Source organism: Pseudovirgaria hyperparasitica (assembly GCF_010093815.1).
Source record: "Pseudovirgaria hyperparasitica strain CBS 121739 unplaced genomic scaffold EJ05scaffold_4, whole genome shotgun sequence".
Taxonomy (NCBI): Eukaryota; Fungi; Ascomycota; class Dothideomycetes; order Acrospermales; family Acrospermaceae; genus Pseudovirgaria; species Pseudovirgaria hyperparasitica.
In genome coordinates this window covers 1,145,982-1,278,414 of record NW_022985552.1, presented here as the reverse complement: position 1 = coordinate 1,278,414, position 132,433 = coordinate 1,145,982, and the positions used below count along the sequence as shown (strand labels likewise).

The following is a 132,433-nucleotide window of genomic DNA, read 5'->3' as shown; positions in this document are numbered from 1 at the left end:
TCGAGGAAAAGGGGCTGCAGTTGGGCGAACACGCCAGGCGCGACGAATATGAAGTTGAAGATAGTGAAGAGGCGCAGCTGGAGATCAGAGACGCTGTCACCAATCATCCAGAAGGAGAAGCCATTGAAGAGGGCACTGCCGATGTGCAGAAAGACGCGGTTATTGACGTATTCGACGTCGCGGTAGAGAGCCCTGTTCATGCGATTCATGAGGATACGAGTTTGAGTCCAGTGGGATGCTGCAAATTCGTGGCCATCGTCTTCAGTGCCTGGGGGCTTGGATGCTGCATCAGACACGAGAGAATCTAGGTTTTCGAGAGCGCGTTTATGTTCTGGGGAGTCGAGCCAGACTTGGTGCCAGTCATGTGTTTTCGAAAGAGAGCCGGACACGACGTCTATCATATGTTCGGCAGGATTGGTAGCATCAGGGCAGGGGGCGCCATGGCGTGCGAAGTAGTCCTTGACTGTGGCTCCATTCTCGCCGATGTCACCAAAGTAGCTCATACGACCACCCTTCTGAAGGAGAAGAAGGGTGTCAAATTGAGCGAAGAGACTGGCGGACGGCTGATGGATGACGACCAGGACAGCTTGTCCAATATCAGCAAGCTTTCGAAGAAAGCGTACGATACCAAAGGCCGCTTGGCCGTCGAGACCAGAGGTGGGTTCGTCGAGAAAGATAAGGATCTCCGGCTTGGAGACAAGTTCGACTCCAATGGTCACTCTCTTGCGCTGCTCGACACTCAGTCCATTCCCAGGACGACCGATCAGCGTGTGTTCGATGTCATGAAGCTCAAGTAAATCGATTATAGAATCGACGTAGCGTATTTTGTCTGCGTCTGGTGTGTCGCGCGACTGACGTAGCAGTGCCGCAAACTCGAGAGACTCACGTACGGTAGACATGCGTTCATGGACATCGAGCTGTTCACAGTAGCCAGCGGACCTTTGAAATGACAGGGATAATTCTCGTCCATCGACGAGAATTGAGCCAGTGATCTTTCCGTCTGTCTTGCGTTGAGCAAGCACGTCCATTAAGGTCGTCTTACCAGCTCCAGATGAGCCCATAAGCGCACCAAGCATACCCGGTTTTACCCATCCGTACACATCGTCAAGGAGCTTGCGTTCGCCGTCTGGGGTGTTGACGGTATACGACAGATTCTTCCAAGTGAAAACAGATTTGTTCTGTAAGAGCTGTTTGTTGAGCGAATTCGCTGATGATGGTACAGCGGAAGAGTCTGTTGAGCTACCTGCCAACTCCTTCTCCTGAGCCTGAGACTCGATGTCTTCCCCAGTCCGTCTCTCTCGTACAAGATGGACTGTCTCTCGCGGTACCAAGAGACTGCGGCCACCGTCTGATGCCGACTTCCAACGGGAAGTGAAGACAATAGTCAAGACGGTATAAAAAACCCACCACGCTAAAACAACGCCAATGTTGCCCCAGATACGATCAGGGTTGAAGGACAAGCTTCCCAGATATTCGTCTCCAGTCAGAGATGTCGCCCCGATTGGAGCACCTCGAATACCTGTGCAAGCCTGATTGGCCTTATCGGTGTAGGACTGTCCTAATGGTACAAGGTTGGGGCCAGCACAATCGATGTTTTGACCACGAAATTCATTCGACAGCAGTGCATCGAAGGCATACGACATTGGATTTCTGTCAACGGTTAGCATGGCATCGCTTGGAACTATGACTGGACAGCAATAGTAATCTTACATCCAAAAGATCCAGACAAACCAAGGATGCATTTGCGGCTTTTGTATCATATATCCAGCGTATGTGGCGATTGCTGCGATAGCAAATCCGGAGACTTTTGAGGCAGCTTCGAAATTAGGGAACGCTGCACCGATGAATCGGAAGAAGGAAGCGAAAGCTAATGATGTCGCAATGAGGCAAAAGTAGAAGGTGAAGAAAGCACCAGCGGTCATTTTCAAGCCAACCATGAAGTACAGTATCAACGAGAAATGAGTCAGGAGAACGAGCAATACCGGAATATCAGCAGCTATTTGGGCGATACAAAATGCCGCTGGATGGTAGAAGGCGAACTCGCGATGTTTGGCGAGGACAGGACGCCCAGTGAAGGAATCAGTCGTTTCCGACATAGCTAATAAGGCAGGATACAGGGCTGCAAGGAAGATAGCACCCCCTTTGATGAACAGACCAGTAGAATCCGCACTTGCACTGTAGAAGAGTGAGCCAGTCAGGAGAGCCTGGATCAATATGGAAACTTGCTTGATGAACAATGTAGGTTTGTCACCCCATAAGATCTGGTACTGTCGAGCTGTACAGTGTTTGACTTGGGTTAAGAAGGCCACAGTCAGACCAGAAGTCTTCGGCACTGACTTGTGCTTTTCGGAGAGGACGTTCTCCTTAAAGGCCTGGGTGACCTGAGTTGCGTTTTGAGATCCAGGATACTTGTATGTGGACTCCATTTCTTTCTTGATGTCGGACTTCTCATATGCCGCCCTGATCTCCTCAGCTGTCCGCGGGAAACGATCTTCGTACCCCTTTCTGATCATTCTTTGCGAGGGAATAGTGACGCCTGCGAGTGAGTCGCCAATATTCGCGGAGGGTTCGAAGTAGAATCCAAGATCTTGCATGAAAGGAACCGCTTGCTCACGAGGTCCATAGAATATCTGTTTGCCATGGTCCAGTACGAGGACTTGATCAAATAGATTGAAGATGCCGTTGCCGGCCTGGTAGAATGTGCAAATTGTTGTTAGGCCTAGGATATCTGTAAGGGCGCGAAGGGCACGAGTGAACTCGAGCGCTGTGCTGGCGTCAAGACCACGAATTGAGTTATCCATACAGAATATACTTCCGCGGGTCGCGAGACATTCGGCAATAGACACTCGCTTTCGTTCGCCTCCACTAACGCCTCGTATGAATTCGTTTCCTACTTTAGTTGACAGAGTATGGTCAATGCCTAAAAGTTTGAGGATGTGGTCTCGTTGGGTCAGTCTGTACTCTTCAGGGGTTTGACCATCTGGAATCTGGGTAGGTATCTTCATCCTCGTGGCAAAGTCCATCGTTTGGCTCACCTAGATATGTTAGCATATGTGTGTCGTACTCCAGTCGATAAGCCTACGGTTAATGTGGGAAAGAACACTTCCTCTTCTGAGCTCATCACTATCTGTCCTGGATAATTACTGGCTTCTTTATGATCCATAGAACCAAAAGACACCTCCCCTTCGATGCTCTTATAACCGTTTCGCCTATTCGACAGCATTTTGAGCAATGTTGTGCATCCTGCTCCTGGTCTTCCCACCACAAGCAACATCTGACCGGGCTTGACATGTCCATGGGACGAGTCTATGATTGTCTTCAAAGGAGAAGGTTTGCGGCTCTCTTTGAACTGCTGTACAGAATTGAATTGGGAGAAGACGTTCTCGTTGATAGTTGAATCTGCGGAGACTCCTTTGACGGTCAAGTTCGTCCAAGTCACCCCAAGTTGTTGAGGTTGCAGATGCAACCTTGGAATGTGTATCTCGTTGTCCAAAGATCCCGACTTCTCTTCGTCTTCTGACGAAACATCATGTTCAGGCTCCATGGTGGATCGACGGCCTGATCGATGAAATAGCGGCAGTAGATATGTTATCGTAAATCAGAACATAAGTATGATGTCGCGTGATGTCGCTTGGCGTCTACGATTAACCCGGTCTTGGGAATAGAGCAGAGTTTGAGGACTAGACCAAGTAGTTCGAGACCTGGTTCTTAAACAAGGTCGTAAAACTTGCGGCACACCACCAAAGGAATGGTGCGAATGACAGGTATAAGAAGCCATTCTCAGGTACAGCAACATAACACGACATGCAGTCATCACCTTGCGCAGATCTCTGGCATGCTAGGGACCCGCTCACGTATCTCTCGGTGTTTGCAGTCTGGACTGCGACCCACTCAGCCTTGACCATTGCTGTGGATCGAGATTGTCCCAAACATCGGTAATCCCAGCGACCAACACGCTGGAGGGATGGATTGCCAAGCGCATTTCGCGCTACATCCTGTAGGCGATTGGGCGCAATATGACTTCGAATCGGTGTTTGACGGCTTTTGGGGACCCGTGTCTTCTCAGTTGGGCGAGCTCGATGACGCAGCCCGTGCCTGGAACTTACAAGGCTCGGGGGCGTAGACACATATCAAGGATCCATGCTTTTCTTAGCCCAAATATCACGATCATCATCTTTTAGAATAGATTTGTACCATCGCCAGGAGATCCCACGTTTCCAATCCTTCTTGGTTAGACTTGGCTCCCGGTCAGCATGAGTTATTGTCGATTCGCAGACTCAACTCAGGCCAAGCTCTTCCTGGACCACAATGATCTAATCAATTACTAGTAATATCACGAATCTCGACTACTCTCTTGCGAAGCTGCAGGTGCACAATGACCTGCTGCGGTCATATCATATATCAGAGGGAGTAATACCTACAAAGAACATACATGTCCCGTCTCTTTCTATGCCCGAGAGAACCAGGTTCATGGACTCCCCGTATAACAGTCTCACTAGCGTACACCTTCCACGGATCCATGGCGCACTCCGGGATTTGATTGTCAACATCCGACCCCGATTACTCAGTTTAATTCAGACAAGGATGCTTTGCTTCCAAGAAGGCACAATTGTTCTCATACAGTAATCTCCCATAATACTGATATGGTCAAAACGCCGTGTACGCCACAGCAGACATGAAGATCACATTGTTCCCTGCATGAAGTCGGACCGTGATAAAAATGCTAATAATTTCACTTAGAAAGCAACATGAGAGCTCTATACAACATACATCGTCGACCAATGCGGTGCCACGCCCACACCGCACGCCGACACGCCCACTAAGCAAGTATCCCACCTAAAGCGACAGCGGGTTTTGGATCACAAAGCTCAAACATAATAAGCGCTGACTGTGTAGACCTCAAACATCTCGGCGTTCTGTGCCTGACTAAATACCGACCATGCTCCCAGCCACCATTCCACATTTGATTACAACTCGGCGTCCGATCGTGCGGCGAGGTTGCGAATGCCGCGAGTTACAAAAGCCGGTGGTGCGTGCTGTGCGTACTCTAGGCAGTCCTGATCCATAGTTTCTCGAGCGCAATCGCTGCGCCAATAATCGATGTAAGCAGACGAGGAGCATGAGAAGGACAGCGATTCAACATCACACTGAACGTATCTTCCTGTCAGTTTATAGGTTTCTTGGCAACTCTATATGAGCATATTCTACATCGCTATGCAGGACAAAGGGCACGCTGATACATCTGGAACTGGAGGCAGCGCTATAGTGCTATATGTATGGCTGTTTAATCGACCTTCTGGTGTCTGTCCAGACCGCTGTTGTATCTGTCTGGAGTTGTGTGTTTGTTCCTGAATAAGTAGTTTCTGGGAGAACATGCCAAAATGGGCATGTGTATGCTGAACGTGAGTGAGAGCACTGGATTCTCTGATGTTCTCTAAGAGGTCAGCGTGATAAGGCTGGGCACACCACCAATACAACGGCGCGTTCACATACCACTTCCGTATACACATAACGAAGAGCCTGTTTCTATGACAGGTTGTACCGGTTCACTTTCATTAGCTCTAGTCTAGCACGCAACGCCTCGTTCCGTTGGTAAATTCCACTATAGGCGGCTGTCGCGGCTCATAAACACCACGCATACATCCATACGGAGTCCAAGTCTCCGACGCTAGCATGACAGAAGTGAACAGGCCCAACTACACTACGCACACAAACGGCATTATTAAAACCATCTTATGATCAATTTAGTATGCCTAGTTACTAAGACGAACATCGCTTCCCAACACCGTCCTAAATCCTTCTAGTTCAATTATACACTACAAATCCTGAAAGATATACGAGTGTAGGGGTCACATGAGCGATATGCGTATGACATGTGGAAAAAAGCCCAAGAAACCACAAAGAATGCTTGATACACATGTAAGAAAAGTCGTTAGTGATGATGATATGGTATGAGAATAAAATGAGGGCCTCGCATCCGGCTCCTCCTTGCCTATGTATTATGGGGATAAACCGGAAATCGCCAGGTTCTTATCTCCCGTTCGACATGCGTGTGTAAAAGATGTGTTGAAAACGGCGTTACATGCAATTTTACCTCTTTGCAAAAAAATGCGCCCCCACTCGCCCTATATTATCATTCCCATTGTCCAACGTCTAAATTATTATATTTGTCTAGTACAGCTCACTACGACGCATGCACCCAGATTCACTCTTGCCCCTCTCTCTTGTCGAACACATCCTTAAAAATCGAAGTCAAGTGCGTGAGGCTATCGTCCAGTGGCGGCAACAGATCTGTCAACATTGTGACGTTCAAGAAGTCAGTAATGGACGTCTCGGGAGCCGGCTCGGGCATCGTGTGCAAGACCTGTAGGGTTGGCAGCGTTTCAGACGAAGCGGCAGCTTGTTGGGTGAATGTGATCTGGACGACGCGCGCAATAGACGGTACACCGGCAGCATTGAGGGCGAAGACGTAGTAGTAGCCGGGCAGTGCGACACCAGGATCGTTAGGGATGGTGATGGTTTGCGAGGTACCGGAGACGGTGAAGGGGATGCGGCGCTGGTCCGTGTTGACAGTGTGGGTAACGGAGCCGAGGCGCATGAGGGCGATGCTGGTGACAGCAGAGTCGGTCTTGATCTGGATCTGGCTTCCGACGGCGAAGCTGTCACCGTTGATAGACGTGATGACCGGACGCGTCTTGGTAGTACCGTCTGAATTCACCAAGTATGGGGGTAAGAACACTTCTCCATCAAAGTGGTTAGTGGCGCAGTTGCCACACAGCCCGCCACCTGCACTGAAAATGCTGCCATCCTTGAGAAGCAATGATGTAGAGTGGTAGGTACGTGGTACGGCGTTGGAGTTTAGCACAGTCCAGCTATTATCGCGTGGGTTGAACAGCTCAGGGGTAGTTACGGCGTAAGTGTCGGTGAAGGGCTCAACATGGGTCTGACCGCCAAGAACAATTACAGTTCCGTCTGGAAGCACGACGCTGGTGTGGAAGCCACGCGCATTCTTCATGTCTCCAATGCGCTGAACGCTCGGATTCTTGCCCACGCCATTAATGGTAATGATATGCGCGCGTGCGTGGGCATTGTCGCCTTGGTAGTTTGCTGCACCACCGGCAGTCAAGATCTTCCCGGCAGGCGCGTCGTACATAGCTGCAATACCATTCATGCTGTCGCCATCTTGCGCCCGATTACCTGCACCGTTAATGCTACCTTGCCCAGATGTGCCGATCCAGTTCATGGCAGCAGAGGGACCAGCATGCAAGATGTTGCCATTACTCCACGCGAAGAACCACTGGTGATTGTCCGAGCGGTAGCGGCCCCCATGATCGTGTGTCATGGTCGGTGCGACCCTGGCGCCCGGAAGCTTGGTCCACGTATTGCTCTTGATATTGTAGACCTCACCGTCCTTGTCAACCTCATGTCCTCCACTCCACGAACCACCAAGCGTGAATACATTTCCGTTACTAAGAGTAGCTGACGATTGGTAGCCACGAGGAACATTCATCTCGGCACCTTTCTGCCATTGGTTGGTGCGAGGATCGTAGATGCTCGTCTTGGCGGCATCGTTCCCGCCAGTCACGATGAAACGTCCGGTACTGTCCATGCTCAGACCGGGACAGAACATGTCATGCTGGGTGTTGGCGATCTCTTGGGGCGTCATAGAGGAATCAGTGCTATTGTAAATTGTGACTTGAGTTTTTCCTTGGTTGAACTGGAAGAATTGGTCCTGCATACGTCAGTATGTGTAGGTCGAGCACTGTTGAGTACTTACATTTGCGAACGCAGACCAAACAAGGATCTCATCAGCAGCTCCGTCGTAAAGATTGGCAGCAGCGGCAGGCACCAAGGGGAAATCAACAGTGTGGGACCACACACCAAGACTGGCACTGGGAGCTTTGTGATCGGCGAGCGAGCTGCCAAACATTAATTGAACATCACCAGCCGAAGTCCATGGACCACGATTGCCCGCTTCGCTCAAAGCAACCAAGCGGATATATTGCACATTAATAGCCGGCCAGAAGGCCGCCTTGTTTGTGTCGTCGTCAGCCCATGTGCCTGTCTTGACTGTGTTCCAATTCTGGCCGTCGTTGCTCGATTCAATGCGATATCTGCCAATTCTGCCATTCTCTGGCTGGTTGATAGCGCCAATACCCTGGCGAGGGACATACTGGATACCGCCAACTAGACCGCGCTTATTCTGATTGATGGTGAGGTAGTGGGGATGAGCAGGAGCGTTGCCGCTCCAGTTTGTGTGCCACTTGAGCTGAGGTCAGTGCATTTATCTCCAGACGTACATTTGGGAACGTACAATGGTATATGGTAGATTGTCGTTGAGGTTTGAAGCACGACCGTTCTCCCGAGCAGTTTCCTCGCTGTCTGCTGTGAATGTAAAGCCTTGACTGTTGATGAAGGGATCTGCAACTTGGTGGATATTCAATTCGGCAATGCTAGTCCAGGGATTCTGCGCGTTTTGCGCTTCGGTAACAGCGGTAATCTTGACATAACGTGCGACCTTCCTTACAAACGATGTCTCTTTCACACCTTTGTCATTACGATATTGACCCAAAGCTACCGGGCGACCCCATGTCTTTCCATCACCGCTTAGTTGCACTAAATGCTGACCAATGTTTCCATTATTGAAATTGTCTTGTCGAGGTAAAATACTGATGCCGTCGACGAGATGAAATTCGCCCATATCGACTACAACATTATGCGGAAGGGGGGCGTTCGGGGCGTATTCCGAGTGCCAAAAAGTGTTACGGTCGCTAACCTATATCAGTCTTGGGAGTCACGACTATAGAAGTAGATATCCTATTTACCCATCGATGGCCTTCTGTGCTTCGTTGCCAGCGTGCTGGCTGTCCGCAATGATCTTCCAATTATCGCGACCAATTTGAAGACCTAGGGGAAATGCGGCCGGGATTAAGGAGGAGAAAAGTAGTAGCGAGTGACTTTGAAATAACATGTTGAACGAAAAAAATGAAAAACGAATGTGTGGTATTGTGAGCACCAAAGCAGAGTCGAAGAAGGTTAAAGACTTGGCATAACGACGGGAATGATAGGCTTTATGAATGAACGAGGTAATGCTACCAAGGGTTAACCCCGTGGTATGGATCCACGATAGGCGGCTGTGATTTGGGGCGGTTCAGAGAAGGCTGAATGCGGACAGCCTTGGCGCGAAGAGCGACGGTATCATCTCACCATGACTCTTTTGCCTGAACTGGTCATGGTTCCGACGGGGGGCCCCCCAGGTTGCCATGATGGATCTATCCAAGCCGCATGTTTGAGGTTTGTTGGTCTACCAACTGGGCCAATAGGGATGGCCAATAGCAAACATCAAATGTAAGGCTTATGCTCCACTAGGTAAGGTATAGGGCCGATTCGCCGCGCTTAAGGAATAAGCATCTGTTGGCTCCGCGCGCTATGAGGAAACAATCATACTGTAGTAGGCGTATGCAGGCAGATCGCACCACGTTATTGATTTTGGATACGGAGGGCGAATAAGAAGAAGCAATATGGCGGCAGCGCAAACAGGCGGTGGCCAACAACGCAACTGAGCGGGAGGATATACGCAGGCTGGAAATGTGGCTTTACGAGCAGAAGTCGCCTGCGCGATGAGTCCATTGATGGTATCGATATTGCCTTGGAACGACGTGAATGCGATCATATTGTGATGCCTGTGGTTATGAGTAGGGCCGAACATCTCCCTGAATGTATGTGAGCTAGATCGTCACGTGCCTCATCGTGATCCAAGCTGCATGCAGTTCCCGCCGGGGCTCAGGGTTCTGGACAAAAGTTGATAAAATGTACTTGCTTTACTTACGTTGGCAGCGAGTGTTATAAGTACTCATTTTTCTGATTTATAGACGAGCTTGATCTATCAAACCCGTTCCTCCCATGTTATGATTGCAATCAACCATATTCAAATTAGTGGTTTTCTCATCGGGTCCGTATGGTATTGACTGCCATTCCGTTGTGTAAAATACCAAACCCGAATGTACGTAACAACCTGTGCCTCACCCATTTCCTTTCTTCTCTAACCTCCCTATCAGTTTTTGTCTCTTTTCTTCCATCTCGCCGCACTCCTGTAATCATAAAGTTCGTTCTTCTGCCTCTTCCTGGTCTCTTCCCTAGGATTCTCGTCAACGCCGCCAGCTCTAGCTTCCTCCTTGGCAATACACTACCTACTTACCCAGACTAATAAGTGCCGAACTTACTGTAAGGCCCTTTTCCTTCCCTCGCGCTGACTGTAGACGCTCATGCTTCATCCAACATTGCAGCCGCATTCGGCTTATGCACATAATCTTTGCACCTGCAGCGGACCTATAACATTGAACAGCCACGCGCATGCAAGTTATGATGTTGCCGCCAATGCGAAGTCTCCGACGGATTCACTCCGATGGCTTTCTAGTGGCCCAAGACTGATATTATTAGGGAGATGCGTTGTTAGCAGAATTTCAACAACGCGGCTCGACGGCAGGTAATGACAATCCTGTACCGGGATCTGCGGACTTCTGTCCACCACGTTGCATCACTAAACTATTAATACGCCGTAAGAGCCTAAGACCTAAGACCTCTACCGCTCCCACGGTCAGTCTTCAGCAGGTTTATATTTGCAATGTTGCATGGCCCTGCGAGAACACCAATCCTAATGTTCCATTCCTCGTCCAGTTCGTATAGAATGCAGACACGAGAATGCTGCGAGGCGACTGCCCGGGCGACTGCGCCTGCAATCCTACCGGTACGTCCCTCTCAGCTTTCCTCATCTCATCTCATCTCATCCCATCGTACGGACCCAGAAGTTGCACCCCCGTTCGTGCATGATGGTGCTTGCGTCCTTCTGTGCAGGGAATGTTGATGACGTGACTGGGTCGATATTACCATAAAACTGTGTTGGAATGGTTGTGTTGAGCAAGTCCTAAAGAGGGCCTAGAGTGAAAGGTGAAAGGCAAAAGGCAAAAGGCAAGAAATACTCGCCTCTTAATAGGGTTTCTACTACGCACATGTCATGCACGTTTCGTGCCGGGATCTTAATATAGACTGGTTTCCGAGGCCTGTTGGGCTGCTATTATTATTCCCATGCATGGATAAGTAGCTGTAGTTACTAGTTATGTAGCTGCCCGCTCAGACCACTCTGGCACCACGACGCAACAGTAAAACAAGCTGCCTTCATTGAGCCATCTTCTCTGTAAGCGTAAGTGGTTATTCATAGAACAGCCGCGGGGCGATGGCTTGACATTCTCTCTTAAGTCGTCCGTCGGGCCTTCGAAGTGATCTGAGGCACTGCAGGACTCCTTTCATTATTATGCTGTGGGAGCGCCGTGCAAAGCTGTGACTCTCATGCTGGCCGTGCCCTTCTCATATGATACGAGCGACATATCCGCACACTCTTGGAACCAAATACCAAGCGCTGCTAAGACCGTGACGGTGACAGTCGCCGCGTCAATGTACGACATGCTGCACTCCGTTCAGTCAACACGATCACGCTGTCATTCACTCCAAAGATTCTTCGATTCTTTAATCGAACGTGCCAACAACAATCCTACCAGGTAAGGCCGCAGTTGTAGGTGCACTGAACGCTTTAACTTCATCTCCCGCACTCGCAAAGCAGAGTCCTGCTTGTTTCCTCGTAAAATATTTGTTGATCAGGCCACCTCTATCCTTGACTCAATCTCAGATGGTTTCCTTGCGTCCTTGCCTTCCGCCCTCTCTGATCAAAATTTCTTGTCAAGTTGCATCCATGCAACAACCATCCCGCCAAAGTCAATGATGGCCATTCAGTAAGAACTTGATATGTCCACAGATACATCAGTGACCCCCATGACAGCCATACACGTACCAAGAGCTTCCAAATCAAGGACGAAACAGAGGAAATAACGCCCCCGCAATCCGGGGTACTCTCCGGGATCCTCGCGTCTCTATGGCGAGTACTCTTGAGTCTGGCTCTCACTGCCTGCGGTTTGCAGGCTACTTGGAAGGCGGTATGGTGTGTACGCAATACATGAGTACTTGCAGACGTCGCAAATGTCAAGGACGCAAGAGAGAGCTCCAAATATGTGACATGCCATACGTTGAAGGGTTATAAAACTGTTCAACAGTACCTCCAAGTAGCCCCGATCGCTCGCGTAAACCACACCAAATTTAACACCATCAACCACTCCTATAGCTAAACAAAGTCACTACTGTTTACTGAAAGTTTAGAGATAGAGTCTTTTTATCTATATTCTCCTGAAAAACTTACCTTATAAAAAGAATCAGGTATAGTTAAGAGTTCGTAAGCCCCTCACCTAGAAAGAGTGGTCCGGGACTACTTGGCGGTACTGTTGGATATCAGCCTTGAAACAAGTAAACACACTGGACTAATCGGATTGGCGCTCTTCTCTTAGGTAGACAATCTAACCAATACTTTGCTAGTCAATGTGTTATAGCTAATAATTAGAAATATATATTCTTATCTAATAACATTCGGCCGATGACCTTTCGAAAAGTACCGTGCCTGAGCTTGCGCGAATTACTATAGAACCCCAGATTAGGGGAGGGTTTCAGAGTATGTCATACTAAGCCTAGACCAACCAACTTCTGGCCTATAAAGTAATGTATGTCAGTCGAAAATGGCTGATGTTTAGCATACAGTGCGTCTCTGTATCTAAAAGTCTACCTTTGGTTGAAAGTTAGGGCCGCGAAACGACACACCGCCAACTCATCAATATCACTATGCGTCTTCCAAGCATCCTCGTCATCATCGGTATTACCACCGGTGTAGTCATTGCCGATGGCGTTTGCGAAGAGCCAGGTTGGCTCCAATACATGGGGGTTTTAGGCCACTATGACCCCGAAATTGATTCCCCCGCCACCATGTCCGAATATATCGACGCCCGCCGCGATTATTACAATTGGTTGAAAGAGAAAAAAAACGTAACTTGTCCGACTGAAATCAAATACAAGCCCGAAGAAAATACAGGTGGTAACGCTCGAACAAATAAGCGCTACCCCATTCCAGAGGGCGATCTACCAAACGGCATGAAGGGGGGTTATGTCGAATGCCGGGAAGACGAAGGTGTGCTCCAAGAACCGGATATAGACAATGTCCAAAAATATCAGCTTAAGGATTGCCACGGAAGAAGGGCATGGGGCCCGCGAAAGGACTTCCCAAGCGGCGCGGCCACTGCATTTCAATGTGATAGTGGACATGGGCAGACGTGCCACCCTCTATTCCTCGCAGCAATGTTCACCGAAATCAACAAATACTGTGGGAATAAACCCGGCTTTTTTCGAGTACCAGACTGGAAGGTTATATATGGTCGGCAACAAGGAAAAGGTAAATTGGCCTGTGATAACCTATTTTCAACGTAAAGGCCTGCCTAGGTCAGGCTTGTATGCTTACTCGGCGGAAGACCTGATATATGCTGAGTCTGGGGTATTATCAGTTCCGATAGATAGTAGTCAATGCTCTTTAAAACTCACTTATACAAATACTGATTGTATTATCGTCCAAACTAACGATAGTACAAGGACTCACTTTGCATTCATCTTCTTAGACACCCTATAATCACTATCGGAGCTATCATCAGTATAGCTGACAGTCAAGTCTACGCTAGAGGCCGCGGCGTTCGGAAAACAAAGATCTGATACATACCGTAACATACGGTAACTAGAGAATCTAGCGAGAAGATTTATCTTAGTATATGCTTAGATTAAATATGAATAGTATGTATCTTTCCATACGACCACTCATGCTATGAGGATCTCAAGTCAAAGTGAACAAGAATATTCGATTAGAGATGGGTCAGGGAGATCTATTGTGGCATGAGTGGCTTAATCACGAGTGGCTTATTCATACGTGGCGGTGCTCGCTAATCCGCATCCGTCCAAACGCCTCTTTCAACTTTTTCTCCAGCATCGTCACCTGAAACACGACTTCCATCCAATCCGACACTTCATCCTCTCACTCACACATACAACATCTCGCGGCTCTCTTCTCTTCTCTCATTCCCCAAACCTATTCTTTGGGATCTCAGGACGCGCCATATAATCCTAGCAATCCTCGAGTCCCACCAACACACCTCCCTTTGGACCTCCCTGTCCATCTCCCACACATCACAGTATGGATCACACACGAGACCCGTGCCCCTGGGTGGCATTGAATGACTTTGGCGGTGCTTTCTGTATGGGTGTATGTGCCTTTCGTCCTCAGTCGCCGCCGTGATGGGCAAAAGACAGATGCTAACCAAAGCTCTCACAGGCGATAGGCGGCGCAGGTACAACAAACAACGCATACGACCCCATCTAAAATACTCACAATCAGATAGTATGGCACGGTGTAAAAGGATTCAGAAACAGTCCTCTCGGCGAGCGACGAATAGGCGGTACTTAGAGCCCCGCCCCCTTTCTTTCATCCGCAATCCGACACCCAAACTAACCACCTATACCAGCCCTCACAGCAATAAAGGCCCGCTCACCCGTCCTCGGTGGCAACTTCGGCGTCTGGGGCGGTCTCTTCAGCACATTTGATTGCGCCGTCAAAGGCTACCGCAAAAAGGAAGATCCGTGGAACGCCATCATCGCCGGTGGCTTCACAGGCGGCGCACTCGCTGTGCGTGGCGGTCTCAAAGCAGTACGCAACGGTGCGATCGGTTGCGCGATTCTGCTCGCTGTGATTGAGGGTGTGGGCATCGGGTTTCAGCGCATGATGGCCGAGGGCACGAAACTGGAGGCCCCGCCACCACCGCCAGAGAGTGCGCGGGCGATCGCGTGAATCGAAGATGGAATCAGGAGGAGGATGGGCGCGGTGAGGCTGGAGGAGATGTTTGGGGGGCTGTGAATGAGGGATGAGATGGAGCAGCCTGCCAAGTCCATGGCATAATAGACGGCACAGGACAAGCAGTATGAGGAAGAGGGCATTTACAAAGGCGTTTGGTGTAGGATGCTGCGTGAGCAATTTCGAGCAATTGCAGACAGCTATGCTGCTCGGTTCTGCGCCCTAAGGACGACAGCCGTTCGCGAACAGGGCCTGGCATACTCTACTCTCTCCACTGAACCTGTACAATTTTGCGCATATCAGGGCTCCCATGCGACGATAGATACTCTAACGTGGACCTTCTGTACAATATACCTTTACGGATCATGTTCTGAGCTTACTGGATAAAATGGTCATAATGCATCATTGGTAAAGACGCCTGATCGATGCCAGTGCGAGTGAAATGCGAAAGGAGAGCTAATGTACAGGGTATAGTGCGGACCGATACTCCTATGACCATCATGTTATCATGCGTGCATTCTGGGACCCATCCGTACACCAAGGCTACACAAAAGCACCGAAATCTATAAATTCCCAATCACCACCATGAATCTCAGCTTGCCATCGCTCCTTTGCCTGCTCTTCTGGAACTCGATATCATTCTCACCATCAGCCTCGTCTCCGTCTAGCCCAGGGCTTGTGTTTGGTCCACTTGTACCCATACCCTCGTCCAGCATCAGCGTGCTGCTCTTCCAGCCCCAACTCTGACTGAAATTGAATTTGTCAGGCGCACTCTCGTACACACTCAACAGGCGGCCGCCTTTCGACGGCGAGTAAATCTTGAAGTATGTTTTAATCGTGGGTCTCGCGTCGACGTAAGGCGGCAAAGTAGCGCCAGCACGATTTCTCCGCGCGGATGGATCTGGAAGGTCTGGTTCCAAGGTCGAAGAGTCATCGGACTCTTCGCCTGTGGTACTGAATAGTGCATCTGCTTTCGAAGCTTTGTTCCTGTAGTCAAGCCCCTGATGGGAGTTGTAGCTGGGCTGGTGATCGACCGCGGGTCTGCGGCGGGGACGAGATGAAGAACCAATGATCTGAGGTGAATCGAGATCACCACCACTACCGCTGGTATCGTCTTCGCCAGCTACCATACTGGAGTGATCTTGGTGAGGACTCATCATCGGACGACCACGACGGCGCTCGCTGCGGAGGAGCATTTGGCGTTCGAGCAGCCCGATGCGCTCGTCGACGCTACCTTGAGAGAAGCCTGCAGTACCTGCGAGGATTTCCTCTGTTTCTCGTTCTTTGGCACGGTGAAGGTAGACGCCGAGCTGTGCGTTCTTACTGGAGCGGACTTTCTGTATGTAGATATTCCAAAGACTACCTGCGTAGAAGACAGTCCGTGAGTAGACTCTTTTCTTCTCCTTCAACAGGCGTGGGTTGGGGAATTCGGCAGCGAAACGAAATGGAGGGAAGTGGGTATACGATATTGGCTTGGGCTGGCCAGCGTTACTGCCGCCAGCTGAGGCAGGCCGTCCTGGGATATGAGTCGTTGTTCGAGCAGTGCCATCAGGATTAGTAGCATTCGTTGGGGATGATACGAAGTCGGTGGCCCATTGAGCATCTTCAGGTTGCATGCTTGCAGACAATCTGCTGGCTTGGCGATGTACATTGTTGGAAGTGGTAACAACTGGCTCTGCGTTTCCACCCATTACGATGTTGCAGTCGGCACTCGGAATCCAGAATTTGCGAGGTCTTCCGTTGCTGTCCCAGCTACCAGATTCCATGTCATCCGAGACACCATTGTTTCTGCTATTGATTGTTGATTTACCTTTCATAGAATCCGAATGTTCGATTAACGCTTGAGAACTTGACCCGGTCAAATTTTGTTCATAGGCAGGTTTGCTTATTCCGAGCTCAAGGTCCTGATCTTGGGCATTGAGAACTTTCTGGCGTAGCTCCATCTGCATCCATAAGGCATTTGTAATGACCTTCTCCGGCATTACAGGTAGTCCAAAAGCGTCGCGAGCTTCACGTATGTACTGCAACTGCTCAAAGTCGAGGTGAACGTAATGGATCCCTTCATCAAGTAGGACCAGGAGAGGCTCAACTTCAGGGTTAGTGTAGAGAGACTCCCACTGTGCGTGGCTGTCCGGCGTCTGTCGGCCAGTCGTGATTGCATTTCGACGATACACAGCATCGAATCTTACAGCCATGAGCCCGATGGTTTCAGGGGCTCGGATGTCTGTTCGCTTTCCAGATTCTAAAAGACCGGCTTCAATAGCTTGCTGGCGAAGTCTTCGGTCTAGAATCCTCTTTGCCAGTACCCAACGTGCCCATTCACTGTCAACAAAGAAGCCATCACCCCCGATGATCTCTCGGATTATGTCCCCTGGAATTCCGTCCCAGTAGCGCAGAGGCATTTCCCACCCGTCTCTACACAGCATCGACTTGGCAGACGAAAGAATACGCTCTCCTGACTGACCATAATAATTAGCTGTCACTAGTCTGACAAGCGGCGAAAGGGTTTCTGGGCTCATTTGTCGTAGGATGGCGTCGATACTCGAATCTACCAAACCTTGCATTTCGAGCCAGCATCCTGTGGCGAATAGCCCGACAGCTTCCGCTTCCTCCTCCTCTTCGGTAACCTTGCAACCATATAATCGTTTCAAGGCAAGCTCAAATGAGTTCTGTGTAATGCTTGGATCTATCTCGTCGGGGTGAAGCGTTATCTCTTTCGCTGTGCTCTCAATCCAGGGCTCCGACAATGCTGTAGTGAAGAATGGTGCGCGGTCAAGTATAATTCTATGGAGGGGATATTTACGACCGAAAGCGCACACAGATATATCCGAATGTCGACCTTCGAGAAGGCCTCTGGTATAGAGGTGGTCGGGAAGAGAGGCAGATTCATTTATAAGGGCTAGAAGTCATAAGCAGTGTTTTCACAGCCACATGAGCCACTTTCAACTTACGCCGAGGACAGAGAGCTGTGATAGACCTGGTGTACGAAGGTTGTCGAGACGACTCGGGAGAAAAATTGGCAGCGAACAGTTTGCTCAGAGTTGTCAACGTTGTGTACTCTCTCGAACGGTCGTAGGAGCGAGTATGCGTCAAAGGTGTAGTGGGATCATCTGCATCTTTTTCTGCTCGTGGGATCGGGTTCTCTGCACTGCTCTCATCTTCAGTCAAGGGACCGTCGAAGCGCGTGGTTCTGCGGCCTGGGTTCGTGGAAGGGCGTGATAGGGCTGTAAGGGTACGTGAGGAAGTTGAGCTTGACGATGGAGACTCGACTGTGAGAGTTGGGGGAACAGGAGGTCCAGCGGAAAATATGGATGGCGGATTGCTGGTGAGAGGTCCCGAGCGCGAGGGTATACTTCGTTCTCCGCTCGTCAAAGTCTGACCAGAGGCACTGGCTAGGCCTGACCCTGTTGGTCCTGGAGGACTCTGTCGTGCCATGTTGTCTAGTATCTCATACTCTTGTGCATCTTCCAGCATCGTTGTCGGGTGTTATCGTGCGAAGCGAGGAGAATGACGAGTGTGTCATGTGGCTATGGTAGCGATACAAAACACAGGGTAAGGTCGGACGGATAGGATATGGAGGACTCGTTGGCAGAAACGACGATACAGAACGCGAAACTATAAGCACACTCTAGTGGCAGTCGATATAGGAGCCACAGATGTACATTGGAAGAGGGATTGGAGAGAAGAATCAAGGTCCAAGAGAGGTGCCAGACCAACGGGGTGTTTTGCACGATAAAGCACGAGGCACAATCATGGATAGTGTAGGCATGACGGAGTATCAGCTGCGAGCGGGGCTACTAAGTAAGGTAAGGGTAAGATGGGCTGCATATAGGGAACTAGGCAGGTGAGGTAGGCAAGGGGCGCCATAGTCTAGTGTAACGGTCGCCCGCGTGCCCTCTCCTTTCCCTTTCTGATGGATGATGGATGGGTTGTGGGTTACGTAGACGCAGTCACGCACAGATGCAGACGTAGTCACACACAGACCCTTGATATCGCTCCCACAGTGTCACTATGTATTATTGCTAAGCCAATCGCCAGTCGCCAATCTGGGTCAGTCGAATATCGATTAGCTCATCCTTGACTTTGGTGCTCCAACGTCCCTCTGTTCAAGATTCTATACAACACACGCTGTTGCGGCGGGCAGCATCGTCAATGGCATCGACTTTCACCACCTTTCCGCACCTGCGATCTGCTACTCCGCGAAGCTTCAACGAATGCAGCAGGTGTCTGGCAAGGGTAAATGCAGCCTTCAATCCCGTGCTTGGACGTATCAACCAGCGATCAACCGCGCATCTTGCGAAGAGCCTGTCTGGGCGCCGGCCTCAACTTATAACTGTCAATGCTTTGCAAGGGAAGTCGCGAGTAATCCCGACGCCCAATCGAATAGTACGGAACGTCAGCACACAAGCGCACAAAGCAAAACCGAATTTCCGCGATGATGGACAATCCCGCAGCAAGAAACATTTTCCTACCGTCAGCGATAAGATTGTGGCATACTGGCTGCTTGGAAGCGCAGCAAGTGTCTTCGGCATAGTGGTTTTTGGAGGGCTCACTCGTCTTACCGAGTCCGGGTATGTCCATACAGTGTCCCTTCAAGGTCATAGTCTAAAATCTTCCTAGGCTCAGTATTACAGAATGGCGGCCCGTAGCAGGATCCCTACCGCCCATGTCAGCTGAGGCTTGGGGGTCTGAGTTCTCCAAATATCGAGATTCGCCTGAGTTCCAGCTACTCAATCCCCGAATGACCCTCGACGAGTTCAAACAAATATACTGGATGGAATGGGGCCACAGACTGTGGGGTCGAGTGATCGGAGTCACTTTTATAGTTCCTACGGCATACTTTATAGCAAGAGGCATGGTGTCCGCTCGAATGGCGGTCCGTTTGGTCGGTATATCTGGTCTGATTGGCTTCCAAGGATTCCTTGGATGGTGGATGGTCAAGAGTGGTCTCAAGGACGATCTCTTTGCATCAGGGAGCCATCCTCGTGTCAGTCAATACCGCTTGACCGCACATCTTGGTACTGCGTTCTTGGTATACGCTTCGATGGTCGCCTCTGGTCTCGATATTCTTAGGGAAAGGCGCTGGTTCTATATGCTCCTCATTGAAAGATCGAAGCGCCTGGCGGTGCTCGGGAAGCACAGTGTACGCCCACGACTACGACTGTTTCAGAACTTGAGTGTGGCACTTATTGGTCTTATATTCACGACTGCGATGTCGGGTGGTCTTGTGGCCGGTCTTGATGCTGGGCTAATCTACAACGAATTTCCGCACATGGGCCAAGGCTTTACACCGCCGAAGAAGGAGCTCTTCGATCCTTTCTACAGTCACAGACCCGACAACTCTGATCTCTGGTGGCGAAATATGCTTGAGAACCCCTCTCTGGTACAACTGGAACACCGCATGTTGGCAACGACGACCTTCACCGCCGTCATGGCCCTCTTTGCGTTCTCACGATTCGCCAATAACCGCCATGTCATTCCCAAAGGCTGTCATAGAGCTATACTTGGCATGGCCTATCTTGTAACACTTCAAGCTACGCTTGGCATCAGCACACTCATCTATCTTGTTCCTACGTGGCTCGCGTCGCTGCACCAGGCTGGCAGTCTGGCTCTACTCACCGGAGCTATCGTCTTATCAAGCAGGACGAGATTACCGGCGCATACCATCAAGAATTTGAGAGAGGCACACAATATCCAGACCCTTCTTCGCCCTAACCGTGACCTCCGATCGACTCTTATGAAGAATAGATTTTTTAACAAGGACTATGTTCCATAAGAACAACTCCACCCCATGTAAACTACCTTGCTTCTTTGTACATAACGTGCATCCGAGATACTGCTATTCAGATCTCGTGCGCAGTTTACCTCCCCGAATGAACATGTACATTATCATAGAGGTCATTGTCTCTCTAGCACTCGGCTTAAGGCCAATCCTGCATCAGTACTTACATTCGATAAACATCCGACGTTCAAATTATATCCCAGTCGAGCTTACAGTCTGGGATGAGTATATAGCACAAATAAGCAACATCTTCAGTTCGATGCTGAGACATTACTGCCAGGTGCCTAGGAAATACATACTTGTCGTGGCTCTTGACTACGATACTCAGCGAATTAGTATGGTAGGTAAACACATGAAGCTATTCAAAGAGGCCATATAGAACAGAATCTCAGGACAGGTAGTACAGAATTCTTGAGACTATCTGAATACAAAGTGTTTTTCTGTCCTTTTCAAACCTGGCGTTATAGACTTGACTTACACTGTAAAAAGTGCATAACGTTATTATTTTACCAGTCCGTCCTCGTATTGGAACTCAGCAGGGTAACAATCGCATCCCTCTATCCTTTGCATCTCTCGATCTTGATATATTTCTAATTGGTCATTCCTATAGCAAAGACTAAGTTTGGTTTTGACATATCTATGGGTGTCTCTATTTGTGATAGCTATGCTTAGCCTGCTCATTGGATGCGAAGCATTTATATCCTGACTGGCCCGAGAGCTATAGTATGGATGCATTGGTGTCGTTCGCGTTGTTCATGATAATACAACAAACAGGGGGGTGACCAAGAATATGTTGGACCGAAAGGGAAGGCGCGTAAACTGTATAGGATGTATAGTCGTTGATGAACGATGCACAGGCAGTTGCAATCTGAAAGATAGCAAATCTTATATGACGACGCCATCAACCAATCTGGCCCCCTGTATGACGTCGTTACAGCCTCATGAACCAAGACTGTATGCAGAGACTGAAACCTTGAAAGTAGCTGCTTGATTCTCGATCCTTTTTTCACTTCTCGGAATTACGAATGTCCGACTAGGTTGTGAAATAGTACAAAGAGAATGCACGAGACCAATCTAGGAAAAGTCGGTTGTTCTCATGCATGCGTAGAACTATTAGCGTCGTCCTAAAGTCGGTGTGCGAATCGATTTGTCAGTTGCAGAGAGATCCAATCTTAGGGATCGCCAAGCAATCCGAAGTTGTTTGTGCTTTGCGACCAATCGAGGGTTCAGCCTCAGGTTGTTGTTGCGAGCGATCCCAGAAAAGGGTTATGTATGTTCTTGCTAGTGAACGTCAAAGAGGCTAAAGTACCAATGCATGGGGCGGCTCGCTAATACACATCGGAGAATATTTCATAGGTCGATCGTTGAGGACCTCAAAGACTTCAGCTCTGACTTGGTGAAGCCACAGCGCGAAGTCTTTCAAGGCCAAAGCATGAGCTATGATGACGAGTGATTTGACGACGAGTCTTGTCGCAAGGGGTGTAAAAAGCAGGATCATTGTCTAGTTGCATTACAATGAATACGAACGATTCCTGATGACTCGAATTCAGCCGCTCCGAGTGCGGAGAGACATCCGGAAGCTCGAGGCAGATTGGAGACGTGGCGTAGAGGAACCATCTTTAGAAGGGGCTGCAGATTTGAAGAAACCTCTGGAGGATCTCATACGCGCGTTCAAAGGGATTCAAGAGCTTCCGCCAAACCATCCGAGGTCGTATTTCCGCATCACAAGTTATCATGGGGAGCCATTTCGTGGAGCTGGACGGAGTGACGCGCGATACTGGGGTGGTTACTGCAACCATGGAAACGTTTTGTTTCCTGTCTGGCATCGAGCCTATCTCCTTGAGCTTGAAAATGCGCTCCGATCGATCGAGGGCTGCGAACAAGTCACATTGCCGTACTGGAATGAAGTCGACGAAGTGACCGAGAAGAACGGCCTTCCCGGCGTGTTTCTGATGCGCAAATTCCCACTAGACGGCACCGAGATCCATAATCCATTGTTCTCTTACAAATTCCAGGCTCGTATTCGTAACAATATACAAACGAAGCCTGGTCATAGCTATGACAAGGATGAGGGATACGAGACCGTACGATATCCTTTCTCCGGGCTGGTGGGAGAAAGAGATAGGGCAGCGACTACGGAGCACAACTCTAGGATGAGGGCTAGAGGCGAAGAGTCTACGAATCGCGCGTTGAACGAGAACGTGGTCAACTGGCTGGGTGGGTCAGTAAGAAATTGGGTTGACGAGAATGTATATACGGGAGTTCGCCTCAAGTTCGAGAGATGTCTTGAGGCGCCAAACTATACGGTGTTCTCGAACACAACCTCCTCGAGTAAATGGAACGAGGATCATTTCGACACCTCCAAGTCAAGTACGCAAAGGACCTTCGACGGAAGCGAGACCACAATCGCCGTCTCACTTGAAGACCCTCATAATGGAATTCATCTTGCCATTGGAGGATTCGAGTTTTTGGGAAAGCGAAATGTAAATGCCATTGCGGGCGCCAACGGCGACATGGGCGAAAATAACACTGCATCGTTTGATCCTATTTTCTTCTTCCATCACTCATTTATCGATTTACTCTTCTGGCAATGGCAAAAACGCCACGATCGACTCGATTTTCTCGATATCATCGATGGCTACGCCGGAACTACGTCTAATGATGAGCAAGGGCCCACGGCTGGGACACCAGATAATGCATGGCTGAATATGAAATTTCCCCTGCAACCTTTCAAGGCCTGGAAGTATGCCCCTTGTCAGGGTGACATACCTGAACATATGCAGCATCGTGACGTGATGGCGAGTGTAGAGCGTCCCTTACAGGAGGTTGAAGGAGTGTTAGCTCCATCAACATGGAATATAAGTACAGGGTTGCCTCCGCCGATTCCGTACGAATGGCCCATCCGTACATGGCCACCACACAGCTGGCCTCCTTCTGAATGGCCTCCCTCTAATTGGCCCCACGAAGTATCTGTCACAGGGGAAGTAAGTCATATGCTAAAGACACCGATTGACATCGTGCGCTGCTTACCATTGTATCAGGATATGGTGAACATCATCAAACTCGGTTACACCTATGAGGAACCACCCATAAGCTCGGCATTCAAATCAGCAGCTCAAGAGAATCAAAATCCAGCAGTGAATCAGCCAACACCTGTACTAAAAGTCCCTGATGTTAGCCGCGCAGGTATCGCGGGTTCTTTTATGATCTCCACATGGGCTCATGGCAAGCTTTTAGATCTTACTCCTGTACTCAGCCGATGGAACGTGCGCGGATGTGCAAATTGTTTGACGCATTTGACTGTGCGGACGTTCGTGCCACTCCATGGTTGGACCATAGAAGATGCGAGGAAGACCACCTTCACCTATCGCATCCATTTGAGAGAGGTGCACAACAAGGATAGGAGTCAACGACGAGATACTACGAGGAACTCAAACTTTGAGGGCAAGATAGGCTTTATCGTCAATAAGCATCATGAGAAGCTTGTGCAGTCATCCAACGCGACAGGACGTTTGCCACACACCGGTCAGAGAGCTTTAATTCGTGCAATGTTCTGAATCATCCCTGAGATGGATTTTGGTCTTGTAGCCTGGCAGTCGATGATGGGAAGTCGTAAATGACCTTTCGCAACACAGCTTCGCATTCTATCGACTGGCGCTCCAGCGGACAGGATGATAGCTGAGCTGAAGCGAGCTTCAATGCCCACATTATGCGTAGAAGTGGCCCTGGGCTTGGCTTATTCTGCATGCAAGATTTGCATAGCCGCGTAATAGAGCTACCTAGGCCGTTACGCATCTGGCGATCACGCATTATGACTGTAGCAGACTCATAAAGGACCTCGAAATCGCCTCTTTCCAACAGCATCTGATACGGCGTGTCAGTCATGATGCAGCAAGCTAGTTGAACGCCCATAGCTAAGGAGCATTGGGCACGGCTCCAGGTGTTCATTGGTGGTTCGACGGGTCCCCCGAGTTGCTTTGGACCATGTGGCTGCTCAAAGTTCGAACAAGGGCAATCGTGGTGCATGTTTTGGACATCTTGGAAGAGAGTAGTAAAGTCCCGAATTAGATTGTCGAGATCCACGTCAAGGATCTCGGGGCCAGGTAGAACTTGATCACTTTGGTCAATTAAATAAGCAGCGCGGAAGGCGAAGTCGCATATCTTTTCGTCTCGTGTTTTTGTTCTTCCTTGCCATGGCACTGATAACCATTCTGGACGGGCAAAAACCGAACTGTTGCGATCTAGGAGACAGCGTGTCATCTAGAAAGTGTGTCAGTATTTGTCTCGTTACAGCATTTGATGAAGGTTTACCCACTAGTACGTTCCGGCAAACCTCGAAAATAGCGAGACACACAGGACTCTGACTTTGCTTTGGGCCGCGATGCTCTATGAGTCTCCCCAAGCCTACCATATGCTTGAACCATCCCCCACTTTGGTACTTCGGGTGGACATTTAGGAGCTCGAATAGGCCAAGTACAACAGCACAAGCTAGGGTCTCATCACTTTTACTGGCTGTGGCATCGGTCAAGGCCAAGCGTAGCTTGCCTAGAGAACGGCCATAGAGCTTCTGACCCTGCTGTTCGGCAGCGATGTCATGGATGGCTCTTCCGAACTTCATGATGGAGAGGGCGCGCAGCGAAGACGTGAGTAGAGGACCAGGTGTTGTGATCTGCATGACTGGACTCATGAATTGAGTTAAACGAGGGTCGGTCCGGGATATGACGAAATGTCTATAGAACCAGTGCACGTGGTCGTCGGGACTGGGAGCTGGAGCGACCATAGCCTGACTGAAAGCGCCGGAAACCAGAGCATTCTTGATCTCTTCGAGGCGCTGATCCTTGACTTCTTCCAATCGTCGACGCTTTTGCATGCCGGCAGCGGTGCGATTGACAAAGACATCGTGCCTTTCGTAGCCTTGACATGTTCGGCCGCTGCGAACACAGTTGTTGCACGAAGGCTTCTGTAAGTCACACTGAAAGCGGCATTAGAAGTGCGGAACCCCGAGCGAGTCAACTACAGACGGCTAACCTTTATTCTTCTCCCTCTGCACGTAGCGCATCCACGCGTTTTGGTAGTTATGCCGGCCATTCCAGAGTTGAAGGCGATCTCAAGGTATGAGGTGAAGCTTACGGCCACGGTCAAGCCACATTGACAAGCGAGAGATGAAGGATTGGGCGAGGCTGAAAGCGTACGATGGATATGATATTATGAGAGCTAGATAAACGATGGGTCTAACGAATCATGAGCTACCTTGGCCAAGGCCCCATGTAGTCGCTGAGCTGGAAAGAAGGCCGTAGGGATTCTAGTGCGAGATGATGATGATGAATCATGGATGCTACTGAAGATAGACGGACTGTTGCTGTCCCTCAGCTGGTTACGGCCCCCGTTTCAGCTTGACCCAATTCCAGCGCCATGCCAGGAATAACACAGAACTAGCCTATGCCCATGTAGATCACCATGTGAGCAAGCTTATAATGCATCTCTGCATTCGCACCTCATGCTTGATCATGGGCTCGTTGGAACATGAAGCCTCGGCACAGCCACTGTCGTAGAGGCAAGCAAGTCTACGTTTGGCATGCATAATTATGCATATAAAGGATCAGCCACACTTTAACCTCGTCAACATATCTGCGAGCGGGCAGAGCCAAAGCGTGCATGCTAGCATCACTTATTATAGTAAGCAATTGTAAGGTGTCAAACAAAGTGTATCGATAAATCGCAGCTTAACGCCGAGGCCTAATCAGCTACTGATCGTATACCTACCACCAGTGACCGTGCGCGAGAACTGAGCAAACATGATTGGTAGATCTATACCTCTTCAGGCTTCAGCGCGACTTATATGAAAGACTGATAGATCCACAATGGTCCTGACAGTCTCCCATGAATCCGCAACCGAAGCGGTGACTCTGTAGGCTTGGGGTCACTTCATTCCAGTGTGATATGATATGCAGATCTGCTAATTGCAATATCCCACTAAGATATATTATGCATTGAGTCGCTGCGCGATTCTGCTCTCGTAAGCCCTGATGTTTTCAACTTGACTCAGCGAACGGCGGACGTGTCGCTGGCTCAACGCCCGTTCCGACCTCGCCCGCGGAGACGGAGCTTAACTCCGACTTCTTAAATCTCCAACGACGATTCGCAATGCATCTACCTCCATTTCTCCAACCGCCTGAACAAGCAAGAATAATTATATGGATGGCACCATACTAGGGTCGAACTTAACTCAAGCTTACATATTTGTTAGTTCTTCATTACTCTATATCTAATTATTGCAACCCGGTGCTTACCTTGAACAGTACCTGCCTGTTACTGGGTTGTTGTCGTGGTTTCCAGACTGAGTATTGACTTCAATCATATACCGTGGATATCCTGAAAGTTTATCATTTTGTGTGGCGAAAAGAGGCTTGATGGCTTCTATCAAAAGCCTCACCGACCACTATGACCGCTTATATCGAAGCGTTCTCCTCTATTCATGAAGAGCCTGCAAGTAACTCAGTCTCTCGTGCTTCTGTTCGTGTGACTTCTAGCCGCTCTTCAAGCCGTACTAGATGATCTTCCTACATCAACACACTATATTGATTAGGGCCAATTTTTGAGATGGTTACCTGTGCGGGACGTAGCACAACTGCCAATCCGCTCGTAAGAAAACTGTAATGGCTATCTGGCTGTGAAGGAACGCAAAGACGCATTCAACACTACAACGCTATCTCTTCTAGTGTTGTTGCTACCTAAAAAAAAGCTCATCTGTATCTGACTGCGTTGAATAGCCTGGCAATCACTAATCATCTTTGATCCTACATCCATATACTTTGTGGACCCCCGCCTCCAAATTCCCCCTAAAACTCCCCACTATCCCTTTGGTTAATGTAGTAATACCAACCGTTATAATACGTGCACCGGCGTCTATCATAGTAATGGTATGCGTTATACGGCCAAGTGAAGATATAGTAGACTACCACTCTCAGCCTCTCACTCATCATCCTTTTGAGCAATGAGTATTCATATGCATCTGCCTAGATCTTGTTTTTGTCAATCGCTTTCTTGACAAGACGATTGATTGAGACGTTGGCTATGGTTATGGTTTTCTCAGTAGAAGCGGAAATGATGGGAAGGATATTGTATGTGGGGGATAGGAGAAGGTCTGTGGATACACGTTGAATTGAGTGATTTACTTTGGTGAGATAACACGGGAGATATTATTTTACTGTTGGACATGTATCGAGCAGTGGTATACTAGGTCTTCGTATGTATTCTTGAGACTGCACGGTATCCGATCCGAGAGAGCAGAAATAAGTCCAGTCAGTGGATATCCAAGCATTCCCACGATTGCACAATTCGGAAAAACTCACCCTTAGAGCTCAAAATCACGCGAACCTCATGATTTCAATATGGACTGACGGGCTTTACGCTCAAATAAATCCTAACAGGAGAGTATGGCCTCACCCGTCAAATCAACCGATGTACGCTATTTAGGCCATCGTACATAATTTCTTCATAGCTCAACACATATCAATGATATAGATCGGCTAATTCCTGTATTCTTACTCTGACATACCACACCTAGCGGAACATACCCTAATGCATACCACCAAAGCTCGTATTTACTCTTCTAAGCATCCTATACCAAGCTCGCTCTACACTACACAAGCCCCACCCCGCGAACCGTAAAGAATACCCACGCACCAGTCCATGTTTCGGGCTACATCGCAATAGATGTGAAGACAAACCAAGCGAGGTCGCTTCTTATATCTCAACGCTCTCTCTTTTCGTAGGGAGGCGGCAGGTACAGGTCACGAGGCGTACAAAGTGGCTTGAAGTCTGCTCTTGCTGATATGAATGTGTTTGGTGGGCCATGCGAGATATGAAATTGACCGACTATCACGCCGGTCAGATAGCGCCATGCAGTTGTATCCGTCGTAGCAGCGTGTTACGGCTCGAGAGTAGATGCATAGGCAAGACCGACGTAGCAGCACCTTATCTGATACCACAGAGACAACAATGTAAATTTGTTTATACCTAGGCTATCCACGATCGCGTCGTCAAAGTGCCATCAACCGTTGTCGGCTGACTTCAAGCGGACAGGCTGCGTTTCTCGTACGCTCCCGTCCCTTCATACTTCTCCGCTCATCGTAAATCCTGACGTTGCAACCAGAACTTGACATTACTTCTCCTCCTAACCATGCCGCAACCTTCATCCACTTCACCTTTCACATAATAGTGCAGGGAATGACGCAGCACTGGCAGTCGTCGCCACAGTAGCATGGCAGTTTTACCGGTGTCTTGATCTTGGTAATGGACGCGGTCGAGGTGGAGGCTGGTTTGATGGACTCAGGCATGATTACTGCAAGGAAGCGGAGTCTGACGAAGGGCTTGTGCGGAGGTACTAAAAGGCCGAGGCTCTGGGGGACTTGGAATGGTATTCAGTATTGCGTGGTTTAGGTCGCATTCGGGAAAGCCATACCTGTAGATTTGTCGCTTGACGAGCGCGGGTAGATATGTTGAACGGAAGGATTCTTGTATGGGCGTAGAGCAGGGGATGTGAAATGTTGGCGGAGAATGACTGTAAGAGTTCGTCAACGATGTGAGGTTGATAGTAGATGAGTGTGGCTCAGTAACCTTGTTGCGTTAAAGCTGTCATTCTTGGCACCCGTACATGCGTGTATTCATCCCTGTGTCACAACTAGAGTTTTTTATATATAGTACTTAGTATATAAAAATACTTCTATAAGCTTGAGAATTCTTCAGAAGATGTAAACTTAAGAAGAAAGAGAAGAATATCTTGAAGAAAAATTAGTTTCCAGAGAGGTAGTGTATATCAGAAGTATACTGTTATCTTTTCTTCTCTCGCTCTTAGACAACTTTTTTCAATATTGATCTCTGTTGTAATAAGCTAAACTAGAGTGTTCAAAGATCAACATATATATAGTTATGCTATCTTATTCTAAGTCGATATATATATTATCATATCTAGTCTTATATGAGTAAGGTTAAGAAGTTTAGTAGACCTCCAAGAGAGAGAACACACGCGTGTACGCATGCTTGGAGTGACAGCTTTTAAGCAAGAAAGAGGTAATTACGCTCAGACACGTGTGGAGCTGACCTGGTGGATTAGCCAGGCAATAAACCCTTTAGAAGCGACATTGAAAAAGTCGACAAGCTTATGCAGTGTTTGTAAATGATTATACTATTGATGCCTACAGCGCGATAAAGCGTTACAGCATAATGAGATGCCTGGGCCGTCGTTTACGATTGCTTGTTCAGGATTGTCCATGTCAAACAAGCCTATGAGCTCCCACCGTCATAGCCATTCAATCGTCAGAGTCGTAATCCTCAGCTGCAAGCAACGGACGGTACCGCCTATTCCTGAGATCTTGCTCCAACCCACCGTCGGACTCTGGGTCGGAGAATCCTAGATGATGTTAGCTTTTCCTTAGCTTGTTTATGTGAGATACGACCTACCTTTGCCACCAAAAATGCTCAGCATGACTGGCAAGAATATCAGCGCGTGTGATGCTGCCCAAAGTACAAGTGCCAGCCAAACCCGGAAGTAATAGATCTCAAAGATCTTGCTTCTAGTAAATGCTAGAACGCAGACACCAAGCAGCTTCGTTATTGTTATGCCGCTAAACACACTGCCGCCGACGTTGACCAGAGCTGTCCAGGCTCTCACTTCTTTTGCTTTGAAGCGATTCCGTGGTGCACGTTCCATTACCGCGCTGCTTGGGAAGGTGAAGGCGCGGGCGATATGAGCGCAGAATTCGACGCTAATACCCACGCATATGATGAGATTCACGAGAGAAACCGCATTAAGAGACACACCAGCGAGCGACATCGTACCAATGATGTCAACGACAGTCATACCGACAGTAATAGTAACGACAATCGCAGTTCGCAGAGAGCCAAGAAGGATTGCCGATACGAGCAGAATGATCGCCAGCGCCGACCCGATGAGGGCTGTGGACAGGTGTACTATCGAAGCGTATTGGTCGAAGAAAATGTAATGTTTCGAGTAAGGAAATATCTCACTCGATGTGCTTCGACCAATGTCGTCAGCAATACGCCGAGCGGCTGCGTATGAGTTAATGAAGTCTTCTTGAGTGCGAAGAGGTGTATGAGAAGTGCGGAAATGGCTTGCGGAAATGCTGTGGGTTGCGTTGTCCACAACGACAGCGTCACTATAGGCTGCTTTGCCTCCCAAAGGACAGTTTACATCACTCGTAGCATGTAGCCATTTCGTGAGGTAGTGAACGAATTCTTCTCCTTCTGGCATGCCTACCAAACTTGGGCTCCACGGGGGATTGCGATCTGCGAAGCAGGTCTCGGTATCGCCGTCATGCTCATGACAACAGTCCAGAGCTGGGTTTAGCCATGCGAAGAAATCGTCTATCCAGCTGGCCGTGGCTGTTGCAATATATGAAATTTCAGGACGTTTGCGTTCGCCCTCGAGTATGTTTGCCAGGGAAAATTCATCGCACGCACCAAAGCGTCCACAAACTTCTATTTGGTGACCATGTTCTGCGACATCTAGGTTGCGGGCGATAAAATAGACCGGGGGCCCGACACCCAGATATTCCGCAACATCATCGAAATAGTCGATGAGATAAGACCCGCTCGGAAGAGCATCGCGCTGCTCTAGTCCAAGTTGAACATGGGGCAAAAGTGCCAGACCAGCAGTGAATAAGCCAAGAAAGATGGCGACAATTGCAACTTTAACCTTCTTCCCAAGGAGTGTTGGCGCGTATGATCGGCGGATGAACTTTTGAAGACTCCCTTCTTCGTCTATCCCAAAGACCATTGTGCCATCAGATGACATGTTCGATCGCCGAACCTTCAAACAGGGGAAACAGTCGATCCTGCTATCCTCCACTCTCTTCTGATTGAGAGACAGGACGGCGATGAACATCGTAACTTGAAGAAGAGCATTAATGAACACAGCACCTGCTGCGTAAGCCGCAAAGTTACGTACTGCAGGCATACCAACCGCAGTCCCAAGGGCAAAAGCAGCTGTCTCTGCGGTGGCTGAAAACAGAATGCTCGGACCCATACGGCCAAGAGCCCGGGCAACTCGTTCTGGGATCGGTGCTTCTGGGCTGCTTATGTTGACTCGTTCAAATTCATGGACGATGAGGAAGATGTTATCAACTCCTACAGCCAGCACGAGGAACGGGATGACTTCCGCAATAATCAGTGTGACTTTGATACCAGCTGCAGAGAAGAGTCCAACCGATGCAGATACGGACATCAGTACGATAATGATCCCAAAGATTCCAAGCATAAATTTCGACTGAACTAGGGCTGATGATGGGTTGCGCAGGATTGTCTTGGCAGTCAATGTCGTGGACCCCAAAGATAGTGAGGCATAAAGAAACATGATCACGTAGCTGATCACTACGATTCTGGCATCCGTGTTCGATGATTTATTGAGCTCCTGCTCCAAGCTTATCTCCGTGTTGAAGGACAGCCGAAGCCCACGCTCCTTTGCCTCGCGTTGAGCGTTGATCAACGCATTCTGTAGACCTGCTTCCCAGTCTGCAGCTGTCTCAGCTTCGTCGCTCCCTTCCTCGTTATTATTCACAACCCATGTCACCACGAGTGCGGTGGAATCGAGGACGCTATCCCCATAGTCACCAAATATAAGGTGTGGTTCCAGCGGCTGATTAGAACGAGGGCGACAGCTGTCTTCGAAAGCGTTCTTGGCACAATCCTCTATATGTTGGTACCAAGTGTCTGGATCTACCAGTGAAAAATCTCCTTGGAAGTAACCTGTGACAGATTGGACGGCACACCCCGCGCCTGTGGGATTGAAGCAGACGTCTTTCAATGTGACCCCCTCCTTTTCAGACTTGAAGCGCTGTATACGGTTTTCCACATCAAACCACCACGCCAAGGTTTCGTAGTCCAAGACCGGGCCGCGAGAACCTTGTGTATCGTTAACGAGAAAAGCCTGTTCAGCACGGAAGAATGGCCCAAAGTTTTTGTCGAAGTATTGTTTCTCTACAGCAGCAGCAGAGTTAGGCGCAACCCATAGTTTCACGGGATCTTTTTCAACAGCGAAACGGACCCATCCCAAACTCAACAATCCCACGAATACGACAGTGGAGCCTATAGTGATGCCAGGGAACTGGGCACAAACGAGGCCTAGTCTGTAGAATATCCTATCGAATATGGTATTCAGAAAGTATTGCTCGGTTGGCCTCTCAAGCACTGGTGTATGGTGAAAGATGTCTCCTTCATCGTCTTCGCTGGGCTCAATATCCCGAATTAAGCGAAGGCGTTCATTCTTTTGCTTCGAATGACTCTGATATGCAACGTGTCCGGAGACAGCGATGACCAGAAGCGCGACGAAGATAGAGTAAACCAATACTACAGCAAATGAGAAACAATGCAGTAACCCCACTGTACAAGCGTCTTGTTCGGTCACCTCAGGAAGCTCAGTGCAGGATTTAGGGCAATCCACACAGGCGCACCGATAAGCTGGATCGTGGTCATTACACGCCCTAACGATGGGATCATTAAATTTCATGCCAGAAAACTTCTTCTCATCTGAACGAGGGAAGTCGATCTGGAATGGGCTGTGGAAAGGAGGTTGCTTCTTGCCCAAAAACTTGAAAAATTCTGTGAAGTTGTGCGCGCCACCACCGATGAGAGCCATGGCATTATTGTTTGTCGGACCAAATTTCACATCTTTACAGCTGTCGTAGAAGCCAGTTCCAAATTTGTCAGTGATCAAAACGTCAACTGCCATGGACCGAAAAGTGTTTTTATAGGGTGCAATTTCCGTAACATTGACGAACGTAGACTGATCAGGCGAGCAGGTGAAGGTGCAGAAGAGATTGTAGAAGTTCTTTTTGCAGGCAGGGCATCCTGCGACGAATGCGTTGACTCTTCCGAAATTGGCCGCCATGTCATCGATCTGCAGAGGTTAGATATCATAGACTGCGTGATAAGACTTAACGAACCTGGCCAGACGAACAACAAACGTCTGTGTCTGCCCATTCTTCGCCACAGAGAGCGACAAGTTTGTCCCGGGCATCATCGTCAGGTCGTTCAGCGAAGCCATTGTCTACACAAGGTATTTCGGCGCCGAGCCAGCTTTCCTTTCCACAGTGTCCACGAATGGCACAACGGCCCTCCTCATGCTTCTTCGTCCAGCCAGGCTCTACGGCGTCAATCGTATAGAGAGAGCTGAGTAGCAGGGCTGTTAGGCGCCACCACGACTGTGCATTCCATCTCATGGCTGTTCTTTGGACTCAAGCTTCTAGCCGGCGGAGGTCTGCATTGGCGAGAGATGACGAGGCGACGTTGATGTAATTAGGCTGAGTTTGTGGTGATGAGAAATAACCGCCTGGTTGCTGGAGGGGTTGGCTGGACAAGAGTCTGTAGTGATAATGTAGGTATAGGTCAGCACTGTGATGCCTGCTTCTGGGTATAAGTGACGCGACCTACGCGGTAGCTCCTAGCAGGTAAACGTCATGCGGACGCCACATTTTAGGTTAGGCTATAACCTGGCCACTAACAGGCAGGGTATACGGAGCGGTGGGGGTTCTTCCATACAGTAATTACCTAGGTTTCGAATAGGATTCTAGTCTAGCTCATAAGGCGGCTAGTGAGTACTTCTCCTTAATGTCGCTGTTTCTGTCTGTCTACTGCGAGGCAAACACTTTAGATCATCCTCGGCCACGAAAGTAAGTACTTGAGCTATGTAGGAATGGGTCTTCAACTCTATCTCCTGACCCGTTTTCGATCTTCGCTAAATTACATGATAAAACCTGAGAGCATTATACAGAGATGACGGTAAGCCCTTAGTCTCCGTAACGCTGCACCAGCATGATTAATACAGAAGAACCTTGGCCGCTTAACGCGTATGTAGATGCCCGAATCATTCTTCTGGCTCCTGCAGAAGCTGTCAAAGTCATAAGTTGTATCGACCTAATTTGTCGGCCAGATCATACATGGACGCAGAAAAAGAGTCCTTGCAATCCGGCGATAATTTTGTCGCAATTTAGTGGCACCGTTGTGAGCTGTGATGGAAATCGAGGTTTGAGAAGGACCAGTGGAATGAAGAAACGCGTCGGAAAGAGGGTCGGACAGTGGTATCTTGGGATGAATGGTACGACGTGCCTTAAGCATCACCGGCGGCAGCAGGTGCCGGAGGTGCAGGATGATCTCCTTGACCCCCATATCCTCCTCGTCCACGGCCTCGTCCACCACGACCTTCACCGCGACCACGGCCACGGAAACTTCCACGACCACGGCCGGATTCGCTATCTGATGCACGTTCGCCACCACTACGGTAACCACCTCCTTGGGTGCCACCGCGGGTACTCCCTTGCCAGTTGCCCGCACCTCCGAAGCGTGGATTGTTGTTGTTGAACTCGGAGCGATCCTTGAAAATAGCGACAATTGCCTTACCTTGTTTGAAATTGTTATGATTCTTGTATTCCTGCGATACTCGATTGAATGCAGCATTCATTTCATCATGAGTGTTGAAGTGTGCTGCGAAGTTCACACCTACCTTCTCGATCTTTTCAAGCTTATCTTTATCTTCATCTGCAAGGAGATTGCGGACTTCGTCTTGATTCTCGACGTTTCGGATGAACAAAGCTTTAGATATCTTCTTTGGTGTAGTATCGACCTTTGGTGCAGGAGATGCGCTTCCCTTGTCCGCACCTGCAGTACCATTGGGCTTGACTTCGCTTGGAATAGCCTTCTCAGCTCCAGCATTCGATGGTGTCGTGGTAGTGTGTGCTGGCTGTGGTGTTGCAGGCTTTGCTGTCTCTTTCGGTGCAGGAGAAGCTGTGGTCTGAGGCGGTTTTGCTTGTTGCTGTTGGGCGGCTGCGCGAGGAGCCTGTTGAGGCGTTGCAACAGGAGCTACTGCGACTCTCGCCTGGGGTTGCGCAGGTTGCTGGTTTGGTGTGGGGAGATTTCCGCCAGTTGGAACTCCAGTGTTTGTAGCAGGTGCAGCAGGTGCATTTTGGCCTGAAACGTTCGAGGGATGCTTCCCACCACGGTGCGAAAAATTGAAGCCTTGGGCACGCATCTCGGTTCCAATACGGCCATTATCGATGTCTAGTACGAGCCAACCGTATGCAGCATCCGCAAGGTTGAAGTTCCACATGTTTTTGAATGCACTTTCGTCCACTTGTCCGGCTGCGGGCCCTGGTGCTGGGCCACCGAATGGGTTGCCGCCATTTGCAATACTAGGCATCTTATGGATGATGTCGATGGCGTAGTTTAGAAGCCTCTGCTGAGCTTCGCTTTCGGCAACGGCTGGTTCCACCTCGGCCTTTACCGTGTCCCAAACATCGCTGAACGAAGCCTTCGAGGCTGCGAGTTTCCCCCTATAATGATCGAGGGTGGGATTGACGCTGAATTCGTTGTATGAGCTACCATAGCGGAAATGAAGACCAGCAGACACAGAAAAGTCAGCTTTCAGGGTGACCGAGAGTTGGTTGAGTAGACCTTCCCTTGCCGGAGAAGCATGAGTGACAAAGACACGGGTCTCTGTGGGATCATAGACGCGGTTGGCCGTGTCAACTAGCTCACCCATCTGCAGAAGTGTGGTCCACATGGTGCCCTGTCCTCCAGCGATGGTTGTTCTACCTTCTCCATTGTCGAAGAGCTTGTGCATCACGACAGCTCCTCCAAGACCTAGGAGACGAAGTTTTACGCCGCCAATGTCTAGGAGCCTTGAGTGTGCCTCATCAATGATGTGCAGATTATCGATTTTGTATTCGCCACTCCTGAGCTTTTCTAGTACCTGAACATCCTCACACGCACCCCATACAGTGTATACTGGTACGTTGAGTTTGTAGGTCTTGTTCAGAAATTGGGGTAGCTCCGACAGAGGTAGCTGATCTCTTCCGAAGCGCTCTTTTATCGAGGGCGTCGATGGAGCTTGCGCGATAGCACGTTTGGTGGTCTCGGCCAATAATGGAGAGTATTGGGCGACATGTTTCAATGTCCTGGAGAAATCAGACAAGTTCATCTACATTTGAGAGAATATATGCGAGCAGGCACATATTTACTTACTTTTCGGCAATACGTTCTAACGAACGGTCATCATAGAATCCAAAGTCGCCGGTGTGAATAATATAGTCGGCGCGTGCCTCGTTCGCTAGGTCATTCAATGATCGCAAGTTACCTTGTATCGATGTTAGCAGAATGCAATTCATAACAAGTCGTGTTGAGCCACCTCGAACATCTGCGATGCAGAGTACCCTTTTGCTGCCTTGCTGTATCACACGGCCTTGGTTTGGCAGTAGAGGAGTTGCGCCGGGCACCGCAGAGCTTTGAAGGCCGCCATTTGGTAGCCCGTAAGCTGCTTGATTGTACGGGCGTGGCTGAGTGGGTGCCTGTGAGTATAAATGAGCCACAATAGCTTCGATGATTGCGACGAGGAAATCTGCTTACAGAAGCCATTTAGACTAAAGGTGGCGCACGGAGAAGAGAAACTGTAGAACCCTGTAAAGTTGAGGTGTTTCACGGGTAGTCTGGCTGAAGGTCGTGATGTGAGGTCGTTTGGTACACGGAAGACGAATTATGGGGGGCGACCGTAAGTGAGACGTCGGATGAAGTTCAGACGTGAGTTGAAGTTGAGGTGATGCTTAGCAATGGAAGCCCATTCACTCCTGCCTGCCCTTTTTCTCAAGCGAAGGCCTTAGCTTGATCGAGTTTGCGTCGTCCTATTGGTCGAAACTTAGCCTCACGTCTGGAAGCACTATAAACACAACATGAGTGACAAAGTGCGCGCGAATGTACAGTTCGCAAGTGAGAACAGTATGAGTCGAAATCTCTGGTCATCATGTCTCCACGGCAATTATGGTCAGTGTTAGAGTCAATGGAAAGTAATGAGAATGCCTGAGGCGCACAACGCAGCTCGACACGTGAATCTGTCCTAGAGGCTAATCAAGGTAGCTTTAACGCGAGGGTCCACTTGTATTTTGTTAGCGACTTCATTTTCCCCGCCATAAAAAAAGTTCCCGGAGTGTTGGCCAATATTTTGGCCTCCAACTCACTCCCTCCTCCCTGATTACACACTTCATTTATACTTCTCGAGACCTACCTTATCTGCATTACGGATTCTCGAGTATCCTGGCTGTGTGCCTATAATTACGTGATGGACGACCAACAATTTATCCAGCTGCTCGAGAGCTTGTTACAACGTGAGTTATTAAGCGCCGTTTGTGTGAATGTTACTGACTGAATTTTCAGCCGATACTGAGACAGTAAAGTCGGCTACTTCCAGTCTGAACAGAAATTATTATACCTCGCCACAATCCCTCGTCGCGCTCATCCAAATCCTCACTACTCACCCCAAGATCGAGCTTCGTCAGCTTGCTGCTATTGAGTCCCGTAAACTCGTCTCTAAACACTGGAATGCGGTTCCCGCTGAGCAAAGGTCTCAAATAAGAGATCATGTGCTACAGTCTACACTCAAAGAGGAGAATACACTGGTGCGACACTCCGCTGCAAGAGTCATCTCGGCCATAGCAAAAATTGACCTCGAAGATGGTCAATGGGCGGATCTACCAAGTCTTCTCCAACAAGCGGCGACTAGCTCAACAGCACAGCACAGAGAGGTTGGCGTATATGTGCTGTTCACACTTCTCGAGACTATGAATGATATATTCTCGGACAATTTGGGTGATCTTTTCAGTGTCTTCAATAAGACCATAAAAGATCCCGAGAGCGCTGATGTTAGAGTCAACACAATGCTCGCTCTTGCACAAGTCGGCTTAATTATTGATACAGAAGAAGATGAAGCATCCATTGCCAATTTTCAGGCCTTAGTTCCTGACATGGTAAATGTATTGAAAGGTGCCATCGACGAAAGTGATGAACGACATGCTGCACAAGCTTTCGAAGTTTTCCAAACTCTACTAGCTTGCGACCCATCATTGCTATCGAAGCATTTCAAAGACTTGCTCGAATTCATGTTGGAGCTCGCCTCTCAGACCTCCGTCGAGGAGGACATGCGTACACAGGGACTGTCTTTCTTGATGCAGTGCGTGCGATATCGCAAGCTGAAGGTCCAGGGTCTTAAGGTTGGCGAGCAGATGACCATCAAATCACTCCAAATCGTGACCGAGCTTGGCGATCTTGTGGATGAAGACGAAGTCACGCCTGCAAGATCAGCTCTAGGATTGCTTGACATTCTTGCCTCATCACTCCCCCCTAATCAGGTCATCGTACCCCTCCTCAAAACAATGGGTGCATATGTCAACTCACAGGACCCGACATACCGTAGAGCTGGAATATTGGCTCTTGGTATGACCGTTGAAGGAGCCCCAGATTTCATAGCCACACAATTGCATGAAATATTGCCGCTTGTCCTCCGCCTCCTTGAGGATCCCGACAACCGTGTCCGAGCAGCGGCCCTGCAAGGTGTTGCACGTTTGGCAGACGATCTTGCAGAGGACCTAGGCAAAGAACACGCACGACTTATACCAGCTTTGGTTACAAACTTTGATATGGCATCTCAGGACTCCACCGGTGCTACTGAAGCTAACTTGGAGATTGTCCGGGGAAGCTGCAACGCTATCGATTCCTTGATTGAGGGCCTTGAAAAAGATGCCGCCGCAGTCTATGTCTCTGAGCTTGTCCCGCGTTTCTCACCAATATTCCAACATAATGACTACAAAGCCAAGATCGCCGCCATCGGCGCTGTAGGTTCTATTGCTGCTGCCTCAATGGAGGCTTTCATGCCCTACTTCTCCGATATAATGCAGGCTCTCGGTCAATATGTCCCGATCAAAGAGAGTCAAGAGGACTTGGATCTGCGCGGAGTTGTCTGTGACACTATGGGTAAAATTGCGTCGGCAGTCGGCGCGGAGGCATTTAAGCCTTACGTCCAACCATTGATGCAGGCTTCTGAAGAGGCTCTCCATCTTGACCACCCAAGATTACGAGAAACTAGCTACATACTCTGGAGTACGTTGGCAAAGGTCTACGAGGAAGACTTTGCACCCTTCCTCGACGGTGCTGTTAAGGGCCTCCACGATTGTATGAAACAAGATGAGACCGACAGTGCGGTGTCTTTAGGAGAGCAAGCAAAGGATCTACTGGGGCAAGAAGTCATCGTCGCAGGCCAGAAGGTCAAGGTCGCGGAGGCTTCTGATGATGACGATCTCGAAGATATGGATGACGATGATGACTGGGATGACCTTAGTGCTGTCACAGCCGTCGCTATGGAGAAAGAGATTGCCGCCGAGGTCATCGGTGACATCGTCACCCATGTTCGTAGGATCTTCTTGCCATACGTTCAGGACACTGTTCAGATTGTTCTTGAGCTGATGGACCACTCGTACGAAGGATGCCGCAAGGCTGCAATTGGCACTCTTTGGCGAACATACGCATGTATATGGGGTATGGCGGAGGGAGATGGCATGGAACACTGGCAACCTGGTCTACCTTTGAAGGTGCAGCCGACAGAAGATCTCGTGAAGCTTGGCGATATACTCATGACGAAAACCATCACAGCTTGGGAGGAAGAGTTGGACAGGTAAGCGCATCCTTTCCTCTTTTCACCATGCTCGACTGTGATGAAGAACGATATCGTTATACCCAGCTCACTCTTACGCGCATGTCGCGGTTGACGAGAACGCGATTCTACTCCTGAGTCACACCGCCCCAAGTGCAATACTGCTATTCCGGTTATTCTAGCATACTAATGGTACATAGGGGCACTGCTACTGATATCCACCGAGATCTTGCTGCTAGCTTCAAATTATGTGGTCCTGCAGTATTGGTCACTTCGAATGGCATCGTAGTGCCCAAAGTTTGCGAACAGCTCTTGGCAGTTATTACAAGGCGTCACCCATGCCAACAAGATATTGGTGATGATGGTGATGATGGTGAAGAGCTCGAAGAGTCATCCGAGTACGACTGGCTTGTCATCGACACGGCTCTCGACTGCCTCGCGTGCCTGGCGTCCGCTATTGGGCCTAACTTTGGCGAGCTGTGGAAAATGTTCGAAAAACCAATCCTTAGATTCTGCTCTTCCCAGGAAGCTACGGAGCGTACTACTGCTGTAGGCGCCATCGCCGAGACTGTCGTTGGGATGGGCGAAGGCGTGACTCCCTACACTTCCTCGCTTATGAAAGTACTGCTTCACCGTCTCGGCGACGAGGATCCTGAGTGTAAAAGTAACGCCGCGTTTGCAATTGGTGTACTCGCTGAGAATAGCCAAGACGACGCTGAGGTCTTGAAAAACCTCCAGCCAATCTTTGTCAAGCTCGAGCCCATGCTCGACCAAGAGGGCGTTGCGCGGATGCGTGACAACGCTGCTGGCTGTATCAGCCGCATCATCAGCCGCTTCCCGGATCGTATCCCTCTAGAAGAGGTCTTACCACGCCTCATTGCTGTACTGCCGTTGAAAGAAGACTACAAGGAAAACACTCCCGTGTATGAGATGATTATCAAACTCTGTAAGCTCGACGAATATCCTCTCTTATCGGTATAGGCATTAACCTATTCTCAGACCAGGCTAAAAACGCCATAATCCAGCAACTCACACCCTCGCTCCTGCATATTTTCCCCAAAGTGCTCGACCCACCAGAAGAGCAACTTGAGGAGGACACGCGCGCCAAATTGATGGACTTGGTCACCTACTTGCACAAATAGAATTTGTCAGACGGCAACATATATATATGAGAACAAGATATAGCGTGTTGGGCCTTCATAACCCATTATGTACGGTAGGAGTGACGAAAGGGGGGAAAATGAGGAGGAATGCCGACCTGGCAGCTGAGATACCCCAAGTACGAGAATCAAATTTCATTTCTGTTGATTCCCGCCCAGATTCCACATAGCGTGTACCACGATGACTAAAGTTGTCTGGATAAGCAGGCGGGTCGAGAATTTTTCCTTTCCAAGTACAAAGTCTGAACAGATGCATTCGGTCTTGTCTGAGGAAAAAAACTTCGTGACATGCACAGGTCCGTAATGAGTATAAATAAGTCTTTGTTGCCGTGCATCAGATATGGATTATGCTTGAAATCTATAGAGACACTGTGATATCGGATCTTTCTTCCGTAGAATGCAGCCAATATGCAAGCGTGATGTACCTTGGTGGTCGCTCGTTATGACACGATTATGAACACGTAAATCGAACCCGATAGCTAACCATATCAAAGCGATCCAGCCGTCTTGATACGCATGTTAATGTCTCATAAGGTCCTCAACGATCTCACAGCAGGCAATACTTCACTGCTGACTGTCTACAGTGTATTCTTTATTTTGGAAGATCTATGGCTAAGCAAAAAAGCTCTTCGTGTTTGGTTATACTTCTGAAGTGACGTCTACAAGGAGATTGGTCAGAAAGCAAAATAACAAGCCCGATGCGGGGGACGATCCCGCAACCTTGAGATTAAGAGTCTCACGCTCTACCGATTGAGCTAACCAGGCGAGGTCAGAAAGGAAATGAATATTCCTTGCATTGAGTGGAAAACGTTTTGCGATTTGGAAATATGAATGTCAGCTTGAAACGACACTAATAGAGACCTAAGCGAGGGTCTAGCCTCTTGAAGTAGAAACGAGATAGCTTCGCCATGGTCTAGGTAGCGTTGCGTTAGCCAGATTTGGCTAGCTGCAGAGACCAATGCAGGACGCTTTGACCAACGTGGACGCGTTGTTTTGTTTACACAAATATTGTCTCGAGGTGCCCTTCCTCTTCAGAAAATCAACATTCTTCTCCCACATGCACCGCCTCAACCTATCCTGAAGACTACCTAGGCTCGGTCGCCATCTTCGACATTCTACTTTCCCAATTCCGTACCTACCTTTACAGATATCTATCCTGCATGTCCCCCGACGCAACGACTTAGACATCTTATCCATCCAATCGCGCCGCCAAATACAGTGTACGCGGCGACCGGCCTTCGCTATGGCACCTTCTCCAAAACATGCAGATGCTCAAGGTCGTGTCATCCGTGAGCTAGCGCGTACCTTTCCACGGAGCAGTCCTCCTCGGCCTCTATCTTCACCAGAGCGCGACTCCAACGAATCCACCTTCCACCTCCCCACTGCCACAGCTTCCTCGTTCAACCCCGAGCAAGAGGCTCTCAATTCGACACAGCAAATGGAACCAACTGGGACCTTCAATAATCTGCGAAGTACTGCTCGGCGATACGGTCATAGCTATTACGAGCCGCCTCAAGCCCCACAGACCGTACCTACCTCGGCCGTGCGGAAAGAATTTGGTGACTTTGATTCATATGAGAATGAAGATTCTGAAGACGATAGTATTGAGGTTGGACGAGGAGGACGCAGGAGTCTACAGAGCACTCCAAACAAAACTGGGGACTTATTCATGAGCAATATGAATTTCAATAGTTTATACGATATCACACCTCCCTCGAAGTCACGGGCACCTACGCGTAGAGGAAACGCAGCTGAGACAGGAAGTCTACGACGGGATGCACAAATCCGCCATGCATCCACCAAACCGCCAGCAGAGACAGATGATGAACCGCCAAGCGTGACAGAACAAAAAAGGTCTGCCTTTTCCGATGTACACGCCAAAGTCGCCGAAGAAGACTCGTTCCAAGACCAAAGGCCTTCAATTACTACGTCATCATATAAAGGGACTCGCTTTGGTAATCTAAGAGTAAAACACACGTCTGCAAACCATGACCTACAAACAACGCCCGAGCGCAAGAGCGCCACGCCACAACGACAATCTCGCGGTACTCCACGGTCTTCGCTTCCAACAAACAAGGATACGCAACAATCCTTCATGTTGCCTGATCTTCCCAACTTGACTGAATTAGTCTCAGGTGTTTTTAAAGATGGCACTCCAGTATTTTCAAAGATGTCAAGAACTCGTTCACGGTTCTCCTCAGCCCCAGATCCTGATCGGCCTTCCCGCGGCCAACCCAATTATCTACCAATCAACAATGTCCCGGTTCCAGAAGATGAGAAGACACTATTCGCAGCGTTGCAACTTCTCAAAGAGAAAGTCTCACAACTTGAAAGAGAGAATGCCGAACATATCAGGACTATCGAGGAGCAAGAGAATGAGATCACAGATCTCAAAGCGGAGCAAAAGGTTCAACAAGCCATGCGCTCCAGCGATAGTGCGTTAGGATCGGATGAAGAAGCGGACAGAGCTGGATGGAAAACACAGAAGTCAAGTAAGGTCTAAGCTGCGACACGAGATGACTACATACTAATATAGCTTTAGGACTTGAAGCTGCTGCTGAGACTCTTCGAATGCGCCTTGATCGTACTGATCGAAAACTGTTAGTCGCTAAGACGTATAACAATCGCATTACTGCGGAGCGCGATCAACTCCAAGAGCAATTAGCAAAGGCTTACGTGACCTCTGAAGAGGTCAAACAAGAGAATCAAGCTCTTCAGGTGGATAATGTATACTTGCGATCAGAAGTCGAACTGCTCAGGTCGGACAAGGACGGATTGAGAGCTGACAACGAGGATTTGAAAACCAAGATGGCAAGTAATGAAGCTAGGTACCAGGAAGAAACATTGCAGCTGCGAAGTAACATGGGACGACACGAAACCGCCGTGCAGGAAGAAAACAATACTCTCCACACAGAACTTCAACGAGTTCGATCACATCACGATGAACAGGCCCAGCGATGGATGCGTAGAGAAGCAGAGTTACGCATCAGGAATACAAAACAGGAACAAGCAGAGCTCAGCAAACTAAGGTCTGACAACAATGTTCTCAAGGATCAGCTCGAGAATGCCAAACTCCAACGCGAGCAAGACGAGCAGCGATGGAACCGTGAGGAAGCTAGACTTCGACAGCGGCTAGGTCTGAAACATGAGACGATCTGCCCATTCTCGGACATTGCCCCCGAAGAAGGTAACGAGACCTTACGTTTCGACAATGAAAATCTGCGCGGTCAACTTGAAAGATTGGCCAATGCACGACACGAAGAGCAGCAGCAATGGCAACGCAAGGAGGAGCGCCTCAGGCGCAAGATTGAGAAAAATGAAGAGGTGGTGCGTGACATGGAAGAAATGACTCAAGACATTGTAGACAACCGGCGGAAAGGGACCGGGAATCGGAAGTCTACGGCATATGCAAGCGCACGGCCGAATCAAGCGATCCTGAGAAGGACTACCAGTAACCGTCAAGACATCAACAACACCCAGACGAGGCTATCAGACGCGGTCGACGCAGAGCTCCACAAGAGCAGGACTGCAGCTGTCGCTCACGACGTCACTCGACGACCCGGCAATCCAATTGCCAGTCGCTTCATGAGAAGTACCTCAGTTCCTCTCGACCACAATGTAAACCTGAATAGTGATGCAGAATCGACAACAGATCTTTCACTTGAAAGAACGCAACGAACACATACTGTGACAAAGCCAGTTCCTGCGACGACCTCTACCGAAGAGCCCGTAGACGTGGACTATACCTATCTCAGCATGATGGATGGAAATGAGGTCGCTAGACTGCGCAAGATTCTTGAGAAAGAGCGGGCGGAGGTACGCCGTAAAGGAAGAGTCGATTCTATTCAACAAGAAAGAAATGACACTCAGCAATCCGTAAGGTCTGCGAAGAAGTCGACAGGGCACTCACACCCCCGCAAATCATCGATGAAAGATAGTTCGAAGAGACTGTCGACAATCGCGGCTGACAGAGCAGGAAACGACACTCGGTCAAATGATAACGAAGTCTCCATCATGAGCAATACCGGCCGACGCAGACGAAGCTTTCCGCTAGAAATGACCTCTGCGTTCATCATTCCTGACCTCACAGTCCGCTTGACCCAACGTGAGGCCAATCACGAAGTAAAAGATTGTACTGTTTGCCAACGTTCTGCGAGCGAGACCAATGTCCTAAGACACAAGGTCGCGGCCGGTGTCGAGATCCCGAAACCTATCCCAGTAACATCCCGGAATATTGATGATTCCAACGCTACATTGCGTCCTGCACAATCGCCCCAGGATGCCTTGGCACTAGTTCTCAAAGAGCTCGAAGACGAGCTCACCCACCTGAAGCTGGAACTATCTGTTCAGGAGAGCCTGCTGCACTGTCAGGATCCATCGTTGGCGAAACGAAAGCGTAAAGCTGTCCATACAAAAGTCTTGCTACTTTTCAGAGCAATCGATATCAAGGCTGACCAAATCTACGCGTTGCACGATGTGCTCGAAGGTCAGAAGGCAGATGGACTACTCAACGATGAAAACGCCCATCAGGCCGCTCAAACGTGCCGCATGACTGAGGAAGAGGTTGATAATACCCTTCGGAGCGTCGGCCTTGATCCTAAGGAGGCTAGAAAGGGTAAAAAGGTCGTAATCGAAGAAGATGTTGACGACAGTGCTCTGGATGGCCTTGACGATGAGGACGACTTGCCATGGAGCGGCATCAGCGATACTGAGAGCAACGCAGGACCCTCACAAAAACCCCGCAGACGGAGTTCTGTTTACTAATTCTGATAGACCCACAGCAGAGCAGTAACGACCGTCCCCATTTCATGAAATAAACCTCAGTGAGCGATCCTGTCTCTTGCATTGATCCTGGCGTTGTATTTGGAAAAGTCCGGTCTGGTCTAGGATGCTTTCGTTCCGGCGCTATGGTGTAATGTCCGTTTCCTAGTCCAATGGCTCATTTCATTCCTCGTCGGTCGTCAACCTGCTCACCCTGTTGAACTGTTGCATATAATCTCTCCAACTTGAATTCTGAGGCTTTGTGCTTCTCGCAGCTAGCCTCTTGTAAACGACCAAGGATCGCGGCTGCAGGGTTGCAGCGTGTTGTCTCGGCAATAAACTTACGTCTTCCGTGGCGTCAGCGGCAAGGTACAAGCAGACGATGTCAGGTAGTTCATAGGCACGCACAGTCAGAGTACTTTAGAATGGAGAGGAGTGTCATGATACACGACCGTTTCTTTTTCAAGAGATTGCGAAGTGCTTGCTCGTGAAGACTCGCGGACTTCTCGGCTCAGCTTCCGTGCCATCTAGGCGAATATGTGTTCTCTAAATATGTATGGGCGTACCAGTCTTCGCCCGCATGCCTTTAATACCATAGCGGATGACCTCACCAAGAATCAACAGAGCAAGCAGAACATACTACGATAAACAGACAGGGAATCTTACATGCTCGAATGAATGGGAACTCGCCTCATAGATCTACTTACGACTTGATTACATCTTCCGAAAAACATTCCCACTCGCACTCCGCCTATCCTTCGTTCTCTTCTCCCGTGGGAAAGGCGCAGCCTGGTCATCCCTCCTCGGTCCCTTACTCTTCGCCACAGGCTCGAACGTAATTTCACGTTCACCGACCACGCCGCCTTTGCGTATCGTGCCTGATCCAGATGAACGCTTGTCCTTGAGATTTGCGGCGCGAGATCCGAAAGAACGTGCTTTCCCTGGCTGGTGTTTCTTCGCTCTTGAGGATGTGACGGTCATATCAGGTTGGTGAATGCGATGTCTAGGTTTCGCGTAGCTGGATGTGGAGATTCGGCCGTTGTCGACTTCATTTGTGGAAGGTCTTTGCGAACGACGTGAGGGCTCGGCTTCGTTGTCGGATGACGAATCGGAGCTCGACACTCGCGTGTCTTCGATAGCTTCTTGTTGCGCTACTGTCAGGCCCTTGGGGAGAGACGTGACCTTTGTGCTGGGATTGAGGGAGCGGAATTCATGCGAGTCTTCTTGGACTTCGAAGTCTTCGTCTTGAAAGACTCGTGCAAAACGGGGGTCGCTCAGGAGGTTGCTTGAAATCGTCTTAGACCCTGAGTCGTCGGCTGGTCGTGTATTGGCATCGACCATGTCTTCGTCACCTCCTTTCTCTAACACGCGACGTGCACGCCGCCGCTCTTCTTTTTCCTCTTTCTCGAGGATCCTCTCGGCAAGTTTGCGATTTACTTTGACTGCGACCTTTTTGCTACCGCGAATACGTGTTTCGCGTTCCTTGTTGATTTTATCTTGAATGCTTCTCTGGCGCTGCTCCTGCCATATATCGGGATTGGAAATTAGTCTTGCTTCCTCGTAGAGTTTCTGTGCTACAAAGTAGCCGTGCATGTACGGTCTGAGCAGGCTTGTAGTGCCGATTAGGTGGTCGAGACTAAGAGTCTTTAATTCTGGTACGGTGAGGAACTTCATGTTGTCGTAGACTTCGCCATTCTTCTGGTTGCCAAATGCATTGGGATCGTTAGGGTCTTCGGCCATCTCTTCCACGAGATTATCGAGAAACGCACACCATTTGGGCGCAGGGCCAAGCTGAGGGACGAAGAACGCATGTTGCTGTCTGCCCTCGTTTGCGGTTAGTATCATGCCGCTATCTGGACACCATGCTACATGGTTCAAGTCAACGGCAGGTTCCACGGATGTCCATGGTGTGCCATCCTTCTGATCCCAAATCTTAATTATACGCTTGTCTGCAGAAAGTAACTTCGGTTCGCTGATTTGACTCCGGCTCGCGGTGGTGGAATTCAGATAAATGAGATTCTTGATTGGAAACCCATACCCTTGATCCTTCTTCAAGAGAGGAACTGGCGATCGTAGATCATATAAGTAGACGAGACCGTTGGATGAGCCTGTCGCAAGCTCGAGACCCGATCGATGGAACTCTAGGGCAGTGATTTGTGACTTCTCTCCAAAACTCGAACTGTCTGGAGGCGGACCAAGTATTCCTATCCTGCTTCGTGATCTCGGATCCCAGAACTCCACTGTGCCTAATGACGTTCCGAACGCCCCCAGATTGTGACTAGTCTCTGCGATTGCGCCAGTGTTGACGCTCCCAGTATTTATACCTCCTTGTAACGCGCCACCACCAGTCGAGGTATAGTCGTCACCACCTACATCTACCTCGAAAGCTTTCATGAAGCGGCCGACTTCGAGATTTAGACGGAACACCTCACCATTACCGTCCGCATTGACTCCCACTGTTGGTACCAATGCTTCAGTCGAGCGCTTGTCATATAGTAAGTCGCGCCCATAACGAGGTAACCTGGCAGTGTAGTACTTGCCCTGAGCAGTATGAAATTCGAGGAGACGGTCGGATTGCAGATGTAGCGATTTAGAGTAGTCGGATGATAAAAGGAGAAAGGTTTCATTAAGTGCGTCGGTATGCCGTGCGAATGAGAGCGATAGATGTGGTAGGTAGTGTGTGTGGATCTGAGGCTTATATGTCCCTGGAACAACACTTAGTCTTGTCATAATGTAACCCAGGAGAAATTGTAGACACACCAGTGCTCATAATCCAGTCACCATCTTCACTTATGCGCACACAAGTGCTTGCCTCTTCGAACTCAAAGTCTTGCAGAAGCTCAATGCGATTCGCAAACTCCGGGTCCTGCTTCAAGCTGCGTTTTCGCTTCCGTATAAGCCATTCCGGGAGAGGCCGAGCGGTCGAGGATCCAGCAATAGTGTACACAGGAACTGAAGAATGGTTGGATATCTTCATTGTCTTCTATGGTGCAGTGCGCTCGTGCAAACCACCGGGCGATCCCCAGATACATTCAAAATAATTTTGGCCGCGGTCTGGTAAAAAGCTAGCTGAGATAAGATAAGATAAGATCCTTAGGCTTCCCATGGTTTAGGCGGTTTTAGCCGGGCGCCGGGAGCGGTTATTGGCGATCTCACCTCTCGTAACGCGCAGGTCGTTAGGCCTGAGGCTGCCAACATCACGTCGTTCTCGTTGTCGCCGCATAACCTATTCCCGACCGATTTTACCTTCGCCCTCGCACGCAACACTTTGTCTACTCAACACTATAGAATCGCTCATTTTCTCCTCCCGACGATTGAAAAACGATCGTGTCACAACTTCGCCCTCCTCGCGCCAAACCAACGACCTGCCAGGCACGGTCTGGGACTCACTCATGATATGTCTGACTAGTCCGGGAAGTCATCAACAGTGTTGATGAAGCTGTTCATAGCCCTTGCAGGAGTTTGTTCTCAGAGATTGTTTCATCTGGATGTTCCTTGAGGTGCGACGCGTCTTGATCTGTGATGGAACATCTCAAAGCTTGCCCAACGAATGCGCAAGCGATTGTGAGTTTCGCCTGTGCATAGTCACACCTAAACTGACGGGTGATATAGGGTGGTATCGATGTTGTGTACTATCAAACTGTCGTCGTGAGACAATTGGAGGAACCCCCAACAGGCATACCTAAGAACAGTGCTCGAGATGGGCTGCAAACCGTAGAGGCCGCCTTACGAAACACCCGTCGTCTAGTCGCAAGAGACCCGGGCCGGTCATTACTTTGGCTCTTTAAGAGTGGCGATTCTGACCATGATGCCTACTTACAGTTGGCCGAGCCAGAGAGGATTGCGAAGATGTTGGGCTTTGATTTGATTCGTACGTTTTCAAGGTTGCCTGCATTGGCAAGATCCGCGGTACTGACACAATTCAGCTTCATCACAGGGACAAATCAAAGCTACAGAGCTAATGACATTTCCAAAAAGAGGCTTTCCACAAGGGACCTTGTCTACTCCTCGCCATCTTCATACTGCAAACCCTCGAGCATCCACCGCTATTCTCTTCACTACTCACGAGCAGCGTCCAATCGATACTTTAGCCGTATACGAACTCTTCCTTTCTGCCGTGATTGGATCGTTGGCGTATGACCTGAAGGATGAGGCCAATTTGATTCCTTTAAATGCCCGCACATTTGTATTCGACAGCCAGCCCACGGCTACACACGATTCGGATTCTACTTCAGTACTCCTAGTTACACTTGATGTGCATTGGGGCTCTTCTGGGAATCTAATTGTGTATTGGTCGTTTCTCAAGAATAATTGCATAGTTCCTCTGCCTTCGTTACTTCTCAGCGAGAAGGACGCCCCAAAGAAATTATACCTTCGCATCGCTCCCAGCGGTATGGTTGGCACAATAACACCCAACGAAATCCTCAAGGGGTCTCTAGGTAGTAACGTACCAAGCGAGAAGTCCCGCAGAAAACGTTGCCGTCGACAAAGCCTAGATGATAAATCATCTGAATGGAAGAACATGGTTGAAGCATGGCTTGAAAGTATTGGTATTCGTCTAGCTGCTCTAGATGACAGCACTAGCTGGGCCCGGATTGGCCTAGAAAATCGGAAAGATGTGACTTCAAAGTCGCATACCAACATCACCAGTTACCTACTATGGCCTAGGGCTTTGTGTTTCGTGTATGATGGCAACAATGCACACCATTCCTGTGTCTCGGAAGCTGATAGCGATGCACTTCAGAGCGATGGGGGTTTGGGATCGATTCTGGCAGCGTCAATTGGATCGTCAGATTGCCTGGAGACTGCTCGAAAGTGGCTTGCCGACTCGGCAGAACGTAATTCAAACAAGATAATTCTCCAACAGCCGCGGGGAATCGGGAAGCTTTCAGTACCTCCCCTTATAGACATCTCGTTTGGACCCGGACCATCGTCTCCCCTCTATCTACGTGCTGGGGTGCTTGGGGATATGCATGCAGGTGGAGGGGTTTATCCCACGCCACCAGACGGTATACTAAACCCTAGTACAGGAGTCTCAATCACCACGGAAGGCCCTCCCAACTCTGCTGGCATTATAAGCAATGACCAAACAAATCCTACCGCGTTGGCAACGCCCATATTGCCCAGCCAGAGCGACCCAGTGATATCTGATGTCATCGACGCTCCTAATGCGGACCGAGAGCTTGCACGTCCGGAAAAAGCGAATGAGCATGCTATGGTTGGCGACGATGCCGACGACTTGTTTGAAGACACGGACGAAGACGAGTTTACTGGAAATAATGTTACCGATGCCGACTTCAGCTTCTTCGACGAGCCAGATGATGATGAGATGATGGACGTCCCCGACATTCGTGAGGTTGACCCTAAGTCGGACCCCATCTCTCGATCAAGTCAGGCTCCGATAAAATTAGAAAACTTGGACGATGATCATGCGCTCACTGTCACAGATCCCGCTAGTGAGGATACTGAGGCTCATGCGTACTTGAAAATCGAGCCAGTCAACGTAACACATGCTCAAGCAGACCCATTACCACGCACTGGTATTGGACCGAACAACCGGCGCCAACGCTCCCCGAGCGTGACCACTGCTCGTAAGGTGCTACGACACCCTTCGCAGCTCAAATATCCGCCCTCGTCCCGTGGAACTGCCGAGGTACCTCGTAAGGAGAGTATATTTGACCCGATCAACTTCACTGACAAGCTGAATTTGTCCGATGATAAGTACTTGTCCGGTCGCTTCAATTTTGCATCCTCGGCTCTAGAAGACGATCAGTTCCCGAAGAAACACGCTGCTTTCAATCCATCTCAGAGTTTAGCACCCATCCATGGCCATACTACCACCTCGTTCCAGACTGTGCAGCTAGGGATGCTCGCTCATATTGCGGTCGATACGAGCGACACTACCAGTTCATCGTCGATTGATGAAGCATCAATAAATGATGAAGATAACCTAGAAGATTTTGACGGGGACATGATTATTCCTGTACCATTACCGAAGAGGAAGCGAGCATTTGATGAACGATCAACTCCTGTCTCAGCTCTTTCTCCCTCAGAAGTATCACACTTGGGAGACACAGATACATTTGAGGATTCTGTTGTCGTATCGGTAAGTATTCATCCCAAAGTCGCGGGTTGAACGTAATTAAACCCTGAACAGATTGACCCCTCGGAGCTGGGTAGATTCGAGCCAAGCCCGTGGGATTGGAATCTGGCAGGATTTCCGACACCTTCCGCAACACCAACACCGTCATCTGGAAATATCTCAAGCTCATCTCAAGGGACAATGAATCCTCCATCGCTGAAGTCAGATCCAGACAACAAATCGACTCAGAACTTGGATGCTGAAGCACTCACAAAGAGAGATGTCATCTCAATAGCTCAAATCTTCTCAGACCAGGTGGTCACATCTTGCTTACGTATGTGAAAACAGTGTGGAGAGGTGTTTGAAGTGCTCATATAACTAACCTCATTTTTTCAGAAATGTTACCTTCTCTCGAAACGAGAAACAATACTGACAACGATACCCTATTGGATTCATCGTCGATAGTAGAACTTCTAGGCACTCTGCGCAGGACTGTGAAGAATTGGTTTCCCACTGCCGCTGACTGCCATTTATCTCAATATGCATCTTTACACGACCCGATCCCTGAGCAATCCCAATCGGTCAAGTCCCAACATCGACCGGTCGCATGGCGAACAGTAAATTCTGCTAATCCTGAGGTGGCGCCATTCCACATCCCGTCCCCGTATATACGGCTGCGTCGAGCAGAGACTCTTTGGGACCTTCTACCACCGTCACTTGCCTTCTGGGAACCACTTGGCCTTGCACCTGTTAGCGACAGCAAGAACGTCATGGGATTCTGCGTCGTGCCCTCCCAAGACAGCATCTGGGAATCAGCAAGCTCATTTCTCGACAACATTAGCTTGGCTTATGAGGGCTATAAGCTTGGCACTCACTTCCGTGGGCTTACGACCGGCAACATTCAGAACGGTCTAGTATCGTGCGACCTATCGCAGAGTTCGACTTACGAGACCGCCATGGCTGCTTATAGGACAGCTTGTCTCGAATTAGGCAAAACACTTGGAGCGCTCGACCTGCACCACAAGGAACATAAGATCGCACAGCAAGTTAACACGTTTGTGATCTATATAGTCAATCCATTCGAATCGTCCAAAGCTCTCTGGGATATATCTGCAGCATTCTGGGGTCTGTTCCAGCAATACGGGTCCGGTCCAGATTGTATCGATATCGTCCTACAGACCTTGCCTATCCAGTATCTTGCACCTCAACACGCGCCGATTGTACTGGAATCGAGTATGATGGCAAAGCTTGCTCGTGAGGTATACGACCGTTGCCCACCTACCGGCCTCAGCGGGGATCGTTCACCTCTCCACATATTCTCAGGACCGGCTATACATCTGGAGGAAACGCTACCTAGAACCGGTATATTCAAGAACACAATAGAGCCACATGCCGATCCCTTACGCGAGAACTCTTATATGCATGTAGGATATTCAGTGAGCATGGATGGTGCTTGGGTTACATCAGCGTGGACGGACAACTTCGGCAAATACCAGGCTTTCGCATCCTATCATGTTGGCAACAGTCGGTCTTTCAGCGAGATCTCTCGCGAAATTTGGCAGACTACTCTCGACATTATCTCAAAGAGGAAAGTCACGTGGCGCATATGTCTGGTTCGCGCCGGTGTAATGGCCGCCGAAGAAAGTGATGGTGAGTTGACCTTAGGTCTGTGCTTGCGATGAATATTAACTATGGTCGTAGTTTGGGCTTCCCTCGTCATGCAACCAACTAACTTACAGCTATCTATAGCCCTGCTATCTTTTGTTACCAAACCATCCCTTGCCATATACCCAACGCATGCCTTCCAGGAACCTCCCAGTATCTTTGAGCCAAACACCCACGCGACAACCGTGAACACTCCTCAACCCGGAGTATCTCCGGATCCCTACAGCCTCACCCCTGCCGCGACTCCCTCGGAGATGGCCCAAGAGCTCATGAGTGACCCTGACGCGCGTCTGGTCGATGTGACCGATGAGACCTGGGGCATGGTCCTAGCACATCGTTTAAATAACTCAAATTCGGTCGTCGACTTTCGTCCCTCTTTGGCTAGCGGTATACTCATCAAACGTGGACTGAATCCTGGTCAGACATCTCCACCCTTTGCTTCAGATAATGAGCCACCTTCGGGACCACGTGTCATGGCTGTTAACCTCATTTTCCTTGGTGCACCTAATCGTAACCTCAGTCCACCGACACCGGCGTCGTCACCACTTGCACAACAGGATACTTTGATTGGCGCGGGCGTCGCTATCGGTATGGGCATGGCGAGCACGCCTGGAACGCCAGCAGCGACAAGTCCCATTGACAGGCCCAATCCAGGTGGATTCATGTTCGCAGGCTCACCGCAACACCGTGCTACAGCGGACATGTTCTTGAGGGAGATTCTGATCCACTATCGTGGACTGGGACTTCTGGCGAAGTTGAAAGGGATGAAAGGCACAAGAGCTGGAATGGTGCCGTGGCATGTAGCTGTTTGTATGCGGAGTGTCGAAGCGCTACAGAAGGGTGCTGTTGTCTGAACGAGGACGGTCATACACTCGTTGACATGCTGTGTTGTTTCTGGCGTTTTGGAGCAAATGATACCCCTGTCGTTGCTTGTTCCATAGCAAGCTTGCTTGTCCACAACATCACGCGATGACGCACATGACGTGCGTAGATTCTTGCTAATGTGACGTCACTCCTGCCAAACCTCTGGCAAGTGGTAATGTATGTTAGTCTATGTGTATGTCATATCTGCAACGTTGACACACATGATCACAATCACCCCTTCAAGCGTGCTCGAATCCCGGCGACCACATCAGAGGGTTTCTCAAGCGTCCAATATATTATGTGTATCATACCGATAGATCATTATACCACGTAGTCTAAGCCACTTTACTAAGTAACACGGAATAAACTTGAAACACGTGTACACTCGCAGCCCACGAGGATAAGAATGGTAAAAAAACGTGTAATATGTCATGTTTTGAAGCCTATAGGGGTAGGGTCAGTTAGAATTAGTTTATATCAGCTAAAGGCACGAGTATGAGTGTCATTTCCAAGCCTATAAGGTCAGAAGTAGACAAAACTATGTATAATAAGTAGTATTTTGGAAGAAAAGACATCACTTCAGATAAATTATTTGCTACCTGGTTACTCGGTAAATCTTTGTATAGTACATTAAAATACACTTGACGCTTAAGAAACCCTCTCACATCGTCTCCAATTGCTAACCACCCAATATGTCATCTTCATTCAGAATCCAGCTCCGTGAGGTCGGATCCATAATAGGGTCCAACAGTGCAAGCGTATCGGTACATACTTGCTCAGGCCCTAACACACTCTTGGTTCTATATACCTAAGGTAGTACCATTTCAAACCCATTTAACTGGACGACTCGAATACCAATAAGCCGGCGACTGACTCCTCAACTCGGGACAGAGGAAAGTCGATGAATAGTACGCAGGCGTATGTGGAGTGGCGGATGGATGCCGGACGATGAAGAATAAGAGTGTAAGGACTGTAAGGAGAGGAGATCTTGGGACTGTTGTTAATCTAGGATCTCGCTGGTAGTGGAGTTCAACAAGGACGATGTGCCTCAGCACGTAGAGTTGAGTGAGTATGCAGCACAGAATCATTGATTGAGGCCCGCTATTCTCCGTCATCCCTCTTCAAAAGCCCCATATATGCCTCGTCAAGCTCCTTCGACGCCACAACCAAAGTGATCAATCGTACAGACACCTTCTCATCACACTCCGTTACCTATTGAAGAGATATTACCAAGTAATATCCGCATATGATCCTGTCCGCGCTAGCACATACTGTATTCTCATCCTCCCCATCATGCTGGCCTCGCCTGTGAAATACACCCATTTTCTCTCTTTCAACAGTCCCCAACGGCTCTCCCAGTGGCTGTTCACGCCTTCCCACACCTGGATTACGCCGGTACTCTTCATATCTTCTAACGTCCTACCGAACATCTTCGCGCGCGTGAAACACTTGGCGCTGGTGAGATTCAGGAGTTTACGCGGCACGAATGGTCGAAGGAGGTACGAGTCAAATGCACCCAGAATCTTGTACGTCAGGACTTCGACACGCGGGAGGATTGGGCTGTTGACTTGGAGAAACGAGTATTTGGGCGCAGGATCCTCGACCTTCCAAAGTGTCGGCGATCAGGCAGGAGTCTATGATGTATCTTTCACTGGCGAGCTTCAGTGCAGGAACTGTGTAGGAGCGATGATCGTTGTTGCTGGTGGGATGTTGCTGGTGGGATGTTGCTGGTGGGATGTTGCTGCTTTATGAGTCTTGGTTTGAAAGCATAGACAAAGGGAAACTACTGTGATGATAATATGGGAGCGACGTCTACTGTAGACTAGTCAGCAGTGTCTTCTACACAAGATGTTTAGATTACTTACGATGTTTAAGCTACTGGGTTTTATAGGCAACTTCTTTATATTTTAGAACGAGTCTTGCTTGTCTTGATACTAGCTGGAGGTGGGAGTTGTAATGTAGTTAGTGCACTCTTCCATGGATTCATTGACCATGCTGAGCATGGATTATTTCTTTGTAAACCAAAGAGAGCAATGTTGGCTTCATCCATCTTCGTTTGCGATAAGCTACTGTTCTTTGAGATGCCATCCTACTTCAAACAAGTATTGGCTTGTTTTGGAATGTACAGATAATAGTTGGGCGAGACTGAGCCTTTATCAAACTGGTGAGGATCAATTATGAACTAAAAACAAAGTCTAGGTTGATATATATTGAAAATGTACGCTTGATCATACGATTAGCAAAATATACCGGTAATGATCTGGTAAGCATCTCCCGGCCAGGGGGGATGGCAGCTTGTATAACACGCTTATTTTACCTGGTTACCGTAGAGACCCCCGATTTCGCAGAGGGTCTATATTTGTACTTCCCGTCTGGGTGGAAACATCCGATGACCTTATCGTAAACAGCTCGCTCTGTATTCTAGTCAAAAGCATGGCTATCAGCTTATGCATCTATGATTGCATAGCTGTTCCTTTCTCATCTCCATGTCGAGTAATCGCGCTTTCTTGCATCGCCAACCATGGCGACAGGGGTCAACATCACAACGGGTCACAATGCTAACAATCGCGTTCGATCAAGTACAAACTGTAAAAGCCACGTAATCTTCGTCTGAATATCAGGTTCTGACGTTATATACGAATTATAAAGAGTATTCTTTATGGATGACAGCAACTTTCATTTTGCAGAATGAATACTTTGTTAATGATGCAAACAACATCTTTCAAGGTCGCGAAATACACCTTTAAAACATGCCTATCAACCCTTTCGGCTTTGTTCTCCATTAGACAACGGGTGCCTTGTTATAAGTATTATAAGGGAGGCATATGCGGCATGTCGTGCGCAAACGGAATGTAGTTTGGTCCAAAGACAAAGGAAGGATCATGAACGATTGCCAATGGCGTTGATGATAACATCAAAGGAACACAAGACCAAACTTACCACGAGCAAGGCGCTTAAAGCACTGTCTCTGCGGGCAAATTCACGCAACAAAACCTGCGAATTCTTCTCTGATTTGAACTGCTCTCCGTGCGATCGACAAGTAAACTCAATGATGGAGCATCTCATCTCATTTGTGCGCGAAATTATCCATGACCGTCGCGTCATCCTCGAAACTCGACTCCAATACCAAATTGATGCATTACGGTACTCACGCCCATGGTTAAAGACTCCGAAAACCCATCACAATGAAAACAACTCTTTCAGCTCCCTATACGGCAAGCCGTTCAAGTTCGACCTCGAAGACTCACCGAAGAATTATGCTACGGAATACGCGCGCATGGTCCACGGCCAGTTAGAAGATGGTACTACCGGTGCATGCCTAGCGATGACCTATGACCTTGCCCAAGCCATCGTGAAACTCTTCCTCTATAGTAAGGAGCTCAGTATCAAAGACGAGCAAGAAGCATTGTGCAAGGCCGAGAAGAAAGACCTTGAAGCTGCAATAACTCGCATCATCATGCGGAAGCGAGTCCTGGAGAAGAAAAAGATTCCCACCGATCGAGCGACGCAGGGTCTTGATAGAGCTAAGCTCGCGAATCTGGAGTATGAGTTTGAGGCATTGAGACTTCGAGAGCGAAGTGTGGTATGTGACTTGGAGCAGGTTAGAGATGCGCGAGGCGAATTGCAGCTTGTGAAGGCTGCATTGCAGGAGAAAGTGAATGATGTGCTTGAGAAAGTGTTTATAGACTGTGGGTTGATTGATTATGAGGCATGGATGGTATCGGCAAGGATCAGATCTGCCAGTACCTTACCACCGCGAAACAAAGCAGGAGAGGCTGGAGAAAGGAGCGTGAGGATAGACGACGAAGAGAAGGAACTAAGAAGCTCGGCCACTCACCAGTCGAGCTCGACCATTAGTCCTACCAAAGAACGACATAACTCGAATTCTTTTGCGGCTGAACCAGCTCAGGACGATATTATTGCCAGATACCAGGGAGCTTGGGTAGCCCATCACAGTGCCGACCTCAACCTCGAGAAGCACAGAGAGCAATACGAAGAAAAGAAATACAGCCACTTCAAGGAGCGAAACAAGTCTAAAGAGGCCGAGTGCGAATTCGACCACAAACATCTCCAAACAGGTGCAGAACTCACCCGAAAAGTCATCAAGGCGGAGGAAGAGCTCCAAAAAGCTCACGTCGAAGCTATTAGGGCAGGGGTGGCGTACTCGGACTTGGACTCACTAGTGTTTACGGGTCGTATGCAAAAGGGATACGATGATTGGAACTCCCAATGTAGCGTCGACTACTACATGGGGCCGACAGCATACCAGATTACATATGCCAAGTCTTTGGTAGAAGACTCCATTATGCAATGGATGGTGTCCCAGGGCGAAGCTGTGCCGACGAAGTCCAGGAGAACCGGTCGATTCAAACTACCGCGAGAGCTTCCGTGGTGGGACAGTTACAGCATCCATGAAATGTATCCTAAATATGCAAAGACTAACGAGGTATGGACGAAAATGATGAATGAATTGAGGTCGGATATGGCGCTGGAGAGGAAGCGGGTTGGGACTTGGTCGTCGTTGATACGAAGATACCAGGGCAGGTTGATTGAATGGGGGAAGTATAGATTGGGCAGGTTGAGCCGAAAGGAAACGGTGTATAATCATGCGGTGATGTAAGTTGACCGGTTGTTCTCTGTATAGTGTTGTCAATATCAGATGGCTTATATTGCATGGGTCACAGACCGCGCTCTACATACAGTATAGTGGAGCCTTTGTGGGGGTATTACCGTCAATATGTACACCGTACGGAAAATGTTGGAATTGATTTATTGAGGTGTATGTGATAGCATTGTATACTGCCCTGTGGGACGACAATATTCGGGTCGGGGTGTGTGTCGATTACGGTCACGTGAGCTCTACCGAAACTGATGTCACATTCGTCCCAACCACAAAAGCGACAGAGAGATTGTTTTCAAACTCACGGTTGAACTCAATGGGAGTCCACCTCACAGCTACAATCTGACGACATACTAGGATAGTATGCAGATAGCAATGTTGTTTTAACCACAAGCAGTCAGCATGACTGGCTCAAAATGACTTTAGGTCTCAGTGGAATGTGCGCACTAATTGACCCAACAGTCTCTACTAAACACATTACTACTAATAACGCAGCAACTGGAACATACCGTCCTTATACCGGGAATGAAACGCTTCGGCGTCCACGAGCGGAAGCGTGCTCGCTGTTTTCTGGTGTTGTGGGCACAAGGAGCAAATCCTGCCAATGCCCCCTCCTAGTCCTTCCTAGCTGCATATTTTAGCCTTGTAGCTTTTTTCTAACCCGTGCCTGGCTGGTGGACGTTACATTTGTACGCACTCGGAAGATGAGTTAATGGCTTCGAACAGACTCGCACAGATAAGGTCCGAGGGTAACAAGTGTGAGGCCTAAGCATCCTTTGATTTCAGGTTGTGTGGGCATGTGAATACCGGTGCGCCTTGTGCTAGGTCAAACCCGGAAGCTCTAGGCTTGATATTTACCCCTCTGTACGTACTACAGTAAGAAGGCTGACTCCTGAGAGGTTCTCGTAGTCTGCTCGATCTCCGAGTTAGTATTCGTGTCCCAGTGGATCGTCTCTCAGCCGGACTCATGCACTATTTTCTCTGCGATGGGATGTGGCCATCTCTGTGGTGTGTTCGTGTCTTGGTGGAACTTGAATCTGATAGCATAGCTGCCCAAATCATTCCCAGCAGCTGCCTTCCCTTGGACCAGTGGGTTGAATTACACTGTTGGGGAGGCTCTGCGTATACGTCGACACACACAGCCTTCGACTCAGGTAGAAATTGATGCCCTTGCTATTGAAATGGCGGTGTCAGAACGCAAGGTATACACCATGCAAGATGGAGGGTCTGTTCGTCATCAGGGTCGGCCACAGTGCCGGCTAGAACAAGGATGGCTGGGCGGGCAGCCATTTTGTATTCAGGCTAGAATAAGTGGTTCAACAAGTGTGCCGACTTACATGCCATTCCTTAGCTCGTTGAAAGCACTCATGACTTATCTTAAAGACTGTATCGTTGTTGAATCTCTGATGGGGAAAATATACAGCAGGATCTCATGAAAAATCGACATCAGAGACTTGCCCGTTCACCCCCTAATTCGATGACCCTCTTAAGACAGAAAAGAACTCCTTACCTCAGACTGAAAGTTTTGTCCTACCCACTGGCTTATAGCCTGCATGTTGTCTGCGTATGCGACTGGACTCTAGCCGCATGGGATTCCGCTCCACTATCTGAGCGGCAGCAATTGGCCAGATGGCCATCACCTGCCGACCTATCAGCCGGCCCAACCTCTCAGCACCGGTTTTGTCTGGATCTATGCCCCAGACCCATTCGGCATCCTTATTTGTTGTTGTGGCGAGGGCAGGTCGGAAAACGGTCAGCAATTTCGCTCATCCACAAGTTACATAAAGCGGATCCGCCATCTTGCGCGCATGCTGCACACATTCAATTCCACTCACATGATTGAATGGAGCACCGGCGAGACGAGCACCTGCAGATAGTAAAACTCAACGTCGGCTCGTCACCGTCACACTGAAGCTTGATGGCAATCCTCAGGCTTTCGGGCTGGTATGCCACGTTTGAGCGAGTTCATCACCAGTATGCTCATAGCTAGACTATATTTCATGCATTACCCGTTCAGGCTTGTTATTGTTTTGAAAACTGCAGGGCCGTGCCTCATTCTCACTTAGTCTTGGCGCGTTTAGAGCTAAGAAAACATCGCCAAATGCACTCCTGCATCACTTCCTTTTGACCTAGTCATTGGACATAAGACATAAGTAGAAAGATGTGCAAAGACATAAAAGCTCAACATTACATTGGCTGGAGTAACCTAGCAAGTGTTGCTTAGAATCAGGCAGACGGCTTTGGCGGCTGGGACTCAAGGCTAATGTTGCATGTATCTCGCCACCTCTGGCTCAGTCATTCGCCGAAACCACAACTTTGAACCTACGAAAATGCCGGCTGACAGTGGGGTGACCGGTCAAGGCGCTGACGGGAAATAGAGTCATAGTGGAAATGATCAAATGGTAACAATTTTGATGAGTCGATACGCTGTAATCCTGGCTCGATATGGCATGGGAAGCGCGGCGGAGGAGAAGAGCGTTCCATCAATTGTAATTTCGATTGTAAGATGGATAACCCCGGGTAATGGCTCGTCAAAGATCAACCTATTCGCGTTCGCCACGTCAGAGATCTCCGATGGGGCATACTCCGGGCAAAAATAGCGTGCTCCTAGGACTCAAATGATTGAATCGTCAAGCCGTGAAGGCCCAGACGTTGCATGGACTCCACACAAGCCTGTTATCTAGAGCCTGATGTCTGTCAGCCCGCATGAACTAAGAAACTCGTCTTCGAAGCCAGACGCGGGAGGACCAAGCCGAGGACGGGAAAATGATCAGCTGAGTGAATGTGACCCAGTATTATAACGCGAGATGCATACTCCCATGCTCTTTTAAGTCATGCAAACTCAACACCACAGGGTGATGGGCCGACTCTCCACGAATCGTTCTTGCAGCAGTGGGTGATAAGGTGACTCGTTAGGGTATGCCCCTTCCCTGTTGATCCTTGATCTAAAGACTGGTCATGATTGAAAGTGAAAAGCCACCTGCCGACGGGGCTCTGTCATCCAGTCCAGATACGGAGACGATCGGTGGTGAGGAGCAATTGGCCGTCGGCGCCAGCGAAGTTATGCCATGGGTCATCTTGGCAATGTCATGTCCAATGTATGTTGTTGGGCAACCGAGCTCAACGGGAAGAGGGGTCGAGGATCAAGGGATGTTGTAGCCGAATAGTCTCGTAGAAGTGTAGAGTGATATGAACCTATGGGTGACACGGATTAGACCGGTGAGCCTGGTTGGGGCGACACTGGATCTATCCCAGCCACGGAGCTTTAGCGTTTTGAAATGAGAGAAGGCAAGACGTAGCAAGAATAACTACTACCCAATAGTAATTTGAAACGAACGGGCCCAAGATGGTAAAGAAGAGTCTCGGCACGGGCGGGCATAGATATCAAAACACGTGACCAGGATCCAGCTTGTGTTTGAACCTCATTTTCTGCGACTTGATATGTCAACAGAGCACCGAAAAACCACCCCACTGCTCGAACTGAGCAGGATCTGAACACGTAGGACAAGGAATTGCGGCATTTTCTCCTCGGAAGGTCAAATTACGCGGTCAGAAGAGCCACGAAGAATGAAGATCCCTAGTCGATGCGATGGCTCTCTGCATCCTCTGGAACACCTAGCACGGTCTAGGGTATCATCGCATCCGGCATTTACGGGCCCTCTAGCGGCGTATCGGGGGTCATCGAGACAATCGCTTGGACGTCGTTGGACGATTCAGGGTGGGGTAGGACAACGCAAGGTTGACGGAAGGTGATATGTCTTCGAAAGATGTGTAAAAGAAATGGTCCTGATCACTCCAAGGGGGGATTGATAGTGTTGCTTCTCCGACATAAATAGCGGCGTCGCGACGCAGACATTCGAGTCTTTTCTCCATCAGTTCCAAAGCCTGACGAGAACATCATCGTATTCCTGATTCCTTGCTCTTGTGTGGCCTAATTCTTGACACATTGCTCTTACTCTTTACCAACAACGTTTCAGACCTGTGTCCAAACCTTCCAAGACACCAATAGCTTAGAAGACTAAGTGCGGTACGTTGGCAACTAGGGCAAGGCGAGCAGTGGAGAATGCTGAATGATTACAGATACTAGCGACTGTGCCCCGCCACTTCCTCCAAGTCCGAATAAGGTGAGTTGATGTTGAACCAGAATAGACGACTATCGGACTGTATTGACCTAATCTATTGGCGATACAATAGGGTCCTAAAATGTGCTTCTTCGATCAGCACCGTTTCGTCTGCGGCGATTGGAAATGGGGACATTTCCGCCAGCATTGCAACCGGGAATACCGAATGGGAGAAACCTGTGGTATGAAACTGGTCATGCAAACCTACCCGGTTGGCCAGAAATGCAAGCTGTGCGAGAAGATCGATACAAAGATGCGTCGACGACAGGCCGAGGTCGAACGAATCAGTCGGTGGAACCGTGAAGGTAGCAAGTTCAGAGCCTCCATCGAGAAATCCACAGATATAATTCGTCTACTGGACTCTGAAATCTATGAACTGGGCTGCGAAAGAAGTCGCAGATTGCAAGGGATCGGCAGTGCCCATTGAGAGACCAGAAAGTTTGCTGAACGGATGGGAACGACTGGTTGCCGTTTCATGTACATCATTCTTTCATACGCCTTCAGTAGGGTGTGAAAGACGAAGTCCACTCGCTTTGAGTTATGGAAAGAAATGGCGTTGACTTGGAACAAGAATGACGATTGAAGGAGCAAGGAGACTGTTCATGGTACCTTTTACAAGCATATCATGCTTCAAATGATTGTTAGCTTTAGCAAGCGTAATGATGAAACGACTTTCTTAGTATCTCCGATTGGCTCGTGAAGATGGTCGTCGTGATGTAGGCGCTCAGAAGCTCAGGAGGGGCTGGACTGATCCAATCTTTTGTCGCGTCGCGAATTGCGGTAGCGCCGAGACAGAGCTTTGAGCGCCGCCTCGCCCACTTAAGCGCTTGCATGTCTCGTTGCCATCATCATTATGTATCCACATTGTCGAGAAGAGTTTGAAGAATGGTCAAATACGTACGGACTATGACCATCCAGCGCGGCGTTGGTGTTTGAAAGAATGATGGAATCAGTTGGTCAGAGGTGGGGTCGGTCGCGGTTTCGGTCGCCGGAACAAACTTTTGCCGCTGCCGAAAGATCGGGGCGGCTCTTTCCACACCACCAGTTCAGTGCTAGGCAACAACACTAAAGCCGCTGTGTGGGCTGGGCGATGCATTACGCCGCATACATCTTTTGACTATAACATCTTTGTGCTGCTCTTCCTCATCTTTCATCATCCCTTGTTGTAATAAATCCATGACCTGCACATTTTGTCTGTCCCCGTGCCAACAACTGCTACAAGCCATCGGGGATCATAACTCTTTCTTTCCTTCTCTCGTAATTTTTGTATCGTTCGTACAGAGTCTTCTATTCCTGCTATGTTACGAGCAGTGGGACCCTTGTTGATTTTATCTGGAACCTGGTCGACCGCATCATCTCCATTGTTCGACGTTTCATCTCATTCTTGCGTCTCTTAATACTCCCAAAGTCACGCTCGCATCTGTCTCTTCCCAGCATGCTCGGCTCTTTTCTGAATAGTTGTCCTTACACCTTGATGTAGGGGATGTTCAACATCTGCTCAGGTCAAGAATGTGGCCGTGAGGTATGCTTAAGATGTCTTCTCCCCTTCGTACCAGCGTTCGAGTCGGAACACGTGGCAGCCTGTCAATGGACCTAGTCGAGTTTCCAACGACGGCCATAGAAATTCTCACCTCGCCCGGATTGATGACCAGGACACAGAATTACGCGCTCGGTCATGTTGATTGGAAGGCGATCGTTACTCCTGGCAGAAGGATATTACGAGAGATCGGCTACTTGCGACCACTCCTTGGATGTTCGAGGATCTGTCTCGCGGAGCAGACTGCGTCTCATCGCTCCAGTATAGGTGGTGTTGGGACTGACCAGCACCTTCTCAACAATTCGATTCTTATAGACAAAGGAGCTGGTCTTTGTCAATATTCATTTGGCTAAGTCGGTGACATAGTGGTGCGAAATACTTTCAATGCAGTAACAGCTGACTGAGGGAGATTTAGACCACCCATGGTTTATAGCCACGTCGTCTATGTACGGAACCGCCGAAAGACTGTCCTCCAATTTACATTCTGGCCAACTGCACTTGAGCTCCGAGGGCCTCACATGTATTGTCTAATGAGCACAAAAGCTACGTGCCAAAGAAGGAGAGGGTACAACCAATTAGCGCTCATAATCCGTATATCGCTTGCTGACTGCATGAAGTCGCATTGCATCTCATGAAGTGTCAGATTCTCATTCACCGGCAACAGGCGCCCATGCGACATGTCTGTACAGATGGCGGGCTAGGATTACGCAAAAGATGCCTACCTGTGCCACGTAAAATCGAGCCCGGTCTTTGCTGTCAATCTGAACCGCGAGTATTTCGGTTCCAGCGATGATTGGCTGCTGAACTTTTAAAGCTCTGGTCAAAAAACTTGGATTCCTGGATTTAGCGCCGGACTTTGTGCAGCTGGGCTGCTCTGCTAATGTTCGATACATATACCTCGGTCACGATCACATAATGCTTCCCCAAAAGGTACCCGTTGTTTCCAGGTGATGGTCTTCCACCCGTCATTGCAGCAACCAAATATGCACGGTGATTCACCACTACGCCAAGCTTTAGACTTCTATGCCAGTAGACCTTTCTCGTAGATCTGGGCCAACCTACTCCTCGAGCAACAGGGTGTCAGACCAATACTCATTTCTGAGCAACACGAATTGTATCAATACACAATGGCGTATGTTTTGGATGTCTCTCTCCTTGAGCCAGTACCAAGGTATCGGCGAGAAGCTCAGCCCCTAGGAACGAAAATAGCGTCTTGAAATCGAATGGTAGACCTCATCTGATATCAATTTGTACACTGACAAGGATGGATACCTTGTCGCGATATTAGGGTTTGTGGCTTTGGTCTGTCTGTGCTTCCGCTACTGACACGATGCTTGATTCGCTACGGTAGATAGAAGTCAAGCATATATATTGATACGAGGGCTTCACGGTTTCATACTGTATCACCGCTCATGGGGACACATTGAGAGACTCTTCTAATCTAGAAATGCTGATACGCATGGTGAAACCCTAGACTTTTCGTAATTAAGTCGGGAATTGACGATCGATGTATTCGTCAGCTGCAGTACTCGCAACGCGTGCTCTTGGTAATCCTCAAGAGATCTTCACCCAAGTTACTCTGCTCCTCGCGATAGCTATCAATCAATCCAAATTATGTGTTATGTGACCGCGGAAAGCTCACCTAGTCCCGATCTGTGAAGGATGAGATACGTAATGGAAGCCTGAGGCAGCAATTATCTTGGCGCTGTCTTGTGTCACTATAGTCTACAGGTGAGGTGATGTTGAAGCTCAAATCCTACGCAAGCGCATTCAAACTCTGACACTACAAGCTCGACATGCTCTGACTATCAAACCTTTAAAGCAAGATCTCACTTGCGCTTCTATGAATGGATACCATCATGGGAATCTGCGCGTCCTGTCTGGGCCTCAACCGGCACGAATCTACCTCAGATGTATCGTTGCGCCCCCGTACCCAAAGAAACCTCACAAGACCTTCCAATAACCTCTCACACAGCCCTCTGACACATCACAACTCCTCAACGACCACTACCAGCCCGGCTACGGCAGCATCAATCACAACCCCCAACTCAACGGCCACCAACCCGACCCCGAAGAAATCCGCCGCCAACGCGACGCTCTCGAGCGCATCTGCGCGCAAACCTCGGACAAGCTGATCGACGTCTCGCAGCCCGACCATCCTGACATGCCCTCCAAAATGGCACCCGATTACCCGCGCCTGTTCGCAGAGCTGTTCCCGTCGAGACGCAGGAAGAAAGAGGGTGGTACAGCAAGCTCGCATGGCTCCGATGAGGCGGCGCAGCAGCAGGAGCTGGAAGCTTTGATCACAGAATCACTGAATGGAGATGGTGGCCAAGAGGGCGTGCCCTGGTACCATGTAGTCCCTCCGCAGTTTGGGCCGATCTCAAGAAACCCCATGGTCGTACTGGGCGGGGTGGGCAATGGCAAGGACAAGGTCTGAACGACGTACTATGTACCATGTACTATGTATTGGAAAGCTCGGCCCAGAAGTCCGGTTTGGAACTTGATGTATTATATACCATAGCACGGCATGGCGTTTGTTATTTTGCACTTCGGACGGCATTGGCTCATGGAGTGTTCTCTCGGCGTTCTGTCCAGTTGCGTTAACAACCATGTAGCAACCCCCTCCGATACGCGGCACCGCTGATAGGTAGCACAGTATGGTGGAATTAATGGATAGGGTTTATCACAAAGACACAATACCAAGATCTTTGCCAGCGAGTTGATTCCATTAGCCGCTACACATCTCGAGATAACAACGCAACACAATGATAGCTCTGAGTGAGCTCGGAGAAAGGTACCCTCGCAAATCATTCATTCATCCTAGAACAGAGTTCCAAAGCTACCACCAAACGGTTTATATCGAGCGTCCGTTATCCTGACAGTGCCCACTATCCGGTGAACACCTCATGATCCGCTCCTCACTTCGACGGAGATGTATTCGTTTGTGAGTGATATAGTCAGTTATTTATGAAATATTGACACATGATCGTGTGATGTTCTATGATATCGTGCTATGGGTACTTACATACTGTATCAATGGGTAACATCAGACATCAGATCATGGGGATTATTATGAAACGATTTAGTCGATGCGTTTGAGTATAATATCGCTTTAGGGCGGGCTGTTGCTAACTCACATACAAAGAATCACGAATCACAGCGTCGAACCACAGTCATACGATTACAGGTATAAATCAGCACAATAAAGCCACATAGGAATAATAGGTTTAGATATAGACACTACACTGGTGTCCATCGAATTCTAATGCATCTATTCGGCTGACCCAAGACCCCCTATTCTAGCAGCCCAAAGATGACCATGATCTCTATCCAGTACGCCCCAGTTCCTAGCGCCGCACTCCGATCTAAGCCAAGCTGTCCAGGGCCAAGGAAACAGGGAAACTAACAAGAGCATACATTCACCAGAGGGTATATCCACCATCAATGACACAGTTGTTGCCCGTCATGTACGCGCTCGCATCACTGGCCAAATAAACTGCAAGACCATTAAGATCCGCGACACCACCAAGTCTCTTCTGCGGGGTATGGTCAATCCAGATCTTCTTCTGGGCTTCAAGAGCTGGGACGCGGTTCAGTGCAGTGTCCATGTAACCGGGGGAGATGGCGTTTACGCGTATGCCGTAGCGAGCCCATTCAGTTGCCAGGGACTTGGTCATCTGGATGACGCCAGCCTTGGACGCGTTGTAACAAGACTGCTCCTGGGGGTAGTTTACGACAGATCCAGACATCGAGGCAATGTTGATGATGGAGCCACCGTTTCCAGAGGAGATCATCTTGCGGGCTACAGCCTGTGCAACGAGAAAGTTCCCGGTCACATTGATGTCTATGAGGCGACGCCACATGTCGACATTATAGGTCTCAGCCTTGATATTGGAGCTGGACACGTGTATTAGCATCGATAGAAAATTGTCTGCAGGCTCAAACTGTAAGCTTACTCGGCAATTCCAGCAGAGTTGATCAAAATATCGATCTGACCGAAGTGAGACGCAGCGTTTTCAATAGCCTCAGAGATGCCGTCCTCGTCACGAACATCAACGCTATAGAATCGTACATCAATACCAGTGTCTTCGCTGAGCTTTTGTGCAGCAGCCTCTCCTATATCGGGCTGGACATCAAGGATGGCAATGCCACGCACGCCAACTTCAGCGAGAGCCTGAGCCATGTTTAAGCCTAGACCACGACCTCCTCTGTTGTCCCCTTAGCACATATGATCCCGTGAGTTTCGCTGGATCATGAGAACTTTACTTACCCTGTAATGATAGCAACCCTGCCGATGAGAGTGAACTTAGCCATAGTCGGCGTCAAGTTTTGAAACACAGAGCCATCAAAGGGCTGGGCAGCAGTCTGGGAATCTTGCACGGTAGAAGTAACCGGCTGAGGATCGACGTGAAGCATTTGCTCCTTACGCTCTCCTTGCTCGAAGGTGACAAGCGGGACCGAGTCTTTAGCAACCTTCTCCAGGTGGGCCTTGCTCTCGACAGTGTGGAGGCTACGAGAGAGACCAGGAGAAATCGCCCGGAAGGAAGCTGGGGAGAGAGCACGGCTGGCTACTGCGGATCCTCTCGAGCGCGTAGCCAAACGGGACACAAACCGAGTCAACATGATGTTCGACTGAGTACAGGAAGTCACGAATTTGACAGTGAGCTTTTGGGTGTATGTAATCGAGGTAAAAGGAGTGTCTAGACCAGTGACTGGCTGAAGGAGTGACAGCTAACGAAAGGAAAAGGAAGATGTAGTTGAAAAAGCAAAGAGGAGCGACAAAAGTTTTTTTATTTGGCAGTGTTGTGCGAAGTCTCGGTTCTGCTTCGGCCGGAAGGTTAGCAAGCTGTCATCAGTATGAACAAAGTGAATGTACATATCCAGTGTATAAGCGGACCTGTGTGTGAAACGTCGTGTTCAAAAGGGTCCAAAGACACACCAGACTCCACCAGACTCCACCAAACAGCGAGGCCGTATCCCGTCCGAGCGCAGATCCCTGTTACTTTTACCAGTGTTCGGAGACTGAGGTAATATTACGGACTTTTTGTTAGGTAGAAAAGGTCGTAGGATGAGGTTTCTCTCGGACTTTTAGGTAGATAAGAAGGTTGACTATGTCGTGAGATGGTGTTCGAAGTTATATAGAAAATGTTCACTAGGGTAAGATGATGCGAAGGAAATGAAGAGCCTACGTAGAGTGTAGCTCTACTTGTGTGCAAAATATGAAAATAGATTGGTATACGAGATCTTTCAATTACAATCAAGATCTTAAAGATCTTGTGAGGAAGTCGCGAGTCATTGACAACAAAGAAAGAAGGGACTATCGGTCCGATTTAGGTAAAACTGTGTTCAGCGCTACTGATAGTATGCTTCCTCTTTCTTTTCATAATGGCAATGGATGTATGCAATCCTTTCATGTGAACCCCTCCGAACTGTCATACCCATGGCCTACAATCGGCCCCGGGTCATGGGCCTGTGGTCCTACGCGTGAAGTAAAACGGAAAGGTTTTGTGTAGTGGACTGCATATAATAATAGTCAGATCTAACGAATCAACGCCATGCTAATACTGCCATTCAAGACAAAGCAAACATCGACGATTTTGACTGGGAATCTGGATATCCAACAAAACGTAACCCAAGCAAAGGCTGAAATATAAGGGGAAGAAAAGGATTCAGAAAGTAGATTATCGTGATAGAACGGGATCAGACGGTCTCAACATAGTTGCTATAGCATTACGGTTAGTAGGCAATGTGATAATTGCATGGGAGGCCATACCTGGGGAAAATGCCCTCCCGATTGCCAATCTTTCCAGTCCACCAATCTGTCTCGCTCTCTGTTCTTTTGACAATAGTGATAATATCGCCCTTCTTAAAGCCAAGATCGCCAGGCTGATCTGCCTCGAATGTGAATTTTGCGATTGCTTGATCAGCGCCCAGTGATGCTTTCTTCGCCCCAAACATTGGCTTCGGGGCCGTCGGTCTGCCTGGCTTGTTTGAAAATTCACTGTTACTCCTGGTGCGTCTCTCCATCTGATCGAAAGTCTCGTGGGGGTTTGCACGTGTAGTGTTGGAGCGATTCAAGCCTCCACTGCCTGGAGTCCTGTCGTATACGTCATCCGCCCAAGTACTGGCCCTCGAAGGTTTGGGATTGTCGCTGTATTCGTAGTCGCCGGATGCCCCTCCACCAGTACGATCGGATCTTACTCCTTCACCATATGCTGAGCCTTGTTTGCCTTGCCAAACAACATCCTCGTGACGGTCGTCATAGACTGGAATATCGTTGTACATAGGATCATTGGCAGCCGCAGAGCCAGCAACGCCGGAGAAGATCCTTGAATTGAGTACTCTCATAAGCGGTTCAGCGGCCGGAGGGACTGGGACACTGCCACCTAGCAATTCCCTTGCCGTCCATCTTCGGCCATACAGTTTCTCGTTTGCATCGCGTCGCTCGATCAGTCCACTGCCTTCTAGTGACACGCCAGCAAACAATCCCTTGGTCTTGGAGTATGCGAATATGCCTGCTACACCCTTCAAACTCGCCGCGCCTGCTGCTTCTGCGTTCCTTCCGACAGGACCAGCGGCGATGGAAACGTTTCCTCCTAGTGTGAGAGAGCCAGCTTGCGCGAATGTGCGTACGGCTGCAGCGTCGTTCAGTATAAAAACGAAGTCGGTAAGTTCGAAGCCAATCTGTCCTCCGAAGCCTCCTCCTATTGTTCCGATTGCCGATGGGGCAGACCAAGTCCCGTCCGCGAGACGAGCGACGACGACACCGGAGCCGAACCGCGCAGAGCCAAGAAAGCCAGCTTTAAAAACTGTGATGATAGCCAGACCCTAGAGCGTGCGTGTTAGCAGATCTCTCCAAGTCAAGCAGACTTTCATTAAGCCATAGAGGCAGTGTCACAACGCTGTGCGAATATGACGTGGAGCTGCTCAAGACTCATCCTAAACCCATGGAGTATATGCCGACATACCTTCGCATTTGCCAGAATCTGTGGTGGTATAATCTTGTCTGGACCAAATGCTTGCCTTGGGTCTACAAAGCTTGCCAAAATCTTTCCGCTCTTCTTGCATTCGCCTGCAAGGATGTCAGCAGAGCTCAGGCTGGAACGTCATAGGTACATACTCCTCATGGAAGAGGGCAAAGGGTTATTAATTCCCATGGGCATTATGAAGAGATTATAAAACGTTGATATGAGAGAGGAGAGGGAGTGAGTGAGGTAGTGAGAAGTAGTGAGAAGTGTAGATACAGGTGGATGCTGAGTTAATAGGTAATATGAACTCGCTGGAGCAATCCTCGGGCGGTCTCCTGCCTTGGGGCTGGACTGGCGGGGCGACCTGGATGATGCAAATCGGGTGACGCGGACGCGGCGAAGGCAGCGAGTGGCTGTGCTAAAGGAGCCAAGCTGCAAGCTCATGTCTATCCCATCACTATCACTAATTATCACTCACTCAACACTCGCCTGGCTTACTGAGAAACTACAAGCTTTCGAATTCGCCTTCGATTGCGCGTCGCCATGTCAATCGCGAGATGCTGCGCATGGCGATTATTCCCGACGCGCTGAAAATGCCCGCCGGAAGAGCAAGGCGCATGGTTGGCGCACTGAAGAGCATTGCCTGATTCAGTTGTGCACTCACTTTGCGGAAACAGTCATGGAACGCAGCTAGGTCTATGAAGGCTAATATTCTTTACATTGTTACTTTGAATTCGACGCGCTGTTCTTCTATGCTCTGTTCGATCTAAGACACTCTATAATGTTTCCTACCACTCTTCATTTCTTATGCGCACCAGCCTTCTTCCCACGCCCACCAAAGGGCCAGCGGATTTGATTGGCCTTGTTAATCTCCACACCAAGCTCTTCTGCCCAAGCCCACACCAAACCTGGGTTTTTCAGGAAGATACGGCCAGCAATGACAACATCGAGTCCATCCTCAAGCAGTTGGTTCGCCTGTTTACCCTCCGTAATGGACCCAACTGTAGAAACCAGCATCTTATCGCCAACCTTCTCCTTCACTGCCTTTGCAAACGGAGATTGGTATGCTGGCCCAGTGTGTGGGTGTTGAAGAGGATGTAGGCCTCCGGAAGATACATCGAGGAGGTCTACACCTCGCGCGGCGAGGAGTGGTGCAAGACGGATCGTGTCTTCTACCCTCCAAGACTGATCCTTGAGTTCGGTCTCTTCGAGCCAGTCGGTCGCTGATATGCGGAGAAACAGGGGCATGTCCTCAGGAATCGCATTGCGGACCATGGACACAACTTCAAGGGTTAGACGGACGCGGTTTTCGAAAGATCCACCGTACTGATCGGTACGTTGGTTGGAGACTGGGGACAGAAACTCATGGAGTAAATAGCCATGAGCGTTGTGAATCTCGATGGCGTCGAAACCAGCTTTCAGAGCCCTGTTGACAGACTTGAGATATGCGGTCTTAAAGTCTTGGATGTCTTGGAGTGTCATAGCCTTGGGAGTGGCGTGGTGTTCGTTGAACGGGATTGCAGATGGAGCATATACATCGTCTGGCCAGCCATTCAGTTCTGGGCCTGCTACGGCACCAGATGATAACCACGGGGCAACGGTAGATGCCTTGCGACCGGCGTGTCCCAACTGAATGGCCACCTTCTGGTTCTGAGAGTGTGCGAAGTCCACCACCCTTTTCAGTGGTGCAATCTGTGAATCTTGCCACAAACCGGAATCTTCTGGAGTGATACGGCCTTGTGGAGTTACAGAAGTAGCCTCAAAGATAGCAATGCCTGGGCCGCGGGAAATGATGCCGCCCAAGTGTGCCAAGTGCCAATCGGTAAAATGTCCATCTTCGGCGGAATATTGACAGAGAGGCGACAGAGCGATACGGTTTTGAAGCGTGAGGCCTCGTATTTTCAGGGGCTTGAAGAGTTTCGGAACGTTCTCGTCCAAAGCAGTGCCTGACGGAGGTTCTTGCGCTGGAGTAAAATAAGAGATCTGCAAATCAAAGTCAGGTCAAATAAATGGAAGCTTTATTTTAGAGACATACTCTTGGCGCCGCCTTGTTCACGAGGTGAGGAGCCTCCTCTGCATACTCGACGGAATGGTGGGTAGTGGTCATGGTGGTACTATTGAGAGAACAGAGATACTGTGGGGTATGGGGTATGATCGCGCAATTGACAGGGATATGTGCTGTGAGGTATGTATTTGACTGTGGAAGATTCTCTTTTGTCTGAAGTTCAGAACTGTTCAGTGCCGACAGGACATGCAGAATTTATAGTTGAGTTCAGCAGTATCTAGCCCAAGAGCTTTGCTTAACAATTAATTCTCGGTTTCTCATCATGCAGCCAATTATTGCGTCACTGGGCGAAACTCGGGATCAGCCTAGCTAGGTAGTAGCTAGCTCTAGTGGGGCAATCTTCCATCAAGGGTCCTCGGGTGAGGATTACCTGATATACATTGATTACAAAGCTGTCTTCATTGGATGCAGCCCTGAGGTATGTGTCTTCACTAGGTACGCTAGTTAATATACGGAAAGGAGCTCCTAAGGCAGCATATTTGTCAGCCGCGAACCAGCTTTTCAGCCGATAGCCGTGATCTTTGCAAGCGGAAGTGGAATGAAATCGAGGGATGAGGCGGTTATCTATCACCAGCCTGGCACCTCCTTAAGTCTCACAGGCACTCCTCCCTTAGGCTTTTGCGTTACGCCTCCGACTATGTCCAACGGGGTATCCAAGTCCGTCGCCTCAAGTTCGAATTTCCCTACGATCGCAGCCAAAAGACATTTGAACTCCGCTTGGGCGAAGGCTTGTCCAATGCACGATCTCGGGCCGTGCAAGAATGTTGTCATGGCATAGTTGCTTTCTGCGCCACCTGAATTGGCTTGTCCTGGAGCCATCCACCTCTCTGGATTGAATTCCTCTGCATCATCACCCCACATTGCTTTGTTGACATTGATTGCCCAGATCGGAATGAACACTGTCGTGTCTTTCGGGACAAAATGGCCTGCAATGGTGGTGTCTTTGCTTGCTTGTCGTAGCGTCATCGGAACAGGAGGGTACAGGCGAAGCACTTCGTTGCACACGGCTGACAAGTAGTGCACGTTGTCGATCTGCTGGGACGTAACCGATGAGCCGTCTGAAATTGACGGCAGTTGTTCGCGAACTTCTTCGCGGAGACGAGACTGGATTTCCGGATGCCGACAGAGGAGGTACACGGCCCAAGCCATGGCAGATGCTGTTGTTTCATGTCCGGCAGCTAAGAAGGTCATTAACTGATTGACCAAGTCGTCTTCACTGAAACCACCAGAGGTGATAGCAACAGACAAGATATCAGTATCGGTGTTTGCCCCGGCCGCTAGCTTCTCATTCTTTGACCGGATAAGATTTCGTGATGTACTCTTGATCGTACGGATAGCATGGATCATATCCTCGTTCCGCTTGATGGGTAGACGACGTAATATCCACATTGGCACCACGATCGCGATAACGTTCAGGATACGGGTCGCTGAAGAAGGCGACGAGATGGTCCTGTAGGTGGTACTCAGGTCGCCGTCAGGATTCTGGATCGCATCAAAATCCTGGCCCATGCCTGCTACACCAATGATGTCCAGTGTACACCGCGACACCCAATCGATAATTGAAATGATCGGAGAAGTACCTGAGGCATTAGGGACAGAGTTGGTCTTGCTCAACGCGGTCACCATCTCTGCTGACTTCATCCAGAAGACAGGGTAGAGATCCTTGATATGACGGAACTGGAACGCAGGCATGAGGAGTTTGCGCTGTCGTCTATGCTCGTCGCCTTCTGCTAGCAGAACACCAATCCCAAGGAGGCGACCAAGACCTTCACGGATCTGTTTCGGCTTGATGAACTCATAGCTTTTGGAGACAAGAACTTCACCAATGGCCTTGGGTGTCGTGGGCAGTAGTCGTTCAGCATTGAACGCGCTTCGATAGTAGATCAGTCCCTCGTTGGGTATATCATCGAGCCATGCTTTCATTGGTTCCCCAGTTGGTTGTCGTACGATATCAAAGAAGAATCCCATAAAAATGTTCCCGCCCTGCGGATATATGAGGGATGATTAATATATGAGAATATATTGTGCGTACCTTTGGGCCTGGATAGTTTCGTATCGGACTCAAAAAGTTGGGAAATATGAGTATAGACCATGTATATGCTGCAGCGATGAGACCTAGAAATAAAGAACAGAAAGTCCATCCCAAAGACTGTTTGATTGCATAATCTGGCGCATTGCGAGTTATGTAGAATGCGGCACAAAAGGCTGTCGCCGCCAATAGGCGTTTGTTTACCATATCGAGAGAGCAGAGACAAAGAACAAATGATGTTGAGTAGATAGCATGAGATGTGCGAGTACTGACGAAAGATGGTAGAGCAGCCACATGGTATGTATCTGTGGAGATGGAGACTGACACTATGATTACACGCCGCCTCCACACAACGTCTTCTGGCCGCAACCTAACTGTCCGAGTTGATGGTAGAGAAGCCTCGGCGCCAGAAACCACTGATGGGTTGGCGCATAATGTACCAAACTTGATTGGGTGATGTTTCAGACACGTGACGCTGCGGAGCTCTTATTGGGCCGACCCCGGCAGATTGGGGCACGTCACAGCAAGAAGGTTACGCCTGCTCCTTAAATGCTACTTCCTATTGTAGACGACGAGAGGGAACGTCAGTCACTATCATTAATGTTCCATCCATGGCACAGCCAGTGTCCATCTCCGCTGCTCACATTCGTTGATACATTTTTCATATATACGTCCAGGTGTGAACGATACTTGTTGACGAATAAAACATTAGAACTTCCTTTTCGGTCCTATCCTTCGATCTAATATTTTCATCAAACCGTCGGATAGTGATACGCAATTTATGACTATATAGATACCTTTCCGAATCTCGATCCATTCGCTCGTACGATTCCTCGTTATCGAATGAAGAGTAATCGTACTGCCTTTTCTTTTTTCCTTTCTATTCAGTGCCAAACATGCTGAATGTCCCATGACGGACATTGTTCTGTTGAAAGGGTATTGTATTGTGCAGGCTGTTTCCTCGCCATGGAGAGAACTCAACTTGACTTGGTTCAATTGAATCGATCCCCTTACTACATTAGGAGGTCGGTAATGGTGTATATACTCATCATCCAACACACTGCCTTCGTCCTTGTGCGATGAACTGCTGTTCAAACTGGCTACCCTCACCCCTTATGAGGAAGTGCCCATAGAACAGAAAAACGAACAATAAAATTGATACGTAAGTATTTTGCACACTATGTTATTTTGTGAACATCGTCTATTCTTCACAGGGCTTATCTAGCGTCGGGCAATTATTGTTCACATGTGCCTTCACCACGATGTCAAAACAACAGGTCTCGCGTCACCACGGTATTCACCGAACGCCAAACCTTTCCGCCGCCCCACCTCGTCTTATAGCTCGATTTCTCTGTCTCTCTTCTCACTGAGTTTGCTGTCACGCGTTCAAGAAAATTTCATCCGCTACAGTCTCTATCACTGGCTTCTTGACCTGTCAAGTATCCATCATCGCTCACCTGATCGTCTCTTGCATCTCATCAGCTATCAAGCAGTGATTGTCTATTCTTACTTATACCTCCCACGCCACCGAAGTATACAAATAAAGATGTCGTCCGTAAGAAGCGGATCCCCAAGCAGGGCCTACGAAGACACTGCCAACTATAAGCAGCGTCAAAGAGAAGCAGAGCAGATCGAATTCGTCCACCGCCCCCTGAAACACCCAATCCCTGGGTGTAAGGTAACCGCGCTCGAAGCATGCATCGGACAAGATCATCTAGTCCAACATCCACGTCCGTCAGAACGTGTGCGCCTCGAAAGCGCTTACAAAGTGGTCACCGACCACATAAACTCGATCTTCACTGGCCCGCTGCCTAAATTCGCGGTCTCCCAAGGCAGTGGCCTGCAGTCTGCTGCTAGGACCTGTGAGGATATGGACCTGGAGCAGTTCCAACGGACAGTCCTGTTCCTGCAGGCTGTCAATAATGGCAAGCTCGATATACAGATCAACATCACCGATCGTAGCCAGCAGGACAATAGCAGGGCTCCAGCACCTGTGAGCGCGAGAACTGCGATTGCCAACGGCAATAAAAGCGGATCTGGAGCTGCTGGCAGCTCCGAAACAGGTATCTTGCTTGCCCAACCCAGTGACATGTTCCATATTTAACTACCTGATAGGACCGACTCTGAGCGCGAACATACGCCTTCGTGATGGTGCAAGGTCCCTGGAAGCAGGCCACAACCTCCCGATTCCGGAGAGTGCGCTTGGAGTACCTTTCAGAGAGTCCAACGCAGCACGCCGTGCTGGTACTGCTCGTGAGGAGCATGATCCCCTTGCTCCCAGAGCTAGAAAACCTCGTACCCAGCAGCCAGCAGTCTCGGCCGGTCAGACAAGTGCTATTAGAGACATTTTAGGCGACCCAAGAATTGTGAGACTTTGCGAGCTGCCCATGTCCAAAGCAAACAGCACTAACGTAGCTCGACAGGGTATCGCCAAAACAGGAGCCGCCATAATGAAGAGTGCGAAGCGTGCTCGCATGGATCTGGATGATGCAGCATCCGAGGACGAAGCCGCGTCCTCAGCAAACACACGTCCGCCGCCTGCCGCCACCACTTTCACCACCAACAGCAAGCGCCGCAAGCTGAGTTCGCCGGCGCCAGCACCACGAAAATCCCATAGCCAACAGCCCGTCGCGCGCCACAGTCCGCCTCAAGCAACCGCAGACGCCACTACCCAGCAGCCGTCGACGCAGTCGACACCACCTGCTGGGAAGTCCAGCAAGACTTCCGGGTGGGTGCTACAAGTAGTCACCACACCTCCATCCAAGACCGAGATGGAGGACAAGATCACCCAGGCGGTCCTGGACGTTACGGAAGTGGGTGGTCGGCCCCTCAGGGCACGGGCAGGAAGATCAGGTACTTCAGCCTCTCTAACTATGAGAAGTACAACAGCTAAAACGACGGAGGCACGGCTGCCTAGGCGTGCGAATACGGTGTTTGGGCAGAAGGCGAGAGAGCAACGGGCTGCAAGGCAGAGGGCGTTTTGGGAAGCGGAGAGGAAAGAGAGGCTATCTCGGGTGAGAGGGAAAGATGGGCAGGAACAGGCCGATGAGGTTAATAGGAATGAGAAAGAGTAAGATGTTAAGGAATGAAGGAGAGAGGAGGGCTTTTACTGGTGTCCCTCCGTTGGATATGGGCGTTTCTGTCTTATTCGATGGGGGTTTCGCGATTGTTTTTGAGTATAGATATATCGACGTTGTAGTTCCTATCTCAAAAGTGAAGCGTTTTTTCTACTTCTTCAATACGCGTCAACTCACGATTCTCATGTGAAACTCGGTTCCTGCTACCACATATCATGATACCATAGCCACCTATTGTCCGATCATTCGACTTCACCAGCGGCGGCACCTACGAATTACTCTTCCTTGAGCGCTTCTGAATGTTTCTTTGTATTGTAGATCCTAAATATACTCTTCACTTTCTGACAAAGCCGTACTTCTCTACTCCTGGCAACCCAGTTCTTTCTCTGTCCAGCAGAGCCTTAAAAAGATCCGACTACTCTGACATTCACCTATACGCATAGCCATTGGAGCCTTTGATATTCTCATCCCACTGTATCACCGCGTTTGCTGTAAGAGAGATCTACACCGCACGCTTTCGTTCTACCATGTACACACATTATTCATAAGAGAAGATTTCATGTAGAGGTTTACTAAAAGACGAGTATTCTAATATTTTAATAGCCAACAGAATGTAAGGCGACTTACTCTAGCTATACAACTACTCCGACGTAGGATAAGAGTGGCTATAGCCGCTTTACGCCCAGCAGAGGGGCTATTTTTCCTCTAGAAATGTGAGCGGGAGACAGGCTGACCTTAGTTGATGTACTGTTTTTTTACTAGAGAAGAGATCGTTCAGATCGGTTTTTCATATGGAGTTAGCTACTTTCTATTAGTGAGGCGAGAATAAAGCCTATCTATGTAACTTCGACAAGTCAAAAAGTAGTTATGAAGCGCAGGACTTTATGCGCATTGTAATTTGAATTATTTATAATGTTTACTCCGGGATATGCATTGGAAGTGCAGACTTTTGACGCCCGGATCTTCGCTCAGGACGAAGTGTTCCAATCTACGACTCGGCCTCAAAAAATAGGTGTATAGTCAAACAGAGGGGAAATATAAAGTATGAAGTACCAAGACTATTTGTGAAGTAGCGGCGCTCGCTCTGAATCGTCATCGTTCCCATTGCCACTGTCGCCGCCTTTCTTTTTCTTGTTTACACGCTTCTTCCGCTTTTTCTTTGACTTGGTGGTCGTTTCTGATGCCGATGCGCCGTCTTTCTGGTCATGCTTGGAGTCCTTGCTGGGCCCTGCTTGGTTATCATCGTGATTATCGCCGTCGTCACTGTTCGAGCTACTCGTCGTTTCGAGTATCATCTTCTTGACGCCTCCGTGATCAATGAAGTTCTCAGTGATACTGCCACTGCGCGCAGTGTTTCGTCTTTTCGGTTCCTCTTGTGAGACATTTGAGTGTAGCGATCCGATGGTACTGTGTGAGTCCGACTTTCGTAATTCGGGCGTCTTGCTATCGATGACCAGCTTATCAGTGCTGTCGAACGCATTTTCTGATAAACCGTATTTATACTTTGGTCGTGGGGTGTTGTCATTATCACTGGCGCTGTCCGGCTTGGAGTTATCTGCGTCCCTAGATTGGGTTGGACTTCTGGTCAATGTCCCGTAGCCTTGCGCAAGAGCGATTACACCATCACTGGCATCGCGACCACCTCCTGCGAGTAGCCCTTCTCCAAAGCCCCCCTGAGGCGCGGTATCTGCATGTACAGTCGTTGGCCGTTGAGGCGCTGAGTGGTTCTCGGGAATAGTACCAACTCCAGGTTTAATTTTGACTGCGGAAAAGCGAGTAGTTTTGGGCTTGCTGGCAGCATTGGACGGGCCAAGATGCTTAAGATGCTCTCGAATCTGATTTTGATCACTGGTCCGTAGCGTCGTGGCATGTCCATTTGGTGCATCGGTGCCACTACTTTTTCTGCGCATGAGGAATGTCGTTGTCTTCGGGCTTTGTCCATATTCGACTGTAGATCCTTTCCTAGATTGCCTTGGATCCCTATCGGTAGAGGCATCACGGGACTCTGGTACCTCGAGAGCACGCTTTACGTTCTCTAGATCATTGTTGACCACCTCGCCCTTCGGCACCCTCGAACGGGGTGCAGGAGCCATGCGACGGATGGCCTTGTGAACGTCGATAAACACATCAGACTCGTCGATGATTTCCTCTCCAATTAACTCTTCGATGACGTCTTCTAGAGTAACGACCCCTAGAGCACCAAAAGATTCTCCTGGGAAATCCGAGACCAGAACCATATGTGACTTGCCCTCTTGGAAGAAATTGACGATATCTAGACAGCTAGTCTCGGGACGTGTCTCGGGCAGTGTAGCGAGAGCAAAGTCCCTAACTTTCAGGCAGTCCTCTGGATCATAGGTAATGAGCATTTTGACAAGAAGCATGCCGACAAAATTCCTCTGGTTGTCCGGAGCGTAAATTGGAATGCGTGAGTAACCTGCTGACAGAATAGTATCCATCATGTCCTCGTTCAAAACGGTGTCTGCAGACAGTGTGAAGACGTCATTCATCGGCGTCATGATGGTACCGACAGACTTATCTTTCAAGTCTAGAACAGCGCTGATGATTGTAACTTCGTCTTGGTTCAAGCGTTCATCTGGAGAGGTGCCAAGGGTTCTATGCAACGTCATCAATGTCTTGAGTCCCGCCTTTTTGTACATTGTGCCATGGTCTTTGCCTAGGACTTTATCGAGGAGCATCGCGGTCGGGTATGCAACGGGAGACATAATCCACATGAGCACTGTCACCATTGGAGCGCACCAAGCTCCAATGGGAAGACCAAAGCGGACACAAATGGATTGTGGGACAACTTCACCAAAGATAACTAAGAATGGTCAGCGTTAGAGCTACACACAATGTATGGATGGATACCTACCGATCAATACGGTACTTGCGACGACAGCGGGCCAACCACCACCCAGAGACCTATCAAGTACAATTGGTAGTGTCTCATTCGTGATAACATTACTGAGCAGAAGGGTGACGAGAACCCAATGTTTCCCCCTCTTTAGCAGCCGAAGCACTCTGGCGGAATTCTTCCGTTCGTTTCCTTCCCCAGAGGCTGCGATGACTTGTAGGTAGACTTCATCCTGGCCCATTAAGCTATGTTCTGTCAATTAAGAACTCAAGAACGATCTTGGAATATACATACGCTATTGTAAGACCTGCGAACACGCCTCCCAGGAGGACTAGGACGATAGCGGTACTGAGATAGACCCACAGACTTGGGTCATCGGGCTCCTTTGGCTCGACTTCATCCAGGATACTGACAGAGGAAGTATGAAGAGGTGCTGCATGAAGGAATGGCAGACTCCCCAGGAGTAAGAACAGTATTTTCCCTAGACCGAGTACTACGACGCGGGTAGAGGAATACCCTCCCATCGCGTGGCGCGTGCCATGACCCAGAAGGCTCGTGGGAATCATCAGGAGTCACAGTGACCGGTACACAGTTATTTCCAAACAGCGCGAGGCTGTACCTCAAATGAAGGTTGTCGAAAGCGATCCGCGAAGTCGAAGATGAAGATACGTTCGCGCCTGAAGTATGGACGATCGTGAGTTCTGGGTCTGCACGGGTGGGCTGGGAGCTTGGATTAGTCGCTAGTCTTAGCTTCCACCTGATGGCGGAGCGGTTATGTCATTACACAGAATGCTCACATGCATGAACAGGCGTCGTGAACGGCGATAGTACCGTCGAGGCTGATGGGAATGTATATGTTGGTCAATTGATTGAGCAAACAAGGGAGGGAGAGCACGATAAAGAATATACTGCTAATGTCTTCTATGTCAGGACAAAGGAGGGGGCCTAGCTAATACCCAAGAAGCCAAATCCCAGCGTCCGTCGCACGGTTCGCAGCAAAAATATGCGCCTCTTTACTTTAGGAATGGCGCGACTCAGGACGTTCGTCAACGGTTTGGCCTCAGGCAAACAGGCACCATTTACCCCGGATTTCGTCTCCAGCTTGAGCCGACACAGGCCGCCGGGCATGCTTGACTGATCAAACACCACAACTTAACCAGAACTCTCAGGCCCGTCTCTTCTGTTTTCCTTTCTGGTCATGTATCTTCTCCACACACAATGACAGCCCGGTGCTCACGCTCACTACAGTGCCTCTCAATTTTCGCGCGCTCGACGAAAAGCAAAGTAGCACCACATCGCACCTACTCCTCAGCCGCTCCCGCAAATGCACGCCTGAATCTCCCTGTCGACTTCTCCTCGACTCCAATATTACATCAAAGCTCAAAGTCCATACTTGCTAATCCTGAGTTACCCGAATCAGTACGGAAGAACAGTAAGACTACAAGAACGAACCTGTTCCAGGCTGTAAACTCGGCTCTTCGTCATGCTCTAAGCACAGATGATCGCGTCCTTCTCTTTGGGGAAGATGTGGCTTTCGGTGGTGTATTCAGGTGCAGTATGAATCTATCAACAGACTTCGGATCCGAAAGAGTCTTCAATACTCCATTGTGTGAGCAAGCAATCGTTGGCTTTGCAATTGGATGTGCGGCGGAGGGCATGAAGCCGGTGGCTGAGATCCAATTCGCGGACTATGTCTATCCAGCCTTTGATCAATTGGTGAATGAAGCTGCCAAGATGAGATACAGAGCTGGTGGGACTGGCATGGACTGCGGGGGTATGGTCGTGAGGATGCCTACAGGGAGCGTGGGACATGGTGCATTGTATGGACCATATGCAAACACCCGGAACCAACTGACACTATCGTAGATATCACTCACAGTCTCCCGAATCCCTCTTCACGCACATACCTGGTCTTCGAGTTATCATACCTCGATCACCATCCCAAGCAAAGGGGCTATTACTTGCTGCCATTGCATCTCCTGATCCTGTCATTTTCATGGAGCCTAAAGTCCTCTATCGAGCCGCCGTTGAGCAAGTGCCCAATGATCCCTATACTTTGCCTCTAGACAAAGCCGATATCCTAAAGACCGGCCAAGATATCACAGTCATATCATACGGTACGCCGTTGTACCACTGCTCAAACGCGATTGAAGCAGCAGAGAAGGACTTTGGCGTCAGCTGCGAGCTGATCGATCTGCGAACAATATATCCATGGGACAGGAAGACAGTGCTCGAGAGTGTTTCAAAAACAGGCCGGGCCATTGTCGTGCATGAGAGTATGGTAAACGCAGGTGTTGGAGCCGAAGTCGCTGCTACAATTCAAGAAGGGGCATTTTTGAGACTCGAGGCGCCTGTGCAACGAGTATGTGGCTGGTCCACGCACATGGGTATGGCGTATGAGAAATTTAACATACCGGATGTAGTTCGTACGTCTCTTCCCCCAGTAGGGTCCGCCTTGAAGGCACTGTAACTGATTCCTACTCTAGGCATATATGACTCGATTCGGAAAGTGGCGCATTACTGAATGATAAAACGAACATGGTTCGAATCAATATAAACGGAGCCTAGTTCCATGATGGCCCTTCGTGATGCGACGATGGGTAACACAAGATACCACACGATGCTCATGAAATGCTTTAAATCGGTGACAGTTGATGATAGATACGGACGGAGCACATGGCTACAAGGGAGATCACAGTGGAACTGAGAACCGATATATTGGACTTGGGATATCAACAGTCAATCCTCTGCATGCATAATGCTTATGAATGCGGATGTCAACCATGATAACTGCGGAGCACCATTTTCGCAATTGAAGTCTCCACAGCTATCCTCCTGTAGCGATCTTGTTCTCAAGACTATATCATAGTATTAAGCACCTGAGGTCGGAGGGAGAAGATCTGGCATTTAGGAAGCTCTTGAGTTAGAGTTATCATGTTAGTTGTGTTGGATTTGTAGTCGTTGCGAGGCGGTATTGACTAACGTTAACTAATGCTTGCCATTACAATAGAGCCTGAACTCTGTGTCGTCACTATTCTTGACTCAAACGTCTAGTTTGACGTATTACTTATCGATCGCAAGGATGAGACGTATCGAAAGGGAAAAAGGACCCTTTGCTGTCAGCGTTGCATATGTGAGGCAAACTATCGATAGATGGCTGCATGCAACGCAACCCAGATAAAGGATCAGGTCAGACCCCGCGTTGCCTCGCTGCGCTATCGATCTGCATCCATGGCGATCGGAGGTAGCTGTAGCTGCAGCTGCAAGATCCGATGCCTAACCATCTTTCTATCACTGCCACTCATCAGTACCGTGGAAGTCCGATACTCATGTTCAATTCACCGCTATAATAAAGCCAGGACTCCCATGCATCTGGCGGTGATTACCGATTTCCTAAAAAAAAAACTCATATCTCAGCAGGGTAGTATACTCGATGCTTATTCTCACAAACATAAGGCCTGCAGCATGTGCATGCACGAAAGGATTTATTGATCAGCATCGTCATACCGCCCGGCATAACCGCACGTGCATCAAGCCTTGCCGGCAAAACCCTGAAGACCAAACTTTCGACGTGCATCATGCCCGAAAGAGGTATAGCCACGGCCGTGCACGATGCGGCGCTTCGTTAAGGCGCGTGCGGCTGTGATGTGATGTGATGAGCCCTGGCGTGCGGCGAGAAAACAAAGCTTGTGTGTATTCTTAGAGCTCTGTATACGCAGAGGTGGATAAGCTAGGAGAGAACGGCACCAAGGTGTGCAACGCAAACGTGGCGGGTGTGACGACTCATTTAGTATATAAGTATGTGTAGGTCCGCTGTGGTCAGGACATCATCAAGCATTCCATAGCTCTGTCCACGAGTACACCTACACATCCGATCACTCACCAACCGACACCAAACGCAATCAACAACTTTTCACCATCAAAATGAAAGGCATCCTCGCCCTAATGCTCTCCTTCTCCGCCCTCTCCTTCGCTGCACCAACCACGAAGCGCGAGACCTTCGATGGCACCGCCGACGTAACACTCTGCACCGACTCCAATAAAGCAGGCACATGCCAGACATGGAGCCTACCCTTTGACGGCGAACCAGACATGCCCTTCACAAAATGCGTGCAACTCGAGGCACCGTTATACAACAACGTCGGCACATTCCTGGTTGCCCCTGGTGCGTACTGCCGGACTACCTCGGTGGACAACTGTGCCAATCTGGGATCTGGAGATGCGATTCTGTTCCCACCGGGCAGCGAGGACTTCAAGAACTACAGTGGTGGGCATGCGGGAGACGCAAACTTGGGTGGAAGAACGGCGAGCTTCCAATGTCAGAAGTGCACGAATTGCACTTAGGAACATGAGTGGTTTTGGTTCTAGCGGCTTGTTGGCGAATGCATGTAATATGGTAGACGAATAATGACACTCCTTGAATCGTTCCGACGCGAAATGGGCCACGTGATTGTATACAGTCCGGTGCTATTGGCTTCCTCGGAAGTCAGAAGGAGAGTCTGCGAAACGACCTTGGTATGCAGATATGAAGTCTTCTGAGAGACACTAGACGGGTCGGTATATACAAAACCTGTGCCGCCTTTCTTCTAAGCGCAAGTCGACGCATTGGTAGCCAGTTTGTGGTCGGCTGGATTAGGAAGGTATACTGAGGGCGTACGTTCTCGTCCACCTCCGACCAAACCTTTTGAAGACAGCAGAAGCTCTCATGCAGGTTTGAATCGCCAGTCGTCCCAGTCCTCGTCTGAACCCTCATCGCTCGAACCTTCAGGTTCATCAGGCTTCGGGGTAGTGACCGCCTCCGACGTTATGGGAGCCTTCTGACTGGCCTCCCGTCCCCTTCGAAGCGCCTCGCGTTTTTCTCTGAGCTTCCTCACTCTTTCCTCCAGTTCTTCCATTTCGTCAAATTCTTCCTCCAGATGACGCGCGGCTTCCTCTTTTTCTTCCTCGAGCTCTGCGTCGCGTCTTCCTCTTTGCGCGCTCTGCTCTTCTCGTGCTTGTGCAGCTAGGTCTGCAGCGGTCAACGGTGCAGCTGCTATGACAGCATTCGTGTTTAGTGCCAGGATCGCCGCACGATTTGTTTCTTCCGAGGGTGGCATGGCAACCTCTCGCTGAAATGCTGCCCATTCATCCTCATCTACATCGCTATCTTTTATATGTGCGATCGGAGGAACAGCCGCGGTTATGGTTGCAGATGCTTTGGGTTGTTCTGCCTGAACGGGTGCTGGTGTTTCGACCACAGGTTTTTCTTCCACTGCCGACTCAGCCTCGAAGTAACCAGACGGAAGACTCTTGTCCTGCTTGGCCTTGTTCTTTTTGCGTGTTTGGGCAACTTCGTCATCATCGCTCGCTTTACGCTTCTTGCTCGTGGATGCAATCGTCGGTGGCACAGGAGCTCGTCTTTTCGTTTTGCTCTGCTCTCTTGCTGCCCGTTCTTGCCTGAGCATAGATCTGACGTCCGCCATGGTAACCTAAGTAGAAAAACGGGTATTCTGAGTGTAAAGTGGAATATGAGTAAAGGAAAGTTCAGTCAGTGAAATGTCAAACGGTGATCTGCTACCTTAGGCAAACAGCCCCTGGTCCACCGGGTAGGTTATGTAGCGTCTAACCTAGATAACACTAGCCTCTACTTTCGTTTTCACCCGGCGTCGACCCGAGGACCATACCTACCAGTGGACGGGACAAACGCAACTTACGTTATCAGAAAGCGCGTCCCTCGCTGTCCACAACTCCGCTTTGTCGAGGTCGCTATCTCACCTGCAGCTTTCCAACCTCGTTATACTTTCACCACCACTACCACTCCACCAACTTTTCATCATCTTCAACTCTACACATCCGGTTTCGCATGCTGCGCTCTTGGAGATTACCTCCACCTTTGAATTCAAGGTTCGTTTGCTCGTGTGACAATCTCTGTTGTCGCGTCGAGCCCCAATCGTAGCTTCTTTGCAGAGACGCTCAAGGTCGCCACGCGTCGCGCGCATTGGTCTTTATCGGAACGACCATATAGGGGGTCTGACCTGCGTGTAGGGAGTCAGGATTGACGGACTCTGATATTGGTGGTCTTGCGCATTGTCTTGTGCTTGCGCCCTGTTTGTAGCTCAGAGCTTGAAGTTTGAGAGATCGCGTACTATAAATATAATCGCCACCTGCCAGTGATTTCCGCGTACAGTTCATTTCCTTCGCCATGGCTGGTAAGCAAAAACAACTCCTACGCACGTACTGCGCGAATTCGGCTCGCAGAGACCTTTGTCGCCCACTCCATTAAAGATTCCAAAGCTAACACGCGCGCCTGCTACAGACGAACCACGTCGCTCTGGCCGAGCCACCAAAGGCCAGCACACAAAACTTGACGAGGAAGAGAAAGCGACAGCTATCCCTGCGAAGAGCAAGGGCGGTAAGAAAGGAAAAAAGATCAAGGGAAAGAATTTAAAAGCTGAGGAGGTAGTAGAAGAGGAAGAGGAAGAAGAAGAGGGAGATGATGAAGGTGCAAACGGGCCGGATGATTTTGTTCGCTGCATCTGCGGTGCTACAAAAGAAGAAGACGATGACGAAGGCATGCAATGGGTCGCTTGCGATACATGCGGTGCCTGGCAGCATCAGGATTGCATGATGCTGGACACCCAACCGTGGCCTGCCGAGCGCGACTACTATTGCGAACAGTGCAAACCAGAGGCGCACAAGGGCCTGCTTGCTGCTATCGACAGAGGGGAGAGACCCTGGGAACATATAGCCCGTCTAGCACCTAAGACAAAGGGTAAAAAGAAGGGCGCCAAGGCAGCAAACTCTAAGGCCCGTCTAAGTGAGGCAGCCTCAGCCAAAGCTGAGGATATAGGAACTCCGAAGCCTGGCAAAACATCAGCTAAAGGAACACCTGTCCCTCCAGCGAAAGCTACGACGCCAGCAGCGGCCAACGGCGCCTCGAGAAGCACTTCGGCCCCAAAGACCTCCGTAGAGGCACCTGCACAGTCAAAACGCAAACGCGCATCTGATGTCAAGGATGCTGGGCCTACAGAGAAACGCCTCAAGTCCGAGACACAATCGACCAATGCGTCAACATATTCCATTAACTCGCTCCCAGGCCCGCGACAAAAACTTATTAAGCCACTGTCTGACATCATCCAAAAGCAGGTTGGCGATCTTGTTCAGACTCGGAAGATCAATTTACCACCTGGACTGACCAACGCCTCCTATTCTGATGGTATAGCGCTCCAAATTGATCACGCTCTTGCCGCGGTACAGGGTGACCTCGAGGGCAAGGATAGTGCATACTTTCAACAATGGCAAAGTCTCAAGTTCAACATGAGCAATAACATGGATATATTATACAAGCTTTTGACCCAGGAATACTCGCCAGAAGTTCTCGCACAGATGTCTTCCGAGGATATGCTGAATGAGGAGCGTAAGAAGGAGAACGCAGCGCTGAGGGAGGCTGCTGAGAAGCAGTCAGTCATGATTCATGAAGATGGCCCACGAATCCGGAAGACACACAAGGGGGATGAATACATCGGTGGCGAAGAAGTTCAGCGTCAGAAATCCCCACTTCCGCCCCCGATCCATCGAGATAACGATGTGGTGGACGAACGAACGGGAGTCGACAGTGGTATCGTCGAGCAGACTGTGGGAGATCGTCAAGCGTTGACCGTCGACACTGGTGCCTTACCTGGATCACCACGCGCAGCAAGACAGGCCTCGGGTACCTTCGATATCAACAACGTTTACAGCAAGATAGGCTCACCGAATGACATTAATCGTAGGCCCTCAGAGGCTTTCCGGCGCCAGAGTTCTGCTGTCACCCCTGCGACACCCACGCCTCCGACGAAAGACGAGGATATTGACCGCTTGCTCCGTGTCGACGAACCAACCGAATCAGACTACACCAATAATCCGGATATTAAATGGGTCGGTAATGTGGTCATGGCACCCATACATAATTACCATGCATGCGGACGTCACATAGCTGGTGCTGATCTTGGACAAAAGCTCGACTGGAAACAAGTCATCCCAGAGACCCCTGAGATCCGCGGCCGTATAGATCCGACTCGAGCAAACGATTACATTGCAAGTCTACGGACTAGTAATTGTACAGACGTCAGCGTTATCAACCTAACGCCAGTCGACAATGAGTCATTCGAGCAGAAAGACAAGATTTGTAGCTATTTCCTCGATCGCGACCGCTGGGGTGTCGTTCACAATGCACCCAGAGACAAGGATCCCGATTCCCCCGTGCGAGACCTATACATCATTCCAGTAAAAGCCGATGCAATGCAATTGCCCCTGTTCATGGATATGCTCGAACACTGCACAATATCTGCGCCGCCTGAGGAGAATCTTCTACTTCTCTGCATCATCGCCCGTACTGCCACTCCTACAGTAAGCGCAGATGCTACACCTATGGACGCTCCCTCTGCGACACCAACTCACGCTGCAAGTCTTCCGCCTTCTGGAGTGGGTTCTCTGACAGGTCCTATGCCAACGCCTCAATATTCACCCATGGTTGGGCAGACCCCTGGGGCGCCGGTATCGTTTGGAACTCCTACTCCTACTCCACTTGCTCACATTGGTCCTGTAGGGTCGGCCTCTGCATTGAATATTTTAGGTACCCTATTCACGACGACGGTGGCACAGAAAATACTCGCGGCAGATCCGTCACCAGCAGAGGATATGCTAAGAAACCTAAAGCAGATTATGGAATCGTACCCGGAGACGAGAGAAGATATGTCGAAACTCATGGAGCACGTACAAAATCATAAAGGTCGTGCATAAGAGCCGTTGATGAAGACGTCTTTTCGGGTGGCTTTTTGGGCGGCATGATAATGACTCTTGAATGCTGCAAACTCTGATGTGGCTGAGGTCCTCGTTGGGGTCCTACAGCTTAAACCTTTGTTACTCATACCCCTATTCGCACGACTGCATGTGGTTATCGGAGGCGGAACGTGGTCATTCGTACACGAATTGCAATTTTTTGGACGTGCCATCGTCTTCTGCGCTGTATGCCGAAGCACCTTGTTTACTTGTTTCATACCGTTTGGTAGATCTTTCACACTTGAGGGCAGGACATGCGTTTTGATCAAACTACCTTACTTCACGCACAGCCATAAAATGTGCAGCCAGATCAGACTCTCGAGTTTGTTACGAGCGATAGCCTGTCACAGCAAAGATATTATACTGATGAATCCATGCAAAATCACACAATGCGAACATAATTACTTATGGCCTTATTACAACTTCACGCGCAACGACTCTTGTTTAAAATACCTTTTATTGACTCGGCCCAGCGGGGTATCTCGGCACGTCTCTATCCAGTAACCCGAGCTTGTCTTCTTGTGCCCAAGCACGAGTCATGTAGTCAATCCATCAAACAGTACAGTACCCATCTCACTCATATCTTCTTCTACTTCGCGTTCTTTCCCCTCTTGCGCTTCAAACGCCTTGATTGATGACCCTCCTCACAAAGTCCACCCTTCTCACAATGGGTATCCTCAAACGCGCCGCCACCCTTGCCTCTCTGTCCATCCCCACCAGTTACGCCGCCTGGACACTCTATACCCGCAACACGTCTTTTGTGCCCTTCACATCCTACCCCGAATCCACCTCGCTCAAACGTCTGAATCCACGCTCAAATCCACCCGCGTGCATAGACCATGCTGTGCGACGCGTACCGCTGTCTAAACTCAAGACCCAGAATCAGGAGGAATTGACGAAGAGGTTCTGTCAGGGGATCTGGGGCGGGCTGGGCTTTGCATATCAGAGGAGGTTCCTGGAGAAGAAGTATAGGGCCTTGGAAGGAAGGGAGGGACATCTGTGGGAGAAGAGCGAGTTGAAGGCGAGTGCGTATGACGAGGGAACGGCAATTGCGGACCATTTTGAGGTTGTGGAGAGGGCGTTTGACAAGGTGGGTGAACATACAATCTCTAGCGGAATCAAACTGGTCTCTTGTGATACAAAGAAAGAGCTTTTGGGGAAGAAATAGAGAACCTATGCTGACGTGACCCCAGGTCGTAGTCCGCTGCGGCGACAGTCCCCTAAAGCGTGACCCACGTCCCTCAGATGGCATTTTCGAGATGCAGGTCACAATAGAGGACCACGATGCTGTCTTCCATCTCAAGAGCGTATTCTTTAATTCAACGCCCGACGGCACGGTCAAGGCGCAATTGCCTTGGTGGTTCGACTGGGGCCATAAGCAATACACCAAGTTGTGGATGGAGACGAGTGTCAGAAAGTTGTTGAAATGAGAGAATCTTGCTGCGGATAGGATTGGAGGAGGTATAAGCGAATAGCTCTTGAGAGCATGCGTGTCGAGAAGGGCGAGCAAACCACTGCTCCTTCTTTCGAGCTCAAGGATACTGGCGAAGGCGGCCTCCCGAGCCAGCTAGGTCATGAGGCTGTGAGCTGGGCAAATATGGGCCACCGGGACTTTCAAGAGGTCCTGCTGACAACAGCAACATATACTTCCTCTAAACTAGGAGATACACCTATTATGACAGCGTCTCAACATAGCAGGTAAACACATGACTCTATGCGACTAAGTAATAGATATCATCCTTTGATGATTACTCTGATTCAGCATACACAACCCTACATCTCGTAGGGAATTGCTGTAGAACACGGCTTGCTCTAATAAGACAGAAGAAATGCTATCTTACAACGTCGCATAAGCCGTGTAAAGCTCTACTCGATAGATATGGAAATATTATGACAACACTGTCAAGCTGTAGAAGCCTTGAGATAACAAGTAAATAGGGCATTCACCTCGTCTGAAGAATTACACAGCGCGTGGGTAGGGAACGGATGTTTGAGTCCTGGGACAGAGAACAACTACGTCGTCGTGCCCTTTGTGTGCGAGGAAAGGCGACACAAATCAGTGTCAGATTGCTTCGAATGTGATACTTTTTGACAGTCAAATGAATTGGGGTTCTTGATAGAAGCTTTATAAAGGTGCAATGACAAGCTGTATTTCCTGGAGAAGCAACGCATCCTTCGCTTCTTTGAAGACGGGACTGGCCTATTACATGGCTGGAAACTAGTTTTTGTCACTCTTATTGCAACGGAGGTAACACGCGCCTTTAACGGGAATATTTGAAAGAGTCCCAGTTCTGTGATTACAGTGTAGTCTATTATGGATCGACGCGTTACTCCCTTTTTTTAAAATACCACCATGAAGTCTGTTGAAGTAGAGCTCTCTTCCAGTAGAAAAGTTAGCTTGTAACAGCACAGAAACCCTCTACTATATAAGCCCAGCATACCATATTGTGATATTTATCCGTACTAGTACATTGGCATCGTAACCTCGTTTCTATAGTTGCACGTTCTTGCCCTCAACCCATCGTATCATACATGTAAGAACCCCCCTGATTGCTCGAAACGCATGCTGGCAGAGATCGGTTGCTTTGCCACCACTTTGCCGACTTGTTCCGAGTCTTTCTTCTTCCTCTTCCCATCCACTACTTACTTTCCCAAGTCTTGCTTTAGTCTCTCCATCAATTCTTCCCCGACTCTCTCCTCCACCAGCTGCGGTATCTCCACTATGACCACCCTCACGAACTCCCTGTCTCCTGGCCCATCTGGCCCTGTAGCATATCTTGCTTGGTATAATGGCTCAAAGACCTCGACGAAACGCCGCATTATTGCGTCTCGGATGGAGGCTACCATCGCGGGATGTACGTCGAAAGAGAGTTCTTCAGGCATCATAGGGGCAAGAACGAGGGTTGTGATGTGGCAGTTGATTATGGCGCGGATCGTAGGTCGGAGGCTAGTGATTAGCGCGTGAATCGAGGCAATGGTGAGATGCTCTATGTCCCAGGGAATAGGGGGCGTGTATATCGTGTTTAGATATGGTTGGAGGCTAACGACCGTATGTGCAAGGTGGGCGTATAGGGGCGCTGAGAGATGTCAGATTCTGTTCTGAGGGAGACGGGTTATGGTTGCCAGAAAATAGGGTGGCTCTCAGGCCTAGGTGATAAGTATTATGTTGAAACTGGGCTGTTTCTCCGATGAAGTCGTGTGGTAAAGTTTTTATTTACCTTCTTGGTCAAAGTTTGAAGATCCTGGTCGTTGTGCTGAAGACTAGATGAGCTCCCGAGTGAATGTGTTTGAAGATCTACGAACCGTGAGGACGATCTGCATCCTGCAGTATAGCATTTGAATGGCGTTGTAGGTTGGCTATATAGCCGACTGTCGCTATGTAGCTTGGGTGCATCTCATCGCATTGATCGTCAGTGGCCTGATTTTGATTGCTGTTCATGACGCCTGACGAAGCCGACAGTCTGCGAACTTGATTAAGTTCTTTGTACGTCTTCAGATGTTAAAGATGTGAACATACTAATAATAGTAGCTTGCATTCGTTCGATTTGAGTCTAGGGAGGACTTCTGTGTGTCACTAAAGTTGTGTCGGACCCTTAGACAATCACAACGTGGTCCTCTCTGACAAACCCGGTACATATTATCAACATTTATCCAGCGCTTACATGTCACGCTTGAAAATATGTATTCTATCAGTATCTTCCGACTCAATCTCACTACGATCGTTGCCTGGGTTACTTCTTCAGACATGTCACAGTCATAGCAATGGTTATATGGATTTTGTAATCACTAGGAGGATATTCTTCGGGACCATTGGATTGGAAATATACCAAAAGAAAGTATACGGAATACAATACCATAAAGGAGCTAATTAAAACCACTATCACTAATATTTCCAGATAAATAAAGATTTTTGGGCTCCTGAGAAGGTGGTTACGTCCTGTCCCTCTCAAGTCTTTATATCCCTGCGCTCTACCTCCGAGAACCTCTGACTACCAGCGGTAAGTGAGACCGCCCTACTCAATATCCGAAGGTAAGATATTTCTCCTTCATTCTCCATGCTTAGCATCGAGTCGGTGCTGATGGTTCCCGGATATATCCGGACAACCGCTCAGGAAATTCTTCATATCATACTTCGATATTGACGGAGGAGAACCGAACTCTTCTAGCAGCTCAGTCCCGATACTCACATGCTGGCGAACGAAACACGTCACTCCCTTCTACTGACTTGCAGCATCATGTCAGTACAGTTTGACTGTTACGTGGGATGCTGTGTCTAGCATTCTCAAGATACTTCGAGACCCTTGCTTTCTACGGGTCTAGAGCCATACACGAAGCATATCATAGGATTCCCTTGTTACAATGGGACGTCCTCCCATATGTAAGTATATCAGAGCCAGCTTCAATGACAGCTATGACTCAGGGAGAGGGCTGTTAAGATCCTTCCATGCTTATGATATACTGGAAAACGCTACTATCTGGTCTACTTTCGCCACATTACACAATCCCACCGTTCCTCGAATTGATTTACAAAATTACTCATAACGCTAATCTCAAGTAATGGCCCTCTGCGGGGAAATAGAACCGCGAATGATATTCGAGCTAGTCATCCATTTCAGTTCGAAGACTTCGTTGTTGAGACCAATTTCAATGCCGACTTCATCCTAAAAATACATTTGGGATCTGCCAATCATAGAATACTGACAATCACTATGATGAATCTCTATCGATACAATTTGGCGTTGCTGAGCCTTGGGATACATCAGGGAGAACCTAAACCGAGAGGTTATGATGGCAGGGGGTACTGGAACGGTTGTGGAGGAGATCCACAAGCGAGTAACACGATTTAGCGCTGTGAAACATGCCAATATACAACACGGAACCAGGGTTCTAGAGTTTGAACCTTCCCTGATGACTGCTATTTCAGCATACCTCTCGGCATCCTTCACATGTGATAGCGCGGCGCACTACCATATGTAATATTTAATCAAGAACTTGGCAAACTCGAGGAAGAAACATTGATATCTAATCATTTATCCGCCCAACTGGATATAGATATCCATGGAGATTGTTATAATTAACGCAAACTGCAGGCTGATGTTGCTATTGCAGATGCTACGGACCGATCGTGGAATAGCATTTTACGTTCATGTTTGTACGTTGGAACTAAAGCCGTAATTCTGTTTGAGTTATTTCTATGGTATCTCCGCGTCACGAAGAGGAATAGTGAAGAATTCTATCGGACATTGTTGTGTCAGGGTACCCCTTGTATGGCCTCTCAATATGGGATTTACCACAGCACCAAGGTGAAAGTTCATTCGCAGGATCACCCACATCCCACTCTATCTTAGAGTCTCGCAACTTCTCTTCACAAAAGAAAGAGCATCACGTTGGATTGTCCAATATGGCCTTCAACCATATCGCAGTCCCGATGAGCGACTCAACGCCAGCCACTGCTCCACCAGCAGGTGTGACGTCGAACTTCACCAACCCTGCTACCTTGGAACACCTTATGAGGAATATGATATATGTGCTTTTGCCAGTCATAGTATGCCATGTACTGCTGAGACTTGTCACAGGAATTGGAATAAGACAGAAAGGGTTTGCGTGGGACGACTGTAAGCTCGATTTTCCGAGGGAAAGGAACTAGACAGTTTGCTGACACTCTTAGATCTCTGCTACATTGCCCTGGTGAGTGATTTTCCATTTATTTACAGCGCTGAACTTCGCTTACAAGACGCAGGCTACCAACATTGCTTGGGCCGGCACCCTTCTAGCTCGTAATCGAAGACCAACACATATGAAGGACTGATATTGACTGCTATCATCTAGTCGCTGGCAGTCCTTTAGGACCTCATCAATGGGATGTTCAAGCAATCGATATTTCCGAGCGTTTCATTGCGGTGAGAGCACACGTTTGTTTGGAAAGAGATTTGAATTAATTGCTCCTAGCTTACGTTCTTGAGCATCCTTTTGTACCTCATCACGAACGCTATAATCAAGAACAGCTTTTTTATACTCTACTGGAGACTTTTTGAAGGCTTCGTAGAGGTAAAATGGCCTTTGATGATAGGAATCGTTACTATCACGTCCTTCTATCTAGTCAACGTCGCCCTATACACCTCGATCTGTTTCCCTCAACCTGGAGAGTCGTGGATCAAGGCATCCATCTCCAGCCACTGTGTAAAGGCAAACTTCCAGTTATCCGCTACTTCTGGGGTATTTGGCGTCGTCAGCGATTTCTACGTATTCCTGCTTCCTATTATTTTCCTCCAGAAGGTACCCACGTCGTGGAGAATAAAGTGTGGCTTACTGGGCGTATTTGCCTCCGGTCTATTGTAAGGACAAATGATTGTGTCGTCTCAATCCCTAATCGCTCTATAGGGCTTGTATATGCTCCTTAATTGGACTTTACTACCGAGTTAAAGTACAAGGTTCAGATGACTCCACCTGGGTACAAGTCCCAGTATATGCTTTGGGGTAAGTTAAAGCAGCTTGAGCACGCCCTTTATGCTAATAAGGAGCCGATGGGTAGAATAGCCGAAATCAACGTAGGCATCATGTGCGCCTGTATGCCTGTAATATATACCAATCTCAAAGGTCTCCCAACGAAACTACGTTCAGGGCTAGAATCGGTCCTTTCGATAGTTGGTTTATCGAACGGCAGTGGTGGGCACACAAATAGGGAACAAATATCGGATGATGATAATGAAAGAGATATTGATGGGAAGGACTTCCATAGACAGGAGCCATTCCCAGCATCTTCGCATCGCATTGACTCATACCCTCGACAGACAGTATTTCACCTGGACGAGAATTCGCCTCCCGAGCAAACAATCATGCGTGAAGACTCCTACATTGTCACATCAGTCTCGACGGTAGATTCATATGAAGAAATAGAATTAATGCCGACTCATCAGGCATGGATCCACGGTGGCGGTTCGAAGCGAACATAGACAATAACTTGCATGTACCAGGCCAGTACTCTTGGCAAGGCAAGGGCCAGTGTAGACATACGAGAAGAAGATAGAAGAGGGGGCTATGACATAACCATATTGGAAAGTATGACAACAAAGGAAACATCGAGGTACAACATAACACCGAGTCTTGGCATTTTACGCATTGTAATTGAATGAAAACCAACACATCTCCAATAGAAGACAGAGGATATACTACGATGGAATGCTGACTCATCGAATCTAGTCAGACCCGTGTTCCTTAGGCCGCGATGTGATGGTGGAATTGCTTCTAGACATAGAAGTTGGAGATGTCAGCCTCGATGGTGTGCTGATGACATGACCTGAAGCTCCTTATAAGTTTGCCAGGAGACCTGTTTCATGTGTGACAATGCAAGGCGGCATGGGATATTATCACGCAAAGACAGCACGTACAGTGTATCTTTGGTTGAGATACTTGGTCGAATCGTTCTGCTGTAAAGTTAACCCTAGGTCCCACTACATACTCGAGTTGACGCAAATGGTCTATATTCGTACATGTGCTACATTGTCTTTGAGACCTTCGCACAGTATACACCCACTGCGGCGCAAACAACCTTGTTCTGTCCTCTCACTCGTGCGTGCTGTCACTTCTGTATCTATTAAAGATGAATCTCATTATTGATGAAGCCGTCGTGGCTTTCAACGCTCTGCAGAGCGACGGGTGCCACGTACGTCGGAACGCGTGCATGTAGCAAAACCACCAATTGACACAAGGCTGAAGACATGCTTGCTCGACTCTTTCCGCGTGTTCTGTCTTGTGACACTATTTTTAGAACAGGTGCCTCTTCCGGTTCCTGGCACAGCAGCACTGCTCAACTCGATTGGAACCATACGAAACGAGTAGACCTTGTCTGAGTGGCTATAGCTGAACGTTGCTGTCATTGCCTGCAGACTAATAGCATGTGATGAGTTCTACTATATGTGCTCGGCCGCTCCTGCAGCTGGGTCTTGAAACGTAAGCCTATGCATGTCGGATCCGGGGGAATGACACATGACAATATGCCATAAAATGGTCATGGTCTTGCTTTTACAGCTATAAGACCTGTAATCGGAAGTTTTGAAGTTCCCTCGCGAACGCAGTAGCCTGTGACACTCCCTACCTCCGTTTTGTAGTTCCCATGTGCTCGGCATCGTAACGTAAGACTCTCATATGCGATGTCTCTTGCTCCGGCGAAGAGTTTGCGATATCTTCTTCCTCTCACTTCTGGAGCTTGCCATGCTCAGAGCCAGAGTATCGTCGTCGTCAGAGTCTCGAGCTCTTTTCCGAGAGCGCTGCGTTGCTGATCTAACTTCATCCTGAGTAGAATCATCCCCATTTCTACTTTTGTCGTTTCTTTTGGCCTGCGTTTGGGAATCATCATTTTCAACCTGCTGTGAGAAGCTTTTTGCATCTTGACTTAGACAGCTGTTCTGGCTAGGGACTGATACTAGCAAGGGTTGTGACTCTATTGGAAGAAGCTTTTCGTCTATCAAAGGACAGTATGGACCATGAGGCTCATTGGTCAATTGGCCATTATTCGTTGCAAGTATGTGCAAAACGTAGATTGCTAGGTTCACCGTAAGGGCTTCATTCCCTTTTGCGTGCCAGGAGATCGATCGGTACTCCACTGATGCGTTGTCTTGAATATGCTGTCTAAGCTCTTTTCCATGGAGGTCAGGTAGATGACTGTCAGGGCGGTAGCTGCACCGTAGAACCACTAACTCTTGGTGAGTAATAATGTAGCCATACCGAGTGTTACTCGAAATGCAATAGTAAAGAACCTGACGGATTGGCCATAGAGCATGTTGAAGGCCTTGAGGGACCGCGAAATCTCGTTTCCTGTTGACAAGGCCATCTAAATGCGAGCTATGCCATTTGATACCACATTTGGAGTCTCCTGGTAGGATCGAACTGTGCTGCTGCCTATCGCATATTGCCCCCCAATCAGGTTTTGTTTTATGCTCATCAAACGTCAGGGTAGATTGAGGTCCAATCACCATATGGACATTTTGTCCCAAAAACCTGACGGCCGTTTTACTGAGGGCATGATCAATAATTGTGTGGTTCCACTTGAGCACAAGAGCTTCGATTGATCTCTCTTCCACAATTGTACGACTGTTCGCATCAACTTCCATAGGCACACAAAGATTCGGCGTTTCTGCTTTCAGTAATACCCAAAGTCGCTTATCGAAGAGCACTTGTAGAGTTTTGATCGAAAATTCCGTCCATGGTTTGAGTCTCCGGACCGTTGGGTAGTAACTTCGCTTGCTGACAGAAGTAGATTTAGCGCGGTGACGTTCAGAGAGTGTAACAACGGGATTCGGAATGGTCAAAAGCTCTATGACAGTTCTAGGAGGCGCCATCGCTGGAGAATTTACGATTCCATCAACTGGGGCTCGGAAAGGTCATATATAAGTCTACTCGGTCGAGAAGTCTGTCTATGCCCCACTGATGGGGCAGTGAAGTTGGGGTCTGCATATTAAAGCAATCAGATGTAACAGCGAATGCGCTAAAGCCCAGGTTTGTATACTGTTTTCTAGGGTGATCCAGTTTTCCAGTGTGATAAGCCGACAAGGCTGAAACATCGAGTATCATCTAGATCGGTGGGAAATCCTTTTTTAGCACTGAAGCTTCTGGGCATCATGCCGATAAGCCAATACGAGGATGCCTGCTCGGGTGCTGTTTCCTCATGCCCTCGGTGCTCAGCTCTGATTGCCTTATTGCGGCACAGGCGCATACCCAGGAGGGCGCATAACAAACTAGTGCGCATACAGAGGGCGCGTATTAGGTACAGATCCGAGCGCGTAGATCAGGGCGGGTACATATCAGGACGCATATAGACTAAGGGCGCATATAGCCTACCGGAGCTAATTAAGATTCCATTTGTTGGACTTGTCCGTAGCCATATTGGGACCTAGGAATGGATAACTTATTAATTACCTGTGAGCACGGTGCCGGGACGAGCATAAGTATATAACTAGACTAAGTAGTCACTAGCCCTGATCAGCTTAGCGTTTCCATAGTGGAGAGGCGGGCTGTCTCCCAGCCACTTGCAGATATCAATAATAAACAACCGACGAACAGCCATTTCCTACAACTATCAGGTTAGGAGATTTCAGCATACTCACAATGACGTCGCGCACCCCGGTCGATCTCTATGGAAAAGCAGCGCTACCTCCTTGCGATGGGCCGCGTCTTAAGCCATTTAAGTATCGCAAAGAATCCATTGAATTTGTTAGTCTGCTCAGTGAACCGCCGTCGAGTAGCCCAACCGGAGCATGCGCACATGTATTCAAGGTTAAGTTTGGAAAGAGAGGCTATTACGCTTTGAAAATTGTAAGCTCCTTTGGATCGAGAGAGACAATTTCTGATCGCATCAAGTTCAAGTTTAAGAAGATTCAAGACTTAAGAGGAGAACAATGGGCACTATCCAATGAAAACGTTAGCGATGATGATTTGGTATTCCATTCTGATCCCTTCTATGCTGAGTGCAGGGCTTATGGAAAAATCGAAGAGATTGAAGAGTCGATGGCGCGAAAGTCCTCAAAGGCTTCCCAGAGAGTTGCAGCTCAACAGATCCAATCCTCTACCAAACAAACGAAGCGGAAATCCAGATCCCAAAAGAACAGCAGAAGTCAGGTAACATCTAAACACAGCGTCGATCGCGAGGCTCATAGACTTGCTGTCCCCTGTTATGGATTTATGGGTTTACCCCCCACGTTTGAGGCATTGCTCGCAGAGAGATTTGGTATATTCGACTGGGATCGCTCATCTTCAGACGAATCCATGTCCCAAGATATCCGAGCACCATTTCGTGCACTGGTTAAACAGCTTGTTGAGAACAAGCCTGCATTTGGCCGTCCACGTAAGATGCTAGCAGACCTGAAAATTCTCAGAGCTCATGAGATCTACCAGAAAGACATTGCTGCTCGCAACTACATGAATGGACTTCTCGTGGATTTTGGGGCGGCATGGACCAGCCCTCATTGGTGTCTCGAGACACTTTCGCGAAACCAGTTACATTACGAGCTATTCTCGGACCTATTTGAATGGGATCACATGATGCGTGAAGAGATCCCAAGCACTGTTGTCAGAGCAGCCCCTCTCACTAGTCGTTTATTAAGCTTGAGGGATTACAGAGAATTAGGTCATGACATGAAATATAAAAATGCATGATATTCACGCTCACTACCGTCGAGGCCAGACCTTTTTGCTGCTCGTTGTTCATTAATGCTATTGAAGATCGGGAATTCATAAGCAGCTACAATTAACGTAACCAAGTCGCTGCCAGAGGCTTAATACTCAGTGATTTACACACGCTGACCTCTGGAAGCGCAATAGTGCTGTTAGGTCTTACAACTACAGATGAAATCTTGCAGTAACTTGCTCCATATATCTAGTCGGTCAAACCAACTTTAGGGCTATAGTCCAACGCTCAATAATGAAGCTTTTAAGCGCTACTCAGACAAGTTAGTATCCAAATTCCTCAAAGTGCTCCACCTGTAGTGTCATGTACCCGAACAACAAAGCAAGCTTGCTATAATACTATAAATCTAGCAAGCAGGAAACGAACTGATGCCAAATAGACTATCTTGAGTCAATCGTTTCGACCAGATAGGACCTTCAGCTTCTACTCTGAATCGTGCTAACTACCTCGGAGAAACCTGACCCAGTGAAACCGCTTGCGGTCTGGTTTGCGCACTCGCAATACGCCCTTGGACATCATCTATTAAAGGCCGCTCTTGTGAACTGTTGTGATTAATCCCCTCCAACGTCCTCGCCGTATGCTGATGTTCTCACATGGCGCTTACAAGAGACTCGTGAACTACGGCTATGGAATGCTGTTTCGGATAGACACTGGGATATATCATTCGAGAAATACAACCACAACTACGTCGACACTGCAACAATTAGACGATATGCCAACAGATCCCCTCGCGAGACCTTCCGCTCAGTTACATCATCAAACTCGAATGCCGAGGCCGACAAGTCCTTTTTCTTCCACCGCGGGGCCTACGATCCCGTATCTATCACCGTCGCCGAGTAAACAAAACAGCCTGGCACTCTATATGAGACTCTCACTCTCGCTTCTCTACATATGATGGACTAGAGCACCAAACCTGTGCTTGTCATCACTGGTGAATCCGATCTACCGTTATATAGAGGGACTATCTCATTACTAGAAACGTACAGATGGCGTACAGATGATATTCCTAAACATGGAGACGTGGAAGCTTGAGGCATAGATCCAGCCAGTCACTGGCCACGGCATCAGCGCATAACAACTCTGCTGCGGCATACGAGGCCATCCAGAGCATTATGTCTGCCCAGGGGCTGTGACCATCCATAGCGACGCAGTAGATGACAAGCAAAATGCAAAGCACTGTGTAGAGTCAATTAAGATGAAGCACGCCGACAAAATAATATTGTAGTAGACGACCAATTGACCTCGCACAAACGACGAAAGGACTATAATTGTATATATAGTCATATTTAGTAATTCAACACCAGAACATAACATGCAATATGCCAAGCCCAATAGTTTTCAGCGTCGCCTTTTGGCCCCGACGACCTGCCTCAGCAAGCGCTAACCTCAACGATGGATCGATCGATGTGCATGTATGACCTCACACCTCACCCGGTACCGCGGAGATAATGGACCTGACACCCCACTCCTTTTGCCTATCCTTGCTGCCAATGTCTAGGTTCCTATGTTTAAAAGTGCATTCTTTCTCTCATTCTGCAATACGCGAACATCTCCTAAACACGATTCTTCCCGAAATACTGGATATACCAAAATCGCATCATGGCTACAAAAGTCTTCGCGCGTGCCAACACCGCGCTCATAACAGGCGGCGCATCGGGTGTCGGGTACGCCGTGGCCCATTTATGTCTCAAGCATGGCATGAAAGTAGCAATTGTGGATAACAATGCCGCAAATCTAGCGAAAGCTAAGACTGAACTGAAGTCTGCGGATGTCGAGACTTATAGTGTTGATGTAAGCAAGCTGGAGCAATGGACTGAGTTGAAGAGCAAGGTGGACAAGCAATTGGGTGGCAGGATCGATTTGCTAATGCTGAACGCCGGTGTGAGCGGTAAGGCCGATTGGGGGGATGCAGCGTATTTCAGGACGGTGAGAATACTCTTTCAGCCACGGCCTTTAGGTAGTAGCGATGCAACAGGCGCGTCCACCTGGCTAGTAAGACTGACGATTATATAGGTCCTTGACACCAATCTCTACGGCGTCATCAACGGCTTGACGACCTTTGTACCCGTCATGCAAGCACAGAGCCAAGACAAGCCCTCGGCGATCGTCATTACGGGTTCGAAACAAGGCATCACGAATCCCCCAGGGAACCCGGCGTATAATGCCTCCAAAGCTGCCGTGAAGACGCTCGCTGAGCACCTGTCCTACGACCTTCGAGACACGCCCACTTCTGTGCATCTGCTGGTGCCTGGGTGGACATACACTGGACTCACGCGCGCCGCCGGGGCAAATGAGAAACCGGCTGGCGCGTGGTGGCCGAGCCAGGTAGCCGAATTTCTGTATGAGAAGATGGCGAAAGGCAGCTTCTATGCGATTTGTCCAGACAATGATGTCGATGAGAAGACGGACAAGAAGCGCATGATGTGGGCGCAGGGAGATATCGTGTTTGATCGGCAGCCGTGTAGTAGGTGGAGGAGTGAGTATAAGGAGGAGAATGCAAAGTGGATGAAGGAGAATGAGTTTTAGCGGTGTGGCTACGTGTCAGTGAAGATGGATGAAGGTGGGGGCAATATAGACCAATATAGCACTGCTTCCGTGCTCTTGACTGTATAGTGTGCTTCTGGCGGACAGCTAGGTATGTGTCAAGGAGTCTGTCCTTTCGTCTTGCCGTACGCACCGCCAGCAGCTTTGCGCATCTCTAGTGCACGTTTGTATGGTGGTGCTGTGGGTGGCTGTACAGGGTCGAGAGTCGTCCGGTCTCTGGGTAGATGATATGAAGCATCGGCATCAAACGCAGAAAGGTCGCCACAAGCAAGGAACGGCGCCACCCAACTGACATCTGTGTCCAAGCCAAGATCCAACTCCGTGACACCATCACTCCTTGTCTTTCGGGACGACGTCACAGTCTCCACTGCAGAGATAAGCGTCTCTGGCGTCACGTTTGATCGTGCCCCGAGTGGCTCTTCCAAGCTTGCCTTGAAGCCTTTCGGCGGACGAAACCCAATACACACCACAAACGCCTCCAAACTGCTCGCTCGACTACTCCGGGGCTTCGCGACCCAGACTTTCTCGAACATAGTCTTGAGCTGTGCATACAGCACATCAACATCTCTGCCTCGGAAGATCTTCGCCACGAACTTCCCACCCGGCTTCAGCACACACAGCGCAAGATTGAGCGCTGCCCATAGAAGTTGACTCTGTACGTAGATATCCAGATCATGCAGCCCAGTCACGTCGGGCGCACCATCCGAAAGCACCAAGTCTACAAGCTGCGACGCGGATGTCGAGGCAGCGTCGAATGTGTCTGGGTCGAGCGCTTTGAGAAGAAGTGGAACTGTAGACGGATGCGTGATATCAGCGCGTAACATCGTGATCCCCTCGAGTGGGCTCATAGGTTGCAAATCAATAGAAACAATCTTCACGCCCTGGCGTGGCTGCAATTTATGCTTGACATCCTCCTCTACATGTGGCGCTTCTGTCTCGCCGGATATGTATGCGCGATTTGCGGCTTGCCTGTCTTCCCATTCCACACGCCCAAACTTCTCGCCCTTGATCAGAATCCGGGATAGCACCTGACTCCAGCTGCCTGGTGCTGCGCATAGGTCGACGACGCGAGTTACATCTTCGAAGAGGTTGAATTCTTCGTCGAGCTGGAGAAGTTTGTAGGCGCTGCGGGCGCGCCAGCCTTGTTCTTTCGCAAGCCGATAATAAGCATCACGCTTATCTTTCGATGATTTTCCCATGGCGAGAATCTGCACTGCTGTAACAAGCGCAGGGAGTTACTAATATTTGTGCTGAAATGATAAATTCATCGAGAAGTTTAGACGTGGGGTTCGGAGCAGGCGATTCTAGGGAGTCGCGAAATTTTCGTCACCCCGAAATTTTCTGCCCTCGATTATTGTGCGATTATTATGATAAGTCAACCATCCCAAACAGAATGGAAAAGCGAAAGCGCAATGATAAGCAAACTACTTTGGCAAAGTCGAGGAAGCGGCACCGGTCGAACGACAAAACAAGCGATTTTCCAGCTAAGGAGCCTACGAGCGGCGGGCAGCATGTGCGACTCGATAAGCTACACTGGAAAGACGTGGAAATACCTGACCGCATGGATGACTATGAGGGATTCTTCGGACTCGAAGAGATTGATGATATTGAAGTTGTTAAAGCCGACAATGGGTTGGTGTCGTTCCGAGATATGAAGCCGGAAAGCAGAGCAGAGCAAGCAAAGGACGCTGGAGACAGATCTGATTCAACCAAGGAACAGTCAAACGATGCGCAAGAGATCGATGAAGAATGGGAAGGCTTTAGTGACGAGTCCCGTGCCTCGTCAGTCACGGAAAGGAAGACAGAGTCTGACTCGCCTCAACAGGCGCCAGAAAGGAGTCCTGAGGAGAACGATGAGCACTCTGCGGAGGCCACTGACATGAAGACGACAGAGGAAAAGAGATCTAAAAAAGAAAAGGGCATAGCAAAGAAGGGTGGTAAAGTGGTAAAGTTGAAAAGTAGTCGTACAAATCAAGAAGCCTCCGAATTTGCAGGCCTCGAAGACGAAGCTCTAGAGGATGAGGAAGCTGACGTCTCCGCCTGGTTCCCTCTCGATTTGTCGGCAGAGACAATGCTTTCTCTCTCAAAACTCAAATTTATTCGTCCAACACCTATTCAAACCAGTTCGATTCCCGAAATCATGGCTGGGCACGATGTCATAGGCAAAGCTTCGACTGGCTCAGGAAAAACACTGGCTTTTGGCATTCCAATACTAGAACATTTTCTGAGTAATAACAAAGATGCCACTAGGAAGACAAAAGATTCAAAAGCAAGCCCTTTGGCTTTGATACTTTCCCCGACTCGTGAATTAGCTCATCAGATCTCTACACATATGAAGAATCTTGTGTCTGCAGCAAACCTCGATCGACCGTCCATCGTCACTCTCACAGGCGGATTGTCTATTCAAAAGCAACAGCGCGTTCTAGAGTATGCAGACATACTCATCGGCACACCGGGTCGAGTTTGGGAGATCATCAGCAAAGGCCACGGCACCGTCGAATGGTTCAAGAAGATACATTTCCTCGTCGTCGACGAAGCCGATCGCCTCCTCAGCGAAGGCCACTTCAAGGAAGTTGAAGAAATCATGGATCTCCTCGACGCCAAAGACACCGATGAATACGATAACGTCCTGGAAAACCAGTCCGGCACCCGCCAAACCCTCGTTTTCTCCGCAACCTTCCACAAAGGCCTGCAACAAAAGCTTACTGGCAAGACGAAGGCCAGCGGTGATATTCTCTCTCAAACGGAATCCATGCAATACCTCCTAAAAAAACTCAACTTCCGTGAAGAGAAACCTAAATTCGTCGATGTGAACCCAGTCCATCAAATGGCCGCAAAGCTGCGCGAGGGCATGGTCGAATGCGGCGCCACTGAAAAAGACCTTTATCTGTATGCACTCCTGCTCTATCACCCACAAAAACGTACTCTTGTCTTCACCAATTCCATCTCTGCTGTCCGCCGCGTCACGCCTCTGCTCCAAAATCTCAACCTTCCCGCGCTCGCCCTACATTCCGGCATGGAGCAGAAGGCCCGCCTGCGCTCTATCGAACGCTTTACACAACGCGAAGGCTCCATCCTCGTCGCCACGGACGTCGCTGCTCGTGGCCTCGACATTTCCGGCGTGCAGCTCATCCTTCACTATCACCTTCCGCGTGCCGCAGACATGTACGTGCATCGGTCCGGACGTACGGCGCGCGGGTCGTCCAGTGGCGCCAGCATCCTGATCTGCGCGCCGGAAGAAGTGCAGGGCGTGCGCCGGCTCGTTGCAAAGGTGCACGCGCGCGCAGGCTCGGCCGCCGACGCGAAGAAGAGCGGCTACTACATGCGCAGTCTGAATATCGATCGTCGTATCGTATCGCGCCTCAAGCCTCGCGTCACTCTTGCGAAAAAACTTGCTGATACAACGATCGCCAAGGAGAAGAAGACGAGCGAGAGCAACTGGATGAAGGAGGCTGCGGAGGAGCTGGGCGTCGACTATGATAGTGAAGAGTTTGATAAGAAGGCAACTGGGAGGCAGGGGCGCGGGAATAAGAGACGACAGAAGGAGCGTGAGGCGAGTCAGATGTCACGCGAGGCGGCGCAGGCTGTCAAGGCGGAACTGAAGGGACTGCTGGCACAGAGAGTGAATGTAGGCGTGAGCGAGAAGTATCTGACAGGGGGTAGGGTGGATGTGCAGGCGCTGTTGAAGGCAGAGAAGGGGGAGTTCTTAGGGCATGTTGAGGGTCTGGGTTTTGATGAAGAGTGATGTTGTGCTGATATAGGCGAAATCTACGGCGCAACCAGCACGTCCGAGGCAACCTTTCGATATGCGGTCTTACGACAGACATTATTGATACGTCACGGTGATCGCAGCTATGCTGCAGAACAGGCAGCGGAAGCCAGCCTTCTACGGATACATATACAAATACCCATGCTCTCCAATTACGGACCTAATTGATACCTCCCAATCCTATTCCTCAACGTCTGCGAGAAATAAATGGCATTATCATCTCCGCCATTGTAATGAATCGCGATATTCAAACCTGGCGGCACGCCCAGCGGCTGCGTGATGCCATTATCCGGCATATCAATAATCGTCGTCACGCCATTCGTATCAATATACTGGATCGTGTTCCTGCTCGCCGTACTATACCACATACAATCATGCCGCGTGTCGACCGTGTTCTCCGTCGGCAGACTGGCCAGGCCCAGCAGGCCCGTGTCGTGGAACACCTTAATCTCGTCCGTGGCCATGTCAAACCGCACATTTGTGCCGGACAGGAAGCCAGTGAACCAGATGTATCGCTGCTCGGTCTCGGCGCGCACGACGACGATGCCGAGGCCGTCGAGCGGGAGTGGGTACTCGGTGAAGGTCTTGGTCGAGGGGTTGAATTTGGCAATCTTCTGCCCAAAGAACTCGGCGAGCCAGACGTTGCCTTGTTGTTGGTCGACGTATACGCCAACGACACCGTTGAGGGGTGTGGGTAGCGGGTACACGCCGTCGAAGGTCTCGGTGGCGTAGTCGAAGTGATATAATGTGCCGGCTGTGGTCAGGCTATAATACATCTGCGAAGTTTTTAGTGGATTGTTCGGATCATGATGATGCTAAGGATGATACTTACGCCTGTCTCATCGGGCCATAGGTCGTTGAAAGGCTGGATATTGCCTAGTAGAGGCACATTTGGCAGCGGCGGCGTGAAAACCTTTATGAAACCAGTCGCGGGATTGATCTTCAAGAACTGACTACGAACACCGGTCGCAGCATACAGATTGCCATCTTTCCCCGGCTGGATAGCGCACGCAAACGCAATGCGCCCCGTCAACGGAAGATTTGTGGTGTTGTACAACTGATCAGGCGAGTACGGAATCTTGTAATTGGTCACCTTGCCGCTCTCGATCTCAATCTTCGAGATCGAATTGTCGAGGAAGTTCTGCGTCCAGATGTTACCATCCGGGCCGGTTGTGATGTCGCAGGGTCCTTGCAGGAAGTCTGGGTTGTCGTAAAAGCGAAAAAGCGACGCGTCTGAGTCGCCGTGGATAAATTCAGGAGCCGGTGCTGCAACGACCACAGCCGCGAGCGCAGAGACCAGGAGAGGTCGCATTGTGAGGCACAGTATGTGATACACGAGACGACAATGGCACAATGACGGGGGATTGCAGGCGTGGAAGTCAACAACGGCAGTATAGGGCCTCTCATGTCTTTAAAGAAGATACAATAGTGCCGTCTACAACGGGAAAATGAGCATCGTGACACGCTCTTGATCATTTTCCCCGCCGGGTTCACCGCTGTTCTATGGGCCAAGTCCACTTATTCCAGAGCACTATGTCCTCGCGAGGCAAAAGTCTAGGATGATCGTCATGTTGATGATGCCGAACGGGCTTAAGGTTATTGAACTTAAGATGTATGTGGTTAGAGTTCTACGCCTCCAGGACTAGTCGGGATCGGCACACGGAAAGAAGGCCCCAGATTTCGGGTTTGTCCCTGGAAATAACGAATCTGGGGTTTTCGCGGGGTACAGAGGCTTGTCGGTAACTACCTCCTTCAACGAATCAGAGCCTCAGGGGTATAACTATGACCGACATGATCGAGACGGTTGCGGGTCTGGGTAATAACGTTATTCCCTGATGGCTTTGGGGCCCGATGAGTTGACAGAATGAAGTGGTCTCACCTAGACACTAGCAGAATGTTGCGCAAAGTTCACATCTAGGCCCCAGTATACTCGATTGCCAGGCCGCTGAGTTCCCATTCCTGGATACGCGTCACTAGCTTTTCGTAACTTTCTCTCTCGAACCAAAAAGTTTGCGAACACACCTTAGCCAAATTCTGCATAGTATGTCGTTGAAACGCAACAGCGGAAGACCCAGTAGTCCTTGCGCAGTGTGTCGCGTCAAAAGCATTTTTGCAGACCTTTCAGCGTTGTGGAGAAATGTGTATCATGCGAAAATGAGACCGAACCAAGTATCTTTTCACGAACAATGAAATCTCAATACCACGAGCGGTGGAGAGTTGTACCTTTATAAATTGAAAAGAGACATGAATCACTCAGTCATACATTTGCCTATGACACAATGGGTGTTGAAACCGCCAAGATCTGAAACATTTGTCATGTCTTGTCGACCTCCAATTCCGACTAACTCGTTCTTCCATTCCCATTGAGTGTGCATGGTAACATAGTCGTTCCGCAAAGCATAAGTGAAGTGTTCAGACTTCGGACCAACGCCCTGGTCTCAGGTGCCATGCAGGCCTCGTCTCAAGGAGGTATGCCCTGTCACTTCAGATGAAGTTAACAGACTGGTGGCACGACGAATGACGCCGCCAGCGCGCAGTACTTCTCCCATCGTAACAGTCTCAGTCTTCTTCGACCACCCTAGCTCAGTCGGGAGCCGTTCATTCTCTACACCAATTTTCAGTACTAGTATGAAGGGAGGATTGTTTCTACATACCAAAAAAGTACTCGACCATATCTTTCTGGACTGTTCCAGCCTCCATGTCCCCAAACACGATGATCGGGGCCGCTAATTCACCGACGCTGAAGGACTCAATGGACTCTGTGAATTTATATTCCGGATTCTTGGATCTGGACGTCACTTGACGAGCTACCTTGCTGTTCGCGAGCATCTTCGCATCAAGGATCGACCCGGTCCAGTAAGCACGAGACTCATCGAAGATGGTGGCGTTGAAGACATGGTTGTTCCCAAAGAAGTCGTCGGAGCGACTCAGGCTAGCATCGTGCTCCAAGACGTTATGTCGGTTCAAATGGTCTCTAGTGTGCTGCCTCAGTTATCCATTTCTCCAGATTAGTGTCATTTATATCAAACCTACAATGTGAAAAATGTTGAATTTGGCTCTGGGTTGGCAATGTACTATAGGTAGTCATATGAGGTCACATAAGTAGCTAAGTCACGTGGCCTTATCACATGACGCTAGAAGCTTAGTATATATTACTTCTTCCTTCTATATTATTTATAGCTAGAGGAAGGAGGATTATTATGTATAACGGTATTAGTACTTAATTAAAGACTTATTAAGAGTATCTCTATCTCCTTTACTCTATTATAGACCCTTCGGTAGATAATATAGCACCCTCTAAGTACTATACTCGGTATCTAGTAGCTGAAAAATTAAACGATCTACGTTCTCCGCCGTGTGCCCTAGTAAATATTAACTAAGGCTCTCCTTAGGAGTCTCCTTATCTCCTAATTTTACTTATCTCTTAAAGATATATAACTACTTAAACTTATATCTAAAAGAGAGCTATAATCTTTAGACCCTAATTAAATTCTAATAAGCTTAAGATAATCATAGTTACGCTTATAATTATAATTAGTATCTACTCTAACCGCCGAACCGACGGAGTAAACCCGAGTTCTAATTATTAAGAAAGAATCGATAAGAAGGATTAAAGCTCCTCTTTCTTCTAAAATGACTAATTTTAATATACCGGGAGGATTCTCGCCGTTATCCGAATTATTAACCTCTTTCTAATATACTATATAATTCTATTAACGACCCTATCTACGAGACGTTATAGCGGGTACGACGGACCCCGTAGAAGGGTAAATAACCCGTATAATTAAGGCTAAAGTAGAAGGATCTATCTCTCTCCCTCCTCTAATCTTATATTTATAATTAGCTTTTCGTAAAGACGCCTTCCTTATTCTTTACCTAGAAGCGTTTATCGAGGAAAACAATCTCCTAGAAAGTATTATATTTAAAGTAGTATTACTAGAAGTAGTTATAATTAAGGTAAGAACGATTCGGGAATATCTTTAACTCTACTCGCGAGCGGAACATAAAGAAGAAGTCCTAGAAGCTTTAGATAAGTTATTAAGGAATAATAGCTATCTTACTAGCGCTATAAACTTTTAGTCCTTTATCTAGCGTTTTAAAAATAGACCTACTAATAATAAGGAAGTTAAACCGGAAGAACGAGCACGTCCTTTAACCTTTTCTATAATAGGTAAGCCCGTACGTTTCCGCATAAGAGGTAATCCGATACCCTTACTATTAAGCCGTCCCTATATATATTAAGATCGAGATGCTACCGTCAAAATCATTTAAGACTTCTTAATATCTCGTCACGGGCGAGATATAGGACTATACGCTCCCTGTTTCCCTCCTGGTTCCCCTCTAAAGAAACGGTACTCTCCTTCTCTACGGAATACGTTTAGTAGAATAAATAGAGTATCTAGACATGAATATACTTAGGTTTTACTAGCTCCCCTAATATTCGCGTACCCGGATTTAACCGACTTAAGACCTTAAGGCCGTTCGCTAAAAGCTTAAGACATAGGGACGTATAATAGTAAGACTAGTATATAATTATTCGTTAATCGTATCGTGTAACGCGTGAATTAATACTTATATAACTAAGTATTAGACGTGCTACCCCTCTGCTTAAGAGATTCGGCCGCTATGTAGCATGATTTATTATCTCCCGAGATATAAGAAGATATAATATATAGTATCGACGAATAGATTAACTAACTCCGATAATAATTTATAGCGGATCTATATAAAGCTAGGCTACGTGCCGAAAGATATAGATATCTATTTATAAATGAAATAGTGCTCCCTCTTTGCGAATACATTTCCTAAAAATAATCCTTACTATGCGATACTAATGTCCCTAAAGGAGAGATAGTATAGTAAGTCTAGATGGATCTCGATCCCCTTATTATGTTACTTACTACTCCCGAAGATAGTATATCTATAACTAACTTCTTAAAGAAAGTGTTTAAATATAAGTTTACCGCGAGACGTCTCTATTACTATAACTATCCTTAGAGTACGGCTGCGCTAGTAGCTCGAGACCCGCGTTTATATAATCCGGTGTCTAATATCCCTAGCGCACGATATTAACCTAGTGGAACTACTCTTCTATACCGTGCCCCTCTCGCTAATATATCTATATAACGCGCTTAACCTCGAGGCTTACTACCTACTCTAGCTATTATAGAGAAAAAGCCACTGGCTTATCCGTGCGTGTATTATAGTAGATAATATAAGAATAATAAGTGTCCCTAACAACGATTAGTATGATTTATAGACGAATAAATACCTAATATAGATCTATACTTAGGAGAATAAACGGAAGAAGAGTAAGAACGGGAGTAAGGAGACTATATTATTATTAATTCTATAGCTAAAGGTTCGGAAAAATAGGAGAGGAATTAGTAGAGAGCGAGCCTAATTCCAAAGATAATCATGCTTAACTATCCTCGAAAAATGATAGCCCTATAGCATTAGTATCTACCTTATTATCTATCGTTTCGAAAGGTCGATCGTGGTTTAATAAATTAATTACTAAAACCTATATTTCTAGACCTATAGATTTATCGGCGACTGAATCCTTAGAATATATAACTAATGAATCTCCGACTCCTACTATAAATACCCTACCGTTCCCTTTTATTATGGGTAACGTATACCTAAGTACCTTTAGTAATAATAAAACACTAATACGCGCTTATATATATTCTCCTTTAAAACACGTACCCATTGAATTCTATACTAATATAGGAGCTAGCATTTTAATAATTCGGAAGGATATTATTATAAAATTTTATCCCCGCGTGAATATTATCCCTCTTAAGAAGAACTTTATTATTAGAGGTATATCTTAACACGCTATTAAGAGTAAATCTTATTATAAAGACCTCTCTATTATACTAAAAGCGGTCGATAGTAAAAACGTACGACTATACGCTAATGTCCTTATCGTGGACCGGCTACTAGTACCCTATATACTAGGAAATAACGTACTAGAACTAAACGCCGTAGATGTTATATAGAAAGCCCCGGGAGGATATACTACGCTACGCGTGGGTAGTCATTTTATTAAAATATATACGAACTTACAGCCGCATGTGAAAACTACTTACGCCCGTATTCAAACTACCATTATAATACCGCCTTGGTTAGATATAAATTTACTAACTTAAATCCGTAAACCGCCTTCGGGAGACTTATTAATCGATAGCTCGTTGTATATCTTTTAATCCGCTACTTAATATGCGAGGGCAGCGAGCTATCTTATTAGATAACCGATAAAAGTAGACAATAGTGTTAAACTCGTCTACTATATTCTATTTATAAACTTCGGAGATAAACCGATTACTCTAAAGTAAAAGTAATAAGTCGCTTCCGTGAGTGTATTCACGCTATCTACTACGCTATTAAATCTAGCTATACTATTAATAGAGGACATCTTTTAAGGACTTCTAATCTCTATAGAGGATAAACCGGACAATCCCTCTATAGGCGTACTATTTATAGTAGAGCCACTAGATAAGTATATAAGTTTAGACGGTGTAGATATTAGCGATTATAGTAGAAAGCAATACTAAGACCGTATCCGAGCTATATTAGCTAAGTATAATACGTTATTCTAAAAGGAGCTCGGTCGGTTTAATAATAGAATTAAAATGCTAGTGCCCTTTAATTATGATACCGACTTAAGTAAGCTTAAGTAGTAATTCTTTGACCTCTCTAAACGTAATAAAATAGAGATAGATAAAGTACTTAATCTATTAACGGAATAGGGTTACGTACGAAAGCTAAGGTTAGAAGAGCTAAGTCTAGTTTTAAGCCCGGCATTCGTGGTTTAGAGAAACCTTTAACCACGAGTAGTAGTCGATATAAGACGCGTTAACATGGCCCTATTCAAGGACGCTTACCCGTTACCTAAGTAAGATACTATCCTTACCGTAATAGAAGGCGCTTAAGTTTAGTTATTACTTAACTTTACGAAATCCTTTTTCTAATAATCTATTAAAGAAGAGAACTAATAGAAGTTAGGGTTTATTACTCCTTATTAGGGACACGAGACTTTCATAGTAGCTATAATAGAATTAGTAAATTCCCCCGGGTTCTTCTAACACCGCATAGAGAATCTATTTAGTAATTACTTATAGAAATTCATGCTCGTGTATATCGACGACATGATCGTTTTTAGTTATAATCTAGAGGATTACTTACTTTATCTCGAGTACGCGTTAGGCCTACTAAACTAAAGTAGTATTACCTTAAACCTAGGTAAATGCTATTTTACTTACCCTTTAATTTAAGCGTTAGAATATTACGTTTCGCGTCTCGGGCTTAGCATGGTAAAGAAAAAAGTTAACGCTATTAGGAATATCGCGTTTCCTATAAATTTATAAGAACTTAAATAGTTTCTTACTTTTATAAACTATTATCGTAAATTCGTAGAGAAATACGTAATTATAGCTAAACTATTATAAGAGCTTAAAAATAAAGACTTTAAAGATACTCTAAAGAAAGGTTTCGAGTATAAACGATACGTAAAGTAGATAAGTATTATCTCTCTTATTAAGGATACTTCTTATTGCATGAAATATAAGTAAGCCTACGAGAATCTTAAGTATCGTTTCTATACTATACTAACGCTTATATATCTAGATTTTAATTATAGTTTTATATTCTATATTAACGGTAGCCTTAACGGCTTCGGTTACGCTATTTATTAAATGGATTTAACTAAACTAGATAATCCCATAGAGAAACCCGTTCTATACCTATTACATATAATTGCGCTAGCTAAGAAGTAATATTAGTCTACGGAGCTCGAAACTACCGCTCTCGTGTAGGCCTTACGTAAGCTTCCGCATTTTATAGATTATAGATATTATATTACGTACGTTAATTACGAAGTAATTATAGCCGTTTATAAGGAAGAAAACGCTAAGGGTAAGCGTTTAGAGAGACTTATAGGATAGTAATTATTCCTAAGTCGATTTAAGAAACGCCTAGAACTTAGACACCGACTAGGGAAGGACTACTAGAACGCGGATTCATTATCCCGATTACTAGTTATAAGCCTACCGTAGCATGCGGTATTAACTACCGCCCCTCTAATCCATTACGTAAACCGCGTAGACTATATAATACTAGATAATACTATTTAGTAAACTAAATTCGTTAAAATAACTAATAAGTTTAAGGAAGCTATTCTCGAGAACTTACTAAAGGATTCTACCTTTAGTAAGATCTACCTTTAACTCCTTAAAGATCTTAAAGAATAGCGGTAAACCGTAACTCTAGACGTAGGCGTCTAACCTTACGTGAAACGATACTCCTTCTATCTAGATCCTAAATCCCTCTTTATATATAAAGTCGGCCTAGATAGTTACGAACACTTATATATTCTATATCGTTTTATACGCGACTTTATAGATTAGGCTTAAAAAAAAAAACTTCTTTTACATCCCCAAGAGGCTAACTTGGTCCATTTAGGGTAATATAGCGAGATATATACCTTAATCGATAGAGTATACTAAGTACACTAACTACTACCATACGCACGTACGTGTAGCGTCGAAACCAAGACGTTATCACCATATAAAGATATATATACACCCTCTTAAAATCCTCACGGAGATAGAGGCACGGACCACGCTACTAGAACGCCGATATACCGACCCCCTTTTATTAGTTAAGGGTAGCCCTTAACTAATAAATATGGCGGCCTTAGGTACCGATATACCCTAGTATATACCGGATATACCCCTACTAGTACGATAGAAAAGGCTATATAGCGATATTACTAAGGGTAACTATATACCTATCTAAAACGTAGAATACACCTAAAGGCGCACGCCGCTATAGATAGATAGAATAAAGGGGACCCCGAGAGGGGAAACCCTTCTAGATTATATTAACTACTAGGTAGCACGTATAGAGAAGGAAGCCGGAGAGGGCTAGAAGACCCTTCTATATATATTCTAGAATCTTATCTAGAATCTAAAGTGAATTATAGAGGAGGAGAAGAAGATATAACTAGGAGGACCGGAGGGTAGGCTCGACTAAATAGAGGCTAGCCTACGTAGAATCTAGGAGGAACTTACTTAAGGTAAGCGCCCTAGTATATAGATATAAATAGTAGTAATACTAGAGGCTATACTACGGGCCCCCTAGACCGGCGACGTGGCGTGTAGTATATACGTTATAATCTAGGATAAGGACACCCTAGTATAGGTCTAGTAAGTATCCCTAAAGGATATAGTAAGTAAGATTAACGAATAAAAGGGAATATAGTTAAATATCGTTACCGCTAAACTCACGCTAGAAGGAGTAGTACTTACCACGATAACGAATATCGCGTAGTAGACTATCTCGCGCGATCCGAACGCGATTAGTAGTATCTTTCTAGGCGCCTCTATTAGGGCGGCCACATACCTAATATAGGTATACTCTATATCTATAAGCGGATAGGTTATTAGAGAAGAGGATATCACGCGGATAGAATAGTTAAACGAGCGAAAATACCTAGGGATTAAGATCGTAAGAGTATAGTAGAAGAATATATAAGGGATTAAAACTAGATTAAAGGCACACTCTACTATAATAGTAGAGCTTAAGGACCCCGCCCTCGCGTATTAAATTATATAAGAGAGATTCCTAGCGGAAGGGGAGCTTCTTATGGCGGAACCATAGGATAGAGCATAGGTAATAATATAGTACTTTAACTATTAGGGATACGGGTATACGGCACAGCGGTACTCCTAAAAGACTAGGTATAGGTGGTATTAATAAGAATATAGTACCTAGAAGTGCCCCCACGGGATATAAGGAGAGGGCTAGAGGGATAGAGACACGGCGAAGTACTCTAACTACGACGGTAAGTACCCGTCGTAGTCGACTACGTGCGCGAAACGTAAATAGGTTACTAAATATATCCACTTAATCTGGATAAAGGGAGTAAGGTAGCTATAAACGATACGACCTACTACTATTCCTCTCTTTACTATAATACTACTACTATAGACTATCTCCTTATAAGGAAGCGGTTAGGAATAGTAAACCATTCTAAGAAAGCTAATAATAGGACGGCCCTAAGGAATTATTAAGGCCGCCGCCGTACGAGGATAGTCGCGTCTTAGAGGAATAAATATATAGGTCTATATATTCCCTAGCACCTAATAAGAGACCAAGATATACTCCTAATTATATAGGTAAACGTATAGTATAAACGTAAGAACTAGGCGATACTCCTCGAGGAGACCGGAGCTATAATACTCGCTATATAGGAGCTATATAAACACTACTAGACGAACAAACCAATAACATACCTAGGATATTATATAATACACCCCCTAGGACCGGAGAGGAGAGTCCTCTTCCATATCTATAAGTCTATTCTACTCTTATTATAGTTGTATACTAAACGGGATAACCTCTAGATAATACTATACCTCTAGACGAATATCGGACCCCTCTATATATATAATATATATAATTAGAACCGATTACTTTAGGCGGATAATATACTTAAGGGTACTACTAAGCTAGGATAATACATCCTCCTAGGAGACTTTAACCTCTATTATAGCTAGTAGGGTAGACTAACCGTTACCCGCGAAGAGCTTCGAGCTAGAGAACTACGCACCTAATACTATGGCTTCCTATACCTTCTTATACTAGTAGAATAGATTACCTAGCGAAAATATAAATAAGATAAGGGCGGATCTATACTCGACCTTACTCTAGCCACTAGACACATTTATAATAGGACTTAATACTACCGCCTAAGCCTTATATAGATAGACTCCGACCACGAATACATGGAGACCGTAATAGACGTATCTACCCCTTAAGACTAACGAGGGCGATAGCTATAGAAGGATACTAACTAGGAAAAGTACCTAAAGGACCTAGAATCGACGATTCTAGACCCGTCTATAGTTAATATATCTAATGGCCCGGCCATCGACTAGGCCGTGAATATACTTCTATAGGTATACTAGGGAGTAAGAGATAAACACGTGCCGTACTAAATATATAGACCTCTAGACCCGAAAAGTATACCTTAAGTACGAGAGCATAGGTAAGAAGTCTAGAGATTATATACACGCGTATACTATAACTATATATCTAAAGTATAGGATAAATAGAGAGAGGCGAGAAAATAATAAGATAAGGTCCTCTATAACGAGCGACGTAAATAGTAGTATATAGTCACGGATAGATATACACGTAATACTACTAGACTATGGCATATAGTAAAATAGGCTAAAAGCACCGCCTCCCCGACACCTACACCACTTATACCCCCCCTTATATATTAAGAAAAGACGTACTCTATAAGCCTCGAGAAAATAGAGATCCTATAAGAGGTTATATTCCCTCTCCTAGAACCCGTAGACCTATTAGATATCGACGGCATAGAATACCCGGAAGCTATAAGTATCTCTAGGGAAATTACGGACAACGATATACTCGGCGCTATTAAGATACTCCCGAATAATAAAGCGCCTAGACTAGATAGAATTCCGAATCGATGCCTTAAGAGGACCATATAGGCGACCTTACTAATTATAGGCTATATATTCCGAGCGTGCGCCCGTATAGGATACCATCTATAGAGCTTCCGAACTATATACACGGTTATACTTCTAAAACTAGGGAAGAGCCTAAACACGCCGAAGGGATGGAGGCTAATCGCCCTTCTCTCCTACCTTAGTAAGGTACTAGAAGCTATAATTACTAAGAAGATAAGTATAGTAGTATAGGTACACGGCCTTCTTCTAGTAAACTAGAAGGCGAAGGTAGGAAGCTCCCTAATTATAGCTATTTAATATATCCTCGAGGTTATCTAGACTATATAGAAATAAGGACGAGTCGTTACGCTACTCTCCCTAGACATAGTAGGGGCGTTTAATAAGGTAAACTATATAAGACTTATCTATAACCTCCGGATAAGGCGAATACCTAAGTAGATTATATAATTTATATAGTCCTTCCTCGCGTAAAGGACTACTTAAATATATATCCCCGGATACCGAAGTAAATATAAGGAGACGGTATATGGCATCCCGTAAGGGAGTACCATCTCCCCGATTCTCTTTCTTTTCTTTATAGTAGACCTCCTTTAGGGAATAGAATATATAGAGGTAGTCGGATACGTAGACGATATATACCTCCTCGCGGTTAATAGTAGTACTAGTAGAATATATACACGACTCGAACGAGACCACGAGAAATGCGTCTAGTAGGTAAAGCGCCATAGAGTAAAATTCGCACCTAAAAAATACTAGCTTATATACTTTATTAACCGCCATAGAGGATAGACTACTAGGGAGGGGACACGTCGCCCCTAAATCGACGCCTTTATAGAACTACTAGTATAGAGTATACGCGCACTCGGTGTTATAATTAATAATAAGCTAAAATAGGGACCATAGGTGGCACACGCCGTCTCTAGAGCCCTCTAGATAGAAACCGCTATATACTAGATTACGGTATCTACGTAGGGAATAGCCTAGGATAAGGCGAGATAGCTATACGTCTCCCTAGTACGCCTAGCCTTTATATACGGACACGAGTACTAGTATACGGCCCTTATATAAGCTCGGCGGGCAAAGCTTAAGTCTATATAAAACCGTATACTCCGCCTTATCTCTAGCGTATATAAAGCTACTAATACGATACTCCTCTAACGTAAGATAAACGTAACGAGTATATAGAACTTCTACTAGATATAGAGACTTATATACTTTACTAAATAATAAGTATAAGAACGTAGAGGAGATAGAGTATATATCTTCGCCGTACTACGTATACGTATCCGCGCGTATTACTAGGCCCTCTCTACTATAGAATAAACTCGAGTATAATATAAATACTATATAGAGGCGGACTTAAGCTAGACCGCGTAGAAGGTTTAAAATAACCCGGATGCTATCCTAAGCTAATAGAGCCCTAAGGAGCTTAGCCGCGTTATACGGTTATAGATCTAGGGTAAATAGAGGGAGGTACTTAAAGCCTAGTGGGCCTCCTAATAGAATAGGTATCTAGAATAGATCCGAGGGCCTTAGAAGGAACCGAGTAAATAGATATATAAAGGGCTAATAAAGGCCTAAGCATCTATACTCCTCTAAGCCTAAATAGGCGCTATAGGTCTCCTATATTACCTCTACTAGAGAGGCGTCCTAGATATATCTCTCTAGTACGAGGACTACGGCCGGAGAGGTATAATATACTACTACCTCGCGACGTGCTCTAGCCTCTATACCCTAAGATAAGCCCTCGTCTATATAACGAGGACCTCTAATATCACGCGATAGCTTAATAAGTACCCTAAGGACGTTACCCGATAGATACTTATACACCTTCCTCTCCCCTAGTTCTAGTAGACCCGCGTATATATACTAGAAGAAGCCTAATATATACCGGAAGAACCCCGGTATACGTCGGAAGAACCCCGGGAGAACCGCGATTATTAGTTAAGGGTAGCCCTTAACTAATAATCTCCGTACCTACACGTGCTACCTAAGGGTAAACCATTATAATATAGGCTATAGGCCTAGGGGTAGCCCTAGGGCTATATATATATAAAGAACGAGAGGATAGACAGAGCGTAGTTATAGATATAAGGGAGTTTTTCCTATTCGTAGGTTTCTTCTTATATAGTAGCTTAGACTAGAGGAGGCATGCGTCTATAGAGTGGTACTCTACCTAGTTTACTAATATTATTATTATAGATTAGGCTTATACTAAAGGTAGATATCGAGATATAAACGATATATATATTCGTCTATAGTAGAATCTATTTATTCTAAAGCTTAGAGATTACGTACGAGGCTATATTAACTAATACCCTACTTATAGCGCCTCTAAAGTATTAAATAGACAACCAATCGGGGAATTAATACTAGTAGTTACTCCTCTAATACCATTTCATACAATCTTAATAGACTTTATTATAGGACTACTAATAACCGTTAACGGCTTTAATTAGTACCTTACTATTACTAATAAATTTACTAAAGGAGTTAAGCTTATACCCGGGAAGGATACTTAGACTACATAGGAATGGGTAGTTGGTTTTCATGACTACGTCGTCGCTAGTTAGACCATACTAAAGGTTATTATCTCTAATCGCGATTCGCGATTTCTAAGCTAATTCTAGCGTGTACTATTTAATATTATAAGGGTTATAATAGTAGTTACCGTAGCCTATAATTCTAAAGCAAATAGGTAGAGCGAACGGATAAATTTAACCGTGGAAATAATCCTTTAATACTTAATTATTAAGGAGAATAAGAATATTATAGAATGGGATGAATTACTCCTAATAGTGGAATACACCTTACTAACGATAACGAGTTCTATAACGAATAAAACCCCATTCGAACTTATGTACGGTGTACGCCTAAGGGATCCGATAATAGTAATAATACTATCCTAGCCATTAAATAAGAACGAGTAATCGGCGGAAGATTTTACTCTATCCCGCTAAGACATCCGTAATTAGGCTAAAGAGATAATAACCGTCGCTTAAGCTAAAATAGTAATCTTCTTCGATAATCGTTATAGTAAGGTTAATATAGATAATTAGGTTTAGCTAAAAGTTATACGTAAGCCTAGTACTAAAGGGTATCGATTACTCTTAATGTCCTACCTTAATCTAGAGAAAGTCGGTCTCTATAAGGTACTCGAGAAAGTTACTTAGGTTACCTTCCGACTCGAACTCCCTAAACACGTTAAAATTCACCCGGTTATCTTAATTACTTACCTCGAACTATATACGCTAGATACTCTTAATAGATTAATTCGCGACCCCGGCTCTATTAAAGAAATCGAGGGCGAAGCCGCCTATATTATTAATTAAATACTAGCCCGTAGGTTACGGCGCCTAGAAGGTGAAACTAAAGCGGTATCTTACCTTAAAGTTATATAGAAGGGCTACGATAAGCTAGACTAGGTACGTAAATCGGATCTAATACGTAATATATCTAAAATGGTAGTAGCCTTTAACGCACGTAAACGTTTAAAGAAATTACGTGCTAGCTAGGTAATCCTCTTTAGCGTTCGATATATTTCTACCTTCTATGATTTTCCTTTATAATGTTTTTACTCCCTATTTACGTTGATATCCCTTACGTTATTTACGTAATAGTCGTACTAATTTAGGCGAGTATAGTAAATATTATTCCTAACGAGCTACCCTTAACCTTATTACCTTAGCTACCGTTACTTTAGCTCTATTAACCACCGCTTCCTTTAGACGTCTTGGTATTAAACTTTACCTTTTATTTATCTCTCTTCTCTTTTACTTTAATACATAATATACTTAATATCTTTAGTATATCTTCCATTAGTTAAGAAACCAAATTATACGGGAGTACGGAGCGCCTTATCATGGATAGTAAAGAATTAATTCATGGTATTATAGAAAACCTAGATAAAGTCGTAGCCACTGAATCTGCTACGCCTTATAATAACCTTTCTAATAATAGTGCTTCTAAAGTCTCTTTAGCCATAGACGAGCCACCGCTCTTTACTACTATTACTAGCGACTACCGTCTAAACAACGAGTATAAAGTCGCCGGAGTCCGACCTTTAAAAGTACTAGTACTAGATTACTTTCTATGTTAAGTCTCCCTTACTTAGAATGATATTTATCTTATATTCGCCGACCTCTATAACGCTATAGTTACTAGCGAGGAAGTAATTGAATAAACATAGACCGAGATCGAAGAAGCTATATTCGAGGCGCGTAGTAAAGGATACGGTTTTAAATAATTAATCTTATGTTCTTGCGAGATACTTGATTTCCCTAAACACCGTTCTAAGATTACCCTGCGATGCCGTTTCCGCTAGATCGATAATAGAAAATCGGTCTTAATAGTATATACCCTACGATTAAATCGAGTTAACTATAAGAATAGGGTTATTAGATAGTAGTATAGTTAGATAGAACAATAGGGTGTATTCTATTATAGAACGAATTACTACCAAACCCTTTTAGTAGGAATCCGAGAGTATATATATAATAATAATAATAATAATAATATTATATAACTAGGTAGAGTAGTACTCTATAGGCCTATGCCTCCTCTAGTCTAAGCCACTATATAAGAAGAAACCCCATAGAGAAAAACTTCCTTATATCTATAACTATATCTTGTTAAACCTCTATTTCGTCTTAAGTATATAGCTATAGGGTACGCCTATTAGTCTATAGCCTATATTACTATTATTTTACCCTTAGATAGCACGTATAGGTGTGGAGGTTATTAGTTAAGGGCTGCCCTTAACTAATAATCGGGGTTCTCCCGGGGTTCTTCCGGTATATATCGGGTTACTACCGGCGTATACCGGGTCTCTTCCGGTATATATTTCCGGGTCTACTAGTACTAGAGGAGTAGTAGATATATAAGTATCTATTAGGAGACGTCCTTAGGGTACTTATTAAGCTATTATATAATATCTAAAGTCTTCGTAATGTGGATAAGCTATTACCGTTATATATAGAGGTTAGGGTATATAGCTAGATAGTGGCGTATTATACCTCTCTAGCCGTACGCCTTATACTATAGGGAGGTGTCGGGAACGCCTCTCTTATAGATATAGTATAGGAGTTCTATGGCGCCCGTTCGGGCTTAGATAAGTATAGATACTTAGGCTTTCGTTAGCCCTTTATATATCTATTTACTTAGTTCCTTCTATGGCCCTCGAATCTACTCTAGGTATCTATTCTACTAGGAGGTCTAGTAGGCACGGAGTGCCTCTTTCTACTTATCTTAAGTCCACGACCGTATATTTTTTATAAGTTCTTAAAGGCTCTACCGGTCTAGGAGAGCGTCCGGGTTGTCTCGGACTTCTTATACTACTTAGCTAGAGTCGGCTTCTATTAAGCACCTATACCGTATTCGATTCCGGTCTATATATAGAAGTGCGCGGTAATATATACTAATTCGTACATATAGCGCGGCGAAAGTATATTCTGCGTTTTCTATACGTTTCTATACTTATTATTTAGTAAAGTATACCACCCTCTATATCTAGTAGAAGTTATATATACTTATAACGTCTATCTCGCGTCGTAGTAGCATCGTATTAGTAGCTTTATATACGTCTAATATAAGACGGAGTATACGGTTCTATATAGATTCGAGCTTTATTCGCCTAGTCTATATAAGGGCCGTGTACTAGTACTCGTGTCCGTACGTAAAGGCGGGTCGTACTATAGATATATATAGCTGGCGTACCTTATCCCGGGCGGTTCTCTACGTAGAGACTATAATCCGTTATATAGCGGCTTCTACCCGGAGGGCCCTAGAGACGGTATATACTACTTATGGTCCCTATTTAAGCTTACTATCTAGTATAACTCCGAGCGCGTGTATACTTTATACTAGTAGTTCATTAAATGCGTTGATTTAGGGGCGTTATTCGCCTTCCCTAGTTACCTATTTCTCTTAACGATTAATAAAGTGCATGAGCTAGTATTTCTCTAGGGCGAACTTTACTCCGTGGCGTTTTACCCACTAGAGACACCTCTCGTAGTCCTATTCTAGTCGTCTATACGTTCGGTTAGTATTATTATCGATGGCTAGAAGGTATATGTTATCGGCGTATCCGACTACCTCTATATACTTTATTCCTTAAAGAAGGTCTACTATAAAGAAGAGGAATAGGATTGGAGAGATGGTGCTCCCTTGTAGGATGCCGCATGCCGTCTCTCTATATTCGCTCTAGTACCTAGGGCCTCTAGTTCGGAGTTAGATAACTCCTGTAGGTTCGACGTGCCCTATACCATTAGACCCTACTCCTGTTTTCGCCTTATCTTATCCCCTCTAGACTTATACCTCCGGCTCTACTAGAAGAGGTAACTAAAGCCTCTTCTAGCTAGGTAACTACGAGGTTTACTCCTTAAACTTATAATACTAGCGTATATACCTTATAGACGACACGTTCTATCTCTTTATAAATTAATATACGTATCCGTTCTCTCGGGCTATATAGTAGTCTCTCTAGCTAGGACGTAATCCTATCTACTTCTAGATATACTAAGGGTTAGAGCCTATTAAAGGGGTAAGGTCCTTAGAGCTAGTAGTTACTACTATATACCACGCCCCGCCTTTAAGTATTACTACTTTTCGGTTTCGCGTTACCTATAAGAATCTCTCTATAATAGGCCGACCGTATCTTATAGGAGAGTATCCTCTAAATCCCTTACGTATATACGCCTAGGCGACTTAGGTATTCTCTTTCTACTAACCCGACTTATTTCTACTACTCTTAAAGGGTCCCTATAGCTACCTCCTACCTATATCTATATACTATTATCTATATACTCTAGTATCCCACCTTCTATAGTAGACTATAACATCTCTCGTACGCGGGAGCCACTCTATCTATTAGTAGTAAAGTGGTATCTCGTATCGAGCGAAAGGTCTTAATAGAGTCGTGCTACTAGTAGTCGTACTAGGCGGCTTAATAAACGTAGTTTAATACTATAGGAGAGTTAGCTTTAATAAGTTCTTCTAGTAGTAGTTTCTTAGTTACCCTCGACGTGTTCCTTACGTTTCTAGAGCCGTTTAAGCCTTAAGGTATTCTATCGCGCTACTAGGATCTCCGCTTCCTCTATCTAGTTAGTAAGATAGATTTAGGCCTGCTTTCGACATAGTAGTAGCGCGTTAGGTGGTTTTCTTATCCCTTTATCCTCGTGAACTTCTCTTAACGCGTTAATTAGGGATAGAATAGAAGTATATACTTCCCTAGCTAGGTTATATTAGTATAGTTTAGTAAGGTAGACGCTCCGCGAAAACTCTTTAACCATCTATCTAGCGATGACTAGGTCGCTATTAACGCCGCTCTGAACCTCTTACTACCTCTATAGAGGCATTGCCTAGCTATAACGACGTGGACGCGGTTCGTAAGGCTTCGTAGCCGAGAGTATATATATAAAGGGACGCTAATCTATCTAGCACGTAACTATTTACCGCCCTTTACGTTATCTTCTAACTCTATTAGCTAAGGTATATATAGATCGAGTCCTATCTAGTAAGGCTAAGTTCTAATAATTATCCCTTCCCTCTAGGAAGCTACCCTTAGCGATCTAGATTATTATCTATCTCTATATCCCTATTCTAAGTCTTATAAGATCTTAGTTATTCTCTATACTTCGTCTTAGATACTTACTAATATTCGCCGATCTAAGATTTATATAAGCGTTTTTCTAATAAACTAGATTTTATCTATCTTAACTTCTTATATAGATAAGATTATCTAATTAGGCCTAGCGTATCACGTAATGTAATTAGGTAAGCCTAGGTACTACCTATATTAAAATCTTTTCTTAGAAATATTCCTTTCTTTAAAAAACTTCTTAACTCTTTATAGAGTTTTTTAGATTATTAGGTATATCACCCGATCCTTATAGATATAGATTTATATAGATTTACTATAATTTAGTACGATTTACGTAATTTACTAATTTTCGTGCTATCCTTAGCTAGTAATAATATAATTCGTAATAATCTATATAAATTAATAATAATTATAATATAGTTTCCCAAAATCTCGACGCTCTAAAGTAATTAGCGCGGAAATAGGCGCCTTCGAATAATCTCTATCTTATATATGTTACTAATATATCGAAAGCTATTAATCTACCCTAACCTAGGCCGGGCTCTAATAATCTAGCTATATATTATTATAGTTATCGCTTTCCGTCGTATATTACTTACGGTAGTACTAAATCTATAATATACGGTACTTATATAACTAAGAAGCGTTATTACTTATAGGTATTTAAGTAAGTTTGAAGAACTTTATATAGATTTACTTATATTAGTATAGATTACTACTAGACCTCTAGTAACCCCTACTAATAAGGAGCGTAGTACTACTAATTATAACGCCTTAGAGAAGGCTTTCTACGAGCTATATATCTAAGGTAAGAGTTACGCCTAGAAGTACGATTCTAATAAGATCCGTAAGGATTTATTAGAATCTACTATAGCTATTATTACCGCGATTACTAGGTAATATCATTTTTCTTAAATCGTTATAGATTCTTACTAATATATATTAATCTCTATAATAGTACTAAAATCTCTACTACTTCGGACTTCTTTCTATATACTAGCGATATTAAAATTCCTAGAAAAGATTCTAGTAAAAAGGCTAAGGTTCCTTCCTCGCGCGTACTAAAGAGCTATAAATTTAGGGAAGATAGCTCTAATCTAGAAGTTTCTATACTAAAGGTATATGGTTCTATACCGATTGTTAAATCTTTTCGCTGATTTATATAATTCTTAGCGTGTCTATACCGGTCCGTCCCTCTCTATCCCGGGTTCTACCGCTCTATAGATTTCTATAGAGGAGTTTATAGCTATAAGGCGTACTATATAGAATTTATAGCGTTAGAATAAAAGGCTAGAGACTTATATTATAAAGCTCTATACTATACTAAATAAGATCTAGTGGAAGGAATTAGATATAACTATCGCGGTAATTAGTACTTCTACTCCTACTCTAACTTAATTAGTTTAGATCTATACTAATCGGTACTAATATATCTCTTTTATCTAGCGTTTTTAGTTTTTTAGTTTTAATTTTAAAGCGATCTTACTTCTTCTAGATATATTAGTATGAGTTTATATAGATCTATATAGATCTTTATATTTTCTTTTAGCTTTCTTAATTTTATCTTTCTTTAATAATAACTTCTTTAATCTCTTTAGTAATCTATACTAATCTATACCGATTAGTACCGATTTTTGATATCTATTTCTCTTAGTAAATTATTTTTCTAAGTCTCTTTTTTAGTTAAATTTTTTAAAGTTCTAAGTTCGAACTTTCTAAGGAAGTTCCTTAATTCCTTAGAATGTTTTAAAGATCTATATCTCTTTTACCTTCTTCCTTTTAGATAGCCGTCCTTAGTACTAAACTATACTAAAAAACGTTAAATTACTATACTTTAGTATAATTCTCTACGATTCTACGGCTTTCTTTACTAATCGCTACTTATATACTAATATTACTACTATACTAATATTTATTATAGGTTCCTAAGTATCTTCGTTAGGATTATATCCTTTCTAATAAATTTTATATAGCTATATACTATCTTTGGCGCGTTACTAGCTAAGTATCTATTTAACTTTATAGATATCTATACCTTCTTATATAACTACTTTATATAGTATCTATTCGGAACGATCTAGTAATAATAAGGTATGAAATAGCTTAAGAAGCGTAATATAGAATATATTATATATCTTTAACGTAGAAGGGAGTTATAACTTATACGCCTAGTTATTAATTATATAAGTAATCTTATATAGACCTATTATTATATAGTTAAGCTTCTTCTTTAGCCTAATACTATGAATATTCTTACGATTTAGTAAAACTTTATCCCTAATATTAAAGATTATAGGTTTTCTACCCTTATTATAGTACGATTTACTATAATTCGTAGTATCTTATAGTAACTTTATAACGCTTCTTTACGTTTAGAATAGTTCTATAGTAATTTCTATTACTTTAACGTTAGGTCGTTCTACTTTAAACTAAGTTCCTAAGAACTATGTATTATAGTTCCGACCGAAGTTTACTTTAAATAGACTTACGTAGATTAACGTATATCGGCTATTATTATATACGAATTCCGCGATATAGACTAACCTTACCTAGTTATTCTACTTATAGTTATAATATACGCGTAAATACGCCTCGACTATCTAATTCTACCGCTCTATCTACCTATCTATTTATAGGTGGAATATAGTACTAAGTTTCCGCTTAATTCCTAGCGTATAGTAGAAATCCTTCTAAAATTTAGATATTATCTACGGACCTCTATCTAAAACTATACTATTTAGTATACTATAGAGCCGGACTACGTTACGGAGTAGTATATCTATAAGATCTAGTACTTAGATCGTCTTTCTTATAGAGATATAGTATAATATCTTTATAAATCTATCTAGAACTATAAGTAAACTATTATAAATATACCTAGAATACTTACTTAGGGGTAGATCTATAATAAAATCTATTAATAATTCCTTCTATACCTCCTTTAGTATAGGTAATAGCCTTAATTCGCTATATAGTAAGTATCTATATACTTTTATATGCTAGTAAACGTTATACATTTTTACGTAGTCTTTTATATATTTATAAAGACCTAGCTAGTTATACGTCCTTCGGATTAAATCGACCGTCCTTATAACGCTAAAGTACTCTACTAATATATAATTATACTATTCCCTTAAAATATTAATTTATAAGCCGCCTTCTAGCACGTAGAGTCGGCCTTAGAAGTAGATCGCGTCTAATCGTCGTTTCTACCTTAATAACTATAGCGGATCTATAGCGCTTCCTTTTATACTTATAACTTTCTTTACTAATATATTAGAATTCTAGGTAGATTTAATTAAGTCTTTAAGGGTTTTCTTAGTTTCTTAGATATTTATTTAGATTACTTAATACCCACTCTAATTCCCGCGGAGAATCGCTAAAAGTGTCCTAGCTTCTAGTATTCTATTAGATAACTAGTCTTATAGTATCTAAAGTATAGTATAGTCTAACTTATACCGACTATCTACGTTATTCTATAATGATTTCTTATAATCTTTACGCCGTAATAGAGGATTAGCTTTATTCTCTCTTCTAGCTTTATATAAGATTTTAAAGTTAAATATTAATATCTACTTAGCCTAACGTACTTATCGGCGATTAAGGATCTTAGTTAATATAAAGTAACGTAGATTTACGTAATCCGATAATAATTCGATCTAATATATAGAGCCTTCTAAATAATGTCGCTATTACTTAAAACTCTCGATAATTATAAGTAGTTTCTAGTTATATATATTATAACGCGTCTCTATATCCGCTATTTTATAGGAAACGAAAGCGACCGGGTGCCATTATACCTTATCTTTCGTATCTTTATATAGTTAACTAATAATTCTAGTAATTATAAATCCTAACGCGTTAGTTTTGACCTAAATATACTTCTCGGGATTAAAATACCTAAGACTTAGCGTAGTTATAAAGTAATTCTTTAATGATCGGAACGTATCTCGCGCTTCTAGCGTTAACTATATCTCGACTAACTTAGCTTTACGCTATACTCGCCTACCTATAGAGATTTTACCGCTATTCTCTATAAGTTTATTAAGCGACGCTATAATTTATAAGAAGTCTATAATGAATTTATAATAATAGTTTACGAAACCTATAAATATTCTAATTTAACGTATAGTAGTAGGTTCTAGCTATTCTATAATAGTCTTTACACGCTCTAGCTCTATTTTTAGGCCGCTATATATTATAATAAAGCCGAGAAACCTAACTTCTTATTAGTAAAACTCGTATTTAGATAATTTTACGTAGAGTTTATACTACCTTAGACGATTTAGTACCGATTTTACGTGTTCTTTATAATCCTATATACTATTAGAGTAAATTAGTATATTATCGAGATAAACTACGTAAATCACGTTAAGTAATTCTATAAGTATAGTATTAATGTATCCTTAAAACGCTCCTGGCGCATTTATTAGCCCGAATAGCATAATAGTATACTTAAAATAACTATATCTAGTCCGAAATGCGGTTTTCTACTTATCTCCGTAATGAATTCGAAGCCGGTAATATATATCTCGTAAATCTAGCTTTATAAAGTACTTTACCTTTATTAATTAGTCTAAAGATTTACTAACTAGCGGTAATAGGTAACGATTCTTCTTAGTTACCGTATTTAGTATCTAATAGTTAACGTATAGACGTAAACTTCCGTCTTTCTTCTTTACGAAGAGAATAGATACGCCGGCTAATAATATACTATAACGTATCTAGCCTCTTTTAAGGTATTCTTTAATATATTTATAAAGAACTTTAAGTTCTAGTCTCGAAAGTAGGTAAAGTAGGCTATAAGGGACGTCTACTCCCTCTTTAAGCTTAATCTTTAGCTTATACGGCCTATAATTAGGGAGAAGTAACGTATCTCCTACTAAAAATATATCTATATACTATGAATATACGTCGGGTAGCGTGTCTTCGCCCTAATTATTACTATCATCCTTATCTTTATCGATAATTAATAAGAATATAAGATAGATTAGTGATAATCGGGTCCGCATGGCGAGGTTCTATACCTCCTTACTAATAGTTATAACTTACTAGTATAATTTACTACGGTGTCGTCGGAACGTTAATATCTCCTTCTAAAAATTAAGGATAGGGTTTAGGCGTCTAAGCTAAGGTATCCCTAGAATTATATTCTATTAGCTAATATTAGCCACGATAAATTTATTAGAC

At 46.9% G+C, this 132,433-nt stretch overlaps 38 protein-coding genes and 1 non-coding gene across 39 annotated transcripts in view; 19 read left to right on the top strand and 20 right to left on the bottom strand.

Annotated features, from left to right (window-relative positions):
• The window catches only part of EJ05DRAFT_450171 (uncharacterized protein), a 4,598-nt gene extending 807 nt beyond the window's left edge, over nt 1–3,791 (bottom strand). The window contains exons 1-3 of the mRNA XM_033742363.1: nt 3,083–3,791; nt 1,711–3,035; nt 1–1,650 (exon numbers count right to left, since the gene is read on the bottom strand). The exon at nt 1–1,650 is cut by the window's left edge and continues 807 nt beyond it. Coding sequence (XP_033602909.1) covers nt 1–1,650; nt 1,711–3,035; nt 3,083–3,544 — 3,437 coding nt within the window. The 5' untranslated portion in view covers nt 3,545–3,791. The remainder of the gene's footprint in view (nt 1,651–1,710; nt 3,036–3,082) is intronic.
• Nucleotides 3,792–5,725: 1,934 nt separating this feature from the next.
• On the bottom strand, nt 5,726–9,330 carry EJ05DRAFT_450168 (galactose oxidase). The gene is made up of 4 exons (XM_033742362.1): nt 8,826–9,330; nt 8,315–8,771; nt 7,778–8,263; nt 5,726–7,732 (listed from the first exon to the last, which is right to left on the bottom strand). The coding sequence occupies exons 1-4, from the start codon at nt 8,969–8,971 to the stop codon at nt 6,206–6,208; spliced, it is 2,616 nt and encodes an 871-aa protein (XP_033602908.1). The 5' UTR covers nt 8,972–9,330; the 3' UTR covers nt 5,726–6,205.
• Nucleotides 9,331–12,480: 3,150 nt separating this feature from the next.
• On the top strand, nt 12,481–13,565 carry EJ05DRAFT_474331 (uncharacterized protein). Its single transcript, XM_033743590.1, is given in 5 exon segments — nt 12,481–13,339; nt 13,355–13,359; nt 13,380–13,383; nt 13,397–13,418; nt 13,471–13,565. The coding sequence occupies 2 exon segments, from the start codon at nt 12,721–12,723 to the stop codon at nt 13,357–13,359; spliced, it is 624 nt and encodes a 207-aa protein (XP_033602907.1). The 5' UTR covers nt 12,481–12,720; the 3' UTR covers nt 13,380–13,383; nt 13,397–13,418; nt 13,471–13,565.
• Nucleotides 13,566–13,941: 376 nt separating this feature from the next.
• EJ05DRAFT_474330 (putative mitochondrial inner membrane translocase subunit) lies at nt 13,942–15,169 on the top strand. The gene is made up of 4 exons (XM_033743589.1): nt 13,942–14,179; nt 14,249–14,264; nt 14,316–14,372; nt 14,439–15,169. Exons 1-4 carry the CDS (start codon nt 14,111–14,113, stop codon nt 14,759–14,761), a joined length of 465 nt encoding a protein of 154 aa, XP_033602906.1. The 5' UTR covers nt 13,942–14,110; the 3' UTR covers nt 14,762–15,169.
• On the bottom strand, nt 15,127–18,545 carry EJ05DRAFT_462522 (uncharacterized protein). Its single transcript, XM_033742687.1, has 2 exons — nt 17,716–18,545; nt 15,127–17,663 (listed from the first exon to the last, which is right to left on the bottom strand). Exons 1-2 carry the CDS (start codon nt 18,236–18,238, stop codon nt 15,328–15,330), a joined length of 2,859 nt encoding a protein of 952 aa, XP_033602905.1. The 5' UTR covers nt 18,239–18,545; the 3' UTR covers nt 15,127–15,327.
• A 258-nt stretch (nt 18,546–18,803) lies between these two features.
• EJ05DRAFT_450159 (COX15-CtaA-domain-containing protein) lies at nt 18,804–20,790 on the top strand. Its single transcript, XM_033742361.1, has 2 exons — nt 18,804–19,335; nt 19,385–20,790. Exons 1-2 carry the CDS (start codon nt 18,917–18,919, stop codon nt 20,538–20,540), a joined length of 1,575 nt encoding a protein of 524 aa, XP_033602904.1. The 5' UTR covers nt 18,804–18,916; the 3' UTR covers nt 20,541–20,790.
• Nucleotides 20,791–22,081: 1,291 nt separating this feature from the next.
• EJ05DRAFT_498414 (Di-copper centre-containing protein) lies at nt 22,082–24,103 on the top strand (the record flags this gene model as incomplete). Its single annotated transcript, XM_033746680.1, has 2 exons — nt 22,082–23,530; nt 23,588–24,103. 2 exons carry the CDS (start codon nt 22,082–22,084, stop codon nt 24,101–24,103), a joined length of 1,965 nt encoding a protein of 654 aa, XP_033602903.1.
• A 283-nt stretch (nt 24,104–24,386) lies between these two features.
• On the bottom strand, nt 24,387–25,989 carry EJ05DRAFT_285230 (uncharacterized protein). Its single transcript, XM_033740476.1, has 3 exons — nt 25,575–25,989; nt 24,858–25,518; nt 24,387–24,806 (listed from the first exon to the last, which is right to left on the bottom strand). Exons 1-3 carry the CDS (start codon nt 25,632–25,634, stop codon nt 24,670–24,672), a joined length of 858 nt encoding a protein of 285 aa, XP_033602902.1. The 5' UTR covers nt 25,635–25,989; the 3' UTR covers nt 24,387–24,669.
• Nucleotides 25,990–29,461: 3,472 nt separating this feature from the next.
• EJ05DRAFT_450156 (multidrug efflux transporter AcrB transmembrane domain-containing protein) lies at nt 29,462–33,967 on the bottom strand. The gene is made up of 3 exons (XM_033742360.1): nt 33,509–33,967; nt 30,009–33,462; nt 29,462–29,958 (listed from the first exon to the last, which is right to left on the bottom strand). The coding sequence occupies exons 1-3, from the start codon at nt 33,782–33,784 to the stop codon at nt 29,858–29,860; spliced, it is 3,831 nt and encodes a 1,276-aa protein (XP_033602901.1). The 5' UTR covers nt 33,785–33,967; the 3' UTR covers nt 29,462–29,857.
• A 205-nt stretch (nt 33,968–34,172) lies between these two features.
• EJ05DRAFT_450153 (uncharacterized protein) lies at nt 34,173–37,335 on the bottom strand. The gene is made up of 4 exons (XM_033742359.1): nt 36,963–37,335; nt 36,745–36,904; nt 36,582–36,693; nt 34,173–36,514 (listed from the first exon to the last, which is right to left on the bottom strand). The coding sequence occupies exons 1-4, from the start codon at nt 36,969–36,971 to the stop codon at nt 34,672–34,674; spliced, it is 2,124 nt and encodes a 707-aa protein (XP_033602900.1). The 5' UTR covers nt 36,972–37,335; the 3' UTR covers nt 34,173–34,671.
• Nucleotides 37,336–37,502: 167 nt separating this feature from the next.
• On the top strand, nt 37,503–41,566 carry EJ05DRAFT_450151 (ARM repeat-containing protein). Its single transcript, XM_033742358.1, has 4 exons — nt 37,503–37,714; nt 37,764–40,053; nt 40,233–40,978; nt 41,032–41,566. Exons 1-4 carry the CDS (start codon nt 37,669–37,671, stop codon nt 41,172–41,174), a joined length of 3,225 nt encoding a protein of 1,074 aa, XP_033602899.1. The 5' UTR covers nt 37,503–37,668; the 3' UTR covers nt 41,175–41,566.
• Nucleotides 41,567–41,884: 318 nt separating this feature from the next.
• EJ05DRAFT_t28 lies at nt 41,885–41,957 on the bottom strand. Its single transcript has one exon. It is a non-coding gene; the product is annotated as a tRNA-Lys (tRNA).
• Nucleotides 41,958–42,435: 478 nt separating this feature from the next.
• EJ05DRAFT_498409 (uncharacterized protein) lies at nt 42,436–45,956 on the top strand (the record flags this gene model as incomplete). Its single annotated transcript, XM_033746679.1, has 2 exons — nt 42,436–43,684; nt 43,735–45,956. 2 exons carry the CDS (start codon nt 42,436–42,438, stop codon nt 45,954–45,956), a joined length of 3,471 nt encoding a protein of 1,156 aa, XP_033602898.1.
• Nucleotides 45,957–46,310: 354 nt separating this feature from the next.
• EJ05DRAFT_450147 (WD repeat protein) lies at nt 46,311–49,005 on the bottom strand. Its single transcript, XM_033742357.1, has 2 exons — nt 48,714–49,005; nt 46,311–48,658 (listed from the first exon to the last, which is right to left on the bottom strand). The coding sequence occupies exons 1-2, from the start codon at nt 48,928–48,930 to the stop codon at nt 46,668–46,670; spliced, it is 2,208 nt and encodes a 735-aa protein (XP_033602897.1). The 5' UTR covers nt 48,931–49,005; the 3' UTR covers nt 46,311–46,667.
• Nucleotides 49,006–49,141: 136 nt separating this feature from the next.
• EJ05DRAFT_285010 (uncharacterized protein) lies at nt 49,142–54,647 on the top strand. The gene is made up of 6 exons (XM_033740474.1): nt 49,142–49,517; nt 49,566–49,824; nt 49,880–52,059; nt 52,111–52,369; nt 52,432–53,685; nt 53,737–54,647. The coding sequence occupies exons 1-6, from the start codon at nt 49,476–49,478 to the stop codon at nt 54,552–54,554; spliced, it is 4,812 nt and encodes a 1,603-aa protein (XP_033602896.1). The 5' UTR covers nt 49,142–49,475; the 3' UTR covers nt 54,555–54,647.
• Nucleotides 54,648–57,460: 2,813 nt separating this feature from the next.
• On the top strand, nt 57,461–59,333 carry EJ05DRAFT_484174 (uncharacterized protein; the record flags this gene model as incomplete). The annotated part of the gene is made up of 2 exons (XM_033745315.1): nt 57,461–59,181; nt 59,273–59,333. 2 exons carry the CDS (start codon nt 57,461–57,463, stop codon nt 59,331–59,333), a joined length of 1,782 nt encoding a protein of 593 aa, XP_033602895.1.
• Nucleotides 59,334–63,072: 3,739 nt separating this feature from the next.
• Nucleotides 63,073–63,984, top strand: EJ05DRAFT_508976 (uncharacterized protein). Its single transcript, XM_033748056.1, has 3 exons — nt 63,073–63,212; nt 63,266–63,309; nt 63,380–63,984. The coding sequence occupies exon 3, from the start codon at nt 63,389–63,391 to the stop codon at nt 63,731–63,733; it is 345 nt and encodes a 114-aa protein (XP_033602894.1). The 5' UTR covers nt 63,073–63,212; nt 63,266–63,309; nt 63,380–63,388; the 3' UTR covers nt 63,734–63,984.
• Nucleotides 63,985–66,602: 2,618 nt separating this feature from the next.
• EJ05DRAFT_474315 (uncharacterized protein) lies at nt 66,603–67,560 on the top strand. Its single transcript, XM_033743588.1, has 2 exons — nt 66,603–66,756; nt 66,819–67,560. Exons 1-2 carry the CDS (start codon nt 66,703–66,705, stop codon nt 67,281–67,283), a joined length of 519 nt encoding a protein of 172 aa, XP_033602893.1. The 5' UTR covers nt 66,603–66,702; the 3' UTR covers nt 67,284–67,560.
• Nucleotides 67,561–68,265: 705 nt separating this feature from the next.
• On the bottom strand, nt 68,266–69,469 carry EJ05DRAFT_484171 (NAD(P)-binding protein; the record flags this gene model as incomplete). Its single annotated transcript, XM_033745314.1, has 3 exons — nt 68,266–68,743; nt 68,803–69,054; nt 69,117–69,469. The coding sequence occupies 3 exons, from the start codon at nt 69,467–69,469 to the stop codon at nt 68,266–68,268; spliced, it is 1,083 nt and encodes a 360-aa protein (XP_033602892.1).
• Nucleotides 69,470–70,546: 1,077 nt separating this feature from the next.
• On the bottom strand, nt 70,547–72,009 carry EJ05DRAFT_498402 (DUF500-domain-containing protein; the record flags this gene model as incomplete). Its single annotated transcript, XM_033746678.1, has 4 exons — nt 70,547–70,568; nt 70,620–71,674; nt 71,815–71,918; nt 71,967–72,009. The coding sequence occupies 4 exons, from the start codon at nt 72,007–72,009 to the stop codon at nt 70,547–70,549; spliced, it is 1,224 nt and encodes a 407-aa protein (XP_033602891.1).
• A 191-nt stretch (nt 72,010–72,200) lies between these two features.
• On the bottom strand, nt 72,201–74,022 carry EJ05DRAFT_462497 (NADH:flavin oxidoreductase/NADH oxidase). Its single transcript, XM_033742686.1, has 2 exons — nt 73,850–74,022; nt 72,201–73,797 (listed from the first exon to the last, which is right to left on the bottom strand). Exons 1-2 carry the CDS (start codon nt 73,919–73,921, stop codon nt 72,613–72,615), a joined length of 1,257 nt encoding a protein of 418 aa, XP_033602890.1. The 5' UTR covers nt 73,922–74,022; the 3' UTR covers nt 72,201–72,612.
• A 399-nt stretch (nt 74,023–74,421) lies between these two features.
• Nucleotides 74,422–76,021, bottom strand: EJ05DRAFT_474310 (cytochrome P450). The gene has a single exon (XM_033743587.1). The coding sequence runs from the start codon at nt 75,800–75,802 to the stop codon at nt 74,447–74,449; it is 1,356 nt and encodes a 451-aa protein (XP_033602889.1). The 5' UTR covers nt 75,803–76,021; the 3' UTR covers nt 74,422–74,446.
• A 971-nt stretch (nt 76,022–76,992) lies between these two features.
• Nucleotides 76,993–78,982, top strand: EJ05DRAFT_525552 (uncharacterized protein; the record flags this gene model as incomplete). Its single annotated transcript, XM_033748849.1, has 2 exons — nt 76,993–77,971; nt 78,024–78,982. Exons 1-2 carry the CDS (start codon nt 77,155–77,157, stop codon nt 78,980–78,982), a joined length of 1,776 nt encoding a protein of 591 aa, XP_033602888.1. The 5' UTR covers nt 76,993–77,154.
• A 798-nt stretch (nt 78,983–79,780) lies between these two features.
• Nucleotides 79,781–82,768, bottom strand: EJ05DRAFT_462491 (DUF21-domain-containing protein). The gene is made up of 4 exons (XM_033742685.1): nt 82,624–82,768; nt 82,134–82,559; nt 81,858–82,084; nt 79,781–81,806 (listed from the first exon to the last, which is right to left on the bottom strand). Exons 2-4 carry the CDS (start codon nt 82,403–82,405, stop codon nt 80,044–80,046), a joined length of 2,262 nt encoding a protein of 753 aa, XP_033602887.1. The 5' UTR covers nt 82,406–82,559; nt 82,624–82,768; the 3' UTR covers nt 79,781–80,043.
• A 200-nt stretch (nt 82,769–82,968) lies between these two features.
• Nucleotides 82,969–84,816, top strand: EJ05DRAFT_283910 (thiamine diphosphate-binding protein). Its single transcript, XM_033740469.1, has 3 exons — nt 82,969–83,659; nt 83,706–84,265; nt 84,326–84,816. The coding sequence occupies exons 1-3, from the start codon at nt 83,058–83,060 to the stop codon at nt 84,361–84,363; spliced, it is 1,200 nt and encodes a 399-aa protein (XP_033602886.1). The 5' UTR covers nt 82,969–83,057; the 3' UTR covers nt 84,364–84,816.
• A 692-nt stretch (nt 84,817–85,508) lies between these two features.
• Nucleotides 85,509–86,278, top strand: EJ05DRAFT_474306 (uncharacterized protein). The gene has a single exon (XM_033743586.1). The coding sequence runs from the start codon at nt 85,764–85,766 to the stop codon at nt 86,181–86,183; it is 420 nt and encodes a 139-aa protein (XP_033602885.1). The 5' UTR covers nt 85,509–85,763; the 3' UTR covers nt 86,184–86,278.
• An 84-nt stretch (nt 86,279–86,362) lies between these two features.
• EJ05DRAFT_283895 (uncharacterized protein) lies at nt 86,363–87,390 on the bottom strand. The gene has a single exon (XM_033740468.1). The coding sequence runs from the start codon at nt 87,299–87,301 to the stop codon at nt 86,543–86,545; it is 759 nt and encodes a 252-aa protein (XP_033602884.1). The 5' UTR covers nt 87,302–87,390; the 3' UTR covers nt 86,363–86,542.
• A 159-nt stretch (nt 87,391–87,549) lies between these two features.
• EJ05DRAFT_474305 (uncharacterized protein) lies at nt 87,550–91,035 on the top strand. The gene is made up of 2 exons (XM_033743585.1): nt 87,550–88,027; nt 88,135–91,035. Exons 1-2 carry the CDS (start codon nt 88,021–88,023, stop codon nt 90,597–90,599), a joined length of 2,472 nt encoding a protein of 823 aa, XP_033602883.1. The 5' UTR covers nt 87,550–88,020; the 3' UTR covers nt 90,600–91,035.
• Nucleotides 91,036–91,305: 270 nt separating this feature from the next.
• Nucleotides 91,306–92,068, top strand: EJ05DRAFT_436001 (uncharacterized protein; the record flags this gene model as incomplete). Its single annotated transcript, XM_033741718.1, has 2 exons — nt 91,306–91,728; nt 91,832–92,068. The coding sequence occupies 2 exons, from the start codon at nt 91,306–91,308 to the stop codon at nt 92,066–92,068; spliced, it is 660 nt and encodes a 219-aa protein (XP_033602882.1).
• An 831-nt stretch (nt 92,069–92,899) lies between these two features.
• On the bottom strand, nt 92,900–94,503 carry EJ05DRAFT_525550 (uncharacterized protein; the record flags this gene model as incomplete). The annotated part of the gene is made up of 6 exons (XM_033748848.1): nt 94,301–94,503; nt 93,942–94,106; nt 93,857–93,892; nt 93,286–93,715; nt 93,080–93,101; nt 92,900–92,929 (listed from the first exon to the last, which is right to left on the bottom strand). Exons 1-6 carry the CDS (start codon nt 94,383–94,385, stop codon nt 92,900–92,902), a joined length of 768 nt encoding a protein of 255 aa, XP_033602881.1. The 5' UTR covers nt 94,386–94,503.
• A 1,536-nt stretch (nt 94,504–96,039) lies between these two features.
• EJ05DRAFT_498391 (uncharacterized protein) lies at nt 96,040–97,591 on the top strand (the record flags this gene model as incomplete). The annotated part of the gene is made up of 7 exons (XM_033746677.1): nt 96,040–96,253; nt 96,307–96,326; nt 96,379–96,415; nt 96,468–96,538; nt 96,588–96,973; nt 97,020–97,115; nt 97,171–97,591. The coding sequence occupies 7 exons, from the start codon at nt 96,040–96,042 to the stop codon at nt 97,589–97,591; spliced, it is 1,245 nt and encodes a 414-aa protein (XP_033602880.1).
• A 1,037-nt stretch (nt 97,592–98,628) lies between these two features.
• EJ05DRAFT_283808 (uncharacterized protein) lies at nt 98,629–100,062 on the bottom strand. Its single transcript, XM_033740467.1, has one exon. It carries the CDS (start codon nt 99,974–99,976, stop codon nt 98,780–98,782), a length of 1,197 nt encoding a protein of 398 aa, XP_033602879.1. The 5' UTR covers nt 99,977–100,062; the 3' UTR covers nt 98,629–98,779.
• Nucleotides 100,063–100,489, bottom strand: EJ05DRAFT_283801 (uncharacterized protein). The gene has a single exon (XM_033740466.1). The coding sequence runs from the start codon at nt 100,381–100,383 to the stop codon at nt 100,150–100,152; it is 234 nt and encodes a 77-aa protein (XP_033602878.1). The 5' UTR covers nt 100,384–100,489; the 3' UTR covers nt 100,063–100,149.
• Nucleotides 100,490–100,673: 184 nt separating this feature from the next.
• On the top strand, nt 100,674–101,818 carry EJ05DRAFT_474301 (uncharacterized protein). Its single transcript, XM_033743584.1, has 2 exons — nt 100,674–100,949; nt 100,995–101,818. Exons 1-2 carry the CDS (start codon nt 100,743–100,745, stop codon nt 101,787–101,789), a joined length of 1,002 nt encoding a protein of 333 aa, XP_033602877.1. The 5' UTR covers nt 100,674–100,742; the 3' UTR covers nt 101,790–101,818.
• A 1,601-nt stretch (nt 101,819–103,419) lies between these two features.
• On the top strand, nt 103,420–104,346 carry EJ05DRAFT_436411 (short chain dehydrogenase/reductase; the record flags this gene model as incomplete). The annotated part of the gene is made up of 2 exons (XM_033741747.1): nt 103,420–103,746; nt 103,834–104,346. 2 exons carry the CDS (start codon nt 103,420–103,422, stop codon nt 104,344–104,346), a joined length of 840 nt encoding a protein of 279 aa, XP_033602876.1.
• Nucleotides 104,347–104,462: 116 nt separating this feature from the next.
• EJ05DRAFT_498387 (FtsJ-domain-containing protein) lies at nt 104,463–105,563 on the bottom strand (the record flags this gene model as incomplete). The annotated part of the gene is made up of 1 exon (XM_033746676.1): nt 104,463–105,563. One exon carries the CDS (start codon nt 105,561–105,563, stop codon nt 104,463–104,465), a length of 1,101 nt encoding a protein of 366 aa, XP_033602875.1.
• Nucleotides 105,564–105,757: 194 nt separating this feature from the next.
• EJ05DRAFT_498386 (DEAD-domain-containing protein) lies at nt 105,758–108,109 on the top strand (the record flags this gene model as incomplete). Its single annotated transcript, XM_033746675.1, has 1 exon — nt 105,758–108,109. One exon carries the CDS (start codon nt 105,758–105,760, stop codon nt 108,107–108,109), a length of 2,352 nt encoding a protein of 783 aa, XP_033602874.1.
• A 176-nt stretch (nt 108,110–108,285) lies between these two features.
• EJ05DRAFT_508959 (NHL repeat-containing protein) lies at nt 108,286–109,899 on the bottom strand (the record flags this gene model as incomplete). Its single annotated transcript, XM_033748055.1, has 2 exons — nt 108,966–109,899; nt 108,286–108,909 (listed from the first exon to the last, which is right to left on the bottom strand). The coding sequence occupies exons 1-2, from the start codon at nt 109,443–109,445 to the stop codon at nt 108,286–108,288; spliced, it is 1,104 nt and encodes a 367-aa protein (XP_033602873.1). The 5' UTR covers nt 109,446–109,899.
• Nucleotides 109,900–110,248: 349 nt separating this feature from the next.
• EJ05DRAFT_536531 (uncharacterized protein) lies at nt 110,249–111,194 on the bottom strand. Its single transcript, XM_033749319.1, has 3 exons — nt 111,167–111,194; nt 110,788–111,107; nt 110,249–110,738 (listed from the first exon to the last, which is right to left on the bottom strand). Exons 2-3 carry the CDS (start codon nt 110,960–110,962, stop codon nt 110,572–110,574), a joined length of 342 nt encoding a protein of 113 aa, XP_033602872.1. The 5' UTR covers nt 110,963–111,107; nt 111,167–111,194; the 3' UTR covers nt 110,249–110,571.
• Nucleotides 111,195–132,433: the final 21,239 nt, after the last annotated feature.

Excerpts from the sequence above, each read along its gene's own strand:
- EJ05DRAFT_285010 (XM_033740474.1), top strand. The coding sequence starts at position 49,476 with ATGGAACATCTCAAAGCTTGCCCAACGAATGCGCAAGCGATT. Across the intron at positions 49,825-49,879 it reads GTTGGGCTTTGATTTGATTC|CTTCATCACAGGGACAAATC; the intron begins GTACGTTTTCAA and ends GACACAATTCAG. Across the intron at positions 52,060-52,110 it reads AGGATTCTGTTGTCGTATCG|ATTGACCCCTCGGAGCTGGG; the intron begins GTAAGTATTCAT and ends AACCCTGAACAG.
- EJ05DRAFT_474315 (XM_033743588.1), top strand. The coding sequence starts at position 66,703 with ATGGGAATCTGCGCGTCCTGTCTGGGCCTCAACCGGCACGAATCTACC. Across the intron at positions 66,757-66,818 it reads GGCACGAATCTACCTCAGAT|CCCTCTGACACATCACAACT; the intron begins GTATCGTTGCGC and ends CCTCTCACACAG.
- EJ05DRAFT_474331 (XM_033743590.1), top strand. The coding sequence starts at position 12,721 with ATGCGTCTTCCAAGCATCCTCGTCATCATCGGTATTACCACCGGTGTA.
- EJ05DRAFT_285230 (XM_033740476.1), bottom strand. The coding sequence starts at position 25,634 with ATGGCCGGCATAACTACCAAAACGCGTGGATGCGCTACGTGCAGAGGG. Across the intron at positions 25,519-25,574 it reads GCAGAGGGAGAAGAATAAAG|TGTGACTTACAGAAGCCTTC; the intron begins GTTAGCCGTCTG and ends TGCCGCTTTCAG. Across the intron at positions 24,807-24,857 it reads TTGCCGGAACGTACTAGTGG|ATGACACGCTGTCTCCTAGA; the intron begins GTAAACCTTCAT and ends CACACTTTCTAG.
- EJ05DRAFT_536531 (XM_033749319.1), bottom strand. The coding sequence starts at position 110,962 with ATGCTCGCGAACAGCAAGGTAGCTCGTCAAGTGACGTCCAGATCCAAG. Across the intron at positions 110,739-110,787 it reads TATGGTCGAGTACTTTTTTG|AGAATGAACGGCTCCCGACT; the intron begins GTATGTAGAAAC and ends AAATTGGTGTAG.
- EJ05DRAFT_283801 (XM_033740466.1), bottom strand. The coding sequence starts at position 100,383 with ATGCGCACTAGTTTGTTATGCGCCCTCCTGGGTATGCGCCTGTGCCGC.
- EJ05DRAFT_283910 (XM_033740469.1), top strand. The coding sequence starts at position 83,058 with ATGACAGCCCGGTGCTCACGCTCACTACAGTGCCTCTCAATTTTCGCG. Across the intron at positions 83,660-83,705 it reads AGCGTGGGACATGGTGCATT|ATATCACTCACAGTCTCCCG; the intron begins GTATGGACCATA and ends ACACTATCGTAG. Across the intron at positions 84,266-84,325 it reads TAACATACCGGATGTAGTTC|GCATATATGACTCGATTCGG; the intron begins GTACGTCTCTTC and ends TTCCTACTCTAG.
- EJ05DRAFT_450147 (XM_033742357.1), bottom strand. The coding sequence starts at position 48,930 with ATGAAGATATCCAACCATTCTTCAGTTCCTGTGTACACTATTGCTGGA. Across the intron at positions 48,659-48,713 it reads TGACTGGATTATGAGCACTG|GGACATATAAGCCTCAGATC; the intron begins GTGTGTCTACAA and ends GTGTTGTTCCAG.
- EJ05DRAFT_283808 (XM_033740467.1), bottom strand. The coding sequence starts at position 99,976 with ATGGCGCCTCCTAGAACTGTCATAGAGCTTTTGACCATTCCGAATCCC.
- EJ05DRAFT_450159 (XM_033742361.1), top strand. The coding sequence starts at position 18,917 with ATGGCATCGACTTTCACCACCTTTCCGCACCTGCGATCTGCTACTCCG. Across the intron at positions 19,336-19,384 it reads ACTCGTCTTACCGAGTCCGG|GCTCAGTATTACAGAATGGC; the intron begins GTATGTCCATAC and ends AAATCTTCCTAG.
- EJ05DRAFT_474306 (XM_033743586.1), top strand. The coding sequence starts at position 85,764 with ATGAAAGGCATCCTCGCCCTAATGCTCTCCTTCTCCGCCCTCTCCTTC.
- EJ05DRAFT_462491 (XM_033742685.1), bottom strand. The coding sequence starts at position 82,405 with ATGATTCCCACGAGCCTTCTGGGTCATGGCACGCGCCACGCGATGGGA. Across the intron at positions 82,085-82,133 it reads TTCGCAGGTCTTACAATAGC|CTTAATGGGCCAGGATGAAG; the intron begins GTATGTATATTC and ends GACAGAACATAG. Across the intron at positions 81,807-81,857 it reads CGCAAGTACCGTATTGATCG|TTATCTTTGGTGAAGTTGTC; the intron begins GTAGGTATCCAT and ends GACCATTCTTAG.
- EJ05DRAFT_450168 (XM_033742362.1), bottom strand. The coding sequence starts at position 8,971 with ATGTTATTTCAAAGTCACTCGCTACTACTTTTCTCCTCCTTAATCCCG. Across the intron at positions 8,772-8,825 it reads GCACAGAAGGCCATCGATGG|CGACCGTAACACTTTTTGGC; the intron begins GTAAATAGGATA and ends GATATAGGTTAG. Across the intron at positions 7,733-7,777 it reads TTTGGTCTGCGTTCGCAAAT|GACCAATTCTTCCAGTTCAA; the intron begins GTAAGTACTCAA and ends TGACGTATGCAG.
- EJ05DRAFT_462497 (XM_033742686.1), bottom strand. The coding sequence starts at position 73,921 with ATGACCACTACCCACCATTCCGTCGAGTATGCAGAGGAGGCTCCTCAC. Across the intron at positions 73,798-73,849 it reads TGAACAAGGCGGCGCCAAGA|ATCTCTTATTTTACTCCAGC; the intron begins GTATGTCTCTAA and ends TTTGATTTGCAG.
- EJ05DRAFT_450151 (XM_033742358.1), top strand. The coding sequence starts at position 37,669 with ATGGACGACCAACAATTTATCCAGCTGCTCGAGAGCTTGTTACAAC. Across the intron at positions 37,715-37,763 it reads GCTCGAGAGCTTGTTACAAC|CCGATACTGAGACAGTAAAG; the intron begins GTGAGTTATTAA and ends CTGAATTTTCAG. Across the intron at positions 40,979-41,031 it reads TGAGATGATTATCAAACTCT|ACCAGGCTAAAAACGCCATA; the intron begins GTAAGCTCGACG and ends ACCTATTCTCAG.
- EJ05DRAFT_474301 (XM_033743584.1), top strand. The coding sequence starts at position 100,743 with ATGACGTCGCGCACCCCGGTCGATCTCTATGGAAAAGCAGCGCTACCT. Across the intron at positions 100,950-100,994 it reads GCTATTACGCTTTGAAAATT|TTCAAGTTTAAGAAGATTCA; the intron begins GTAAGCTCCTTT and ends GATCGCATCAAG.
- EJ05DRAFT_474330 (XM_033743589.1), top strand. The coding sequence starts at position 14,111 with ATGGATCACACACGAGACCCGTGCCCCTGGGTGGCATTGAATGACTTT. Across the intron at positions 14,373-14,438 it reads CGGCGAGCGACGAATAGGCG|CCCTCACAGCAATAAAGGCC; the intron begins GTACTTAGAGCC and ends CACCTATACCAG.
- EJ05DRAFT_283895 (XM_033740468.1), bottom strand. The coding sequence starts at position 87,301 with ATGGCGGACGTCAGATCTATGCTCAGGCAAGAACGGGCAGCAAGAGAG.
- EJ05DRAFT_450156 (XM_033742360.1), bottom strand. The coding sequence starts at position 33,784 with ATGAGATGGAATGCACAGTCGTGGTGGCGCCTAACAGCCCTGCTACTC. Across the intron at positions 33,463-33,508 it reads TTTGTTGTTCGTCTGGCCAG|ATCGATGACATGGCGGCCAA; the intron begins GTTCGTTAAGTC and ends TAACCTCTGCAG. Across the intron at positions 29,959-30,008 it reads GAGCATTTTTGGTGGCAAAG|GATTCTCCGACCCAGAGTCC; the intron begins GTAGGTCGTATC and ends AACATCATCTAG.
- EJ05DRAFT_462522 (XM_033742687.1), bottom strand. The coding sequence starts at position 18,238 with ATGCTGGAAGATGCACAAGAGTATGAGATACTAGACAACATGGCACGA. Across the intron at positions 17,664-17,715 it reads CACAGCTCTCTGTCCTCGGC|CCCTTATAAATGAATCTGCC; the intron begins GTAAGTTGAAAG and ends TATGACTTCTAG.
- EJ05DRAFT_474310 (XM_033743587.1), bottom strand. The coding sequence starts at position 75,802 with ATGAAAGCATGGCTCGATGATATACCCAACGAGGGACTGATCTACTAT.
- EJ05DRAFT_508976 (XM_033748056.1), top strand. The coding sequence starts at position 63,389 with ATGTGCTTCTTCGATCAGCACCGTTTCGTCTGCGGCGATTGGAAATGG.
- EJ05DRAFT_450153 (XM_033742359.1), bottom strand. Across the intron at positions 36,694-36,744 it reads CTGCATCGCAGATGTTCGAG|GTAACTTGCGATCATTGAAT; the intron begins GTGGCTCAACAC and ends CATCGATACAAG. Across the intron at positions 36,515-36,581 it reads TTAGAACGTATTGCCGAAAA|GACATTGAAACATGTCGCCC; the intron begins GTAAGTAAATAT and ends TGATTTCTCCAG.